The sequence below is a fragment of the Peromyscus leucopus genome, chromosome 4 (genome assembly GCF_004664715.2).
Source record: "Peromyscus leucopus breed LL Stock chromosome 4, UCI_PerLeu_2.1, whole genome shotgun sequence".
Classification (NCBI taxonomy): Eukaryota; Metazoa; Chordata; class Mammalia; order Rodentia; family Cricetidae; genus Peromyscus; species Peromyscus leucopus.
This window is the reverse complement of record NC_051066.1, coordinates 134,902,553-135,046,731: the sequence shown is the minus strand read 5'-3', so window position 1 is coordinate 135,046,731 and position 144,179 is coordinate 134,902,553. Positions and strand designations below refer to the sequence as shown.

The following is a 144,179-nucleotide window of genomic DNA, read 5'->3' as shown; positions in this document are numbered from 1 at the left end:
AAGCAGGTCCTGGTACTGTACCATCATGCACATCACTTCAGCTGCGCCCTCTGCCAGCTGCTTCTCACCCTTGGGGAGCTTGGGAGGCCGCCCTCGGGGCAGGAAGAGGTTGGGGGCCATCACGGTGGAAACATTCCACAAGGTCATCTTGTTGTGCTGCTCCTGGGCTGCTACCTTCCTGAGGAATTCCAGGAGTGCCTAGGGAGGGCCCAGAACCTGCCTCCAATTCCAGCACGGCCCTGGGCTTCCCACCCACAGCAGCCCTTCTCCACAGGAGTCTGGGCAGAAAGGGGTGGGTCACAGCTACCACCTAGGGATGCCTTGTGTCCCTGGCCCAGCAGCTAGCCTCTCACATGGGTTTGCCAGCTCACTGATGCTGTCAGCGGCGAGGCCACACAGAAGTTTTACTGTTGGACCCATTGTGCAGAGAAAGAATCTGGCTTAGAAAATGTGTCAAGAGCCACATAGTAAAGATGAAGAGGAGAGAGGGATGGATGGAAAAATGGGTAGATGGAAAGACAATACACGGATAGAAAGAAGAAAGGGAAGGAAAGGAAGAATGGGGGATGGGAAAGAGAGGAAGGAAGATGGGCAAAGGAAAGACAATAGATGATTAGAAAGGAAGAGGAAAAGTCTGAGGGAAAGGACAGAAGGGGACAAAAGGAAAGGAGGAAGGGGAGGAGAAGAGGGAGGGAGGGAAAGGGAGGGAGGGAGAAGGTACAGTGAGCACCTACAGAGAGCCATAACCTCTACCCCATGATTTCTCCTGTGCTAGCTCCTGTCACACCCAAAGCAATCAAACAAAATACTCATCATCCCGTGACTAGAAGGGAGTAGAAATTCCAAGATGAAGATCCCAGCCCCCCCCCCCCCACTCCCCATGCAGGCTCACCTGGCTGACCCATCAGTCAAACCCAAGGACAGCCAGGAGGTGGGGAGCCGGGAGCCAAGCCAAGGTTGCTCCCAGGCTCAGCCCTCAGCACCCACTCCCAGATCACACAAAAGAACCATTTCTCAAACTGGCTCTCCGGAGAACACCATCACCATACCGTGCCTCCCACAGCTGATAAGGACAGTGAGCTGCTGAGTTTGGGGTAGGCTGACTGCTCCAGTCCCACTCTGAGATGAACACAGCCTTGGTGAGCCTCTGAGGAGTCCTCAGGGAAGAGTGGTCTGGACTAATGTATCTCTTCCCTGCTCACCAGACTTCTCAGCACACAGTGCCCTTGCCCTGGAAGATGCTTGCCCCGTGTGGATCAGGTGCGCTCTGAGAATTCTCCCGCTTTCTTTGGGGAAGACCCTTGGACAAGGAGGGCTTACATGGGTGGTCATCACACCCACACCTGGGATGGCTGTGTGATGAAGGCGTGAACAGGAGGAGCACCTTCAGAGCCAACACTGAGGCTGAGGGCTGAGACAGGGCATAAAAGGCACCCTTACCTTCAAGGTGTTGCGGTTGGGTTCAGGCAGGAGGAGGACTAGCAGGTGGAGAGCCTGCAGGCGCTGCCTCAGGTCGGGGATGTCTACAGAGGAGGGACGAAGGGAGGGAGAAGCGGCTCAGGATGCTCCCTCATGCTCTAGCCTCTTCCTGGGAAGCCCAGCAGGTCCCTTCCCCCAAGGCTTGCCACGGCTTCCTGCCTGGCATGCTCAGATAGAAGCCCAGCCAATGCTGGTCAGGACACTCACACACTTTGTTAGTGAAAAGCAAACACACATGCTCAAGGCATGTACACTCACATATGCACATGTATGTCTGTATACATGCCCAGACAGACACTGGGCTGAACTATGACCCAGGGTCAAGAATGCCAGGGGCCAGAAAGTCATCCCTGGGAGGGAATATGTATAGCCCACCTGTCCAGGACGGAAGGTTTCATGATACCCTTTGCAAGATGAGGGCTGGAAAGGAAAAGCTGGCCCACACCTGAGGTCAGAGTCTCCAGTGGGAGTTACAGAAGTGTGTCATCTCATTGGGCCTCCTGACATTTGAACTTGGGCAGGTGGCAGTGAACTGGTGTGTGGGAAACTCTTTCTAGTCAGAGAGCAGTGGGCTTGGAGGAGGAGGAAGAGGAGGAGAGAAGCTGAGGAGGAGGAGGAGGCACATCCTCCATGGGTGTCTTACTACAGGGAGGCAGGGCCTAGGAGGAGGTGGGTCAGGACCTGGGAAGCAGCCAAGTCCTTTTGCAAGTGTGTTGGGGATGGTTGGCTTCATGCATGTTTTGAAAGGAGGCCATGAGATGCAGAGGCAAGAGAGGAAGAACACTCAGAGCCTGCTGCTGTGGTTGGTGGAGTTCAGAGAGCACAAACATGAGTGAGAGGGGGGGAAAGGGAGGGAGGGAGGGAGAGAGAGAGAGAGAGAGCGCCCAGGTAGGGGTCTTCATCAATTGCTCTCTACACTACTTTTTGAAACACTCGCTGGAGAGATGGCTCAGCAGTTAGGAGCACTGGGCTGCTCTTCCAGAGGTCCTGAGTTCAATTCCCAGCAACCACATGGTGGCTCACAACCATCTGTAATGAGATCTGGTGCCCTCTTCTGGCCTGCTAGTATACATGTAGGCAGAACACTATATACATAATAAATAAATAAATCTTAAAAAGAAAGAAAGAAAGAAAAAGAAAGAAAGAAAGAAAGAAAGAAAGAAAGAAAGAAAGAAAGAAAGAAAGAAAGAAAGAAAGGAAAAAAAAAAGAAACACTCGCTGAGCCTGAAGTTCACTGATTGGCTAGGCAGGCTGGCCAGTGAGCCTCAGAGGTTCTCTTGCCTGTGTGAGGGTTGCAGAGGTTATGTGGCTCCATCTGACTTTTAGCTGGGGACATGAACTAAGTCTCCATGCTTGTGTGGTGACTTATTAACTAATACATCTCCTCAGCCCCATCTTGAAGCTTTTGGAGAGGGGCATTGTCAGCCTTTCCCGGGTTTGTACGTGAAGGATTCTAAAGAAGCCCCAGTGAGGAATCTCTCTCTCTCTCTCTCTCTCTCTCTCTCTCTCTCTCTCTCTCTCTCTCTCTCTCTCTCTCTCTGTGTGTGTGTGTGTGTGTGTGTGTGTGTGTGTGTGTGACAGGAGGGTCTGACCTGTGTGCACACAGACAGAAAGATCAACACACACAGGTGTCCACAGTTGTGTAAGCCCGATACGCTCCAGCCCATGGATGTCAAGACCTCAAGGCACCACATGATAAAAGGAGAGAACGGAGTCCTGGAAGCCGTCCTCTGACCCCCCCTTGTGCACCGTGGCATGTGCCCCTCCCCCACAAAACTTTTAAGATGTAATAAACATTTTAGGAAAAGAACTAGCCGGGTGGTGGTGGCGCACACCTTTAATCCCAGCACGTGGGAAGGCAGAGGCAGGTGGATCTCTATGAGTTCGAGGCCAGCCTGGGCTATAGAGTGAGATCCAGGACAGGCTCCAAAGCTACACAGAGAAACCCTGTCTCGAAAAACAAAAAACAAAAACAAACAAACAAACAAAAAAACCCTAAAGTCAGCTAGCCCCTTGTCCATGTCGGGACTGATAACAGGTCTAGTTGCCAAAGCCCCAGCCTCTTCATCTTCTCCCCTGTCACCCTATGCACACACGTACAATATACACACCTGACAGACACATGTACCATTACCCACCTCACAGGTGCCTGTGCATACATGTACATGCTCACATACATGCAAACACACTTCCTGCTCATCAGCTTCAGACTCCAGGAGATAGACATTTCTGAACAGGTGGAACAGTCTGCTGATACTGCCCTTCTCCACACACACACACACACACACACACACACACACACACACACACACACCACCAAGGCCAGGGACTCCCAACCTCCCACAATCCCCTGCACATGCACGGGACCACCACAGCCCTCCCCTGCACATGCACGGGACCACCACAGCCCTCCCCTGCACATGCACGGGACCGCCACAACCCTCCCCTGCATATCCACGGGACTGCCACACGCACTGGGCACTGCTGTAAAAGCTGGGAGGTACTCGGCTGTGAGCAGAGGAGCCGGCAGCTTCCGGAGGAACCTCTTGAGCAGGTCGGACGCATCGTTGGGATGAACCTTGTCCCAGCTCACAAGGCCGGCATAGAAGTCTCGCTCCAGCTTTTGCTCCAACCCCTAGAGAAAGGAGGGCCACCAAGAAGCTGCCTATAGCTCCCACCATTCACAGGTGTTCAAATGTGACCCCAGAGCCCATGGCTCTATTGGTCACCTACCTGTCTCTTGGAATCCCACAACCACGCCAAAAGCAGGCCACAGGTCAGCCAGGACCCAGATTCTCTCCCAACCAAACAGAGCACCAAGCATGGAGAAGTGAAGCAGCCTTTAGAAGTAGAAGAAGCCAGCCATTACCTTGACCCTGGCCTGGGATCCAGGGACTCTGAGGATGCCTTCTGTGTCCAGCCCTCTTTTTTCCAAACAGGACAGCAACTATTGGAGGAAAGGGTCATCACTCAAGCCAGCCACTGCGGGCAAGCGAGTTGGGCAGGGTGTGTCTGTCTCTCATGAAAACCAGGAAGGGGAGAGTGCTAGAAGGGTTCCTTCAAATAACAAGACGGAACCAGGGTCTTGTACATGTTGTACAAGTGTTCTACCCCTGAGCCAAGTCCTCAGCCCTTCTGAGCTTCCTGAACCACTTGTGTGAGGCAGGCACTGTGCCGAGAGCTTCAGGGCCATGTTCTCATTCAGCCCTCAGCTAAAGGAGACTGCTATCAAACCCCAGCTCACAGACTTTGAAAGGAAGGATCTAGACGTTCACAACTGCACCCCGGTCTCTGAGACAGCAGATACCAGTGACAGAATTTGAATCCAGCTCCCCTTCTCTAAAGCCCAGGCTCTTCCCCTTGTGGTAGGCATCTCCCAAATGTTCCTCAGAGCCAGCCCTTCAAGGGCTGAGCAAGCCTAAGCCGGGGATAACTTACAGCTTGCAGGAGCAGTGGGACCTGGGTGCTGGGGAGGACTCTGTGGTCAGCTTCCAACAGGCTGTCAAGGGGCACGCCAAAAAGGCCCGAGTCTGCGGGAGGCCAGAGGAGCAGAGGGGGCATCTCAAGGTCTGCAGGACTCCCAGCTCCACCCACAAGCCTGGCTGTGCCACCAGAATCAATCACTCCTCGGGAGGACCAAGTCCCGGGGAAGGGAGGACCTGAAGAATCTGGTGACATCAGGCATGCCACAGTGCAGCCATCTCCCCGGGGAAGGAAGCACTAAAGGGGGGCAAGTCCGGCTTCCCTGGTGTGAGCCAGCAGCCAGGGCAGAGCTGCCCCAGACACCCCCTCCACTGTCTTCTCTCCCATTCTCTCTTCCACGGCCCTTCTCCTCTCTGCTGGGGGACCCCTCCTTCCACCTCTCCAACCCCCCCCCCCCGCCCCGTCTTTGAAGAACCCTCACAAAAACAACAGTGCATAGTGCTGACAGTGAGACAGAGAGATAAGAGCACACACTATTAAAGGGTAATAAATTCCCAGAACTTAATATGAGCGGGTCACCATAGCTCATGCCTGTCATCCTAGCTCTCTGGAGGCTGAGGCAGGAGGGCAGAAAGCTAGGAGCCAGCCTGGGCTACATTTTGTGAGATTCTGTCTCAAAAAAATTACTTTAAACTTAGATGCATTCCAACCGTGGCTGCACTTTGTAACAGGAGGAAAAATGGATATAACACATATCCTCTAATAGGGAAATGGTTAAATATGTTACGGCATGACCATGGGAAGAAAAATAGTACAATGGCTAAAAACTATGATTCCCTTTAAACCACTGAAGGGAGAAACTGAGGAAGACGTAAGAGGACAGAAAGGCCTCCCATGTTCACAGATTGGCAGAATTAATGCTGTAAAAAGAGGTGTATTGCAGATTAGCTACACTCCACTGACATTCTCCACAGGACTAGAAAGAACAATCCTAAATTCACATGGAAGCACAAAAGACTCTGAATGGCCAAATCAAAATCCCAAACAGAAGGAGCCACATGGGAAGCCTCACGGTGCCTGGTCTACACTATACTACAGAGCCATAGTGACAGACCATGAGACAGAAAAACAGACACAGAGCTGTGGGGCAGAACACAGGACCCAGGAATAACACCACACAGCTATGGCCACCTGACTTTTGACAAGGCTAAGAAAGGAAGCCTCTTCAACAGATGGTGTCGGGAAAACTGGATCTTCACATCTAGAAGGATGAAGCTAGAGCCATTATTTCCACCCAAATAAACTCAAAATGTACCAAAGACCTCAGTGTAAGACCTGAAACTCTGAAATAGTTAGGGGAAAATACTTCAAGATGATGATACAAGCAAAGACTTTCTGGAAAGGCTCCCAAGAGCAAAAACACAAACCCAAGAATCAACAGATGGGACTAAATTAAATTAAAAAAAAATAAATAAATAAACCTTCTGTACAGCAAACAGAACAACTGCCAAATAGTCTACAAAGCAAGAGAAAACTGTGGCCAAACTATACATAAAGCAAGGGATCAATATCTAGGGTATATAAAGAACAATCAATAACAGGGTAACAAATCAAATAGACAATTCTGAAAATTAGAACACAAATAACTAATGAATATTTGGGGGGATGTTCAACATCCTTAGTTATCAGAGAAATACAAATCGAAACTGTACTGAGATTCCATATCTTCCATTCAGAACAGCTGTCATCAAAACTAATAAATGATAATCAATACTGGCAAGAACATCATGGGACATCGTTGATAGGACATCGTTGATAGGAACATCGTTGATAAGAACATCGTTGGTAGGAACACCAGCTGGTGTAGCCACTGTGGAAATCCTTTGGTAATTCATTAAAACACACACACACACACACACACACACACACACACACACACACACACACACACAAACAAAAAAAAACAACAAAAAAAACCCCCACAGAACTGTAGGCTATCGAGATGGCTCAGCAGTTAAGAGGTTCCCAGCACTCACATGGTTGCTAAAACTCTAGTTCCAGAGAATGTGATAAATGTGATGCCCTCTCCTGGCCTCTGCAGGGCACTACACACACATGGTATATAGACACACACGCAGGCAAATTCTCTATACATATAAAATAAAAATAAACCTAAAAAAAAAGCCAAAAAAACTAGGCCAGGTGGTGGTGGTGGCGGCGGCGGCGGCGGCGGCGGCGCGGCGGCGGCGGGCGGCGGCGGCGGCGGCGGCGCACGCCTTTAATCCCAGCACTCTAGAGGCAGAGCCAGGCAGATCTCAGTAAGTTTGAGGCCAGCCTGGGCTACAGCGTGAGATCCAGATCCAGAACAGGCACCAAAACTATACAGAAACCCTGTCTGGAAAAAACAAAAACAAAAGAAAACAAAAACAAAAGAAAACAAAACAAAAACAAAAAAACAAAAAACTATAGGACTCCTGTAAGACACCCGCAGGAAGCTAAGCCTGTGTAACATGGGCTCCTCCACACCCACGTTACTGCTACACTACTCACAATAGCCAAGATACGGAACCAACCTCGATGCCCATCAATGGTGTATAAATGAAGAAACTGTGGTACCTGGATGTGATGGCATTTTATTCAGACAGAGAGAAGGATGAAATGCTATGTTCAGGAGGCTTGACAGAGAGCAGCCTGTTAAGTAAAATAAGCCAGAATTAAAAGGAAAAGAGCCCTGTGCTTGTTCTCATATACACAATCTAAATTAACACACACACACACACACACACACACAGAGAGAGATAGTGGAAAGAGTCTATGGGGGGTGGAAGGGGGTCTAAAAGTTGTCTAGGGGAACAAGAAAGGGTGACTGGGCAAAGAAAAAAATATGATGTTTTCTCTCATGTGTGGAATCTAGGTGTGTGTGTGTGATGTAAGCAGAAGGGGGAATCTCTGGATGGGAATTTCTGGATGGAAAAGGACCAGCAGAAGTGACGACTAGGGAGGGCATCGGGGTGGATAAGGTACAATGATACCTGTATATGAAAAAGTCATAATAAATCCCATTTTGCACAATAGCTAGAAAATTAACTCTAAAACCCATTAAGAAGTTTTTCAAAAAAGAAAACCACAATTTCTTTCCTTTCTTTCTTTGTGTGTGTATGTGGGGGAAGGTGCATGCATATCACAGCGCGCGTGAGGACCACATTTGGGAGTTGGTTCTCTTCTTCCACCATGGGGGTCCCAGGGACCAAACTCTGATCTTCAGGTCTGGCAGCAAGTGCTTTAACTTGCTGAACTGTCTGGTAGTCCTGAAAATCGTGTTTTCATGGAAATACTGATAGATGTGATAAGTGGAACTGTTGCTCCAAATTCAGGGCTCCTAGGGAACACCCTCTGCTGTGTGAACCCGTGCTTCATCCCCCTGGGAACACAGAGTGCACCCCACCCCTGTGTGGGGCCTGGCTGTGTGAGCAGTTGAGATCGATCGCACAGTAACCTGCACAATGCAGGTGGAGGCTTTGTGTTAGATGGGGGTACTTGCCCCCCATGTTTCTGCTCTTGCTGGGAGAATCTGCTCCAGATGGCCTGGTGGTCCAGTGAGGAGAAAGAGACCTAGAAATAGCCCCAGGCTCAGACACACCTGAACTAGATCAAGAGCGAGAGACAAGAATGATTAAGCCATAGTTTTTTTTTGGGGGGGAACCTGTTCATTATGAAGCATTGTTGCAGAAAAGGTGGGGGACACAGGACTGGAAAACGGAAAATGTCCATCGTCATATCATATGAAGAGGAAAACAAATGAATACAGGATGAGAGAGAGAAAAACACTGAAACTGAGTGCTGCTTATATCTGCATCGTATTTTCCATTTTGTATTTTCCTGTATGTTTACTCAGCTAGGGATGGAGAGGAATGAATATGAATTGGGTTTTGTTTCTTTCTTCCTTCAAACAGAATCTTGCTATGTAGCCTAAGTTGGTCACAAACTCATGATCCTCCTGCCTCAGCCTCCCTAGAACTGAGATTACAGTTGCACCATGTCCCTGGCTAGGAAATTGTTTTCACTTGCAGAAAAAAAATCTGCAGGTATCAGAACCACGCTGAGTGCTTCTTTGGGGTGGGGCGGCAGTCCAAGTTCACGGGGCAGAGGCTGGATGTAGGAGGGTACAGAAGGGCAAGCTTGGAGGGGCAGCCAGGCATCTGGCACACACGCTGACCTGAGCCTTTCCACTTTCCAGCTTTGCTCCTCTTCAGGTCCAGGCCCAGGATGTCATAAAGGGCCGTCAGCTCTATCAGGGCCAAGGGAGGGATCTTCTTCAAGTCCCTCGAAGACAAGTCTCCTATCCTGGTCACACCCAGTCTGCCTTTGGGGATTCTGAACCTCTAGGGAAGGGAGCAAAGACAGCCTGTCAGGAGGTGTGCAAGATGATGTAAGGCAGGTCCAACCAGAAGGCTTTTATGAGTGTGACATGAGTCTGAGGGTGACTCTGTGTCAGGCTCAAAGCGAGCAAGGCCACCATAATGAAGATGGTTTCGGCAGCTACAATCTAACAAGAGGGCCTGGAGGAGAGGGCCCACCATGGACCTCTTATCATGTTTCTATTTTTGTCTTTTGTTCATATCACCCATGCTTCTGCTTCTGTCCCCACCCTTGGCCTAGACTGTCAGGGCTCCTTTTCCTTCCTGTCAACAGTGGTAAAGCAGTAACTGAAAAAAGAAAAAAAAAAAAAAAAAAAAAAAAAAAGAGGATTGCTCAGCTTCACCACCTAGAGGCCACTTTGGGGCGCTGCAGGCAGCTTTCTGCATTGTGTAGCCAGAGGTGGCCAGCAAGAGGAACAGGTCTTCTGGTATTTCCTGACAGGCTTGATCAGATCACCTTCCAGTGTCCCTTTAGAGCACCCAAAGAAGATGGAAGCATTCTGAGTCCTATTTGGTTTTTTTTTCATGTGTGCATGTGTGATATGCATGCATGTGTGTATGAATGTGTGTATACATGTGTGATGCACATGTATGCCCCTGCATATGGAAACCAGAAGATGAGGTGTCTTCCTCAATCATTATCTATCCATCCATCTATCTATCTATCTATCTATCTATCTATCTATCTATCTATCTATCTATCTATCTATCTACCTACCTATCTATCTATCTATCTATCTATCTATCTATCATCTATTTATTGCGACAGGGTCTCACTTTGTAGACCAAGCTGGCTTTTATCTCAACAGAGATCTGCCTGCCTCCATCCCCAGAGTGCTGGAATTCAAGGTGTGCACCACCACACCTGGCAATCACTCTTTATTTTATTTATTGAGGCAAGGTCTATACCATGGCTGCATTTTATAATTATGGCTAAAATATAGCACATAGGCCCTGGAATCCTATTTCATAGATTCAAATGCTGACTTGTCCTTCCATTCACACACTCAGGAGACAGAGGCACTCAGAACTCTGACCCTGAGGTCAGCCTTGTCTACATGGAGAGTCTAGGCCAACTATGGCTATGTAGTTCCTGTCTTTTAAGTGTGTGTGTGTGTGTGTGTGTGTGTGTGTGTGTGTGTGTGTGTGATTTCTATTTGGATGAACTGAAGAAATTTCTTTTGTTCTGGGATCGTGGTCACTGTAGGCACAAGGCACACCCCCTAAACAGTAGAGAGTAGTGGCCAGTGGGAAGACCGGGACCTGGCAGCTGTGGAGTCCACAGACTGGCTCTGCGTCAGTCAGCTCGGCACTTAACATCTCTGAACTCATTTCTCTTTTGACTGCCAGAAACTGACGGCATAATGGCATACTCATCTCCCAGGACCAGCTAAGACCACAGACAGGTGTGCAGGAAACCTGGGGGCTGACACTTTGGAAGGTGGCCCTTGGTGAGATGGTCCCCGCAGTTATCCAAGCACATCATAGTGTGGCCAGTGAAAACCTCCCTTAGTAACTAACCACAGGTCCTGGGAAGACTACGTCCCACGAAAGAATCAGAATACTGCTAACTGCATATGTGGGAGGGACTGCTTGAGAAGGGCGTTGTGGGGGCATGCTTCAGGGAGTGCGGGGTTTTAGACCTTGGTCTGCGTGGAAGCTTCCACAGCTACAAACATCACATTGTGTCACAAATCTCTGGGCACTTTGAGTAAAATTTCAATCCTTTTTATTAGTACAATTTATTTAATATTTATTTGTTTATAGCCTCTGTAAGTGTATGTGTGTATGTGGTGTGTGTGTGTGTGTGTGTGTGTGTGTGTGTGTGTGTGTGTACATGAGCCACACATGTTAGCCAGTGGACAACTTGAAGTAGTCTGTCTGTCCTTCTACCATGTGGGACCCGGAGATTGAACTCAGGTCATCAGGCTTGGCAGCAAGTGCCTCTAACCACAAAACCACGTCACTGGCCCTAACTTTCACTCTTAAATATTTAATTATAAATTATTGATTCTAATATACTGAGATAACTCAGCATTGGGGGAAGTAAAACACTAAAACCAAAAAAAGTTGGGTTTCTCTTGCCCAACAGGCACCAAGATTAATTTTAAAAATAACTAGAAAAGCTGGGTGTTGTGGCACATGCCTTTAATTCCAGCACTCAGGAGATAGAAGCAGTCGATTTCTGTGAGTTCAAGGTCAGCCTGGTCTATAGTGAGTTCCAGGACAGCCAGAACTACATGGTAAGACCCTGTCTCTAAAAACAAACAAAATAACTAGAAAAACTGCTGAGAGGTGATCAGCTGGTTGGATGAAGGACAAAATCGACCAAAAGCCTCAAAGGAAACACCAGAAGAGCTCCGAGGTGCCCTGGTCCTGGTCCCTGACACCCAGAAGCCACCCAGCTCACAGCCGCAGGAGTCAAGTGAGTGAGTAATTCAACAACTCCCCTGCTGGGTGCCTGGCAGCCTGGCAAGCAGGAGGAGTTGATGGAGTTGTGCCCAGGGACCTTGGGGCAGCATCCTCACCGGCAGGGATCCCTTGCCCCAGGCACAGGTGCCTCCTGGGGATGGCCTGGCCCGCTGTAGAAGCACTGCAGCTTGTTCAGAATAGGCAGAGTCCATGTTGAAGACCTCCTCCATCCCAGCCTGCTCCTGTGGTCCCCTGGGATCTGTGGGTCCTTTAAAATGAAAGCAGAGAGGCGGGTTTGACTAGGAAGCAAGTTCTTAGGCTCACTGTCTAGGAAGTGGTGTTCTAGCTGAGGCTCAGTGCCCAGGAAGTGGTGTTCTAGCTGGGGCTCAGTGCCCAGGAAGTGGTGTTCTAGCTGGGGCTCAGTGCTCAGGAAGTGGTGTTCTAGCTGAGGCCCACTGTCCAGGAAGTGGTGTTCTAGCTGAGGCTTAGTGCCCAGGAAGTGGTTTCGTATCTGAGGTCCACAAAAGTGATCACCTAGCCACAGATTTTCTGGACTGATGGCAGTAGTCCTTTTAAGAACCCAACTTGTCCCCTTGGAGTTTCTTCCTACTACCCTTGTGCAGGGACGGAAAGGAACCAGCAGAAGGGGCAGAGGTGAGCATTCTCTTGCTTCACAGGGAGACTTATGCAGTCTGGATTCCCAGGGCCCTGAAGAATGAAGGCCACCTACCTACAGAAGGTGCAGAATCCACAGAATGGGTCCATTTCATTCCGGAGTCCCCATTCTCTGAAGCTGCTTCCTATACACATTGTAGACAGCATCAGTTAGTCCTGTGGGAGGAACGGGGGGGGGGGCACACAGACCCTGGGAGATAAGAACCATTCACAGGTAGAGCGACTGAGCGGAGAAACACGGGGGCCTGACTACCTGGCTTTGATGCCTATCATCTTAACCAGGGGGTTGTGCCCTTCCTGTGGATCCCAGAAAGAAGATGCCCACAGCTTGTCAGGCTTCAGTGCCAGCAGAACATGCAAGTGACAACAGAAAGCACTATGTTTGCTTTGGTGATGACTTAGCCAGAACCTAAGCTTTCAGAGGCATCCAAGGACACGGTGGCAGCAAGAATGCACACACACACACACACACACACACACACACACACACACACACACACACACACACATGCACACACACACACACACACACACACGCACATGCACACACACATGCACATGCACACACACACACATGCACACACACATGCACACACACACACACACACACGCACACACACACACATGCACACACACACACACACACATGCACACACACATGCACACACACACACACACACACGCACACACATGCACACACACACGCACACACACATGCACACACACATGCACATGCACACGCACGCACACACTGCCTGGGGACACAGTGGCATGCAGAGAGGCACATGAGAGTGGAAATGACATCACAGAGGCCCCAAAAGACAGTGCTTAATGACCCTTACTCACCCTTGAAGTGAAGACCCCAAAGATATCCCTGACATCTCTGATGGGTGGCTTGTGTCGTCTTCGGGCTGAGCGGGCATAGGCGTCTAGCCGGCGGCACACGGCAGCCACCTGGGTCTGTGTCAGTGTAGACAGGAGTCTCTGGTGATCGCCATCCGAGCCCAGGCCACCAACAAGGCCGGACAGACCTGCGTCCCGCAGCCACTGAGACTCAGCGTCCCCTTTGGCCGACAGAGGGAGGACATCAGATAAACACACAGAATTCCATATGTTCACATAGACGAGAGGAGCTTCTGTGATGCTCATCCTGAGGCCCATTAGCACCAAGCCGATTCTCCCCAGGTAAGAATTAGAGGTGTTTACAACACTGGCTAGCATCCAGATTTAAACTTCTATGAACAGTTCTTAGAGACAGCAAGCCAGGGAGGATCCCATACACTCTGGATCAGGAATATAGCCACAATATCTGGCAAAGACACCAACCCCAGGATCACGGAGGCCCAGGCATGCACAGCATGGACCCTCTGTTCAAGACCTTGATGTGTTGGAATAGTGGGTTAGGCTCCACGCCAGCATCCTATAGCAAAACCAAGCTGAGACTGAAGCTTCCTATGGGGACTCTGCTCCAGGAACTCAGGCCAGGGCTGGGACACTGCCTAGGCCACCGTCCCCAGTTACCCAGACCACCCTGGGGAGGCACTGGTCTTGTCATCGGGGAAACAGCCAAGTGTTCACCAAGGAAGTTGAACAGACCCGTGAGAGGGCTGGTGGGGCATGAGTAGTTGTACATTGTGGTGGTATTGTGTTCCCCAAAATATTGTGCACCCTAATAAACTTATCTGGGGTCAGAGCCACAATATTAAACATAGAGGTTAGGCAGAGGTAGCACACGCCTTTAATCCTAGCATTCCAGAGGCAGAAATCCATGTGTTCAAGGATACAGCCAGGCATGGTGACTCACGCCTTTAATCCCAGAAAGGGAGCCTTTAATCCCAGGGAGTATGGTAGAAAGCAGAAAGGTATATAAGGCGTGAGGACCAGGAACTAGAAGCATTTGGCTGGTTAAGCATTTGGCTAGTTAAGCTTTCAGGTTTTCGAGCTGCAGTTCAGCTGAGATTCATTCTGGATGAAGACTCAGAGGCCTCCAGTCTGAGGAAACAGGATCAGCTGAGGAACTGGTGAGGTGAGGTAGCTGTGACTTGTTCTGCTTCTCTGATCTTCCAGTGTTCACCCCAATAACTGGCCTCAGGTTTGATTTTATTAATAAGAACTTTGAAGAGTCCTGCTGCAGTACATCATGTGTTGAATGAGGCAGTCAGGAAGGAGCTGGTGGTTTCAAAACTAACTAGACAAGGACTGGGGGATGACTCGGTGGTTAAGAGCACTGGATGCTCTTCCACAGGACCCCAGTTCTGTTCTCAGCACTCTGGTCTGTAACTCCAATTCCAGAGGAGCTGACACCCTCTTCTGGCCTCAGTAGGTACTGCATGCATATGTTGCACAGATATACATGTCGGTAAAGTGCCCGCACACATAAAATAAAAATAAATAAATATTTTAAAACTATAATTTTTCTGTCAAATATTCTAGCATAGCCCTAATAAAGGCAACTAATACATTCTTATAGTCTCTACCTAGATTTAACTATCCTTGCATGATTATTTACTAAATATTTCTTTCTTAGTTACCAACCATAATTTTACCTTTTTTTAATTACTATTTTTAAGCTTGAGCTTAAAAAATAAGCTCTATTATTAGAGATTAAAGGAAAAATTCTAGGGCAGGCAAGCTGTAAACCTCAGCAGCTGCCCAGAGGAGGGCAAGAGAAGAGAGAGAAAAGGCTGTGCTGTTGGCGTTAAGCTGGCAGGTCGGCCGCCGGGACGAGCAGGCACATGGGGGTAGGAGGGAGGATAGGGAGCTTTGGAGAATGCATGGAAAGCCCACTGTACCAGAGGAAGCTAGCCTAGGCTCTGGCCAGCATCCGGAAGAAAGAGACGGGAGAAAGGAAAACTCAAAGGCAGGCAGACCCAACAGAGCCTCGCGGCCGCTTGTAGATGTCAGAACACGGTCCAAGAATGGAATTGTGAGAATTTTGAGTGCTTGTAAGAAAACAAGCAAGAGTCTGTGCTATCAGTTTCTTCAAAAGACAGAATCGTTCTTGAAATACAATTGCATACCCCTCCCAGGTGTAGCGGATAGTAGTGAGTTTACTTCAGACTATTCATTACAACTGGCTGTTGTCATGTATGTGCCTCTATGGAAGAACATGTTTTTTGCCACATGTGGCTTGTCCTTATGATTGTACACTTTACCCAGGTGATCCTGCTTAACCCTCAAGAATATAAATTGTCTTGTGCTCTGAATAAAGTTGGCTATTATATGAGACTTTAGTCTGCCTCATTTTTAGGCTCCATTCTCCCAGGTCCAACTGCTAAGAGAGCAATAAACAGTAGAGTCGACCTTAAAGCTATTGTGAAGGGACAATATCCCCATTAGAAGTGGAGTACACCACCACCTGCCATATGCAGAAGACAAGAGGAAAATGAACCACAGAAAGGACCATCAGGAGCAGGGATGGGAGAGGGCAGTGGGAGGCATGGGTATAAGCAAAGTAGAATGATCTATCTGTATGACAATGTCACAACAAAAGCCATCATTCCTACCCTAAAGAGTAGTGATGATGATGAACTACACATGCTCTTGGCTCCCTCTGTCCTGAGTCTACACAAACCCTGTGTTTATTTTGTTGTCTGAAAAGTCTCCAGTCTCCAGCACTCTGACTCCAGTCCCTGGGTTTGGTTTTTGATGGACCTGCTGGCTGTAGTATAATATAAGAAAGCCTGTCTCCTACATCCACCTCTCTATGGTTTTGCATTTATTGGAGCCCCTGCACCAGCCCATTAGCCCTCTGAAGACCTGAAAGGCCCAAATGGCCTGTTTGACCCACCAAGGCCCTCAAAGCTGAAGGTAGGCAACCTCATCAGGCCCTTGTGACTCCTTTACTTGCTAAACAAGGAAAGATGGGGCATGGGAACGTGCCCAGTTCCAGATACCAGCACACAGGCTGAAGTGGGAAGGGCTGGGGATGCCCTGGCCTCATGGAAAGTGGAGGATGGTGGTACATGAGCAAATGTTACGGTCATGTCAAGGCATGAGGCTTGCTAGAGCAATGAACAAGACTGGGCCAGAGCCTGGGGTTGTTAGAGTGCTGTGGAACAGAGGGGAGTTAGCAAGTGCTTCTGAGCCCAGCAACTGGCCGAGCACAGATCCTACAAGGTAGCTGGACAAAGAGTGTTCTAGAAAGAGGAGGCAGTGAGGACAAAGGCAGAGGTGTGCTTTCATGAGCAGAAGCAACAAGGAGGCCTGGAGAGAGGAGAGAGTGGCAGAGTGGTGGACTAGAGGATGAGGCAGTGACGGGCTCCAGGCCAGTTCTGGAAAGGCTTGTGGGCTAGGGGAAGTGTCACCCCACCAAGAGGAGGTGCATGAGTGCCCTCCCCTGGAATATGGGTGCTTATGGGGCAATAGGAAGCACTAAGTGACCGTGGCTGTCTCCTGAGACTGACCAGGAATAGCCACCCTGGCTCTTTCCCAGGCCCTTACTCATCACGCCCAGATGCCATGTTGTAAGGAGGCCTGGACCATGCGCAGAGGCTACTTGGAGGAGTCTGAACCCAGGCCACAGGTGTGGGAGGTCACACGCACTGCCAGACACAGGGGTAAGAAGCCCTTTGAGATGACGCTGACCCAGGTGACCTTGAGCTTGTCACCGAAGGAGAGACCCTAAGCAAACCTCCCGGGTGAGCCCTGTCACCCCCAGAACTTTGAGACGTGTTAGCAGTGGCTTGGCGCTGCTCTATGCTATGTTTAGGGGCCTATGATGTGATTACAGGGACACATGGCTGCTGGTACCCTGAGAGACGGGGGAGTTGAATACCGTGCAGAGTGTGTAGAATCTGCAGAGTGTGTCAGGTCCTCCTGGACTGTTCGGTGTTCTTCATTGTATCCCAGTGTCTAAACACAGCCTGGCAGCTGAGTGTAATGGCGCACACCTTTAATCCCAGCACTCAGGAAGCAGAGGCAGGCGGATCTCTGAGTTCAAGGCCAGCCTGGTCTAAAGAGCAAGTTCCAGGCTGGGCGGTGGCGCATGCCTTTAATCCCAGCACTCAGGAGGCAGAGGCAGGCAGATCTCTGTGAGTCCGAGGCCCACCTGGTCTACAAAGCAAGTTCCAGGACAGACTCCAAAGGTACACAGAGAAACCCTGTCTCAAAAAACAAACAACAAAAACAAAAACAAAAACAAAAAAAGCAAGTTCCAGGACAGCCAGGGCTACACAGAGAAACCCTGTCTCAAAAGACAAAACAAAAAAATCCACTACCTGGCAGACAAGAGACACTCAATAGATGTCTCCTGAATTATTTCATCAAAGGGGGGACAAATTAATTGACCTTGCTGGAGGATCCCTTGACAAAGGCATGGAAAACACATGGCAGGGAAGCAGTGGACAGACGTCTGCAGCAGTCCCAGCAAGTCCTCCATGCTCTCGCTCGTGTGTGGGCCCTGACAAATCCTCCCCTGGAATAAGGCCCTAGCATCCATCCTGCAGGCCAGCCAGGGTCGCTCACCTTCTAGGAGCTGGCTTCCGCTTCCACGGCTGCCCTCCTCCTTCGCTCCGCCCCTCTGTTGCATCCGTTCCACCTCCATCCAGAAGCCATCCATGGACAAGCTGTCTGCCCAGGACAGCCGTGAGTGGGAGCAGTCAGCAGGGCGTAGCCTCAGAGGCCGCTGTTGCAGATGTGTGGGGCCTGTAGGGGGGCCGGGGCTGTACAAGGGAAAAGGGGGTGTCAGGTCAGGCTCCGCTCTTGCTGTGCCAGGCCTGGGTCTGTCCTGAAGTTAGTGCCTTTCCAGATATCAGACACCGGCTCTCAGCAAACTGACCAGGACTCTTGGCCTTTTCAGAATCCTTGGTCACAAGCAATGCCGCTGATGCCATGGACAGCTAAAGGGCCTCGTGCTTCCTCAGCAGGGCCGACAGTCCTTATTTCGAAGGATGGTCAGTTTCAGCTGCCAGAGTCCCAGTCCCAGACTCTCATGACAGCGACTGTGCAGCTTGTCCTCGGGGACTTTGCATCCCTCCCTTGACCCTCCTTGTCCTTCCACACAACATAGAATGAGTGTCTACTTCGTGCATCTAGATAACTCCAAAACAAGACAGAGTCGGGCTCCTGGTCCCAGCAAATGACAGCTGAGGACGACCAATGAGCTTGGGATGACATGTCTCTGCTTCCATCAGAGCCAGAGGCTTCAGGGACCTTGGTGCTAATAGTGCTCCAAACACACCAACCCTGGCACCCACAAGCTGCTGAGCCTTTATCTGGCCCTATCAGTGACAATACCTCCAGGTTCCTCAAATGGGAAGTGAGTATATCTAGAAAATTCTATAGCTCTTTGAGCTTAGGATTGATACCAGGCAAGATCCGGTCCCTCTAATGAAGACAATAAGCTTCTTCAAGCTTAGAACTGTCCAAACTAGAAAAACAAACCCTAAATGCTCAATTAAAAAAAAAAATGATGAAGATGCTGCTTTGCGAAGACAGAAGAATACTGGCCACACAGCACAAGGACTGGAACTCAAATCCCCAGCACCCACATCAGTGCTGGGCCTGTAACCCCGGCACTCAGAAGACAGAGACAGTGGATTCGCAGGGGCAAGAAAGCTGGCTAAAGAGAATTGCCAAATTAGCAAATTCTGGGTTCAAGTGAAAGATCCCTCTCCTTGTATAAGGTAGAGAACAATCAAGGCAGATACCCAGTGTGTCAACCTCTGGCCTCCTCATGAACACATATGTGAACACACATCCATACATGAATTGAAATAAAAAAATAAGGCACGTGCCGGGCGGTGGTGGCGCACGCCTTTAATCCCAGCACTCGGGAGGCAGAGGCAGGCAGATCTCTGTGAGTTTGAGGCCAGCCTGGTCTCCAAAGCGAGTTCCAGGAAAGGCGCAAAGCTACACAGAGAAACCCTGTCTCGAAGAAAAAAAAAAAAAAGGCATGTAACACAAAATGGCAAAGGTTAAAAGCAGAAGGAATGTTGGCTAGGGATATAGATCAGTTGTAGAGTGCTCACCTGACTCGTACAAGGCTCTAGGTTCAGTCCCCAGCACAGAACACAAACACACACACCACACGAGGGGAGCAGTGAGAAAATAAATGCAGGCTGGGCACTTGTTGGATGAGCATTAACAAAGACAACGATCTCAATATTACTTTTAGATTAAGATGCATTCTGGGAAAGGGCATGCATTCAGAAAGAGCCTATGGTGGGAACTTCCACACCTGTAACTGTATGGGAACATAGCAAAACCCAAACCCAGCCACCACCCAAGTGAACAAGCACCATTAGAAACGTCAACCTGGTAAGATGGGCTGGCCTCTTGCCTAGCTGTTTCCCACTAAGCACTTGGCATTGAAGTCATGGAGTTTACGCTGCTTCAGCTCATCTTCCATTCCCCAATGTCATTGCAAATCCATCTCCTCCTCAAAGCACCAGCCACCCTGCTACAGAGGCAGCACACTCCTATTGTGTGAGCCCTCGTCATCTTGTGGTAGAGACCACCTAAAATGGCAGCCTAGAGAGGGCAAGTCTTAATGTCAGGTGCTCAGAAGCTCTGACATTTTAAAGTGGATGTTATGACACATGGCTATGCCTGTCACACCATTGTGAGTGTCTGCAGAGGAAGGCAGTGTTTCTATTGGGGGTGATAAAATGCTCTATGATGGCTTATGAGGATGGTTGTACTACTCTGAACACATGAGACCCCATTGACCTGCACAGCCTAAATGCATGTGAGTTGCATCTCCAGCAAGCCTCTATCATTGCCAAGCTCAGGACCCAGAGCTGATGATAGTTACCTCTCAAGATCTTTCTGAGCTGGTGATAAACACCTATCATGCCAATCCTCAGAAAGCTGAGGCAGGAGGATCTCAAGTTTTAGATGAAATTACCTGGAGACTTATTTCTCATCGCAAGCATTCCTAACAGAAGCAAGAAGAGCAGAGGATTTCGCCACTGGCCTTACTCCACATCACCCCTGCAGATCCCGACAGGAAAGTTCAGGGAACTTTCTCCTCAGGTTCCTTAAGCCTGGGCCAGAAGCCCTATTCTTCACACAGTGTGGCCCAGTTTCACCCCTCAGCCAAGTCCTAGAGCTCAACTTCCTTACCGGCCACACAGGAGTCTCGGCCACAGAGGCGGTTAGCTCTGCTAAAGAGACTCGGAGGAAGAGCGGCTGCTGAGTGTGGTTTATTTCACAGACCTCCTCTGGGGAGGGGATCAGCTACCCCGTGACGGCTGCGGTTTGCATTTGCCAGTGTGGTAATTGCTGCAGTACATGCACCTTTGTGCAGAGGCAACCATTGGAGGGACTTCTAGAAGCAGGATTGCTCAGAGAGTTGTGAGATGATGGCACTTCTCGCCAAAGTGTCCTTCAAAATGGACCGTCGATTTTCTCTCTGTGTGTTGACTTTGGCCTCCTCTCTTGTGGGATCCCTGGAGCTGCTGCTTCCCCTCCCCTGATCTGAACTCCCCACATTGGAATCTTCCTAAATTACGGAGGTGTGATCCAGGACCCAAGGCCAGCTCCGTGAGTGCAGATGGTGTAACCACCCAGGGAGGAGAGTGCGCACAGAAGTTTCCATTCCTGACTTCGTGTTCTACTGATGCCTTCCTTTTTTCTATGTATTTATTTTTATTTAGAGACAGGATCTCACGTAGCCCAGGTTGGATTCAAACTCACTACATAGCGTAGCAGAGAATGACCCTGAGCTTCTGGAGTGTTGGGGTTACAGGTGTATACTACCACATCCAGTCTTCTGGGGTGCTGAGGGTCAAACCCAGGGCCCTGGGCAGGCTGGATGAGCACTAAGGGAACCATCCCTCCAGTTCTACCATCTTGGAATTTCAATCGTTCGTGCATGAAGATCTCCACACCCTTTTTACACCATTGTCCTTCCTGTACCTCAGCCCAGGACCTGGCCGTGCCTCCCCCTGTCACTGAGCTCCACATGGAGCTGTCAGCGGTTCCAACCAAACACACTCAAGTGTGGCAGAGTGTGAGTGTGGCAGGGCCTAGGGGAAGAGGGGAGGGCTGGCCGTTTTCTCCCAGCAGAAGCGTCCTAATTGGAGATCAGTTCCCGGTTAATGATAAAATTGGCTGCTGTGCTCTGTTTACGCTTTTCCAGAAGGCCAGAGCCAATGCCTCCTAGGAGTCTGTTTGTACCCCATGCTGGCACACACTCTGCTCTTAGCTGCCTCTAGAAGCATTTGGAAATTACCCGCATCTGTGTGTTTTCCTGACACTTTGAAAACTGGGAAAACTGAGCCCAAACAAGGGCCATCCGCCTTGTCACCCTTTGCTAGCTAGGCAGCGAGAGCGGAGCAGTCACCCCTCACGGTAATTTTCTTCGGAGGTCAGAGAGGACAAGCGAGAGTATGGGAAGAAGCCGCACACATGCGGTTCCTGAGATCACATCGCGTCATTAGCAAGAAGAGGCAAGTTTAGCACGATCACGGAATTTTCTCAGGGCCTCACAACAATCCTTGGGTTGTTGCTAGTGTCTTGTGCTGCATGGTGTGCACAGGCGTGCAAAGCATGGCTACCTCCAGCTCCCGTTCCCATTTTGAACATCACTGAGCATGCGCAGATGCCTAACAGCAGATCCAGCCAAATTTCAAGTTGATGTATCAGCCCTGTGTGAGGGACACAATTTCCCCCAATTTACAGACAAGGAAATGGCTCCAGAGAGTTGAGGGGCCCACGCAGACTCATCCAATAATCAAGGGACAGAGCCAGACCCTGATACCAGGTTTCAGGTTCCAAAGCTCTTGGTGTGTGGTCTGTGTGCAGTGTATGTGTATATGTATGTATGTATGTATGTATGTATGTATGTATGTATGTATGTATGTGTGTGTCTGGATGTGTGGTGTGGAGTTCTGCCTCAGTCAGTTTCCACCTCATCATTATTGTTATTATTATTTGGGTTTTTTGGAGACAGGATTTCTCTGTGTATCCAAACTCAGAGATCTGCCTGTCTCAGTCTCTCAAATTCTGGGATTAAAGATCAGCACCATCACACCTGGCGTCCACCTTATTGTTTGAGACAGGGTCATTCACTGAGCCTGAAATTCATTGTTCCAGCTAGCTTGGTTGGTCACTGCGCTCCAGGGCTGCACCTGGCTCTGTCTCTGAAGGGCTCCACATCACAGATGCCGGTCCATGGGCCTGGGTGCTGAGCAATGAACTCAGGATCTCCTTCTGTAGCAAGAACTTTATCTCCTGAGCCATCTCCCTGGCTCTTAATAGCTGCACTAGATGGTTTAGGGGCCCTGGGTATAGATGAGGGGATCTCAATGCATTGACGGTCCCACAGCAAAGCTGTTCCTCTCTGAGTTCCTTGTGGCACTTTCTTTTTCTCCAGTGGCCCTGGAAGACCTTGGTGGAGGTCCACCCTCACCTATTCGGTGTGACAGTGGACCTGTCTTTCCCTCCGAAGCCTGGTTTCTGCAACTTTAAACCTCAGGGTGAAGAGAGGTTTGGGCCCTGCAATCTTACCAGGCGGCAGCGGCAAGAGCCTTGGCTGCAGAGCAGGGGAGAGCTGCAGGAACGCACACAAGGCTAAGAGCCCACACAAGGGAAGGGAGAAACTCCTCAGAGGCCAAGGTCAACATGACGCGGGGACCAAGAATGTGGCACAACCCGGTGAGCAGGTAGAGGAGGCGTGGCCGGGGCCCCTTGCCACGCCTTTGAGGCTGTGGCAGGACAGGTGGTTAAGCCTGGCACCCAGAGAACAAGAGCCCTCATGCTTCACCAGCACTGACTGGAGTCTCAGCAGCAGCAGCAGCAGCAGCAGCAGCGCCATTATCCGCGCCATAAGAGTTAGAGGACGCTGACATGGGAATAGGCTCTTGTCAGAAACAGAGGGGATACAGCTAGAGTGACCGTAGACCCTAACACAGATCCCCAGGGAACTGGCATTTGCCTGTGCATGGCTCTGCTCCGAACTCCACAGTATAGTCCCCCCACCTGACCCTTGTGGGTCACCGGTTTGTAGTGAGGGCCAAACTTTGCCTTAGGTATGTTTAGAAGCACTTCTGGCCTCTGTCCAACTGGACATCAAACATCCCTCTGTTGTGGCAACCAGAATGTGTGAAATGTTGGCTAGGAAACAACATCATATCACTGTGGGTGGGGGATACTCCCCATTCCCATGGGCCAATTCTTTCAGTCCTCACTACTTCCCATTGTTATTACCCCATTCTGCAGATGAGAATACAGAGGTGCAGAACAAGAAGATAGTTTGTCCGAGGTTTCCTGCCAAACAGGGCAGCCCAGGCATTCTGACCCCATAGGCTGTTTTCTCAAGTACTAGGCAAGTCCCCTGTGTGCCTTTCCTGCTGGGTGTGGCTTCTCTGTCATTGGCCCGATACAGCACCTGGATGGAGAGGGAATGCCACCAGCCTACACTTGGCCCTATCAGCTGAAATCCCTGTCTCTGTCACACCAGCCACAGGACTGCTGGTCTGTTTGGGAGCTTCCTCTTGTCTCCTAATTACTGTTATGCAATGATAAATGGATTGAGACAGGTCCTAATGGGGCATGCTGGGAGTGCTGTAGGCCGTCACTGCTAGGTTCGCCAGCGCCGAGGTTTGCTTTGCTGAGCAGGGAATCAGAGGAAGAGAAAAGGCTGAGGACAAAGAGAAAGAAGAGCAAATGGTGATGGCCAGAGATGACCATGGAGGAATGGCTGGATGGTATGTCAGCGCCTTCGGCTTCGGGCCAAGCCCTGTAGAGCCCAGGCTAGACTAGCTAACCTCAGACATATCAGACGCTTGAACAAGAACAAATGGTTTGTTAATTTTATAAATGATTGATGCTGAGTTCAGGACCGTTTGTTATGCAACCAATAGCTGACTAACACAGTGTACTGCTGAGCAACCAAATAACTCTGCCAAGAGGGGCAGGAGCCCACATTTTCCCACTCAGACACATTCCCAGATGCCACACACATGCCATCAGACGTGTACACACTTCACATATTTCCATTTCCAACCCTAACGAGTGACTCAAACTCAAAGTAGGGCAGGAATCAGGCCTCTGAGAGCAGAGGTTGAACGGTGACCTCAGGACACGGCCATGTGCACAACATGACCGTGGCAGGGAACCCTGGGTGCATACCCTTCCACAGACATGTACTCAGCGTGGATTCTCCATGCCTCACACACGGTCATGACACAGCCTAGGACCGCGGTGTGAACGGCATACCTTCGGAGGCACAACCTAAACCTTAGTGCACAGTGCACATGGGAAGATGGCCACACTGCCATCCGTGAGGCAGGGTCTGTGTGGGGAGGGAGACGGCAGGAGAGAATGAGAGGTTACAGAAGCCGTGAACGTTGATGTATCATCTGCCGGGCTCTTCAAAACCATCTAAGGCCGCAGTTTTCCTCTCAAGACAAAACAGTAAGAACCAAGGGTGACTCAGTCTTTGTGCTCCATCTTCCTATTGTAATAGTACTCACTGTGCTGAGGCTGTAGCAGCTCCGGAGTAGAATGCTTGCCTAGCCTGTGCACGCACGCACGCACGCACATGTACACACACACACATACACACCCAACATTCATCTCTGTCTGCCTGTGTCTCTGTTCCCTCAAACCATAGGCCAGATGAAGCCTCCATTTCTTGGGTCGCTCTTGTTGGGGGCCTTGTCACAAGGAGAAAAGGAGTTACCATGGCATCGAGGTGTGTGTAGGGCACCGTGGGAACAGGAAGCCACTGCCCAGCGGTGACTCTGTGTGCTCTCGATGCCCATGGAGACTTCCACAGGAGGCCAGCATCACAAGGGATGTTGCTATGATCGGAAACTAGGCACCAGATTTGGACGATTCCACATTTGAAGTGTAAGATGTCTGCCCATTGAAATTTCATATTGGTTACATGCTAAAATATTTTTGGACACACCAAGTGAAAGAAGATGTATCATTAACCACATTAAGCAGGCCCCACAACCCGAGTTGTGTGTCCACCGTAGTCATCCCTGTGCTGTGCTGGGTCTGTCACCTTGAAGGCCCCACCAACCCAGGGAGGCCCTAGGGGCATGGCTGCAGGGCTGCAGACGTTGGGGAAGGAGGTCAAGGAGAGCTGTTAAAATCTCTGAGAGGGACTGTAGATAGTTCCCAGGGGAAAGTGCTTGCCGAACAAGTATGAGGATCTGAGTTTGGGTCCCCAGAAGCCAGGTAAAAGCCAGGCATGGTGTGCACATCCGAACCCTAGCATTGCGTCAGGGCGCATAGAAAGACAGATTCCAGGCTGGTCAGTTAGCTCCTGGTAGAGCCCAATAGAGAAAGACACCTGACATGAACCTCTGGCCTAGACACATGAGCACACATGTGCAATTACTCCTACACACGTGTGTATAGGAAATACATGCACATACAAACATCACACACACACAAAACTTTAAAAAAAAAAAAAAGCAAGAAAAGAAACTCCATGACTTGTAGGGTTTTCTCTCCAGACAGTGGCATGCACGTAGATGACCAACATTTAGCAGATGCTTTTTGTGGCTCTGAGGTCTCACAGGGCCCATCCTTGCCTCCCCAACACCTGCTCTTCAAAGCAGTCAGAAATCAGTATCACCGTGGGAAAAGGAAAAGCACCTGGCTGCTTACCCCGGACTGGCTTATAACCCTCGCCTTGCCGTCAGGGCCCTCACTGCCCAGTTCTCATCTTTCTCCATTTCTCTTGGATAGTCAAGGGCTTAAGAGCCAGACTGTCAGGGCTAGGAGAGGGCTCAGTGGTAAAATGCAACTTGAAAACCTGAGTTTGGGGCTGGAGAGATGGCTCAGAGGTTAGGAGCACTGACTGTTCTTCCAGAGGTCCTGAATTCATGAGTTCAATTCCCAGCACCCACATGGTGGCTCACAACCATTTGTAATGAGATCTAGTGCCCTCTTCTGGCTTGCAGGAATATATGCAAGCAGAACACTGTAACATAATAAAAACAAATAAATATTTTTAAAAAAAAAAAAAGAAAGAAAGAAAACCTGAGTTTGGATCCCCAGCATCTACCAAAACACAGGTGTAGTAATGTATGCCTATCATCCTGCTGCTGGGAGAAGGTTGGAGATGGGAGGATCCTGGAGGCTCCTTAGCCAGCCAGTCCAGCTAAAACAGCGAGCTTAATCTAGTGAGGGAGCCTGGGTCCAAAAAAAAAAAAAAAAAAAAAAAAAAAAAAAAAAAAAAAGTGGAAGCTGGACAGTGGTGGCGCAGGCCTTTAATCCCAGCACTTGGGAGGCAGAGGCAGGCGGATCTCTGTGAGTTCGAGGCCAGCCTGGGCTACAGAGTTCCAGGACAGCCAGAGCCACACAGTGAAACCCTGTCTCAAAAACAAAGAAAACAAAACAGAAGATCCCTCAAGTGAAACTCTAGCTCCACACCCAGATGCAGAAGCGGCATGCCTACACATGCATACACTGCCCCCACACATTAAGTAAATAAATAAACGTAACGACAAACCAAACGACAGTGTTTTATCTAACTATGTAACAAGCTCTCAGAAATCAATAATAAAATACCAATTCTACTCACTTTGGAGATGAAGTGTCAGTGCTCACTATGGAAGGATCCAGAACCCACAATTGGCAGGAAGATGCAAATCAGAGCTGGCGAAACATTTCACCCTTCAGAACAACAAACAGACACAGGAACCCTCATCCTTGGCACAAGCATGAGCCAAGACAGAGACATTCTCACCCTCCTTAAGCATCTGCTGAGGAATTGGCAGCGTTAGGGATGCCTGGCAGAAGAGGATGTAAGCAGGGTCCACACTAGAGGCAGGATGAGAATCCCGGGGCAGTGGCTGACAGTCGAGTACCAGCACCCCAGCAATCAGGCTACACAGCCTTAGTGCTTCTGCCCAGCTCTGTGGGCCACAGTGGAGATCCCCAAGGATGTTCATGTGGAGAGCAACCTCTCTCAGAATGGCACCAACTTGAGTACCAAAATGACAGGAATGAGGGGCTTTCACAAGAAGGATGTGGATTCAGAACTCTAAGTCAAACTATCTACCACTGCAGGAAACCAGGGAGCCTGGATGTGCCTTTTGGGAACAGCCTCTAAGCATGCTCCCTCTGACCACTGATAGCTGAGGGGAACTGTTCATGTCATATATATCAGGCACTGGGCCAAGCATAGACTCCATTTTGCCCTCACAATGAGCCCATGTAGGCACTGCTGGCCATGGCCATCTAGGCCCAAAGAAAATTAGGCCCAGAGAGGTTGAGTAATGTCCCTTAGAGGCCCACAGCTGGCATGTGAGATGCAGGTTGACCTTGTCATTTGAATAGTGTGCCGGTGATTCATTCAGATCTTGCATCTGCAGACAGAGAATACTTGATATCTGAAGATCAGTTGACCCTGACCTCAGTGGCTGAGACTTGAGCTGCACATGACTGAAGTATGAGTTGAAGATGTTAAGGGTGATTTGGCTCATGATCTACCTAGGTGTCATCGGCCAAGTTACCCAGCTATTACTGATGGAGGAAATCTGATAGCCAACCTGGGATCAAAATGGGTCTTCCTGCCTCTCGGCTCCAGCTTGGAAACCCTGCCAGACCCTGAGCGTGGGAAAAGCTGTTCAACCTGTCAACAGAGATCTTTCAAAGGCAAGTTATGGGGCTGGGCATGCAGCTCAGTTGGGAGAAGGTCCGCAGTGCCCTGTTGGACCGCAAACACAACATAAACGGGTGGTGGTGTGCACACTGCTAACCCCGGCACTCTGAGGCAGGAGGATTAGAGTTCGAGATTGTCCTCACCTACATTATGAGTTTTAGGACAGACAGACAGGTATACACACACACACACACACACACACACACACACACACACACACACACACACTCACACTGATTACAAGAAGTTTATCTTGATCCAATTAGCAAAAACTAGAGAGTACGATAATACACTGTCAGTAATGAGCCAGGCATGGTAGCACATGCCTTTAACCCCAGCATTCTAGAAGTAGAGGCAGGCAAATAAATCTCTATGAGTTTTCAAGGCTAACCTGGTCTACATGGTGAGTTCCAGGATAGGCATAACTACATAGTGAGACCCCGTGGGTTTTTGTGTATGTGTGTTTGTTGTTGTTGTTTGGTTTTTGGTTTTTGAAGTCAGGTTTTCCCTGTATAGTCCTGGCTGTCCTGGAACTCTCTTTGTAGGCCAGACTGACCTCAAACTCAGAGTGCTGTGCCTCCGGAGTGCTGGGATGAAAGGCGTGTGCCACCATGCCTGGCTCAAGACACTACCTTTTTTTTTTTTAAGAATACCAAGAGACGGGGCCAGCGAGAGGTACAGAGGGTAGAGAAGCTTCCTGTGCAAGCCTGGGGCCTTGAACTTGAGACCCAGGACCCACACAGAAGTGGAAAGACAGACCCAGCTCCACAGAGTGTCCTTCTAACCCCACATGTGCTGGGGCACACAGCAGTGCACACACCTGACAACAAAATAAAAGTTAGCCGGGTGGCGGCTGTGCATGCCTTTAATCCCAGCACTCAGGAGGCAGAGCCAGGCGGATCTCAGTGAGTTCGAGGCCAGCCTGGTCTACAGAGCAAGATCCAGGACAGGCATCAAAACTACACAGAGAAACCCTGTCTCGAAAAAAATCAGTCAATCAATCAATTAGTTAAGAACAAGAACATAAGGACTTACGATCATGACCTTCCTGAGACTGTAAGGGGCACAGCTTTCCTGGACCCCCCCTGGGGATGTGTTTCAATGTTCTCAAAGTCTTAGGATCAGTGACTCCTGTTCTGAGAGTTTGTCATCGGGATAAATATCCAGGGATTCATGTCTGAGAACATTGCAGCACACCTTACCACAGCATCCCTCCAAAATAAGAACCAGGAAAAGGGCCCCAAATTCCACTCAGAGGAGGCCAAAAGGAACAAAAGGAAACACTAGGCAGCTGTGGAGAGGCAATGTCAACCTGTCCTCAGTAGTTGTCATAAAGTGGGAAAGGTCATTCACTGAGAGCCTGTACCATACACCAGTGAATAATGCACATGTGTGCACTGACACATGCAGTTAGAACGTGAAAGGATCGTGTATATTGTCTTAGTTCCTCTCCTGTTATTGGATAAGACCTCTGGCAAACGCGCCTTAAGGATGGCACACAGTTGGAGAATGTAGCCCATCGTGGTGGGGAACCCAAAGTGGAGGGGCTTGGGCACACTGTACCTGCAGCCAGGAAGCCAGAGGGAGGGATACTGGTGCTCAGCTTGAGTCTGCTCTTTTACTTATTTGTTTGTTTGTTTGTTTTGAAATGGGATATCACTAAGTCACATTGACTGACCCAGAACTCTCTCTAGAGACCAAGACCAGACTGGCCTTGAACTCAGAGAGAGCTGCCTGCCTCGGCCTCCTGAGTGTTGGGATTAAAGATGTGTGTACCCAAGACAGTTTACTCTTTTAGATGTTGTCTAGGAAATGGTGTCCCCTCCTTCAGGGTAGGTCTTCAATGCTAATCAAGACAGTCCCTTACAGGCATTCACAGGCATGCTTGGAGGATATAATGCAAATAATTCTGCACAGTTGTGTTGGGGTTCTGTCTCCTAGTAATTCCAGATCCTGTCAAGCTGACAACATGAACCATCACATATACATTACACATCTATGTTGATGTGTATTCACAAGCATAGCATCCTACAGGATGTGCACTAAACCATGCTTGGTGACTGTCCATGTGGGTTGCAGGTGGGAGGAGCAGGTGAATTTCACTTGTAATTTTTTTTCATGGTAAATACTGCTTTCTTAGTGGCAGTCTGATCTACAAAGAAGTCAAAATTACTCAGCACATCAGGGGTCCACAGAGAGATGAATGATCTGATAAAATAATGGCTAGGATGGCTAAAGTCCATCCTGCTTTTGGGGAAACCAAGCCACAGTCAACAGATACACAGCATATGTCATCCCCCACTGTGAAACAAAGGTGCGCTCTACTACAGGGCACCAGCTGCCTGTCGTCCTCCAGACCCACAGGCTCACCCTGTCCTCCAGACACACAGGCTCACCCTGTCCTCCAGACACACTGGCTCACACGATCCTCCAGAAATAGCTTGTGTTGCCCTGGTTTCAATGCGCTGATGGTCCCCTCACCAACTGTAGCCAAGAGTCAGCAGATGCTATGGCATGCTGGCTCAGTTACCGCTCACTAACCATGATGAGTGAATGCCGATGCCAGGAACCAAGGTGCCAAGTGGCTGTGGCCAGTGAGATGGTTCAGCCACAAAAGACACTTGCCACCAAACCTGACAACCTGGGTTCCATCTCTAGGTCTCACAGGGTGGGAGAAAAGAACCAGCTCATGCAAACTGTTCTCTGACACCCCCCTCCACACACACACACACATGCATGATGTGGCAGGTATGTATGCACACACACACACACACACACACACACACACACACACAGAGTAAATAATTGTAATATAAATATTTGCTAATCACCACATGGGAAATGGAACTTGATTTGCAATTCTGTGTAGCAAACAAAATATATTTCTATTGGGAAGTGAGAAAGGGACCCTGCCAAAGCCACCTTGCTCACATGGGACTTCAAGGCTCCTCCCAAGGTCAACACCGTGACATGGCTATTTTTAAGGTTCTGTGCTTTGGCTCCATTCACTTTATAGGAAGTCCTACCAGATAAACCGATGAGTTTTGCCACACCCCAACCCCAACCTTTCGTGTCTTCCTCCCAGACTAGCCTACTTGGTCTTCCACCTCCCCGCCCACGTGGAACTTCACAAACAGGCAGTGAGTATTTCATTCACTGAATGAATATTTTCCCCAACATCTCTGAGGGGCCAGCCCTGGACCTCCACAGTAGACACAGGTGAACAGACCCATGTCAAACTGAGCATGACACCCAAAGGTTGTGGCTTCGCTGGAATTTGCTGGATAAATAAATGATTCAGTGAATGATTGTTGAGATGAATAGGCTCAGTGGTGAAAGCCTTAACATAGCGACTTTGTGGATGGTATATAAAGCCTAGCCTGGAGGGGACACAGCCATGCCATCTCAAGGAAGTGGTTTTCTGTTGAGGGACAGTGGATGCCATTCTCAACAAAGAGAGAGAGAATACCCTGTTCTAAGCTCACGGTGAGAGTTCAGTGTAAGGCACCTACTGATCATATGCTTTAAAATCATTTTGATGAACAAAAATAGTCAATATATAGCACATTTGAAGACATGTTTTCAGCAGTCATTTTATTCTGCGTGTGTGTGCGCGCACGTGTGCGCACATGAGTGCATGTGTTTGAGTGTGCGTGTGCGTGTGTGCGTGTGTGTGTGTGTGTGTGTGTGTGTGTGTGTGTGTGTGTGTGTGTGTGTACCTGGGTGTACATGGGCATGTTCACCTGTGCAGGCCAAAGCTGGACAACCAGATATCTGCCTCTACTGTTCTCCACCTTATATTCTGAGACAGAGTCTCTCACTGAATCTGCAGTTCCCACTTTGGATGGACTGGCTGGCTCTAGACAAGTTCTAGAGATTCATCGGGCTTCACACAGCCGCACCCTCACTCTGGGGTCCAGGTGTACATTATTACACCTGGCCTGCACCCTCGCTCTGGGGTCCAGGTGTACATTATTACACCTGGCCTGCACCCTCGCTCTGGGGTCCAGGTATACATCATTACACCTGGTCTTTACTTGCATGCTTGGGACCTGATCTTGGGTCCTCACATCTGCACAGCAAGCGCCTTACCCCAAAGCCATCTCCCTATCCCCTTAACTAGTTTGTTTTTTAATACTTAAAATGTATAATAGTACTGAGCACGGTGACCTCATCACTGGGGAGGCTGAGGCAGAGAACTGAGAATTAGAAGCAAGTTTGGGCTACATAATAAGACCATCTCAAAAATAAATAATGCAAATGAAACTTAAGACAATGCTTACCTAACCCTGGAGTTTGGATCCACCTTCGGGGAGGCTAGCATGTGGCTATTGTTCCTTTTATGTTGTCGTAAGTAAACAAAGGGGATGCTATGAAATTTCACACTCTTAAAAATACCATTCATTTGTTCATTAACCACAATCACTGAGCACATTCAACAGGCCAGAGCTTCTCACAGTTGGATCCAGTATTAATAACAGGAGATTAAGGAGGGGGCGGGTAAGAAGAGTCGCTTTAGTAAATAGGTTATTAAGTAGATTTTGGATAGAGAGATGGAGTGATGAATAATGGATGGATGGATAGTGATGAGAGTATAGAGTGATGGGGTGGATGTGTAGATTCATAGATAGAGTAAATGACGGCTCCTCAAAGATGTTTGCGTCTTCATCTCCAGAATTTGTGACTATGTTCTCTTGGGGCAGCAGGGGAGGGTGGGTGGGGCAGAGAGGGACTTTATAGATATGATTGAGATTGTTCAGGTCCTCAAAGTGAGGGAGAGCCTGGATAACCTGAGTGGGTCCAAGGTCACCCACTGCTGTCACTTCATTAGTGACAGAGGCAAGCGGGAGAGGCAGAGGTTATAGAAGGGAAGGTCACAGTCAGAGTTGAAGGTGCTGGATGCTGGCATTGCAAATGGAAGAAAGCTATGAGCCAAGCGATGTGCGGACCCTTAGCATCCGGGAAAGGAAGCCAGGTCCCCTGAGAGCCTGATGGTGGAGAACAGGACACCTGACGTGCAGAACTCAAAGGCAGTAACTGTTGTGTCACAGGTCCAAACAGAAGCAGCAGGGAGCCAACACATCAGTCGGGCCAGGCTAAGTGGATAGACAAACAAGTTTCAAGTTTCCCCTGTTGAGCCCATTTCCCCCGATGGGTCAGAACCCTCACACGTCCCCACAGGCTCTCAGAGAATGTGCTGTGTGGCGCAAAGGTCTACGAGTGCTGCTACTCCCTGCCAGAGCCCGGAGCAGCCCCATCTGAGAGTACCAGCCCCAATTCCTGAATCGCTCTCTGGGGAAGGACCACAGCCGGTCGGTCTCCAGGTGTTTGGCCTGCAAATGAGTGTGGAGGAACCGTCAACATTCCAAGGCTCCTTGCACACCTGCGATTATCCATCCAGGAATGGGTTTGCCCAAGCTAGTCCCCAGTATCACCTAGAACTGTTAAAAACCAAGACCAACCGAAAAGGACTCTTGCCTCACGGGACTATTGCGAAGACCGAGGTGACACCTGTCCCAGGCACACAGCCTCCCTCCACCACCCTTGACACCAGTACCTGCTGCCCAGGTGGGCCCATCGTCCCGGCGGCCTGGCGATGCGGGCTCGTGGGATCCGGGGACAGGGTGAGGCCAGGGGCAGCAGGGCCAGCCCTTCCATCTGGGCAGCAGGGAGAAGGGACGGCTCTGTCATGGACAGGCACCCGGGGCTCCCGATGCTGTCTCCGGACTGAGTGAATCACCGTGACAGTCGGAGGCAGGTGGGAGGGCCGTCGGCACACCCTTCGAAGACACCCCCATATTGAGGTGGGGCTGACTTAGCTCGGACCGCCTACAGGCAGGTATGTGTGAGCACACACTTGGCCCCTCGCCAAAACAGAAATGACACAAAAAGAAACGGACATAAATTAAGCATGGCACACATGCCTATCATCCCAGAAGGTAGAAGGTGGCGAAAGATCGTGATTTCAAGGCCAGCTTGGGCTGTAGAGTGAGAGGACTCTGCAGTCTCAAGCAAGAAGCAAGAAGCAAGAAGCAATAAACCAGAGCTAGAGAGATGGCCCAGCAACTAAGAGCACTAGCTAATCTTTCAAAGGACCCAGGTTCAATTCCCAGCACCTACAATCACAATTCCAGGTTCAATTCCCAGCTCATAATCATCTGTAAACTTCAATTCCAGGAGATTCAAATGCCCTCTTCTGGCCTGTGTAGGCTTTACATGTATATGGTACATAGACATACATGCAGGCAAAATATCTGTACACATAATTTTTTTAAACTAAAAAAAAAAAAAAAAAAAAAGATTTAAAAAAAATCAAGCAACCAAATACACATACACCAGACGCAATGAAACATGCTATTGATGTGGCCACTCTCATCCCCCACAGCCATTCCAATTTCAAAATAAAACCAAAAGGAATGAATAAAGCTAGTAACTAGTAGTGGCCCAGGGCTTCATCTTGGCTTAGCCTTCCCATGAGCCTCTGGGAGCTGTGACTTCCTCCTCTGTGAAAAGGGGACAGTGAAAAGCAGGCACGGTACCAAGGGTCAGCAATGTCAGGCCGTGCTGTGGAACAGAGGGTGCATGTGGAGCCGGGCGGGTGAGGGCGAGGGGTGGGCGAGGGCGGGAAGGGGGAGCAGAGACCTCCTGGGAATTGGCATTTGGGCTGCAGGAAGGCTTCCGGGTAGAGGCAGTTTCTTAACCACTGTGAGAATTGAAGGCTAAGGGGCCTGTGGGCAGGGGTAGGAAGGAATTTCTGCAGAGGACGCGGCTGTGTAACCTGTGGTCCTAACCCTGCACCTGCTGCGTATGACGAGCCCCTGCTGCCTGACCAGAATGCCGTGGCCTCATCACGAGGAGTCCTGGTTGTCTCTGCCCTTCTAGGAAAGCTGAGTGCCAGTGACCTTGAAATCTTATTTACCTTCAAGAAGAGAAGTCCCAGGTACTCTGTAGCCAGGGAACCAAGTACCCAGGAATCAAGAAATGGAGTCGAAGAAACTCGAAATATGGTTACGTAGAAGCCTCAGTCCTAGAACTACATGTTCATGGTCCTGTAAGATGGAAGACCTCAGGGGGAAAAAGGACCACAGGAGCCCTAATTTGCAGGAAACCATCACTGGCTCAGACAGGCCATGCAGGTGAGCAACTGTCCACTTTCCCAGCCCTCCTTCCTTAGGAGGAGACAAAAGAACTACGTCACAGGAAGGGAGAGGAGCTGGGGTCCGACTGCTGCCCAGGCTCCCCCCAGAGTGTAAAGTGAATCAGCATGGGGGACAGGTGTGAAGCTGGTACATGATGAAGATCCACAGAGCTTTGTATGGGGAACACAGTAGGTGCTTAATAAAGGATAGATGCATAGGTGGGTGGACAGGGAGTGGGTGGGTGGATAGACGGATGGATGGATGGATGGATAGATGGATGGGATGGACAGATAGGTAGATGAATGGATAGATAGATGGATAGATAGGCAGATGAATGGATGGATGGATGGATGGATGGATGGATGGGAGGGAGGGAGGGATGGACGGACGGGTAGATGAATGGATAGATAGATGAATGGTGGGAGAAGGAGGAGGTGAGAGGAGGGATGAGAAAATGGCTGAAAAGATGGCACACTGGTTAAGAGAACTTCTGCTCTTGCAGTGGGCTGGAGTTCAGTTCCCATCCACACTGGGTGGCTCACAACCACCTGTAATTCAAGTTCCAAGGACTCCAGTGCCTCTTCTGGCCTCCTTGGGCACCTGCACATGCATGGTGTACATATGTGCACACACACACACACACACACACACACACACACACACACACACTAAATCTTAAGAAAATGGCTGAGTGAGAGGACTAGTCGGGAAGACCTTTAAGGCAGGGACTAGATGGCTGATGGGCAAACAGGTGTCTGGATGAGGGGAAGAGTGGCCGTGTGGAGAAATGGGAGCCAGCAGGGCTGAGTAAAGTGACGAATCATCGAGTCACTGGGGAACGGCGAATGGATGCAGGAATGGATGCCAAGTGAGGGAGCCAGGGCCTGAGTAAATGACTGACCTAGAAGAACAAACCCAGCCTCCAGGAGAAAGCAAGAAGAGTGAGCAATCAGCCGGGATCCTGCACGGTGAGCTTTGAGCCTCTGGCAGGAAGTGCCGCCTCCCTGCTTCCTGGAGAGTTGTGTGTCTGTAGAATGAAGCCTGGAGGCGGGAGTGTGCCCCACCTCTGCACCCCTGGCAACATTCCTCAGCCCCATGGCCCTGCCACTGGAGTGAGTATCGGCCAGGCCGGCTGGGTCACAGTGGTGACTCAGACCTGTGGGCCCCTGCACCTGGCAGCCTGCCAGCACCTCCCTAGGCAGCTTGAGATCTGGACAAGCCTCTTCCTACCATGGACTCCTGTGTCCCTCACACCAGTCGGCCCCTGGGACCATATTCTAGGCTCGGAATCTGCTCCATACCTCTGTCCCCTCAACACAGCACATTACCCTAGGACAGCACTATACCACCCAGGGCAGTCTAGTGGTGCCTCATCCTGGGGGTGACCTTCAGCTTTGCTACTAAGCTGTGCAACTTTTGGCAGATGCCTTAACCTCTCTGAGTCACAGCTCATTTACAGTCATTTACATTAAAACAATCGCACATCCTGAGAGTTGGTATAAGGACTCAGAGAAACCAAGGACAGGCAAGCACCTCAACTGCCCTGGCACACGAGGCACGGTGCCCCTTGTTTCCAGGGGCCTGACTCTGTGTGTGTGTGTGTGTGTGTGTGTGTGTGTGTGTGTGTGTGTACATGTATGCACGCGTTTAATGGAAACTTATAAGCCACTCAAAAAATGCTCTGCACTCAGCCCTGCATGGCCGTCCCCGTATTGAAGTCCTAACCCCAGGATCTCAGGATGTGACCTTATGTGGACACAGGGTGTTGACAGGAAATCAAACAAAAAAAAAACAAGAGTCATTAGAACAAGCTCCAGTTCAGCATAAGCAGTGTCCTTGCACAGAGGGTAAATGTGGGGGAGACAGCATGCCGCAGACATCCAGGGAGACTGTGTGAAGACAGATTGATGGCATTGCCTCAAGACAAAGAACCCAGTTGCAGCCACCAGATGTTGGGGGGCCCAGGAGGGATTCTCACGTACAGCCTTCAGTGGGCTCAGTCCGGTGTGCCCTCACCTCACACTGGCAGCTTCCGCCGCTCAGAGATACTGCCTGATGAAGCTCAAGGCCCCTAAGCTTGTGCCTCGTGCTATGGCTCCCTAGAGGGGACTGGTTCTGCAGATGAGGACATAAGGCTCAAAACAATGGCAGGGGAACATGGGGCTGGAGGAAGAGGGATGACTGAGGCGGGAGAGTCCTGGCCTGCAACTCAAAGTGCAGATGGAAAATGAGGGCAAGACTGCAGGTGTGACAAGAAGCATGAGGCAGTGTGAGAGACCTAGAGGCTGTGGAAGGACCCGGGCAAGCACCCCACGTGATGCTGGAGGCCGTCCTCTGCATCTGACTGGAGGTGTGACCAGGGACATGGGCTGCATCAGAGATCTCCAGACAACCATATCTTCTCCCACCAGTTCAAAAAGTCTTCTCATCCGCCTTTGCAGGTGCAGAAGCTCCTGGCTGCTCCCGCTTCCCCTCGGGGTCCATCCCACGTACTTCCAGACAGGTTGGGTCAGTGATCTGGGGGCTGGACTGCATGACCGGGACTGCAGGGAAGCTGAACAGAACCCAGCATGCCCAGCGACAATGGGCTTCTGACCTTTGGGCAGTGCTGGGGTTCCTTGTGCCAAGGGTTTGTGTAGAAGACTCCAGGCAAAGCCCGGAGGCAGCTCCAGCCATTGACAGAGGGATTTGTTCACTTGCCGGAAGCCCAGCCCCATCGGATGGATTAAAGCACAATTGGGGCTTTGTGTGTGTGTGTGCGCGCGCATGCGAGTGTACACACATGTGAGAACGTGAGGATGTGTGTTTGTGAGTCTATATATGTGCCCATGTGCTGGAGGATGTGGAGAGGCTTAGAGAAACATGGCCTCCTTGTGCACCCTTGGCGTCACTCCTTGTCGGGAGACTTTAGCAACTTCTGCAGGCTGCACTGTGTGGCTATATCATACACACTACGGTCTCCCCTACGCCTCTGGAACATCTCCATGCAGGGGCAGGCTTGTGGGTGAAGTACAGGCGTGGTCATCGAATCCCACGGGTGGGAGAGAGGCCCCATCCATCAGCATCAGCTGGGCTCACATCCCAAAGGGCAGTGCTACCCTGGATGAAAAGCTGAGACTCCAGCCAGGACCACAGGGAGCCACGGACAGTTTTAGGGAGCTGAGAGGGGGTGTTCTGATGGGCGCTGTGGGTGGATCATTCCGACAGGACTGAAGGAGCAGTAGCCAATGGCCACAGATTAGCAAGTCAGCATCTGTCTTCTCCCCGGGACATCTTCAGTTTTTGTGGTGCCCAGTGGGATGCTGGGGGAAGGACAAAGTGATATCAGATGGTACATGGGAGGCCTGTCCCCTCCCCTAGTCCATCTTTCCTGTTACCTTGGGGTAACCAGAAGGGCTAGAGGTGACTGTGGGAATTTTCCAGGCACAGTGGCACATTTCTTTAATCCCTGTACTCGGGAGGCAGAGGTAGGCAGGTCTCTGTGAGTTTGAGGCCAATCTGGCCTACATAGCGAGTTCCAGGCCAGAGCTACATAGAGACACCCTGTAGTGTCAAAAAAAAAAAAATTAAAAATCTCCCACCACCTGTCCCCAGTTCCCCACCTGAAGAGGATGGACACCGTGGGTCAGCACCTGGCTCAGGAGCCACTGGGCTGGGTTTGAATCCCTGATCCTCTAACATGACTTGGCAAAGTTACTCAACGGCTGTGCCTCAGTTTCCCTCTCTGTAACTGAGGGATAACCAAGCTCTTACGTCACAGAATTCTTTTAGCAATGGCCCCACATGAAGCACTTAGGAGAGTTGGTTCACATGGTGCATACTCAGAAATGCTCCTGTTGTAAGGAGCACACAGCAGAGACTGTAGACATCCACACTGCAGTGTAACCAAAGTGAGCTTGCTGTGTGCTGTCAAAGTTGAGCGCTTGCCTTTGAACAGACGTGAGGGTGAGACAGTCCAGAGGGAGTCGGGGTGAATGAACGGACACCAGAAGCTCTGCCAGGGCACAGGAGAACCCCCATTTCTTTAATAGGTACCCAGCACCTCGTGTGAGTTGAGCTGGCGGCCAGCTGTCCCCCGTAAGCTGCTTGGGCCCGATTCTTCCCTGAGGGGCCCCAGGTCAGCTCTGTTGGAGGAGGACAGATGGTTCGGCCAGAGGCTTGGTGGGTCTGGCTATTGGAGGTCCCAGGAAGGCTCCTTGGTCACCAGTGTTCTCTTCCCTCCATCCACTTGGGCCCAGATGACACCTAGACAAGCGGGGCCAGGAATAAGTCGTGCTTGGGCTAGGAATGAAGTCAGAACGAAGAATAAGAGATGCGGTAGTGAGGTGGGAGTGGCTATCTGCAGATGGACAGGGTCCTTTCACGAAGTCTGAACATTGTGTTCTGGCCCTGTTCATTGGCTACAGGGCCCATTAACAATGGACATGGATGGTCTCTTGTCCCCAGACTGAGAATTTTGGATTGGGATTTGTGTGACTCAGTGGTGCAGTGCTTGCCTGGTATGCCTGAGCCTCTGGGTTCAAATCCTAGCACTACTAAGACACCAAAAAAAGAAGTTTAAAGACAGTCATAGCAGGGGGTGGAGTCAAGCAGGCTTCTGACCGTGGGGCCTTGTGTGATTTCAACAGTTGTGAAGCCTGCCCTGTGTTCCAGCCCCATCACGTGCCTCGGTGAGAGTTTTTCTGAGGAAAGGGCCTCACTTGGCGAGGCTATGGCCTGGACAGGTTAGGCAAGGACTCTGAGGCCCTGGTTCTCAGTCCCACCTCCTCCCACCGTGTAGACTAGAGAACACGGTGCTTGACCACGCTTCACAGTCAGGCAGCTGTGAGGACAGAGAGAAGAAGAGCTGGGTGTCTTCTTCCTCTCCAGGACCTGCTGCCATGGCTGGATGTGAAGGAGTCTGAGGCTGTGCCAGGAGCCGCTGAGTCAGCTGCCCGCTGTGGGGAGGGAGGGAGGCAAGAGGAGGGGACGAGGTCACTGGGCTTTGATTTGCTGGGTGGCAATGGGCGTGGAGAATCCCACCCCAGACATGGAGAGCTTAAACGCAGATGACAGAGTGCAGAGGAAGATTAGAGTGACAGCATGTATTTGGGAGTCACTGGCTGGAAACAGCGTTAGCCCCGTGGGAATGGATGCCAAGACTCTGTTCTTCTGAATAAAAATGTGTTTGTTTGTTTGTTGAGACAGGGTTTCTCTGTGTAGCTCTGGCTATCCTGGAACTCACTCTGTAGACCAGGCTGGCCTCCAACTCAGAGATCCACCTGCCCCTGCCTCCCAAGGGCAGGAACTAAAGGCGTGCGCCACCACTGCCTGGCATTCTGGGTAAATTCTTTAACCGCTCTGGTACCCCCAAGTTCCCACATGTACATGGACATGAGAATATCTTTACCATAGCTCTCACAATGAGAGGCTAGAAGGCGCACACTTGGCACATTCCGGGACCATTAAACCAGGATGAAGACTGTATCATGGGCTTCTGCCAGTGCATGTCAAATGCCCCCACCATGCGTCAGGAAGGGCTTTGGGTGTTTGGATGCCTCCATTATCTATGTTTCTGGAAGTTGGTAAGTGCTGCACCACAGAAATAGTGCAGGGTATTACATTGGAAGGAGCAATGTAATATCAAATATTGGGGGAACCCCCTGACAAAGTGACATTTGAGCAAAATGTGAGAGGTAAGAAAGGGTATCCAATAACTGCGTGGGGGAGGAAGCTGCTAGGCAGAGGGAAGAACCAGCATAAACCTCTGAGGTCAGGTCAGAGGGGAAGGGAGTGGGGGAGTCCTCATGGCAGTGGTATCTGGTCCTCCACACACCAGGCAGGCAGCTGTCCACCAGGGGACAGTGTAGGAGCTAGTGACATTGTGAGTGAATGTGTGTTGATAAAAGCACAACAATGTAAAGGACTCCAGTGCCACAGATCCATGGGAGTGTCCATCCCCCCCCCCACCACCACCAGTAGGCTGAGGCTCAGAGGGATGGTGAAATCTTCCTCTGGTCTGAGTGTAAATGTTCACAGTGTGCAGACAATGCCCACCACAGCTCTTTCCCCAGATGTCTATGGCCCGAAAACTACTCCCTTACAGAGACTGCACCTATGAGTTTATCTAAACCTGCCACCTCGTCCAGCTGTATACCAAGGCAGCATGCTCCAACGAGCCAGCTGCTGAGGCTCTGGGCCTGAGGTCTTCTTGCAGCCTCCTACCCCCCACAAAGGCCTTACCTGGTAGAGCAGGCTCACCAGTGGAGGCTGTCCTCATGGTCACAGAATGTCTCCTCCTCACAGCCGGACTCAGCCGGTCCTTTGCTCCAGGGCTCCCAGTTGAAACATAAATCTGAATCATCTTCCTTTGAATCTGTGGAGACCAGAGACAAGGCTTCTGGGGTAGACTCAGACTATAGTGCTCCCCAGCTCCAGAGGAGTCACCTGCAAGTGTGAACCCACCTGGTCTCAAATAAACATGCAGAGGCTTAATGTTACTTATAAATGCTCGACCAATAGCTCGAGCTTGTTACTAGCTAACTCTTACACTTAAATTAACCCATATTTCTATTTATGATTTGCCACGTGGCTCATGGCTTGTTACCTCATTTTTTACACATCCTGCTTGCTCAGTAGCTGGCTGGCGTCTCTCTCGACTCCCCTGACTCCACCCTTCCTCCTCCCATCATTCTGCATCAGGCTGTCTCACTCAATCTCCCCTTGCCCTGCTATCAGCCAATTAGTTTTTTTATTAACAATGAGCTTCATCCTCAGCATGCCAGGCCTGGGGGCCCTGGAGCCCTCTATGAGGCCAGAAGTAGAGGGGCTGGCACTGAGACTTCATGGCCTTGGATGGAGAACAAGGAGGGATCTAGGAGGAAGATCCAGAAGGACCCAGGTGGTGTGAGATACCACGCTGTTACAGTCTGAAGGGGAAATGGCCTGCACAGGATCACATGACTCTTGGTCCCCAGCTAGTGGTAATGCTCTGGAAGGCTTTAGAAACTGCAGGAGTGGGTGCCTCACTAGAGTGGGAAGCTGGGACCACCTGAGGTGTCACAGTCCTGCTCCTCCTACTTCTTCTCTGCTTCCTGACCAAGAATGGGATGTGAGCGACATCTCAGGCTCTGCCACACATTCCCCCATCACAGCCCCTTCTTAAACCAGGAGCCAAAATGTCAGGGTTTTTTTTCCCCCGTCATAGTCATAAGAATGGTAACTAATGTACCTGCTGTATTGGGCATTGTCCCACTGAAGGGACACCAAGTCACTGACCTGTCCACCATTCATCTTCTAGGCCAGTCATTCCCAAATATCTGTGATTTCTATTGCTTGGTGTTGAGCACACATGTGAATGAAAGAATTCCTAAAAGCACACACACCTATCGTGAGCAGCCTGGGTGACTCAATCACCACACTCACCTCACGGGAGACCTGGTCCAGCCACTCAGTGGCACACCGAAGCTGATGAATGATTCATGTTTACCTGTATCTTTTGGCTTGCATGCTGCTAGAAACCCACAGGCTTGAGGTTCCTGAGGCTGCAGGCCACCAACCACCTGGGGCCAGATCCCAGCCCAAGGGCAGAACACACAGAGAAACTAAGAGCAGACAGAGATGCCAGGGTGCTGTCACCTCTGACTGGCCAATTTCACTGAAGACCAAAGGGCTTATTTCAAAGGTAGAGGTAAGATGTCATCTCCAGAGAAGCCACCCAAAGTCACTGCCATACCCCCTTGACCCCCTTCCACAGTGACAAAACCCAGCATTGACTCAGCCAGCACTGACTGAGCCTACAAACACCTACTATGTGCCATGTACACAGGTCCTTGGCTCCCTGCACCAAGAGCCCAAGACCTCATAGAACCTTTCTTTCGTCTGAAAGATGTGTGCGTGTGGGGTGGGGGTGGTTACCTTCACTTTGTGGTGGGGAACTGAGGCTCGGGCAGCCCTGGTCTAAAGCGACACAGCCAGTCGGTGCAGCACCGGGATTTGAAGTTTGCATTGATAACACTGCACAGGCTGTGACCCTGGGAAAGGCTTCTCCTTTCCAAGCCTCAGTTTCCCCACCTGGGCAATACAGACTCTTTCATAGAGTTCTCAGGATAGGAGGGAGATGGTATGCATCACCCATTTGGTATAACTCCTAAGTGTTCAAAAGAGGTTAACTGTATTATAATCTATCCAGGAACAGGACTGATACTAGACTCCAGAGGGATAGGGTTTGGGTTTTGAGAGAGTCTCATGTACCCCAGACTTCAAACTTGCTATGCAGCTGAGGATGACCTGGTCCCCTTGTCTTTACCTCCTAAGTGCTGAGATTACACCATGTACTAGCATGCTGGAGATCAAACCATGGCTCCCTGCATGCCGTGCAGGCAGGCATTCTATCAGCGCACACCCCCAGCCAGAGATCCAGCCAGCTTCCACAGCCAGCACACAACGAGCCTTTGTCTCCCCTAGCTGCCGGGCCTAATGCCTGGGCTGGGCCCCAAGAGAGAGCTGTAGCTCACCCTGAAAGTGAGGTGAATTAAGCTTGAAACATGTTTTTCAGGAACCCGAACACTCCACCCCACCCCCAAGCCCGCAGCTCTTGCCAGGAAATTGCAGCAGGACTATTAGCAGGCCCAACAAGAGGGATCGTGGGGCAGGTCATGCAGGGTGCTGCTCATGTTGCCTCAGTAGCTTGTGACCAGAGCTGGCAGCAAGCTGGGCACACTGTTGCCCAGTCGGTCTAAGGTCCCAGAGCCGAGAAACAGGGAAAGAAAAGCCTCTGAATTAAGAGGGGTCTTCAAGGAGACAGTGTGCCTCTGGCCATATCCCACCCTGTCTGCCCCCTACCTCTTTCATGGTCAGTCATGTATGGGCCTTGAGCTCAGTGGGTCTCAACCTTCCGAACACTGTGACCCGTTAATACAGTTCCTCATGTCGTGGTGATCCCAACCAGAAAATTATTTTCATTGCTACTTCATGACTGTAATTTTTGAACTGGAATATAAATATCTGATATGCAGGATATCTGACATGTGACCCCTGTGAAAGAACCTTTTGACAACCCCCCCCAAGGGTCAAGACCCACAGGTTGAGAACTGCTGCTTTAGCTTCTCTTGATGGTGTGCTGAGGTCAGGACCAATGTCAATAAGCTTCCATGATCCTGTGTCCAAGAGAAGGCCAGTTCTTCTGTGAGTTTGGTCTGGCCAAAAACCAGGATAGTGTGTGAGCACCCCAAAACAGCAAAGGCTGCTACGTCCCGCTGTTCAAGTTGTTTGCAAAAGCACACAAGAGGGTCTGAGTGAAGCTGAGAGCCAGCCCAAACTCTGCTCGGTGCTTTGCATTTTCTAATTCAGCAGTCAAGCCTATGCATTAGCAGTGGCCCTCAGGGCCGCAGACAAGCATCCGCCTCAGTCAAGCTTGGGGACTCTGTTAAGAAACTCCCAACTGCCGGCATGATGGTGCACACCTTTAATCCCAGTACTCAGGAGGCAGAAGCAGGTGGACCTGAGTCTAAGACCAGCCTGGCCTACAGAGTGAGTTCCAGAATAGCCAGGGATATCTAATAAGACCCTACCTCAAAACAAACTAAACAACCCCAAAAACAATGATAGGGAGGGAGGGAGGGAGGGGAGGAGGGAAGGAGGAAGGAAGGAAGGAAGGAAGGAAGGAAGGAAGGAAGGAAGGAAGGAAGGAAGGAAGGAAAAAAAAACTCTTTTCAACTGGAGCTGCATTTAAAATGCTGTGCAACCCCTTCTGTAGTTCAGGGCACTTTATCCTGTTTAGGCCCCTGCCCAGCTCCAAAAAAGAGTCCAGCCTGGACCAGCTCACCTTGACTAAGTAAGAAGTGTAACCAGACGATCATCAAGAAGAGCAGCAAACTCACGGGCAGGCAGAGCCAGAACACCAGGAAAGAGAGCGTGAGGTCGTTCACCAGCGGCGCCAGAGGGTACCTCATTGTGCACCTGCAGCCATGCGGGGCCACCTGGATTGAGCGGGCAGGCTGGCCCTGAGGACCTGGTAGCTGGGCCAGGCTCTGCTTTCGGCCCAATTGTGACTTAACAGTGAGTGTGATGTAACAAGGAAGTCACAGAAAGAGCCTGCAGCAGAAGGCTGAAGGAGACACACTGTTTTCTGAGAAGGGTGGCCAGGGCTGCGGGCCCAGCAGTCACTGGGCTCATGTGACCCTCTGCTCTTATGAAAGGGAACTGAGGAATTCTAAAGTCGAGAAACAGTCAGGACAAATGTCAGCCAATGTAAGGTACTTGCCTACCCATGGTTAATGTGGCCAGGAACCAGCCAGGTCCCTGGGTCCTGCCTTCCAGTAGCACATCCACACATTCACTGCCACGCTTGTGGGCAGGGGACCCGGGGAATGGAGAGAGCTCAGTGCTGGAAGGTAAGAGGCTGGGTAGTTCCAGCAACAGTTGCTGTGCAGGAAAGGCAGGTCCAGCATGGCCACATTGCCCACCCCCACAACAGCCCAAAGTCTGGCTTTTATGTGGAGTCTCCCAAGTTTAAAATAGGAGATGGGGGAGGGGTAACACACCTGTCCCTCAAGTATGAGGCCCAGAGTTGGGAGCTCCAGAATCCACATCAAGTTAGGTGGGCTTTGTTAGCCTGCCTGTAATCCCAGCAGAGACAGGGAACCCTAGAGCCAAGCTGGCCAGCCAGGATCGCTGAAACGGCAAGCTCCATTCAGCAAGAGACCCTGTCTCAAAATTGATGAGGAAAACACCTTGGGTGCACCTGCCCCCCATACCCCAACAGATGGGATCAAACTTTGTTAGAACATTGTAGGCTAAATCTGTCGGGTCACTCACTGAGCGGCTGCTTAGAACTTGTAACAATAATTCATTTTGAGGCTTCTCTCGCTGACCCTTTTAGGAGTTTTAGCAAGGGATTTCTAAAAGCTTGCCCCCTTATCTCAGTGGGCAAGACAACTTGTATCAATCCTCCTCTCACCTGGCCTGTATTTACTAATACTTGTGGCAGGAAGTAGACACTGGGGGTCGGGGGAAGTCTGTGCACAATCTTCAAAAGATGAATGGGGCCGGGAGGTAAACATGCCAGTTCCTAAGCTCACCCTCATTCACTGAGGCTGCGCCCGAGGGTGGCAGGTCTGAGGGAAGGCAGGCTTGACTTGGGAGAACACAGCATTTCACAGCTGAAGAGCACAGGTTGAAGTCAGGATCATTCTAGACCGGAAAGCTGATGCATCAAAACTGGGTTAGAGGGTGAGTCATGGAGGAAGACACTAGTCGATGGAGAAGGGGAACCAGGCCAGGCTGAGTGGACCCACAGAAGGGGTCTGGGCAAACAGTATTAAACATGCACCAAAGAGCAGGATGCAGGCATGGACAATGCAGGGACAGAGGCCAAAAAAGGGGCAGTCAGGACTGGGATTTCTAGTGCTGGGTCAGAGAGCTGAGCTACACAGGTGGAAAAACTTGAACGCTTATATTTTTGGCTAGCTATGAAACTTTCAGACACCAAAATGGGGCCACTGAAGTCAGCTTCTGCCAACGGGCCAAGCTGGAGGTCCTGTGACTGGCAGGTAGAGCTGGGTAAGAAGTGGGGAGCTGGCTCTGGGTCCCAGGCAGTTCAGATCCAGCAAGAGAGCAGCTTTGTGGGGTTGGTGTGTCTCGTTGCAGGGGTGGCTCTGGGTGGAGGCAGGCGTTCTAACAACTCTCACTTATGTTTCCAAGATTTCACAGGCCATCACCTGAGACCCAGACTCATGGCCCCAACATCCTTCCTGTAAGATTCTCTGCAGCCAACCTCTGCAGAGGGGCAGTGAGGGCATGGGTGACCTCTGTGCCTTCCCCCTCTGGAAATGTCCCTCCTTACCCGAGGATTCACCCACTCCCAACTTCCAGCCTTTGTATCTTAATGCTACACAGATCGATCCTGCCGGCATTAGAAGGGCATGTCCTTTTCTCTTAAAATTAGCCTAATTTTGAGTATTTCAGGAAAACTAAGAAGCCAGAGTGAAAACCTAGATTTAGATTAGTTAAAACTGAGCAGACCCTCCTTGAGAGTCACTTAACAATGACCATGCAGGAGCCAGCCCCGTGGCCTGTAACCAAAAGGACACACCAAGCTATTAGATAAGAAGCTCCTTAAAATTTAATTGACTGCATGTATTACATTCAGTATCCCGTGGGTTTCTTGTGGACGGAGGACAGGCATACATACGAACAGCTCTGCACCCTCTTCCCAGGCTGACGCAGATTCGACACAGGCACACTTTCATATTTACATCTCCTTTACTTTACAGATCAGTGGCAGAAATATTTACAGAAAATACAATAGGAAAAAGATCCCATCTTGGCAATATACCGAAATTCATACAAATTGTAAATATGGTTTCGAGCAAATAATGATACTTAATTTTTAGCCACAGCTGCAAAGCCCTTCAGAGGAAGATGCCTTGGTCACTGTGGGGACAAAGAACTTGATTTGCTTCAACAAATAGGTATTGGGCGCCTACTGTATGCAAGGCACTGTGGAATCCCAAATTACACATTTTCCCTCATCATTAACAAACCTGTCTGAAGAACGAGGGTGGCTATTCTGAGAAAACCCCACACAGTGCATGGCTCTGCCAGCAGCGAGACCAGTGACTCCACTGTCCAGGTGGACCCCTCAGAAGAGGGGATGTCAGGGAGTGCTGGGAACAGACCAGTGGATGCCAATGGTCACTGTTAACACAGAAGGTCCGGCCTGAACAGGCTTTAAATAATAAGGGACAACTGTTGTCAGGAGAGTGTCAAATGACCTCCAAGACAGTTGTCACCGTCTACCCAGCTGTGCCCAAGGCTGATGCTGTCTGTGTGTGTGTGTGTGTGTGTGTGTGTGTGTGTGTGTGTGTGTGTGTTGCTCCACTTTTCAACAGGAATACACCCTGGAAAACTCATCACTGTAGAGGTCAGTCTGCAGAATCTGATTCTTCCCTAGCTCAGACAGGAAGCTGTTCTTCCAGGCTGTCCTACTACCTGTAAGCCAGACACCAACAGGGCCAGCCTTTACAGGTAAGACCAGAGATGGAGTTACCCTAAAATCAGGAAGCTGAAAGAGGGAGGTGCTCATGTATACATGTGCATGGCACACGCATCTGTATAGCTCGGGGAGGGGCTGCCCTACTACTGTAATTATTCTTTTCAAGGGGCCAAAGTCCAGGTCTTAAGAGGAAACTCTAGACAAATGAGGAAGGTGGCTGCCAGGTTCAAAGAGGCTAAGAGTCCCGTTTCTTGTGCTCCCAGTCAAAGGAGCAACCCCCTTCCCATCCCAGCCAGCTTCAGAAGTGAACAGGAGGGGCCACCAGCCTAAACAACCTTAAGAAATGTTTTCTCTTTGAGATTGCCTGGGCATCTGAGTAGAGCAACTGAACAGTTTAAGCCACAGTCCAGACTGGTTCCAGTGTTTCCCCAAGTGTCTGAACCTAGGCGGCAAATGTACCAAGTGAATGACTAAGACTATTGTAGGTACGAACTACGTTCCTCTGACAAGATTCTGTTCAAAGTGATCTGAGCACAGGCAGGAGGGTGAACTCAGTGAGCAGCATTCCAAACCACACTCTGAGGCCCAAGGCTCTTACCACACTCCTTTGGTGGGCAGATGGTGTGTGGAACAGAGAGGGCCAGTGAGGGGGTGCATCCCAAGTTCTGATGGCTGTGCACACTAGGACTTCTCTGCCTTAGGGGTGTGTAGCCCTCCTTCCTTGGGGAAATACCTCGTACCCCAGATTTCAAACTGCATCTGCCATGGTTTTCCTCTTACCAAAGTCATCAGAATTACAAAGAGTTAGAAATTAGAGCCAACAGAAGGGGAAGGACCAGTAAGCTCCCCCAACACACATATCCCATACATTATCGTTCTAGTATCATTTAAACAATATCCAAAGTAAAAATTTTTCAGAAGAATCACAAGAAGGAAGTACAACTTTATATCAGTTATTTGTAGCCTCTGGAATGTTTTAAATTGCATGTGTATGTATAGATTCTTTGTTCACCTCGGATAGAACAAGAACCCACTTTCCCCATGAAGTGTCAATCTGGAAGCATCTTAAAAGTTGTTCAATTTCACCTCTTCTGAGTTACTAAAATATTTTTAGGGCAAAACTCACTACTAATTTTTATCATTCCTCACCCCATGTTATCACCTAGAAACCTTAGATTATTGCCTGACTTAAAAACAAACCAACCTGGGCGGTGGTGGAGTACGCCTTTAATCCCAGCACTTGGGAGGCAGAGGCAGGCAGATCTCTGTGAGTTCAAGGCCAGCCTGGTCTACAGAGCGAGATCCAGGAAAGGCACAAAGCTACACAGAGAAACCCTGTCTCAAAAAACCAAAACAAACAAACAAACAAACAAACCAAAGAGTAGAAACTGGGCTCACAGCAGGAGTTAGAGGGTGACATGAGGGACAAGCATGACAAGGGGTGTCTGTACCTGAGCTGAGAAAAAAGGGGGTGGCGGCAAACCAGACTACAGGCTGCTCCACGCACGGTTCTTGCTCCGAGACGGCAGAACACACACTTCTAGAATGGAGGACCTGCACAGGGCAGGCCCAACACTGCCCCCAATAGCCTAGGAAAAGAACAGAACCTCACTCAGCCCAAACCGTGGAGCCCTGACCTAGACTGTAACGACAACAGAGGGCCACTGGGAGCACCCCTCTTCAACTAGGATTCTTCTTCTTTGGACTATAAATGTCACTTGTTTTCTAAGACAAATAATCTTACTGAAGGAGTAAGAACATAAAAGTAGGTATATACTGAGCACTGTAACAGGAGTCCTTCTAAAACAATTTGGTTCTGGCCACCTCCTATGCTTTGTCCTTGACAGAAGAGACGTAGTCAGGTGACAGAAATATTCCAGAGTCCTGGCAGGGACTTGTACCTTCAGCTGGCTAAGGCCAGGAAGGGTAACAGCAGCCGCCACCCAAGGAAATGACACTGGTTCTGTGGACTATGAACCAGGAGCTCTCTAAAAGAGCCGAGTGACTGGCGGTGGGACACTTGTTCCTGAACCATGAACAGAACCCTCCCTCAATTACTGCAGCTTGCTGCTTGGTCCTGACATAAATGATGGATGAAGCCAACTCCTTTCCAGCCCCTGTTGTGAACTCACATTTCTTGGTATTTAGTGGAGGACCCATGTCTAACCTATCATCACGCCATCAAACTGAACAGTACTGGAGAAAGGAGGCACCACTGCTCGCTCAGTTTTAACCCCAAACACGACTACATGGCCATGAGAGAACACAGCTGTGCCTCCATTTCCATCTGACTGCTCAGAAGCTGAAGCCATGTGACAGACCTCCACGGCAATGAGAGGGACAACTTGCTTAAATATGGAGAGAAAATAGGAGATATTTTAATGTCAGACTTATCTGAGCAAAACTCATTTATGTTTTACCCTGTCAGTGTGACAGGCGACAAATGGATCAAAATGTGAGGACAAAGCTGCAGCCTCTTTCCTTCACGGTGTCAACTGAGCCTTCAAAAGTTCTAGAAGATTCTGAGACTGATTTTAATTTTGAATACACCCTCCTAAAAAGCGAGGTATAAACTATCTTCAGCTCCTAACTTGTAAGCCTGTTGACACTACCAATGCACGTATGTAACTGATGCATAAAAGCCTTTATCCTCAAAAGGCTTGTATTTTACTAAAACTGTCACTTTAAAAGAAAGTTTATGGCTAAAATGCTTGTTGTCATTTTCAGCAGGAGTGTGACGTGTGAGGTCCATTCATCAGAAAGCTGGCGCTCCTCCAGCCAGTGGCTTCACATCGTGTTTCTTCTGGTGATTCAACAGTGAGTTCTTGGGAGTGATTCCTTTATTTTTCACAACTGTCTTGCTTTGATGTCAGAGCCCATACTGCAGTCCACTGCCCTGGACAAACTGTGCTCTAAGAACTGCAGTTTTTCAGTCCGACCTCCTGGAAAAGGGCAGTATAAAACTCTGGCTCCAACTGCTTATTCCGGTACTTGTTGACAATGTCAGTGATTTTCTGTTTCCGACGGACATGTGGTGGACTGTAGGAATCGCTCTCCAGTCTCTTTCTTCTACAAATGTTGATTACAGTCTGCCGCACCAGAAAGCCTTGAAAACAGGTAAGAACACCTGTCAGTGAGCTCACAGGCGAGCGGTGTTCAGGGAACCCGTTTTCGGAATCCCGCAACTCTTTCACTGCAATCCCATGATTCCCACCTCAGAGACAAACAGGGCACTGAGACAAAACTGCTGAGAGACATCAGCACAGGACCAGAGTCAAAGCCTGCTCTTCCACAGCCCCTTGCCCTCTGTGCCAGAACAGCCGTTTTCTCTTCAGTTAGTTCACTCAGTGAAGGCCCACTGGTATAACCAGATTAAAGCTTAAAAAATGACAATACCACCCCTCCCTCCCTTCTTATATGGGCAGCAGCGTTTTCTACATGCAGCGACTATTAAGACCATTTCCTTACTTATTTGTGGTTTATGAAATTGTTAAAGAAGGCAGTCAGTGGTATAACCGCTGTCGTTCTATGCTACAATAACCTCCCACCCCAGCCCCACCCATACAGGGAGCCCTATCTCAATTCAGTGAGTCACACAGACATGAAAGGTTGGCAGAGCCTCGGCAGAACAAAGGGGAATGCGGCAAGGCACTGTGACGTGAAAATACATGTATGAGATTGTCACAGAATAAGAATCAACCAAAATGTAAAGGTGAGGGAAAAAAAGAAAGCCAGGACCACAGCCCTTCGGCACACAAAGCCCTTACCTAGTGCTCGCCGACTGACTATCATCCCATCAACAAGGGGGATGACCATGTTAAATTTTCCAGTGGCTCCTTGGATTTTTATCCGGAACAATCCAGTGTTTAAAGGATGGATGAAGATTACTGGGACTTCTTTTTCAAGAGTTGTAGATCTTAGGAAAGAAAGTCTTTTTAGTTCAGCCACAAGAATCTTTCCTATGAGGTCTAACAACACATACCAGGGCCTGGGGAGCAGAATCTGCCCAGAGTCCTCTTCCTGGAACCTGTGCTGCCTCGGCCTGGAACCACTGGCTGTAAGCACTTATCCCCGGGATTAGGCTTTTTAAGTAAGAAACAGTCTGAAAAAAATTCTTAGAAGACCACTTCTAAGAATGTGGCCTAGAAAGACCAAGCAAGTATACTGTAGAGGGCTAAACATCTGGCTGCCAAATACATGACCTTCGCTCAGTCTATTGTTGCAGAAGTAGAAGCATGACTGTTACAGCGTCAAGGCAGAGCCCAGAGTACAAGCAGGAACATCGAAAGCCCAATGTGGGAATTATATTATATATGTGTACACATATATAATATACACACATATATATATATACATATATATGTATATATATATATATAATTTTTTTAACAAGATAGGGGTTGGGATAAATCTGGAAAACAGTATGCTAAGAGAATTAAGTCAGGCATAAAAAGATAAATTCTACATAATAGCATTCCTCTGAAGAACATAAAGTTAGAGAGTATGGGTGGAAACAGGAAGGTTTTTATTGGAGGAATACAAAATGCCAGTTATGCAGAATAAGTTAAGTCCTAGAAATCAAGTGTCCACTGTACTGAGTAAGTCTGTAATACAGTCTTGTATTAAAAATCTAAGAAAGCAGAGCAAATAACTAACAACAACAACAATAATAATAAATGATAGATACATGGGTGGTAGAAGACTTTGGGAGGTGATATGTATGTTTATAGAATATACTGTGGTGATGGTTTTATGTGTATAATATACCTCCAAATTTAACAGATTAAACTTGCCAAATATGTAGAACTTTTTTATAACAACTGTATTTCAATAAGGTAAATTTCTAATTTTGTTTTTTTCTAAGCATCTCATATGCTGGCTTTTCCCCTTTCCAGAGCTCCTGGGAAGACTGAGGACTGACTGGGAGATAAATGGAATAGCTAACAGCTGTATTCACTAGTCTATCAAATGTTCAAACATGGAAAACAGGGCCACAAGTATGCCATCTTGCCAGCCCTTTGACTCTTTATTTACAAATTTTAATTTGTTTATTTTTATTTGTATGAGTATTTTGCCTGCATGTATGTGCACATGTGTGCCTGGTGCCCTCAGAGGTCAGATGAGGGAGGTGGATCCCCTGGAACTGGAGTCACAGGTAGTTGTAAGGCACCATGTGGGGCCTGAGAACAAAAACTTGTTCTGCAAGAACAAGTGTTCTTAACCACTGAGCCACCTTGCCAGCTCCTAGTTTTCTGCCTTTACCACTGTTTGATTATAAGTCTTTATTCTTTATTAAGCTGTAGCCAACCGATAAAAACACATGCTGATGAACTCAAGCAAATAAGAGGCCATACCTCAGAGAAGTGCTACTATTTGCAGTAGTTTCCACACCAGTGCTGATCTCTGTCATCAGATCTGAGAGGGGAAAGTTTTCTAGAAGAAAAGAACATTATAGTTACCACCACTTGATTTTCCCAAATTCATTTCCTAACCTCTTCACAGACAGCAACAAGTACCATCTGCGCTACACCACAGTGTAGAATCCTAATGACTCCCACATAAAAGCAATTGTCTTTCACAATAGGTTCTGGCTGAGTTCACCTAAAGCTGAGGGCTTTCAGAGAATATGATCTGTGGCTGTGTGGTTAGAAGCAGCTGTGACACTTTCCTATAAACTCTGAGCTGGACAGGGTTCTAGGCCAAGCATGCATTTCTGATGTTCTTAAGTCACATATACAAAAAACCCTAAGAAACTTTCCATGCAGAACTTTTAAGGACAAAGGAAGCAATTACATAAAAATGAGACCACCTGTGCACATGGAAAAGGTGGCCCAGAACCCCTGGGAAGACTGGGAACACTGCTAGGAGACCAAAGAAACAGCTAACAGCTTTGTATCTATTATTCTATCAAAACTAGAAAACAAGGGCCACCATGCCCAGTTAACAGATTTCTTGAAAATGGGTAGAGAGGCTGGAATACAAAGCCAGGTTTATGAACTGCAAGTCTCTGTATCCACCCTTTTCAGACACTTGGCAAGTCACTGTCATCTTAATCATTCTTAGAGAAACACTCTTTCCTCATACAGTACCTATATCATCATAGCGTTCCACCCAGACTACAGACACTCTTGTCTCAGGTCCAAGGGGAGGCACAGGACGACCCTGAGGCAGCTTCTTCATTCTGGAACTGGGACTGAGCTATATGAAGAGGAGAGGAGAAAGAATTTTTTTCTTTTTCTTTTTTCTTTTGGTTTTTCGAGACAAGGTTTCTCTGTGTAGCTTTGCGCCTTTCCTGGATCTCGCTCTGTAGACCAGGCTGGCCTCGAATTCACAGAGACCCACCTACCTCTGCCTCCTGAGTGCTGGGATTAAAGGTGTGCGCCACCACCGCCCAGCCAAGAATTTTTTTAAAACTATCTGGTCAAACACTTATCAAGATAACTAGTGACATGTCTATGTCACCAAAGCCACTTGGGAAGAAAGTATGAAATAAATTTGCCAAAAAAAGCTCTTCATTATCTCCACTTAGGAGCTTGACCTAGAAAGGGAAATGAAGTTTAACAGCATGAGAGGAGCCAGGGAGAGGCACTTGCCACCAAGCCTAATGACCCAAGTTCTAGAAGTCAGTTGTTCTCTGATGTCTACACATGCACAATGGCATATTTGCACACATGTGCAGTTGGGATACACACACATTCCAAGTAAATAATGTGATACAACTTTTAAGTATCTTTTAAGTAACTTTTAAGTCAAAGGAATACTAAACAATTACAATTTACATGAATAGCAATAAAATTTGCATGTTTTTTTAGTTTGGTTTTTTTTGTTTTGTTTTTCAAGACAGGGCTTCTCCATGTAGTTTTGGTGCCTGTCCTAGATCTCTCTCTGTAGACCAGGCTGGCCTCAAACTCACAGAGATCTGCCTGCCTCTGCACATCATCCGTCTGGCGCATGTTATATTTTAACAAAGGTTTAAAAAAAGGATTGAATCTTTCTGTGGCCAGAAAGCTGTATGCTTCCCAGGTAAAGAAATACCAGTACTGCCAGGTGGTGATGGTGCACGCTTTTAATCCCAGCACTCAGGAGGCAGAGACCGATGGATCTCTGTGAGTTTGAGGCCAGCCTGGTCTCCACAGCAAGTTCCAGGACAGCCACCACTGTTATATAGAGAAACCTTGTCTCAGAAAACAAACAACCAAAAACAAATAACACTACTTTGTCTGGGGATCTTAGTCTCTAAAACCAACATCAGGAAGTTATTCCTAGTTCCCAGATGAAATGTTCCAGTAGCAATCTTTACCTGATTTTCCTTATATTGTCTGCAAAAGACAAGAGTTCACTAGACTTTTTGGCAAGCTCACGCTCACATTTGTCTTTTCTGCCACTCAACTGGCTTTTTGTTTGTTTGTTTGTTTTTGCTTTCTCAATGCCTTCAGATGTATCTTTGTTACTTATTTATGATCTCCCAAAATTTCTGATGTAGACATTTATCCTACGAACTTTTTTTTTTTTTACAGTTATAATATCTGGTCTATTTATTTTTTTTAATTTTATTTATTTTATTTTACAATACCATTCAGTTCTACATATCAGCCACGGGTTCCCCTATTCTCCCCTCTCCCACTTCCTCCCTTCCCCCAGCCCACCCCCCATTCCCACCTCCTCCAGGGCAAATCCTCCCCCGAGGACTGTGATCAACCTGGTAGACTCAGTCCAGGCAGGTCCAGTCCCTTCCTCCCAGACTGAGTCAACTGGCTTATTTTTAATGAACTATTTTTGGTATGTCTTAAGTCAATATTTTAAGGTGCATTTATTATTATGCATGATGTTCTATAGTACATAAATTTTACTATTTAATTATCCTGAAGCCAGTGGCCATTGGGATCTTTTACTTTCACTCCCCACTGTTAGTTCCTTTTGTTGCTCCACATAATTTCATGTCTACTTTCTTTTTATATATACATCCATGATTTTATGTGACTATACAAAATCCAGAACCCACAAAAAGAACATGTCTTTCTGAGACTGGCTTAGTTCCTTTAGTTGCAGCCATTTTTTTTTTTTTAAAGATTGATTTATTTATGTATCTGTATGTTTTTGTATGTGGGTGCCCAAGGATGACAGAAGAGTGTAGTAGTATTTGCTCCGCCCATGACCTTGGGCTATACGGGCCTGAAGGAGGCGGTGCTTCCTGCTGTTGCATGTGACCTCTTAAAGGAGAGGGGGAGCAGGGTCAGAGCCCTTCTCCTTGCTGCCTCCTTCCCGGTGTGATCTAGCTGCCAAGTGGATTCGCTCCTGGTCGGATCGGAAGACGACTTCAGCTGTCTACTCGTTCTGTATTGAGTATTGTGAGTGTATTGCCTCGTTTACCCTAACAAATTCCCTAATACTCCGAACTTAAATGTGGATTTATCGCATTAGAAAAGGGCACTGGATTCCCTGGAGTTGGAGTGATAGGCTGTTGTGAGGCACCCAACATGGATGCTGGGAACCAAAGCCAATCCTCGCAAGAGCAATAACTGCCTTCATCTCTGAGCCTTCTCTTCAGTCCCTCTTCAGGGCTTTTCTCATGAAGGGATTCAGATCTTGTCATAAGGGTTTTCTCAATCTACTGAGGTCTGATTTCTACCCTTGAGGAAACGTTTATGTAGTATATTATTACATTTATTCTATGTACCTAGAAAATTGTCTGTGTTTTTTAGATTTTCTGTGTAATACACATTTTTAAGACATGTCCTGATGATTTTCTGAATTTCATTGTTATTTGGTGTAAGAAACAATCTGCTTCGCTTTCGTTTCTAGCTTTATTCATTTGTGATTTCTCTTTCTTTCTCCTTTCTTTTTCCTTTTTGTTTTTCCAGACAGGGTTTCTCTGTGTAGCTCTGGCTGTCCTGAACTCACTCTGTAGACCAGGCTGGCCTCAAACTCAGAGATCCACCTGCCTCTGCCTCCCCAGTGCTGAGATTAAAGGCGTGCGCCACCACACTCGACTTTCTTTCTTTCAGTTAGCTTGGCTGAAGGTTTGTCCATCTTGTGAAAGAACCAACTCTTTGTTGCAGTGATTCCTTGTACTGTTTTTCTGTTTCCATTTCACTAATTTTTGCTCTCATCTTAATTTTTCTAAGGACTGTAGGTTTGGTCTGTTCTTATTTTTCCAGGATCTCAAGGGGAAGTGTTAGTTCATCTGAAATCTGATTTATTATATGTGGGCACTTACAGCTATAATCCTTCTCTTAGGCCTGCTATTGTGTTTCCCATTATATCCCATATTTTTTGGTATTTGTGTTTTCATTTTCATTTGATATTAGGGATTTTTGTATTTCCTTATTTCTTCAGTGACTTATTCATTATTCAATTGCCATTAGTATTTTATACCTGTTAAAACTTGCTTTATATCCTATTGAATGATCTGTTTTCCTGTTTATTTTTTGTTGGGATGACCTGTCAAATGGTGAATATTGGATACTTTTACTATGCTAGGGTTAATGTGTGAATTTACATTTAGTAGTATTTGCTTTATGAAACTGTGCGTATGCATTTTCAATGTATGTTTTAGAATTACAATGTCCCCTTAATGAACTGTTCCCTTGAAAAGTATGGAGGGAATTTTCTGACTAATTTTGATTTGAAGTGTATTTTTATCAGATTTAGAACAACAACAAAGGCTTGTTTCCTCATTCCATTTGAGTGGATTACCTTTCTCCATCCTTTAACTAAGGAAGTTAGTCTTATCTGTCTTTTGTGGTGTGTTTCTTGGAGGCACAAAATTCCCTCTTTAAAATTTAATCTGTTGTCTGTGTTTTGATTGAAGAAATGAGACCACAATACTATTGAAGAGTATTATTAATAGGACAGTATTAACTCTGAAGAGTATTATTAATAGGACAGTATTAACTCTGAAGAGTATTATTAATAGGACAGTATTAACTCTGAAGAGTATTATTAATAGGACAGTATTAACTCTGAAGAGTATTATTAATAGGACAGTATTAACTCTGAAGAGTATTATTAATAGGACAGTATTAACTCCTGTCATTTTGTTGGTCTTAGAATGGTGTTTTCCTATTTCTCTTTTGCTTAACTAAAAGTCTGCTCACTCTTATATCCTTGTAGATGTACTTAACTTTCTATTTAGCACAAAGGATTCCTTTCAGTATCTTCTATGGAGCTAGTTTAGTGGTCATGAGTTCTTTTTTAGTTCTTTTACCACAGAAAGTTTCTCTTTCAAGTATGGCCATTTTGAGGTGTACAGTAGTCTGAGTTGAAGGTTGCCTTACAAAATACATCATTCTCTATGGTTTTAAAAAATTTCTGTTGAGGATGGAGAGAGAAGTGAGCTTTAAAAAAAAAAAGGCCATGAATTTGAAAGAGAGCAAGGAGGGGTACTTGGGAAGATTTGGAGGGAGGAAAGAAGGAAAGAAGGGAAAATGATATAACTATATCATAATCTCAAAAATGAAAGAAAAAGAGCTGGGTATGACAGCATACCCCTTTAATCCTAGCACTCGAGAGGCAGAGGCAGGTGGATCTCTGAGTTTAGGTCAGAGTGGTCTACAAACTGAGTTCCAGGACAGCCAGGGCTACACAGAAAAAAACCTGTCTTGAAAACAAAAACAATCCCCCTCTCAAAAAAAAAAAAAAAAAAAAAAAAAGAGAGAAAGAAAAAGAAAACAAAATCTCTAAAAAGATTCTGTTGAAGAAATAAATCTGCATTTACCTAATGTGTCTTCCTTTATCCATGACTTGGTGATTCTCTTTTGATGCTTTCAGTATTTTCTTTGTATGTGTATACATGAACATTCTGTTAGTGTGCACATGTGTGGAGGCCAAAGTACAACTCTGACCTCAACCCATTGACAAACACAATTTTACTCTTCGCTTTCCTATTTTTATGTTTTGCCTTACTTCTCTGTGTTAGAACTCCACTTCTCCACCAAGAAGCAGGAGAAAGAGCAGACATCTTGGAGCTCCCCTCCACCTGCTCTTTAGTCAGTGTGCTTTATCATGTTAAAGAGGCTTGCTTCTGTTCAGGGTTTGCTGAGACTGTCTCCTCAACAGCAAGTGTTAAACAACAGTTTTATTTTTTCTTTTATAAAAGATATATTTATTTAATGTATGTCTGTATGAGGGTGTCAGGTCCTCTGGAACTGGAATTACAGACAGTTGTGAGCTGCCATGTGGGTGCTGAGAATTGAACCTGGTCCTCGGGAAGAGCAGTCAGTGCTCTTAACCACTGAGCGATCTCTCCAGCCCAGTTTTGTTTTTTTCTAGTCTGAAAAGAATACATAATAAAAAGCAAGAAACTTTAAGAGCTGTCATTCTCTGAGTGTGAAGGCATAACTGTTAGCACTCAGAACATGAGGGTTAGAGCAGGCAGCCACTAAATGTCTGCATTCCTTACTCCTTTCCACTGTGTTCTGTGAGGCCTCTTAACCTCTTCAAGTTTAAAATCAGTCCGTTATTAGGAGTCATATAACTTGATATTTTTACTAAATAATTTTAATAATGGAGACTTTTCTTGACATGCTGTGGGATGTCTTTCTGCTGTGGATATGTGTTGCTCTGATTGGTTGATAAATAAAGCCATTTGGCCTATGGCAGGGCAGGATGGCGCCAGGTGGGAAAATCCAAGGGAGATAGTAAAAGGAGAAAGGAGAAGCAAAGACGCCATTCCACAGTCCAGGGAGTAGCATGTAATGGCACAGAGGTAACACCGTGGAACATGTGGCGAAGCATAGATTAATAGAAAGGAGTTAATTTAAGTTATAAGAGCTAGCTAGCAAAAACCCTGAGCCATTAGGCCATACAGTTTTTAAGTGACATAAGCAAGCATCTGTATGTTTACTTGTCCGAGTGGCTGTGGGACCGGGCGGGACACAGGAAAACTTCTGATTACATTAACATGTATCTATGCTAAAAATAATCTTCACAGTTACACATAGTGAGGCAGAAAAACAAGAAGTTCAAGGCTTGCCTGAGCTACAGAATGTGTTCCAGGTCAGCTGGGGCAATTTAGTAGATCCTGTCTCAAAATAAAAACAAGAGGACTGGGACTATAGCTCAGTAGGAGAACATTTGGCTAGCATGTGTGAGTCTCTAAACTTAATCCCTATTACTGGGGGCAGAGCAAGGGGGGAGTAAAAATTTTTACTGTGTAAGGAACCAAACTAAAATTCCATATAAATTCAGGAATGACTTTGGTCAGGTTTACACTTCATCTTCTTTAGTATTTGTTTTAAATCAATCTTATTCTTACAGCCTGATCATGAGTTCTTATTACCACTTACTTGGTCACTTTTCAATAAAGATTAAGGGGTAAACACAGATAAAGAGATAACATTTGCTGGTAAGTATAAAAGCAAAAGGCTCTTCCTATGTAGTAAGAGTTGTGTGCATACTTAATAGATTTAGCCATACACAGTAGCCCCCACTTATCCATGCGGGTACATCCAAAGACTCTCCATGGGTTCTTGAAATCAGTTACTACTCAATACTATCTATACGTATTCTTTTCCAGTGCACAACTACACACACACACACACACACACACACACAGAGAGAGAGAGAGAGAGAGAGAGAGAGAGAGAGAGAGAGAGAGAGAGAGAGAGAGAGGAGAGAGAGAGGGAGAGAGAGGAGGGAGAGAAACACCCTTGAAATAAATGTAACAATAGTAAAACAGAACAATTACAGTATGTTTCAATAAAAGCCTATGTGAATTTGGTCTCTCTTTCCCTCAAGAAACCTTACCATACTATATTCATCCCTCTTCCTGTGATGACAAAAGGTGATGCAATGCCCACATGAGCCACAGTAAAACACTATGACAAAGAAAATAATTGCAGTACTACATTCCATGACACCAAACCAATACTAAAGTGACAGATGAGGGTGGGGTAGGGTAACATACACAGTATACAGATACTGAACAAAAGGATGATTAACATCCTAGATTGGAAGAAGCAGTATTCTGTGAGATTTCACCAAGCTATCCAGAATGCTACATTATTTTAAACTTACAAATTGCTTATTTCTGCAATTTTCCTTTTAATATTTTTAGAACATAGTTGAGCATGGGTCTTAAAATGGCTGAAAGCAAAGCAACAGACAAAGGAGAACTGCAGCACTTAGAGTCTCCAAATGCTGCCCGCTTTGTAGTCAGTTCCTAGCTGAATAGTGTGAGACTACGAAATCTACAGACAGCTCCTGCTGTAATGCTTAGTGGACACAGAATACCTCAGCTTAAACAGGTGTGAGCAAGAGAAATGACCACAGCATCAGAATGTCAAATACAAGGAAAACATTGTCTTAGAACCAACTATTTATTACAGATTAGAAAAATGAAAAATTCAAGAATTCATTTTCAAATACTTCAGTTAATGAATCAGCCCTCTTGCTATACCTCCTACATTACAAAAAATGAGAAACTTTCAGACTTGGTTCTACAATTATTGCCACTTCACAAATTTGGGGCAAATCAATAAAACAACTTACCCTCTGTGAGGAATTAAGACTGTCTGTGTGATTGGGGACCAGCTCAAGTGTCAGGGGTGGCTGCTTCAGAATTCCAGGCATAAGATCCATATTTGAGTCACTATCTTGGTCTGAGATATTACTTTCCAAAGAATCAGCTACAAAAGAAAGAAAATATATATATATAAAAATTTGCTACTCCTCTGGAGCAGAAGTTTAATTATGTTAACTAGTCTAACTACCCTAAGTAACTGAAAGCAAAGCACTGTTTACATAGCAAGTCTTGGCAGACATCCCATGAAGGAGCAGGTGACCTTATTGTAGGATTTGCTGGTCATAGAGTCTTTGCAGCACACTCTTCTTTGAATTTTATAACACTTGAAAAAATGTAAAACTTGTGACTAAGAAACAGCTCAGCAGTTAAGAGCAATGGCTGCTCTTGCAGAACTGGGTTTGGTTCCCATCACCTACAAGGTGGCTTACAACCATCTTTAACTCCAGTTCCAGGGGATCCCTGCCCTCTTCTAGCCTTCAGGGGCACAAAAGGCATGCATGAGTGCACATAATACAAGCAAAACAATCATACACATAAAAGGAACATCTTAATCTTTTAATAACCATAAAGCTCATTCTTGACTGAATCTGGTTTGTGTGCTAGTTTGTCATCTCCTGCTCTACACGATAAGTGAGGTAAGGCTAGAAAATCATAAATTCAAAGCTATCTGTTATTCTCTGAATTACTTATATAATCAATCAAAAGCACCATCCTAAGTAGACACTGAGACACCTGAAAGCCATAAGGACCTAGTCTGAATTTAAAGAACAATCTGGTGGGAGTAAAAAACAAAAGAAATGAACAACACCCCCAGGAAAATAGAGGTCATTTTATGCAAACAAATGTTTTGCCTGCACACATGTATATGCACTACATGTATGCTTGGTGCTCAAGGAAGTCAGAAGAGGGCATTGGATTCCCTGAAACTGGAGTTAACAGATGGTTGTAGGCTACCACATAGGTACAGGAAATCAAACCCGGATCATCCGAAAGAGCAACAAACATTCTAAATCAGAGCCTTCTTTCTAGTCCCAGAATATGAATATGAATATTAACAGAAGCTGAGTCACAGCACACAAATGGCAAGTGGCATTAGGCATATATCATGATCACAGGCTAAGACCCAATTGTGGGAAGCCAGTGTGAACGAAGGTTCTAGGTCTGGGAAGACTTGCTGGTGCAGGCTGTTCAACCAAAGAAACCAGGCAGGTACTCAACCCACAAAACAGCTGGGCCTCAACTGCTGGAATAAGGAGGCAGATCACAGCTTTGAATGGAAGGCAGATAAACACTAAGATACTGACCATGGAAGGCCCATTCCACTAAGGACAAAAATGACAGAGTATAAAACATGGGAACCTACAGTGAGAAATCAAGGTCAAGTACAAAGGTAGGGAAGCTACTAAGCTAGACACAGCACAAGTCTTTACTCTGGAGATGAGACTATCAAGTGTGATGTATATCTCACACTTCAAATGGTCTCAATAGAAAAGGTGACATTTTCTGCTCACTGTCTAGCCAGACAAGAAGAAATGGGCTTAATCTGCAAAAAGACCAATATTTTTTTCAAATTTATTTTAAATTTATGTGTCTGTGTGTATACCCAGAAAAGCCAGAAAAAGCTGTAGGAACTAGAACTGGAGTTACAGGTGGTTGGGCTACCCAGCATGGGTGCTGGGAACTGAACTCAGGTCTTCTGGAAGAGCAGGTGTTCTTAAAGGCTGAGCCATCTCTTCAGGCCCACACAATATTTTAAGCAAAATAAACCTGTGACTTTAGATTAAGAAAGAGTAATCATACTTAATCCGTAAGAACAGTGTGCCATTTTTTCTAGGGTGCTCAAGTTTTTTCTGCTGAATGTCCAAAAATCATCACGACGTTATCATGAGGTCCTGCTAGCTGTAAGTTTATATGGGGTTCTATATAAAAGTTTTCACATGGGAATCAAGAGCTACGTGGGCTTCACTCATAATTTATGAAAGGAATGATCAAAGCAGAAAGTAAAGCCTGTATATACTGGTTAAGTTAGATGAAAGACAAAACTAGGGCTGAGGTGGAGTTGTACTTAAAGAATATTTGATACCTATCATTAGATGGATGCATAAAGAAAAATGAAATTATGCCACATACAGGAAATAAGATGGAATTGGAGATGATGGTGTCCAATGAAATGACTCCTAAAGACAATCATCTAATTTTCTCATGACATCTAGACATACATAAAATCTCTGACCTGAAGAACAAGGGAGAAGAAAAAGCCTGATGTGAAAAGGGAACAAGAGAGTATAATGGGGTAGGGGGAGATAGACAAGCTAGAGCATGTTTTTTTCTCATGCTGAATTTCAAATTAACTATGTATATATGGGGGGATAAGCAAAAGGCTGGTAGGGAAATATATACACAGCACAACATATATTCATGAAAATGTAATAGCAAAAAAAAATTAAGTTATCCTATTTAAGTGTATCCTGCTATATTTTCAATATGTAATAGCCTTCACAGTCTCATGTTTGGAATACTTCTTTAGCAGTGGCACTATTCTGGTAGGCTGTGGAAACTTTAGGGGGTGAAGCCTTGCAGGGGAGACTAGGTCATTGGGAGAGGTCCTTTGAAGTACCTAGACATTGGTTCTGACCCTGCTGTCTATTTCCTGATCTGCCATGGTGAGAAGCCATGCTACATGCTCCCATGGCCATAGAGTAAGCCACTGGGTCATGCCATTATCATCACGGGGATGAGAATTTCTGAACCATCAACCAAAAGTAAACCCTTCTCCCTCATTCCTGTCAGAGATCTCTGTAATGAACACTGTCTAGGTTAGCTTTCCTCTCAACACGCCTGGAAGAGGGAACCTCAAATGATCAACTGCCTTGATCAGACTGGCCTGTGGGCATGTCTTTAGGGTATTTTTTAACTGCCAATTGATACAAGAGGACTCAGCCCACTGTGGATGTGACAGCTCTCCACAGGAGGGCCTGAGCTGTTTAACAAAAGTAGCTGAATAGAAGCCTTAGGTTAGAGCCAGTAAGCAGCATCCATATGAGTTTTCTGCTTTAGTTTAGCACTGATTCCAGGCTCCTGCTTGAGCTCCGGCCCTGGCTTTCCTTGATGATGGACTCTCACCTTTAAGATGTAATAAACCTTTTCCTCCCTGTCTTGGTTTTTTGGTGTCATGTCACAGCAACAGAAAACAAACTAAGTCAAACAAAAAAACTATTACAGAAAGCTGGTAGCAAAGAAGTAGAGCAGCTTCTGGGCCCAAACCTGACCATGTGGTTCTTAGGTCTTAAGAACTGATGTGCAGGGGGTATTTGGAGAGGCAGGCTAAGTAAGCTCTAGAATGCTGTAGGTAGAGCTTACTGGTCAGTTCTAGTAGGATCAGAAATGCTGACAGAGATTCACACAGTAAGAACTGCTCACTGAGTTTCAGAACAATGATTCTACTAGGGACTGACTAGAGGCCATTCAGTTACATTCTAGAAAAAAAAAAAAAAAGAAAGAAAGAAAAAGGAAAAAAAAATTGCCTACATTCTATCCATGTCTTGAAAAACTCAATGGGGCTGAAATAAAAAAATGGACTAATTTATTTGGCAGACATCAAGACAGCACAGCATCCAGTGGCATCGGGGTTAATGTTGGCTGCTTCTAGCGAGGTTACACGGGAACTGAGAGAGAAAGTGGGGGCAAGACTGGGACATGATACAGTTCAGCCAGGAAAGGAACATGAATGGAATTAAACTCGTGGACAAAGCAAGGAGAATAGCAGCACTAAAAAGAAGCTGTCACGTTGTGTGGGAAAAACAGGAGGAATGTGCTGTGAGGATACTCCAGGAAGGGGTTAGACCCTACCCAGTGCAGGCTCCAGTATATCAAACTGAAAGCTCATCTGAAAAACATTTTGTTTGAGAAGAGTACTGCTGAATGCCTGCTGGAAAAGGCCAGCTAGAGAGAATTATTTCCAGCCACCTGGTCCTTCAGAAACCACTGCACCCACCCTTGCTTAGAAGCTAAAGAATGCCTCTGATGAATTCAAAATCTCCTCCAATGCATAACACACCAAATAGTGAATATACAAACAGATCCTAAAATAGCACTATGCAAAACCATGCTCTTACTTAAGGACTCCACAGGAGAAGGAACCACAAAAGCTATCTCCGTCAGGGCGTCAGCATAGTACAGCACCTTCTTCTGCCCATTGAAAATGCTAGCCCCAGTGTCTTCAGAGGAAGTTACTTCATCTGGGAATAAAGAACAATGCATCAGTACTTAAGAAAGCTGGGCACCTTCACCTCCTGTTCATGAACCCCAGCCAGTTAATAAAGCGATGACAGTTCCAACGAGAACTAATCTGTAGGTGAGAAGAACAAACCATGAGTGTTGATTAAGTGTCCTTACAGTAATTTTATATAATAATTTTCTAGTTTGTGAAATTACAGCAGACCTGGATACTCTCCCTTCTCTGGTAATGAGTGATGTAAAAACATAATGGGAGTTTTAGTAGGCAGAGAAAATGAATTACAACAGTCTGAACTAGTCTAAGTCTCAGTGACAATGAGCATATAATAACCACAGTATGACATAAAAGACCAGGACCTTCACAGGAAGATGGCACATAGATTTTGGGGAAGGGAATAGTAGAATCAGAATCCACCCCTGGTGCATGAGCAGGCTTTTTGGAGCCCGCTACCTATGATGAGACACCTTGTGCAGCCTTGAGGCAGGGGGAAGGGCTCGGACTTGCCTCTACTGGATGTGCTTCCCCCTAGGAGGCTTTGCCTTCTTGTGTGTGTGTGTGTGGGGGGGGAGTCAGCTGAGGGAGAAGGCTGGAGGGGTGGGAGGAGGGAAGAGGGGGATCTCTGATTGGTATGTAAAATGAAAAAACAACAAAAAAAATGCTTATTTTTCTTTTTTTTTTTCTTTTTTTTTTTTTTTGGTTTTTCGAGACAGGGTTTCTCTGTGTAGCTTTGCACCTTTCCTGGAACTCACTCTGTAGACCAGGCTGGCCTTGAACTCACAGAGATCCACCTGGCTCTGCCTCCCGAGTGCTGGGACTAAAGGCGAGCACCACCAATGCCCGGCAAAATGCTTATTTTTCAATCACAAAACTAAGAAAGGTTTCGCCTAACATATTAGAAGATACTTAATGCTAGTGAAGGTGTGGAAGTCAAGAAATTTAGAGCAGAGGTTGACACAATTTTTCCTGCAAAGGACAAGATAGTGAATTTTTTCTGCAAAGGACCAGAATATCTACCCTGCCTGATTCTACTCTGGAGCAGGCCTGGAGCTGAAGTGTACTCTATCAGTCAGCGGCTAGGGAGAAAAAGAGACTGCAGCCCAGCTACTCTCCTCTTCACGCTATGGTGGTGTATGCACGTAAAGTCTGAAACTGCCTTTCTTTACTAAGAAGGTAACCAGGGACTAAGCAAAATTCAGAGAACATATCTAACAGAAAACTGCAAACACAATGGAGTGCTGATAATTACATAAAACACTTAACCAATCTGGAATTTCTTCAAAATTTAAGCCAGGGCCCATGAGATTGGTTTAGGGGGTCAAAGTGCTTGCTGCAAAGCCTACCACCCTGAGCTCAAGCCCAAGAACCATGTGAAGGTGAAAGGAAAACTGACTCTACAGAATCATCCTCTGATCCTTACCTGTGTAGTGTGCCACGCATGTACACATGTATACACGTATGTATATGTATACACACACACACTTTTTTTTAAGATAAGGTCTTACTACATAGCCCTGGCTAGCCTAGAACTCTCTATAAGAGCCAGGCTAGTGGGGTTGGGGATTTAGCTCAGTGGTAGAGCACTTGCCTAGCAAGTGCAAGGCCCTGGGTTTGGTCCTCAACTTTGGGGGGCGGGGGGGGGGGAGAGAAACCAGGCTAGCCTTGAACTCAGAGAGATCCACCTGCTTCTGTCTCCCAAGTGCTGAGATTAAAGATATGAGTCACCATGCTGGGCCAATAATATTTTTTTTTTAATTAATAAAAATCTCAGCTAGTTTCATTCAGGTTTTCTGTCACTTAAAACTATAAGCGCTAGAAGGACTCATTTATAAAATGGTGCAAAAAATTCTACTCAGTGGTAGGCACATGTGAGGCTGTAAGTTCAACTCCCAATACCATATATACAAAAGCCCTACCATGCTCAGTGACCTAATTATAAAAATGAAAATGTGCATATTCTTTATTAATTCTACTTATAGAAATTTAATGTATACATAAAATCAAGCATGGGTACATGGAAATTAAAATTATGATAAATCCCAAAATATCTTACTCAAACGAGTAAAAATTAGAAGAAACTAGAGATCAGTTCACAATGGTGCTGAAGGGAAATTCTGAGCTAGTATATCTTGAGATAAGAATGCTGAAGATTACTCACTTAACCTAAGGAGCCTAAGAACACGTGAGTTCGATTCTGCCTCAAGTTTCAGTCTGTACTGCTCCTTGTTGCCTGGTTACAGATTCTCCAAAGGCTGTGTGGAGATGGGTAGAAACCTGAGATAGATGCAGACTACAGTCTATCAAACATTCTTTTTCCCAAGACAGGGAGACACAGGCTGACCTCTCTGAGCTCCAGGCTAGCCTGGCATACACAAAGAGTCTCTCTCTCTCAAAATAAAAAAAAAAAAATCTAGTAGCGAAAACCATTTATTAAACAGAAACGTTTGTTTATTAGACGTATCTTAGGTTTATTAACATTTTATAGGAAGCTCTATTTGTTCACATATAAAACGGAACACATCAGCACAGTAGTAATAGTTTACCCTACCATTACAACTTTCACACACAGAGGAAGTATCTATAGAACTAGACAAATCAGGGGTGGCAAGAGGGCTCTGAAGGTTAAGGCTCTTGCCTCCAAGCCCACTGACCTGTGTTCATACCTGCAACTCACACAGTGGAGAGAGTGAGCACTCCCTCAGGCTGTCCTGACATCCACAGGCTCACGCACTCCCCTCCTTACCCAACCCTCCTACACAAAATAGGTAACTTTAAAAAAGAAGAATATACAAACTAAACGTGACCCATGAAGACTAGGACTGGGGAAAGAAGACTTTTCCTCGATACCATCTGTTTAAAATGTAAAGGTTCATGGGAAAGAGGAGAGGGACAAAGTAATCAAACAAGAAACTATTAACAGCTATTCACGAGCTTTACCTTGTTCAGACACTTCGCCATCATCACAACTATTGATTGACCAACTAGTAGACACGTGTCCTGTCCATCCAGGGTGTCTGCCCACATCTACTGACCAACCAAGGGAGAGCAAAAATTCTAGGAAATGTGGCTGAACATTTCTGGAAGACTCCACATTCTTTAAAATCTGAAAGGCACAACAAGCATCAGTTATGAGGGGAATACACGGACATATTAAAAAAAAACACACACAAAAACTAATGAGCTTTGATACTTTTGACAAATCAAGGCCCAGTTCAGAGTGAATTTGGGAATACAGGACCACAGTGAAAATGTGTGTTCTGGAGTTGGTTGGCTGGACTGGCTGGCCCTTGTCTGTTTCTCCATAGCAAAGTAAGGATAATGACAGTTGTGAAGATTATACCAGACGATGTAAGTAAAATCCTAAGCTATCCCTCTGGCAAGACAATTACTGAGGCAGGCCTATTTATTAAAAATAAACAAAATGTACAATGTCCTTGACATCACAGTTAACAGCCTATTAATAAGAAATGTTAAACAGGTATGTGCTAACTGTTGTATTTTTAAAATGGTGTGGAGCAGGAAGGAGTCACAGCATACAACAGGGCCCACAAGGGAGATTTATTGAGGGGAGGGGAGAGAAGGGGCAGAGACCAGTCCCTGGAGATGAGAGTGAAGGAAGAGAAAGAGAAAAAGACGGGAGGTGTACAGGCCTTCCTTTTATAAGGAAACTTAGTGAATGCACACAGGGGGCGCTCTTAGTGACTGCAGCCGAGGACATCCTGTCAGGACCCTAAGGGCAGGCCAGTACAGATGCCTAAATGCTAATAGTAACAGCCTTGACAAATAGAATAAAACTACAAGCCTCCTGCAAATTCAGTAAAGATTAAGTATAACTAATAAATGAATATGAAAATGCTGTTTCCTTAGTCCAAAGACAGGCAGTACAGGAAAACAAAGTAATCAGGAAGGTCCCTCTCCTACTGGCCAGAGAGGGGAAACCCTCATTCTCAAGAGGTTTTAAGGCTGGCAAAATGGCTCAATGTGTAACGGAGCTTGTTAATGAGCCTGATGACCTGCCTTTGATCCCAGAAACCCACATAATGGAAGGAGAAAACGGAGTCCCACAAGTTGGCCTCTGACCTCCATCTACATACCATGGCATGTGGATGGGCACAGGCACACAAATAGACAGGAAAATATGAGAAAAAATTAAATAGTCATTCTCACCTGGAGGTCAAAATGACAATGGTAAGCCTAGAGATATGTTTGGCTGTCACAGTATGATGGTGTTAATTATCTACTTGACAAAATCTGGGTAGAGAATCTCTCTCTCCTTTTTTTTTTTTTTTTTTTTTTTTTCCAAGACAGGGTTTCTCTGAAACAGTCTTGGCTGTCCAGGAACTACTCTGTAGACCAGGCCTGCCCTGCCTCTGCCTCCCTAGTGCTGGGATTAACGGCGTGTGCCACCAACCGCCCGCCTAAAATGGCCATATTTAAAGGCTCTTTTCAGATAACTGAAGAGCTCATCCATAAATCTCTAGTCATTTATACAATACTAATTGATGGCAACACCCTGCTCACACACCGGGAAAAGCAACAACAACAACAAAAAAAAAAAAGAAAAAAAACAGGGAAGTTATAGCCACTACTTCTCAGTCTATTGTATGTCACTGTCACAATCTTCTTTTGTACACAGAATCAATCTCTATAAGCATATTTGTTTTATTCACCCATAGCTCTCAGATTCTTTAACACTGATTAACTTATTTATTTATTGTGTGAGAGAGCCAGAGAGCAAAAAAGAGTGAGAGAAAGTGCAAGAGTGTGCAAATTACCACAGCAAGCATGTGAAGATCAGAACACAATTCTAGGAGTCACTTTCTCTTTCCTGTAGGTCTAGGGATCCAACTCAGACCACTAGACTTGGTTAACAGTAAGATCCTTTATCCAAGGATCCTCACACCGGCCCCTCCTTTGGTATTAGGAAACAGGATCTCACTATAGAACCCCAGGTTTCTTTGAAGCTTTGATCTTACACTGTAGCCTGGCTAGATGTGAAGTCTGTAACTAACTAACTTAGAAAATTTAGTCAAGAAGCAATAGGTGATTCAAATGCACCTTGCAGTTTACCACCTGCTAGCATCCATAAATTAATCTCCACTGACTAGGAAGAGAAAGGTTTCAGACATTCTTAAGAAGTCTCCAGAAACCTTTACTGTTTCCTGATCACCCACAGCTCCCAGAAGCTCAAGGAAACAATGGATTAGGCAGTGCCTCAGGGCCTGTGTCTTTTATAGGCAGGAGAAAAACTGCCCCATACTTTCATGTGAGCAACACCCTAGTCATACTAATCATATTTACTGGGGTTCTAATAAAATAACACAAAGTCTCATTGCTGGTTGCCACCATCCTCCCTTCTCAAAAGCTCCAAGCATATTGGCACCATGATGAATTTCATAAAGATGCAAATATTCTTTACCTCTGGAGAATTTATGCTGTAGTCAGTGTATATTCAGAAAATGCTGAAATGGCCTTGTCTCAGAACCTTAAAATCAGATTAGGTCTCTCAGGCTCCTAAGGCAAAATTTAACACCCCTGTTAACATGCTATAAGTGCTTCTTCAGGGTCTGCCTTCCCTTAGATAATTCTATGGCCTACTTCGTAGATCCTGTTTATCAGTAACCCTGGAGCCTACCAGAAAGCAGAAACTTAATGAGTGTGTGCTGAGTCAGTAAGAGAAGGAAAAGAACTTTCTCATGAACTCTTTAGCAGCTCACTAATGCACAATTTGAAACACTCTGTAACGCCGGTCAATTTCTACAGGGGTGGTGTATTAATTTAATGACTTAGGGTAATGATACTGCAATTCGAATCCTTTGGTCACAGCACCCTAACGTCTTCTGACCCTCTTCTAGTCACAGCCACCGTCTAGCCTGTTTCACTACTTACTTCCAACAGAAACTTCAGATCCCCTGCCATTCCTCTGACTCTCCATGCTCACCTACTTATACATTCCTTCTCCACCTTCTTAGTCTTTTCTGTAACCCATATCCAACTGTGCCTTCCTCCATCATGTTTTATGCTTTACCTCGGCTGAAATGGCTTAGTGTAGTTACCTGTAAGGAGAAAGCCTGCTTGCTGCTCACTTCTACCTGGCAGGAGCCCCAGGGAAGATGATCAGGAAATGTTGAAGACTGCTGTCCTACTCTGAAGCTTCAGGCCTCGCTCTGGCTCCCTGTGGCTAACCTTCAGCTGTTTTAGTTTCCTTGGCCTAGGAGTACAAATTCCTTAAGGAAAAGGAATCCACATCCACACTCACTCCTACCTAGCCATGCTTCTTGAGGGTAGAAAGGCTCAGGACACTAGGCTTCAGAATCATGAGCGTTCACTTTCTAGATGAAACAAGTCTTGAGCATAAATACAAAATTCTCATGTCAAGTACAAACTGCTGACATAAAAGTCTTGTATGTTTATAACACAGATGAGGGGGGAAATTCCGAGTTCTTACCTCTTGGTTTGTTTTCTGACCTGGTTTCATGTAGAAAATAAAAACTGTGTCAAAAGGACGACATGGCAAGAGATCCAGATACCCAATGTCATCAAAAAACCCAGGTATGGTAGAATCGAGTGCAATGAGGTGAGGAGGTAGACGACTATTTGCAGGTTCCTGTCACACAAGAGAGGAGCAATTGTTATCACCACATTACTCCAATTATAAATCAGCATTTACAGTTTCCATTCTAGGACAGTGTCTCAGTATAGCTTGGCAGCCAGGGTAGCCTCCAACTCACTATGTAGCCTTGGATGTCCTTGAACTTACACTCTTGCTTCAGCCTTTCAAGTACTAGGATTATAGATGTTTGTCACCACACCCACATTTTCTCATTTTAATAAAAAATAAATAAATAATTATAATGTAGCAGGAGTATAACCATGATCCTAAAGAAACTACTTAGTGTGTTTATGCTTCAAGTTATTATTTGCTTCAGACAACTGATGTTACAGTGTGAATATAATTTGAGAGCCTGTTTGCTCTAGAAAATATGCTTTACAAAATGTAAAAAAAAATTTTTAAGATTTAACTATTTTACATGTGTCATCTTGCCTGCATATATGAATGTGCACCACATGTGTGCCTGGTGCCCATGAGACCAGAAGAGGGCATAGGATACTCTAGAGACTGGAGTTGTTAGCAGCCATGTCGGTGCTGGGCATTCCTAGCTGTGTCCTCTGGAAGAGCAGCCAGTGCTCTTAAAAGCTGAGCCATCTCTCCAGCCCCTCTAGAGCTTTTTAAAATGTATTTTAAAAACTTACCCATTGCTCACACAGATGCAACACTACAGTTACTTTGGAAGATAATAAGTGACAGTTTCTTGCCAACATACTGTCTTAAATACAATGTAGCTACTGCATACCTTGGTATTTTTCCCCAATGAGAGAAAAGCTTAATTAACCACAGAAAATGATGGACATGAATTTTATAGCAGCTTTATTCATAACTGCCAACAGATATAAGCAGCCAAGATGTTTTTCAATAGGTGAATAAACAAACGGCTTATTAATGAAAATAAATGACATAATAAATCCTAAAAGGACATGAAAGAATTTAAATGCATTGTTAATAAGTGAGTGGAAAAATAACAGCCTGAGACTGCATTTACAGGATTCCAACCATGTGCCATTCTAGAACAGGCAAAACAACACAGGAAATAGAAGAGACCAGTGTTTACAGGGATCTGTGGTGGCAATGGGGACTCTGCACATGGTAACATGCACATGCCAATGCACGCATACACACACAACCCATGATATTTCAAGAACCTAAAAGTTCTTAAAAAATACAAAATCCATTAACTTTCCAAATTCATTTTTGTTTCATTTTTCTTCTAATCCCTTACCTTCTTTGATCTTGCAAAATAAAATTTTAACAAAACCAAGTTTTACTCAGTTTATGATTTCGTTGTTATTTTAGAAAAGCCACTCCCAGGGTGTAAGAATTACTCTTTTTCACACAGTAGAGGTTCTGAGCTTGATCTGTTAATATGATCCTTAAAATTCCTATCAAGGTTTGGGAAACACTGACCACAGATATTATCTTCCTGATACAAATGGAAGACAAGTCATAGGAGAAGATTACAAACAGTTCCATGCCAATTCAAGGCAGAGGTTTTCGTTTTGATTTTTAGAGATGAGGTCTTATGATGTTTCCTTGCCTGGTCTGGGTCTCTCTAAGGTGGCCTTGATCTCAGAGATCCACCTACCTCTGCTTCCCAAGTGCTGGGATTAAAGGTGTGCTCAGATTTTTGCCACTCAATGAATTTTCTTGAAATATAATCAGAGGGCTGGAGAAGATGGCTCCGAGATTAAGAGCACCAACTACTCTTCCAAAGGTTTAATTCCTAGCACCCACATGGCAGCTCACAACTATCTATAACTCCAGTTCCAGGGGACCTGACACCCTCACACAGACATACATACAGGCAAAACACTAATGTTCATGAAATAAATAAAATTAAAAAAAATTAATAAAGTCAGACCTCCCAGTTTTCCTCTTTTACTTAGAAATTGTGGAAGAGGAACTGTGGATGTTGGCATGCTGTAGATACCATGTGAGCAGTGTTCACATACCTGTGTTCTTCTGTTAAGTTTCTTCCTATAGCTCTTGCACAAAGTTTTTTTATTTTTTTTTTTAAGGTACATGTATTTCGTGTTAGTATTTCAGCTGCAGATGGAATATTTTCACATTCCTTGGGTTGTGTGCGTATATGTTTTGTTGTTTATTTATTTTTGAAATAGGATCTCACTATGTAGCCTCAACTAGGACTCAACCATGTAGACCAGGCTGGCCACAAACTCACAGAAATCTGCCTGCCTCTGCCTCTGCCTCCAGAGCGCTAGAATTAAAAGTGTGCACTGCCACACCTAACTTCACAATGAAGTTAAAATTTTTATTCTTTTATTTTGTAAAGTGTATGCATGCACCTATGTGATGGTCAGAGGAGAACTTTTGGGGGTCAGCTTTCTACCTCTGTGGGATCCAGGATCAAACTGTTTGCACAGGCCTTTGCACATGCACCTCTCCCAGCTAAGACATTAAGAGTTCATCAATCACATTGTACTTTGAGGTGGATCTTACAAATAGCCATTAACTTAACACATTTATTTTAAATATTTTATTGATGGTTACCCAGTTAAGAAGTCATACTCCCTTCAAACTGTCTCCTTTCCAATGAAATCTCTTATGTAGCTTATTTTCATTTTTATTTCTTCATTTTCCCATTGTAGTGTAAGATGTTTCCACAGGTGGAAATCTTCCTCAACATTTATTTATCAACAATGACTTTAGGGCAAAAGTTAAAAAACTCACTGTCTGAAAATTTCTCATTGTTATATACTGCCATACGGTCAAGGTATAAATTACCTTATTTTTACAAAAGGTGCCTCTAACTTGTTGGAGGGGCTGACACTTCAAAGACCTTTAAGGTATGGACCCATACCATGAATAAATTTGAGGGTATTATTAAGATCAGATCAATATTGTTCTACAAAATCTTGATTTACTTTGTTTGATGGAGTCAAATTATTTTCTTAGTAGTTTTACTAATATTTCCCAATAATCAATTCTCCTTACATTCTTTGACAAATCATACTAAGTTGTAAGAGAATTCATTTAACATGCTATTGACTCAGAATTCAGTTAGTATCCTAATACTTTTGTATATTTATTCATAAAATTGGTTTGCAGTTGTCCTTTAAAGTATGTAATATCTTATTTAAATTATTAGAAATATGCTAAGATTCATAAAAATAAACTTGTAACTTGCTAACATTTTCTTAAACTCTGGTAGAAAAATTTTTAATGAACATTATTTTCTTAAAACCTTAATTATTCTAAAATATTAACATGAATAGAAAAACTACACTCTCAGGAACAAGGCAATTAAAGGATTTAATAATTTTCATGCCAAATATTTTGATTTACTGCTTCTACTATGATAATTTACTCCACTAGGAATATCACAGATGATTTGTAGGCTGGATCTTTGTTTTGTGCCTTCCTTGTTTACTTCTATATCTATTGTTTTGTACTATCTGATCTTTTATTTTGCATTTATTTAATTTATTTGGAGATGGTCTCACTATACACTGGTTTGAAACCCACTCTGTAGACCAGGCTGGCCTCTAAGAAATTAAGCTGCTTGCTTCTGCCTCTCAAACACTAGGAAGATTATTAAAGATGTGCCATCAAGCCTGGTTCTTTCCTTTTCCATTTTAAGAGGTTTTATGTTTGCCATACACATCTCAAACTATTTTCTATATTATAAAATATATTCTCTTTACATACTGAAATCGAAATTGAACACCAATGTCTTTCTACTTTCCTAAAAAAAATTAAATGACCTATGGTCAGGTCAGTTGCACTTTTCAGGTAAGTTATCTACCTACCTACTATCTACAATACTAGGGCATATAGCCCCAGTCTATTTTAATTTTCTTTAAAGACAGGCTCTCACTATGTAGCCCAGGATGGTCTTGAACTTTTGTCTCCACATGATAAGCACAAGCTACCACGATTAGCTAATCTTACCAACTATAAAACATAGACAACATATAAGTATGGCTTGTGTTACAATAGTACAGAATTGGGGCTGAGGATGTAACTCACTGGCAGGGTGTTTGCCTAGCATGTGCACGGCCCTATATTCAATCCTTAGAACTATAAACCAAAGACCAAACATATTAAATTAACAGATGAAAATTTTAGAGTACTACAGAATTAGCTTCATTCTTTTAAAGAGTACCATGAAAGAGCCAATTCAGAGCTGGACTTATATCACTGAAGCAGTCCCTTCACAGGTGCCCTGTCCTGGAGCCCATATTGAACCCACAACAGCAGCTCAGAATTCCACTGACCTTCATGCAGAATAAGTGTAAGCTGGGTTTTTTTGTTGTTGTTGTTCACTTGTTTTAAACCTTTCTTCATTTTGATAAAAGTATTATAGCTCAGTGGTTAATTTGTGAAAACATTTATTCATAGAATTTCCTAAAAATTACCTTTAATGCCTCTAAGGACAAAAATCCAAAGTGAGAAAGGAAAAGGCGGGCTGTCTGGAATTCCTGGGCAGGAGGTGGAGGCTTACAATCCGTAACCGGGTCAGGGAAGCTTCTCTTCTGCAATTCTCCCTCGCTCTGCTGTTCCAGGTGTATTTCATAAGCAATCTGCTGGGCCATACCACTTCTTAATTTTTCATGCCTCTCTTCTAACTGAAATGAGTCAGATATTTTTAGAGGATTCCCTTACAATGAAGTTAAGTTTCTTTTAATTTTAAAACAAAATTAAAGTAAAACACAACAAAGAAAACGCTAAGTTTTATTGGTCAACAATATGTTTCAGTTAAACATAAGAGCATAGAATTAAACAAACATGGTTCAACGTTAGATCTATATCTGAAAATTCTTCCCCAGAGCCTAACCAATTGCTTCTTCATCTCCTGGCTGTAAAAGACACTAAAACTCTGCTCTTGGAGGGGCAGAGTTGTTTTCTCACTGGAGCCCTGGATGGTTATCTTCATCCAACAGAATCTATCCTTGTGTTTTAAACTTACCCATATGATTCCTTACCTTTTGGTCAATCCTATTTTAAAGTTTCACCCCCTCATATGTGAAGATACTTCTAAATAAACTGGCTTAATTATACAACCACCTCAACCTTAACTACTTAGATCACACATGAGCAAATGCTTCTGAGTCTCAGATGTGAACCACTTTCAAGGGTTGTATTTCTCTCCAATCCCAATCACACTTCCTGTACTATCAAAATGTATGCCTTTACTACCAGAGTTTGATCATGTTATCATATACTACTGAAACCTATTGTGAAGAGCCTAGGCAGCCAAAGACCCTGTCTCTAAAAGATGTTTAGTTCTTAACAACTGCCCAAATCTACACATCCCATCCTCGGACATGTCCACGTCCAGATGACAGAGACCCAAGTCATCTTCTGCCTCTCCTCCCTAACACTAAAGGCAATTCCTGACTACATATACCATCTAAAAATGTTTGCATTTATCCTTTTAGAAAGAGCTAATAGTAGCTTGTCTTACTTCTTCGGTGACAATTTCATGTAAATCTGGAATGCTCAAATCTGCTTTTACAAAAGGAATCTTGTCCACCTCTTCAGGAAATGGTCGATGTTTCACAGAATATTTAAATCCAACATCATTTTTAGGAACTGGACGAGGTTCTGGCACAAAAAGCTGTTAAAATAACACAATGACATTATGGATATTACACATAATCCAATAACTACCTGTGATGGTGTGTCTTCAAGTCATGTCCCTGGTCTGCTTTAATGCATCTATTTTATCTATTTTCCAAGGCATGCATATCACCAATGCTCAGCAAGAATCTGCACATGCTATACTAATGGTACAAGTAAGAAACCTATACACTATGTACTGAATTTCATTTTTCTAAAAATGTTTGTCAATTTATAGATTTCATGACTAATAAATAGCTTGCAGACCTCTAGTGCCCAGACCTCAGTCACCCACATTCAATTCTAAGTTAACGACTAAGGCAGTTTAGAGTTTTTTAAGAATCAAACTTCCAGCCTGGTGTGGTGGCGCACGCCTTTAATCTCAGCACTTGGGAGGCAGAGGCAGGCAGATCTCTGTGAGTTTGAGGCCAGCCTGGTCTACAGAGTGAGTTCCAGGATAGCCAGGGCTGTTAGATAGAGAAACCCTGTCTCGAACAAACCCCCCCCCAATTAATAATTTAAAAAGCAGTATACCAAATGCTTATTTCTTTAAGCTGTTAATTATATACAGAAAGAAAAGTGATTTGAAGAAAACTCAGTAAAACATGAACTATCAAACTATGGCTAGCTCTCACTGAAAAGTGACTACAAGTGATTTAACATTTCTTTTCTTATCTGAACTTTCCAACAAGCAGAAAATAGCCACATAATTTCAAATACTATAAAATATTGCAGTAAATTGTATAGCATAGTAGCTATTTTATACAATTATAAAAATGAATCATGCAAAACAATGTGAAACTAAGTCCTACATGTTAGACCTCTCAAATTTTTCCCATATATGACATGCATCTGACTTTTAAAGCTGCAAAGAAATGCCTGGGACCATTGTTTAGAATAGTAGTCCTTATTCCTAATTGAGCATCAGCATCACCAGGAAAACTTTGGAAAACTACCTTTGACTTACAGGTACCTGTAAGGAGTTAAGTAGACCTGGAAGTCTAGGTTCCTAAGATGATTCTTAAGTAAATTCATTGACAGAGGACCTTGCTAGGGATCAGAAACATGTAACCTTTGACTTTCTGTTGGTCTGTTATTTAGCCTTTAAATCACTCCCACACATGGATACACACACACGCACACAATCATATGCACCCATGTATATGTACTCTCGCATACACTGTAACTTCTGATGTACCTTCTGATTTGCTTTTGCTCCTCTGGGTAAAAGGCAAAGCTGCTGAGCCCAAGCAAGTCTTCCCGACATTCCCCGAACCAGCACAGTGACAGAGGGGAAAAAATCATCTAGAATAAAATGGATGTGTAAAAATTTTTACTTCAGATAACAACCACTTAATATACAACCTGCTATCCCGCAGAACATTTCATGATCAAAGCCCCAGCACGGTGCCTCCTCAACTGCAATGCCACAGCTAAGGTCCATGAGTTAGTACTACCCCACTCTGTACCAACCACTCCACTTTACTTTCCTCACATCCTCACAGACCTCTACACATATGTTTTGGTGAAATGGTATCTATCATGGCAAACACTCTTAAACTTCCAATGTTGAAGAGAACTTTATGAAAGAAAACAGGCTGGCTATGTGCAGTGTTGACATACATTTGCTCATAGATTGGGGTCCTGCAACTACAGGCAGACACTGTTTCCTCCCAGCGGAAGTTCAGGGATGGAGACATGTAAAAATTCAGGATCCTTTTTCTTCCCTTTCTTTGTCTCCATTATGGGAATTAAAGTGGGTCAAACGCTCTCATTTCTTCTGTTATTAACTATTTCAATAAACAAAATGTTCTTCACTTATAAAATTATTCTTTATTTTATTTTTGTAGACTACCTATGCAGTAAAATTACTTGGAATAAGAGTAAGGCAATCCTAAAAAAAAAACTTGCAAGAGAACCCAGAAGCTTAAAGGGATTTGAAGGATTCGAAAGGATTTTGCAGGCTGTTCAGCAGATGGCTTAGGAGTAGGAGGGTGGTGGAATACTGAAAAGAAGGCAGCAGGGAGAGAAAGCCAGGCAAGCCTTAGCTCTGGGGTAAAGAAGGTAGAACTGACAGTGATGAATAGTGCCATTCTATTTCATAATATCGTCACTAACCTTAACCATAACATGATGGAAATAGTATCCTTCTATTGCTATCAGAGCTAGGTCTCTCTTTCTGTAGAATTATGACATCCTGCTTATAGTCAACAGAAACTGTACAGGACTCTGCTTACCTTTGTGTGTGGCTTTAGTCAGTGAGGAAGTCCTACTGTGGTGGGACAACAGAAAATAGTATTGTTTGGAAAACCTGAATTTGAATCCTAGTTATATACTTCTCAAGTTACCCTAAGCAAATCACACACCCTCTGTGAGCCTCCTAACTGTGGGAGAGTGCATGTCTTGTCAATAAACAATCACTGAAGTTTTTTCAGCAGATCACATCTACATGCTTAAGGATGAACACTATGGTGCAAGGAGGGCAGTGGTAGGGCAAGCAGATTTTTGAACTGCCAACGGGGTATCACACCAGGTAGAAAGAAAATGCAACAAATCAATGTAAGAAATTAATAAGGCCTTGCATTTAGATATATTGGGAGGAATACAGAGGGAAAATTCAAGAGTCACTGGGGTGGTAGAGACACTGAGACTAATGATATAAGGAAGGAACAGGAGGAAGAAGTGAAGATGACTTCTCAACTTTCTAGCCTGTGTGGGTAGTAGTAACTGAAACAGAACAATGATGGGTGAAGGGAAAGGGATAGAGAGGCAGGATCCAAGGTTCACAAGGAAAGACAGAATGGCAATGATTTTTATAAATAGTAAAAATAAAATATCGCACTAAGGTAAACTTTACATAAAAGTTGAGACACTTTGCTCTTTCAAGCACACATAAAGAATCTTTAAACAGTTCTACTTCATTTGCACAGTCTATTTTTAGACCTGTTTCTCAGTGATGTTATCCTATAGCTTCAAGTCTTTCTGACAAATAGTTATTTGGAATTCACAGTCTTTGCTTCCCTGAGAGAACTGAGAACACACTGTTTGAACAGTAGAGAAAGCTAAGAGTGCTACAACTTACTCTGCTCATTTCCAAGCGGTTGCTCCAGCATTGCCAGGATGACACTGTTATCCAAGACAAAGTACCGGAAACTATGCTTGTTTATGGTTGGCAGCCTGGAGTATTTGATCAGAGTGGTCTCATTCACCAGACTACAAGGAGAGGCAGGACCACTGGGTGAAGGAAATGCGCCAAGCAACTGCATGATACTATGGAGAATGGAATAAAGAACAATTAATTCCCAAAGAAAACTCTAACTTTACCTCTTGGATCTATGTATCCTTCTGCTCCTCTGAATTAAGTGAACACAGCTATGCTTCCTGTTCACAGGTCAGATTTATTCCCTGTGGCAAAAAATACCCTGGCAGGCTGGGTAGAATCTGTACCCCAAGAATGAAAGGCCACTCTCCCAGATGCAGGGTAACAATAGCCACAGCTTTCAACTGTCCTAGGAACTGCCCTCAACAATGAATGCCTCACTAAGGACCACTCTTCTTTCTGGGACAGGCCACATCCAACACCTGTTTAGTGCAAGGTTCCTAGATCCCAGTTCCCTCCCAGCTAGAAAGAAAACTCAGGGTCAAGTCAGCTTGAGCACTTTGCTGCAACTGCCTCTATTGTCCTTTGTTAAGAAGCCAAATCCCAGGGCATGCTGCCTTCTTCCTGCACGTCCAGGACTAGATAGATCCTCATTTCAGGTAAGGAATCTGAGGCACTAACAGTTAAATCTCAAAACTGTCATAAAGAAATCTATGACACAAATACTTTATAAAGCAGAGTTCCACTGATCAAGACTTACCATTCAGAAATGTTTGCATGTGTATACAAGGTGTGTATACACTTATGCACACACAGAAATAGAGAGAATAAAGATTTATGCATATAAGCAATGAATTTAACTCATCTAGTTCTTTGTGTCAAGTACTGTTCTAGGCACTTTGTATACATTTTATCATATAGTTTCAAAATAACCATATGAAATAGATACCATCATTATTTCCATTTTTATTACCCTCATTATAATAAGAAATTGATGCTCAAATTTTTACCATGTAATATCAACATGGCCTTTCATGTGCACCTCATACAGAAAACTATTTCTCAACACATTTGTGTTTATCTGTACACACATGAATGTGTGTTGCATATGTGTTGTATGCATACATAGGGTGTGCATATATGGAGGACAAGAAGTGTCCTGTTCTATCAGTTCCTACCTTAATCCCTGGAGACAATGTCTCTTAATGAATGTGGCACCAGGCTAGCAGCCAATAAACTCCAGTGATCTGCCTTCCCTTTTAGCACTGAGGTTCCAGGTAAGAACACAGCCACGTCTAGTTTTTCACATGGGTACTGGAGCTCTGAAGTCAGGCACTCAGGCTTGTACAGCAAGTGCTCTTACTCACTGAGTCATCTCCACAACCCTTGACACCATTTATCAACCACTCTTCAGCTAAGATCTCTGATGATGGAAGGCACTGTTTCCCAGCAGATGGCTTCCTTGCAGTGCAGGACTGCAACAACTCAAGGAATGAGGGACTCAGTAAGTTCAGTACTCTAATGACTGTGGAAAACACGAGCCAGCCCAGGAGACTAGTACTAAGAACAGAGAGAGATGTCACAAAGCACACAGGCCTGTAAGCTTGTTGTCATGTTCCATGTAAGATCTAGGATGTTATCAAACAGGCTTCTGGAAGAGGTTAGGCTGATTAGATGAAATCATTACCAGCCTCACCACATTCTTTCTCTTCCCGGAAGTGAGTAGACTGGAGTCACTCGAGTAAACATCTCTAAAATTAAGACAAGTACTTGACTGTGTCATGATAAACCTGCAGATAAAGATTAAAAGTCCTTGTGAATCTCCAAGGAGTCTCTGCTAATATACTCTGAGGTTCAACCTCTGCTTTCTATAAGCAGTGTTCTGATAAGAACATAGAAAACAAGCTCATAATGTTTGTTCATGCCTGTAATACCAACATCCAGGAAGCTGAGGCAGGAGGATTGCAATGAATTTGAGGCCAGCCTGGACTAAAAAGTGAGAATCTGCCTCAAAAACAAACAAGAACCAGTAGGATGGCTCAGTGGGCAAAGACTATTGCTATCAATTCCAACATCCAGAGTTGGATTTCCTGGAATTCACATGAGAAGGAGAGAAAGACTCTCAAAAGTTGTCTTCCAACACCCACATGCCCATGCACACATGTTTTGCTTTGTTTTTGAAAAGAGCAGGGTATGGTAGTGCACACCTTTAATCCCAGCATTCAGGAGGCAGAGGCAAGAGGACCTCTGAGAGTTCAAGGCCAGCCTGGTCTACAGAGTGAGTTCCAGGATAGCCAGGGCTACACAGTGAGACCCTATCTTAGGGAAGAAAGAAGGCAAAATAATTAAGAAAAAAAAAAAACCCTATGACAGACTAAAACTTAATCTGCAGAGATCATATATCAGAATAAGAGCTGGGATTTAAAAAGACTACAGATGATGTGGAAGATCCTACAAAAAGAAATTTCAACACTTCCAAACAAACAGGCACAGGATGAGAGCACAGAAGAAAAGGAAACATGCAAAGACTCAAGAGTCCAGTTAACGTAATACGACTCTCCAGTGCTTGAAGTCTTGCTGCTATCTCCCAACAGAGGATGATGAAATACACTGTTCTATGGAGTTTGAAAACATTCAGATCCCATGTAGAACACTGTCCTCAGTGATCTATCTACCTGTGAAAGATACATGCTCAAAGCTATACCAGTTGAGTGACAGTACGATCAAGGCATGCAAATCCATGTAATACGAAAACCACATGAAGGCACTAGCAGAAAGGAACCAGAGCAACATAAACATTATCTCTGTATACTGCTGCCGCCTGGAGAAAGAATTACTACCAAAAGTCTGAACAAGAACCAATGAGAACAAGTTAACATGAGAGTTTGATATAGAACATCAAGCTTTTAACAATTGAAATGAAGTGGGAAATCTTAGGGGCTAAACTTTAAACCCAAATTAAAAGTAAGCTTTTAGTAAATGCATCTTAAGCAGCAGGACCACTGAAATGACTTCTAAGAGCACGAATTCTGAATTTATACTTTAATATGCCATGGTTTAGAAACCCAACAAGTTAATATATACTTTATGAATGTTATCGAAGACAGACTGGCATGTACCAAATAAACTCAGTATGACTCTGATAATATGGAACACAACACTATGTGAGACAGGCAGACAATGAGTGTAAAGGTGAAAAACACTGTCCTTCAAAAATCAGAATAACAAAAGGAGGTTCGTACAAGTAGCTAGATTTACTGTGAGCATGGAACGGTATATGACACTGCCTGAAATACAGGAGAGATGCATAAGCAGGTATGAACATGCCCAGTTCACCACTACAAGTGGCCAAACGATGGCTAGGGAGTACTAGGGAGCAGTGGTGGGAGCACCTCCCTGGCCCTCCACCGGAATTCAGACATGGCAGGAAACAAGAGATCTACTCAAGGTTTTTAATCACTCAAGCAGTAGGATGAAATGGTGTTGAAGAAGAGTTTAACCACAGAGTGCAAGACAAACAGGAAGAGTTAAAAGACTAGAAACAGAAACCATGCAAGAAGTGAGGTGACCTAGTACAGAATACTATCTAAGGCTTCAGGGGACAGTGTGAAGTCCTTACAATGATAAGTGTATTGGACTCAGTTGCTGCTGGTCTCATGAGGAACGACAGAGATACAAATCAGAGAAAAAAAAAAAAAAAAAAAACAACTGAAAACAATGGTAACAGCTGGCTGTGGGGGCGCATGCCTTTAGTCCCAGCACTTGGGAGGCAAAGGCAGATGGATCTCTGTGAGTTCGAGGCCAGCTTGGTCTATATAGTGAGTTCCAGGACAGCCAGAAACAGTGAAACCTTGCCTCGAAAAACATCAAAACAAACCAGAACAACCAACGGTGATGCCGACAAACAAGCAGCAACTATGAGAGAACAGAAAAACTGGTTGGGAACATGCTCCACCATGATGGAACTCTGTACTGTTCAAGAGTGGAAACCAAAGACATCCTGGCAGATGGACTTGGTAACAGAGACAAAACAGCAAAAAAAATAAAGACAGAGCCATTGAGAGAACTATAGTTTGAGGAAGAAAGAGCCCAGGCACATAGCCAGTCCCTAGCAGTAACTATGCTCTCACAGGAACAATCAGGCTAGAATGGAACAAACTTCCTGCAACACAAAGAACTCAAAAACTCCTAGTGACCAAGATTCTCCCTGCTTATCTCCTAATCTTCTTCCTCTTCCTGATACATTATCAAGTCCCAGTGCTGTGGCACTTTATGGCTCCCCCAGCCCACGTGCTGCACAAGCACATGCTGCCATAGCTATCCTCATCAATTTTCTAGCTATTAGCTAAAGCTCAACAAAGGCACTAAGTTTAGCTATTACCAGAGTACACAGTTCTAAAGAAAAGCAAGCATCCTGAAAATTATGAGCTAAGCCCAAGAACAACAGAAACAAATCCAACTAATCTGAATATAACCCAAAGAAGGAAAGGACACTGCACTCACAAAAGATGTCAGGATCTTAGGCAGAGCTGGTTTACACACAAATCTCCAAGCCAGCCCTTACTAACCTGACACTCTTCCTTCCTGTGGCTGTTTTCCTAGGTTTTCATTCATACTCATCCTTGAATGAGCCAAACAATCTATGACTCTATGCAATCTCTACTTATTCAGTCCCTTCAATCTGCAAATGGGCCCAAACTCAGTCCTCTTTCCAGGCCTCCAATCCACCAAGTACAAAGGACTTTCTTAGCTCTTTCTGCCATTCTTTTAAAGAAACAACCCCTTGTTTCCATGTGACATACATTATTAACTGCCTGCGATACTGCTCACAGCTCAAATGTTGCCCATCCTCTCAGTCAGGGTCAATGTGGCTCCATAAGCATGTTACTTTGCTTTCACTTTATCTCAAAGTACTCACTTCCTCCTCCCAGGTCCCTGCCATTTGATTTGTATCTCTTCTTTGGGGATATTTATATCCACCTGATATTGAAGGACTTTGTGTTTCTATTCATCTTCCCTACTCAACCAGATAGTATTCATTCAGTAACTGAATCGGACTTATCTGTATGATTCTATTACCAAGCTTTGACAAGGGAGTTTAAATAAAAAAAAAAATCTTAGCTGAACAGAACATAAAAGGTGTAGTAGAGACCAGCACTGGGTAGCAGATCTGATGCTGTGACATCTCTAGGCTTAGCCATGAAAGAAGGGAAGAAGTAGCTCCAAGATAATTCCTGGCTCTAATATGAGCTGACCTGAGTTAGTTATCAGCCAGCATGGAAACACAAAGATCCCAACTTTCTGGTTTCTTGTTGATCTAAGAATGAATACAAAAAGACTATTTCGTTCCATTTTGTGTTTGGAGATGTAGTACCCTACAGGGGCTGTTACTCTGTGCTGAACAAGGAAGACAGAGCAGCACAGACCACTGGTGCCCTGTCTGTTACAGCTCAGTCTTCAGCAGCTGCTTCCATACCATGTTAAAGTGGCTTCTGCAGCATCCTTTACCCTCATAGATGCAGGGTTTGGCTCTTTATCGCCTTTGTACTTGACCTCTTGCTCACTGTTCTTGGACTTGCTTCCTGAGATACCCAGTTCTACAATCTCCAGTACTTCCTTAAGGCAATCCTAGAAGGAGGAAAAGACAGCATGAGTTTTTAAAATATTTCAAACACATTTATTTACTTTATTTAAGAGAGGGTGTATGTGTGTTTGTGTACAAGCCAGGGTCAGAGAACAACTCTGGAGAGCTGGTTCTCTTCTCATACCATACGGGACTCAGTAATCACACGCAAGTCATCATCAGACTTGGTGGCAAGCACTTTTGCCTGCTGAACCATCTCACCAACCCTGATTAATTTTTATACACATTACTTAAGAGAAGACAAGGGAGCCATAACAATGGTTATGCTTTGGGGCCGAGCTCCAGTTTCTAATGCTCTTTAACAGATACGTTTGTATCATAATATAATAAACTTAACCTCCATCAAAAGAACTAAATTTCTGTGTCCAGAAGGAGACTAAAGACAGGTTTTAATTTGATCAGTTACAGAGCTCACAAAATTGCCATGGATTATCACAAACCCTGAAAGGCTAATAAGTAAAACAGATTCAGAAGTAATTCCACCAAACCCAGGTGGTTTAAGATACATCAGATTACCTAATATATCAAAGAGGTTAATTATTTATTTTTTGAGGCAGAATCTCACTATGGAGCTCAGGCTGGCCTCAAACTCACTATGCAGACAAAGTTGACACTGAACCCAGGACCTCTGCTGCTGCTGCTGCTGCTTCTTCTTTTTTTTTTTTTTTTTTGGTTTTTGAAGACAGGGTTTCTTTGTGCAACAGCCCTAGCTGTCCTAGTACTAGCTCTGTAGAACAGGCTAGCTTCGAACTCAGAGAGATCTGCCTGCCTCTGCCTCCCAAGTGCTGCCTCCCACATTAAAGATGTACATCACCACTGCCAGGTCTATCTCTGCTTCTTAAGTGCTAGGATTATAAGCAGGTGCCACCATCCCCAACAATTGGCATCTTAAAATAATTTATATTTAAAACTATTTTGTGTAACAGATTTTCCTGTGGCCCAGGCTGGTCTCTAATTCATTATGTAGCCCGGGATGACCTTGACTTTCTGCTCTTCCTTCTATCTCCCAAGTACCTGGAATTAAAAATAGGCACCATCACAGCTGCTGGTTGATGTAGTTCTAGGGATCAAAAGGAGCACTTCAGAAATGCTAAGCAAGCATTGTGTTAAACTTGGCTACAAGTCTAATCCTGTAAACAATTTTTGCTATCATAATTTTAAAAACTACAATGAAAATAACTCAGACTTTATCAACAATATTACTTACAAAGATCTCTATCTTTCTAAATATCCAGTGACATTGGGAAGCTCTACTGTCGCTGAGCTCATTATGCCTGCTTCCCTGTAAGGTACAGTGGCAGAGAAAACAGACTACATATCTGTACCCATTTGAAAGTGCAGAAACCTGTGAGAAATACAATGTTTCAATAAAAGTAATGTTTACAGCTAAGCTGTGCCCTCGCTTTGCAGATTCACAATTAAGTGCCCTTCTTTGTTTGATAACAAGAAACCAAGTAGCATTAATAGCTATCTCCAGTTTGCCATCCTATTAAAAAAAAAAAAAAAAATGGACTTTTCCAGATCCAGCAGTTGTCCATATGAGCGCATAGCAACTGTGAACGCATACAAAAGGCTTGAGCTTGCTCAACCAAAGCTCCAGCACTGAGGCGGTGGAAATAGGCAAAAAATACTATCACTAGCTGGGGAGCTATTGGCATGTGTGATCATATCTGATAACCACTGGGAGGGATAGAACCAACTTTCTGCAATGACATGATCAGTGGGAGGTTGACTGTACTCCAGGGCAGGACCCACTCCCCATAGTAGCTAGAAAATACAAACTGGACTCAATATAGGGAAAAAAAGATCTCAAAATTAGGTAGGTAAGGAAGTGAGGGTAGATCTTGGTAAAAGAGGTTGAGTATGTTCAAAATACACTTTGAATTTTTACAAGAATTAATGAGAATATTATTTTTTATAAAAGAAGTCTTGCTGTTTCAGAAAAATTAGGCAAGGTCTTTTCTTTCATTAAAGCATTTCTCTGTGGGATTATGTGGAAACAAATCTACGAATTATGATAGTTTTCAAGTTATGCTCAAAAGAGTAAGTGTCCTACTGAAATCAAACAAGCACATTCAAAGTATATGACACTGTATTTAAATTCAGACGTTCTCTTCTAAAAGGTATTTTCTCAACAAACCGTTCTATTCCTACCTGGTGTTTCAAGACAGACTAAGCTCACCTTTTCATCCAGCATGTCAGGGTGCTCTGTCAGCCAGACACAGAGACACTGAAATGCTGCCACTATCATGGAGTGCAGATCCCGGGAGTGAAGAGGAGCTGGCCGACTGCACTGGTATACAATATAACTGCACACAGAACTGATGGCACGCTTTCGGTCTCCCAAGTCAACCATCACCTTCACCTAAGCATGTCCATTTAAGGAACAAAACCAGTTAGTCAGGAACCATTAAGCCAAGCATTTGCCCTGCAACTGAGCCTATCTGATAATATGATACACAAGAGGCCTTGTTTTTAAATATTATTTATATACAGGAACAGACTGTTACAGATAAACTACAAAAAAGTGGCATTCTCAAATCAAATTACTCTAGCATGGTTGTTCACACCTTAAAACCCAAAGTTCTTGGATGCACTTACTCACACTGTAAAATGTGCAGGAATAGCCAGAAAAGGAACGTGTGTGTTTTAAAGTCCTAAACCCAACCTCTTTTTGCTCTGCACAAAGTCTAGTGAAACAGCTTAGAAGGCTCAATTATCCATCACAGTAAGTTACATATGTTTCAAAGTATGTAACCTCAGAGAACTGTCGCTACAATTGGGTAATAAATATAAGCATCCCCCAAATGTCCTCATGCACCTCTGTAAGCCTCCTCCCATTCCTCTTGTTCCCTTCTGTGAGGAGCTGCTTATCTGCTATCATAATAGATTGGACTATATTTCCTAAAATATAATAAGTTCTATAATATCTACTTTGGGGAAAGTTATTTAGCTAGCTTCTTTCTTCTATTTGGCATAATTAATTACTTCCAGATGTATCTACTTTTTGTAATGTTTTTTACTTTGTATTGAGTGTATTCCAGTATATGAATACTGCACAATTTTTCTACCCAGTAACCTGTTAATGGACATTTGGGCTATTTCCATCCTGTGGATATTACAAATATAGTTGCTATGAATATCCACATCATTGACTAGATGTATGTTCTCTTATATATTGGGACTGGAATGACAGGGTCATTAGATACATGTATTATTAAATTTTTAAGGATCTGCTAAACTGTTTTCCAAAATGGTTATTATAATTAACATTCTCATTAACAATTTCCTTATATCCTAATCAACATTTGAGATGGTCAAGTCTTTTTAAATTTAGCCTATGTTTGTTTGTTTCTTTGTGTGTGTGTGTGTGTGTGTGTGTGTGTGTGTGTGTGTGTGTGTGTTGTATGCATACATGTACATGTTTCTATGGGTACATGCATTTGTGTGTATGCAGAGGCCACAGGAGGACAGCTGGGTGCCTTTCTATCACAGTGTCTCTCAACCTTCCTAATGTTACAACCCTTTAATATAGTTCCTCACCTTGTGGTGACTCAATAAAATTCTTTTTGTTGCTACTTTATAACTGTAATTTTGCTACTGTTATGAATAGCAATGTAAACATCTGTTTTCTGATGGTCTCAGGCAATCCCTGTGAAAGGGTCATCCAGCCCTCAAAGGGGTCTCAACCCACAGTTTATTGCTTTCTACATTATTCCCTAGATGGGGTCTCTCACATGACCTAAAGCATCCTGTTTCAGCTAAGCTGACAGGCTAGGACACTCCTGGCATCTGCCTATTTCCACATGCCACTCTGAGGTCCGTGGTCACTCCTGGCTTTTTAAATGGGTGATGGCAATATGAATTCAGGTCCTCATGCTTGCACAGCAAGCACTCTTACCCTAAGCTATGCTTCTCGCCCTCAATTTTAGCCATTCTATTGAGTATATAATAGTCTTTCAAGGTGAATCTAATTACATTTCCCTAACAACTAGTGAGAGTGAGGTAGGAAAACTCACCTTAAAGGAGAGTGGCACTATTCCCTGGGTTTGGGTCCTGGACTGCACAAAAAGGAGGAAGCCAGCTGAGCACAAGCATTCATCTGCTCTCTTCTTCCTGACTGCAGACTCAACGTGACTAGCTGCTTCAAGCTCCTGCTTCCTTGACATCCCCGCCATAATACCCTTGAACTGTGAGCCAAAATAAACCCTTCTATCCTGAAGCTGCTTTTGTCAGGGTATTTTGTCACAGCATGAGACAAATAACTAATACATTTCTACATTTAAGTCTACAATTCATTTTTAGCTGATTTTTGTACCTACCATATACAAAACAGGTATGAAACCAAGTTTTCTATCAGTACCACTGGTCAAAAAGACTACCCTTTCTCCTTAGTTATCTTTGTACCATGTGTCAAAAACCAGACAGTCACATAAATGTGGTCATTAAGTCTCAATTATAGACCACTGATCTATTCATTCAACCCTGTTCTAACACCAGACTGTTTAATCACTTTATCTTTAAAGAGAGTCATGGAATCAGGTAGTATTAGCCCATTATATATGATGACCCAGGTCCAGAGCAGTGTTACACCCAAGCTAACTGCATCTTAAACTGAAAATACATCACAAGTCACAGGGAGCAGCACCTTGCTCTCTGTATGGTTTACCATGTCTCATGAATGGGTATTCTAATGTTTAAATCAGCAACTGTTCCTCATGTATCTATTACATTTGGGGGCTTTTGAGTTAAGTTCCAAGTAGTGTTCAAAACACACTAAGTTTTCTTGTCTATTTTGTCTCTCACAGTTTGTAAGACAACTTTGAAGTAAAGGCCTATGCTTCATCTCAGACACTACCACTTCTGTGATGAGTACCACTATATGAGCACAATGTATTTTATATTTTCATCTCATCCTCACAATACCAAGTGGTATATGGAAAATAATCTTTTCCATTTTAATAATAAAAAACACTCAGATGATAATGAGGATGTGGGGAAATTGGAAGCCTTGTATGTTAATGAAAAGAATGGAAAAGGACTCAGTAGTTGTGGAAAACAATCTGCAGTTCTTCAAAAGCTAAACAGAATTACCATAAACCCAAGAATTTCACTCCTTAGTACATACCCAAAAAACTGAAAACTGATATTCCAAATAAATACATGTTCCCATACATCCACAGCAGCTCTACTAGTAAGAGTCTAAATACCTCTCAATTAATGAGCAGGCAAACAAACAGTGATAATTACATTCAGGATGGTGCTGTGCAATCCTAAAAAAGGGCTGAAACTCAAAAAATTACTTCTCAAGTGAGAAAGACAGGCACTCTTGTAATGACACACATTACATGATTTTCCTACTGATCCCTTTAGGTGAATGATCCTGATTATGTAGAGCCAAAGAAACAAAATGAAGATCAGTGGCTGTCAGAGGAGGCGGTGGCTGTGAGAGTGGTCAAGAAAGCAACTGCTTTGAGGCTCAGGGATTTCCCTCCAAGGTGACAAAAACACTTGGAAATGGAGATGGTAGGTTGCACTACACTGCAAATGTACTAACAGTCACTGAATCACCTGCTTTAAATGGTTAGTTTTATGTTACATGAATTTCAGAGAGAGACTGAGACTTAAGTGCAAGTGAACCCCATTTCTAAGGTTCCACAAAACTGAAATAACTGTGAGAGAAATATGAATATATAGTCAATTTTTGCTTAATACTGATAACAGAAAATAGTAATCACAGAAATACTTTATGATAAATGCTCTTTATAAAAGCAATAAATATACTATTATTTGCAAAGAGTCATCATTATTGAAATGTTTTCTGTACCTTAACAGAAATATTCACATCCTTTGCATCTATTTTTCAGCTTGCAAAATTTCACTTGGAAGCTCGATTTTTTATACTCTGGATGTAAAATATGCACATATACTGACAATCCTAAAATACCTACACAAAGGGGGTGGGTGTCAAAATACAAAAAAAAAAAAAAAAAAGGCATGACGCAAGCCTGCTGAACTAAACTAAGGGACAGTCCTCACCTTTGCCAGGCCAGAGAGGAGTTCTAGAGCCGCCAGGGATATGCTCATGTCTTGCCGCCACTGAGAGTTGAGTCTTTGGGTGACGAGATGAATGCTGCGAATCAGGAGCCCAGCAGCTGAATCTGTATTAAGAGCTAGGATATAACCCAATGCCACATCCACAGGGAGGGAAAACAACTAAGCATTAGTAACAGAAGCACAGCATTCCACCAGGCACAGACCACAGCAGCCACAGTGAGCACAATGGGCACCCACACAGAGCTATGCTCCCCACCCACCAGCCTGAGCACCAGGCCTGACTGATGGTGTGCAAGGCACACATGAGGCTGGACCAGCTTCTAGCTCCCAGTCCACACTCTGACAAAGAACACTATGGACTTGGCAGTTTCAGTACCATCTTTATAATGAAAAATGGTGTCTTTAATTTTTAAATGAATAACTTATAGAGTTTAATTTTTAAAAAGAACAATGAAAAGGCAACCAAGTATTTCCTTAGAGTTTTACAGAGGCAAGAATTCAATCTGATAGCCTCCTCGGATGCTAGGAATTACCTTAAAGCATCTCTTGAAATGATAGGATTTAAACCAGTAAAAACCACATGCAATGCCTTTTCAAACCCAGGTTTACATTTAACTCTACCACTATTTTAAAACCTTTAAAAAGGTTAAATAACCAAGTCATTGTTTTTCTTGGACTTCAATTTTATATTTAAAGTAATTATTACTCAGTTAGGAGTGAATTCCAAGAAATTAAAGGAGGATAAATTAAATTGTAATTAAAAAGGAAGCTTTAGGGGCATTATACCTGTGGATCCTATCAGAAAGAGGGCAGTGACAACAGAAAAAGGAATGATCATTAAAGAGACAGTCATGCGACACTGACACAAATCTGGATCTTTTAGTAAAAACTATGACATAACAAGCAGAGCTCACTAACACCAGCTAAAAATGCTGGAACAATCAGTTCAAACACTTATATACGACACATGCAGTAACACGAAATATCTTTAGTTTTAAATGGCTTAGAAACAAGAATCAGTTCAACCTAGAGAATGCCTAAATCTACATAAAGAGTGACAATTTAAATGTACTGAATATCCACATAATGACTCTATGTATTTGACATGCTGACAGGTAACGTATCATCAATTCAATTATGAAAGCATGCCTCATGAACATGGCTCATGGATTCTCCAGATGATTACAAAGTTAGGCTCACATCTAGGGAATCAGATATTCTAATCTCAAGGAATAAACCCAGATTCAATCACTATCAGCATTTGTGCATAAAAAACATTATACAGTGCTCACACTAAGCCCATAAATTCTGCTCAGAGTAAAGGACATCACTGAACAGGATGTTTTCCTGGCAAGTGCTTTATTTAGCAGAGCAGAAAAGGTCTCTTTATTCTTGTAACTCAAGAACCTTACAAGACAGAATATCTAAGTTTTAGCATGGCGACACATGCTTCTCTGGGTCAACTTCCATTACTTCCCTCACAGCTGCAGTGACGGGGCTCACTGACCATCTCTGCCATTATTCTGAGAGCTCTGAAGCGAGGCCCACATCTTGTGTGAGCCTGTATCACTAGCGCCTGGTACAGAACTCAAACACCTCATGACCTCTCATCATACACATCTGTAAGATCTAACAACCTCTAAAACCAGCTACAAGAAATCAGAAAAATACCTTTTCCTTAGTTTTTTTTTAAACTAACATCTTCTGTCAATTACACCTAGTAGATAAAACTTTTATTTTTGTTTTCGATTCTTGAGAAGTTTTAATTTTGCTTATTTTGTAAATCAGAGAATTAATTAGTACACATGTAAATGCTAACAGACTGTTTTAAACATAGCTCACCGTAATCCCTTAGGAGAGCCTGAGCAGGCCTCTCACTATCAGGCGTCGTAGGTTCTGTGCTTCCTCCACTTGCTGAACTAATGCCACTATTAGTGCGACTATGACTCTTCAGGTTGTTTTCTCCACCACCCTAGCCAAATGAAATGAACCAAGATGAACAGTTTACAAGTATAAAAATAAGTTATTAAAAATTTGTTAGATAACCAAGTGTTGGTGGTGCATGCCTTTAATCCTAGCACTTGGGAAGCAGAGGCAGGCGGTTCTCTGAGTTCAAGGCCAGCCTGGTCTACAAATCAAGTTTCAGGACAACCAGGGCTACACGGAGAAACCATCTTGAAAAACCAAAACAAACAAAAATTGTTTAGAGTCGGGGCTGTGGCTCAAGAGTACAGCACTTGCCTCACAAGCATGAGGCCCTAGGTTCATCGCAGTATTGCAAACCTAACAGGCTAGCTAGCAAAGGTGGTAGATACATAGAGAAACAGTCAAGGGGTTGGAATCACTGTGGGGTTGTTGCTCTAATGCCATCTGTTAAAAGGGTATACAGGGTTTGATAACTACAGGTATCCATACTGGGTCTCCCATGCTGTTTTTCAAAGGGCCACCTCAGAGCCCTTTACATACACTACAGTTCACTAGTTAATAACTGAGTCATTAAGGAAAATACTTGAAGTGCCTCTGGAACAAAACCTCAGAACAGGAATATAAATTTCAAATAAAGACAATATGGGGCTGGGAGATTATCTCAGTCAATAAAGTGTTGACTACTCAAGCATGAAGACCAGAATTTGATCCACAGAACCTACTTTAAAAAAAAAAAAAAAGCTAGAGGGAAAGAAGGTTAAGAGCACTCGCTTACAAGCATGAAAACCTCAGTTCAAATCCCTAGACCTATGTAAAAAGCTGGTCATGGCCACCCACATGCCTATAATGACAGCACTGTGCAGGGTGGAAACAGGAGCAAAACTAGGCTTGTTGGCTGCCAGTTTAGCTCCAGGATCATCAAAGACGTGGTCGTAAGGCAATAAGGCAAAGCAATAGTGCAGAATACCTGACATCCTCCAAGGTCACCTCCACCTATACCCATTTGGGCGCGCACACACACACACACACACACACCAGCAACTTTTAAATGTAGTTGTACCATAGAGTACAAACAATAAAATAACTACAGTTAGTATAAATTCCCATACACAGAAGAGCAAATAAACCCATTTGTTAAAGATTTCTTGTAACTTTCCCCATATAAACAGAACCTGCTGTATCCAAATCAGTACATTATTAGCCATCTACTAGAACATTAATGAATTTCATTAATAATTTTTTCATTTCTCCAGCTCACCCCATTATACCTTACTACTTCCCCATACCTCAACCTACCCCAAGTGTAATGATCACATATCTAGAAGGAAGAAGCAAGAGACACTGTCCATCTCTAGGGAGATTTTAAGTAATGGTGCTTTGGGCACCTGTACACTTCTGTCTACAGGAACTACAATAAAGATAGCAGATCTTACAGGTAGTCTTATATCTGTTAGGGATAGCAGGAACTAGGAAGTCCTTTCTTAGAATATTCGGACAAAACTATCCCAGCTGGGTTTCTTTCATGCAGGATTCCCCCTAGGACCTGATGAGGTACTGAACAAGCAAAAATCTCAAAATGTGTGATGTTTTAAAAAAGGACCATTCTGAGTCTATAAGCTGAAATTTATGAAAACACCTTTAAAAACCAGGTGTGGCTAGTGGAAGCCCATGAACTGTAGACTAGTGGCTGTGGAGCCCCCATGGGACTGGACTAGACCCTCTGGATACGGAAGATGGTTGTTTGGCTTGAACTGTTTGGGGGGCACCCAGGAAGGGGGATCAGGATCCATCCCTGGTGCACGGGCAGGTTTTTAGGAATCCGGTGCCTGTGGTGTGACGCCCTGCACGGCCTTGGTGCGATGGGAAGGGGCTTGGACCTGCCTAGGCTCAGTGTGCTGGGCTCTGCTGACTCCCCATGGGAGACCTTGATTTGGGGGATGTGGGGATGTGGGGTAGCTTGGGAGAGAGGGCTGGAGGGTGGGAGGAGGGAGGAAGTGGGATCTGTAGGTGGTATGTAGAGTGAATAGAAAATTTCTTAATAAAGAAAAATGGGAAAAACAAACAAACAGGTGTGGGGGCACACATCTGTTAAGACAGAAGGACCAAGAGTTTAAGGTCATCTTCAGCTAAATACACAGTTTGAGACTTGCCTGGGCTACATGTGAGACTGCCTCAAAAAATAAAACAATGGGTTGAGGATACAGCTCAGAGGTAGACAGTTTGGTTAGCATGTGTGAGGCCCTAGGTTCAATTCCAGCACTGTTAAGTATGATTTAGATAAAATCAGAAACAGATATTCTATGACATTATATAAGCTTCTTACCATCTCCATTTGGCAACCAATGGCTTCTAAAAGTGCAGAATCCTGAACAATATTTAACATTGCTCCTGCAATAACAAAACAAACAAAGCAGTTTACATGACATATAATTACAGTCAATAGCTCAATCAGAGCAAATATTTGGAGCCAGGAGTGGTCATACACATAACCCTAGCACTCGGAGGCCTGAGGCAGGAAGGCTGCTATCAGCTAAAAACACTTGGGCTATACAAGACACTGTGTCTCTTCCCCTCCCCCTAAAAAAAGAAAGGAGAAATTTTGGCAAAGCATTCCTGAAATTCTCTGAAGATTATGAATAAATATATTGATGGGTTAAAAAAAAAGATAATGCTTTATAAGTCCCCAAATTCTGATATGCCTGCAAAGACTGTATTTTTATTGGGTGGGAGGTGCATTCACGCCACAGTGTATGTAGATATTAAATGACAACTTTCAGGAATCAGTTCTTTCCTTCCAAAGTAGGATCCGGGAATGAAGCGCAGGTCATCAGTTTTGCAAGGCAAGAACTTTTAACCCAATGAACCATCTTGCTGACCAACTCCAAAGCACCCCCTCTCCCCCAAATGCACTGGATTAAACTTTTTACATTCTTTTCTTTCTGACAATACCATCCATGTGAACATTATTTTTTTTCCTCTCTGGTTTAAAATATTCTTCTAACATGGAAAATCTATATGCACTTCCCAAGTACAGAATTTGCATGGCTCAATTCTCTTGCTTCCAGTTTTCCTCCTTGGCTTTTTTTCTTCTTCTACAACGATATGAACACTAACACAAAAAGGTGTGTGTTACCTCCTGTTCCTTCAGCTCCTTGTCAAACTAAACAATTCACAATCACTACTGAGTCCACCTTCTCACTGCCTACCTACCAGACCAGACTTCCTAAGCACTCACCCCAACTACTGGAAGGAAAAAGGGAAGAGAGGGAAGGAAGCTAGGACAAAGGGGTGGGGAGGGGGACCATAAACAAGACAACTCAACGCTTTCTATCCCTCATCTCATCTCTTAAGTCTTCTTTTTTAATTGCTTACTACATTTATTTATTTATTTATTTATTTATTTATTTATTTATTTATTTAACTTATTTGGGGAGAAAAAGGCTATGTGCATACCATGGCATTGTGTAGAAGTCAAAGGACAGCTAGAAAGAACCAGTTTTCTCCTTTCACCATGTGGGACCTGCGGATCAAACTCAGGTCTGTGAGTCTTGGTGGCAAGCATCTTTAACCACTGAGCTACCTTGCCAGATCCCCTTAAATCTTTCTATAAAAAGCAAAAAAACAAAAACAAAAAAAACTCTACTTCTGACTCAGAATCCTAAGAGTTGTATCAGGCTTAGGATCCTCTCACTTGTGTCCCCAGCAGGCCTGTGGTCATTAGTACCTGGGTTTCACTTAGCAAAAAAAACAAGCAAACAATCAAACAAACTGAACACAAACCTAGTATCATTTGGGTGTTGTTAGGGTCCGTTTCTGTTTGCAAGGCACCTATTAGTATATTCACAAGTCTCAACTTCAAGGACAGAAAAGTTATTGGTTTATCATAAGAAGAGCTGTCATCATTACTAAACTTTCCTTCTAGGACCACCTGGAGAAAAAAACAAATACTTCACATCAGCTCTGGTACATGACGCCCATTTAGAAACAGCAGGAGGGGACAGAAGGTGAACAGGCTAATGATCCAAGTTTCCAGTCTAATTGTCACTCCCATTCAACACCTGTAATCAGATGTCATTAGCTACAGACACATGAATAGTAAGTCAAGGCATGTTGGCACTTTCAAAAGAAGAAATACCCAAACCAGAAAAAATTCATTAATCTATTAGAAATATGTACTTATCCATTGAAATGTGTATTTTAAAATAATCATTTATTTATGTAATGTTGAGGCAGGGTCTCACTGTATAGCCCTGACTGGCCTCAAACCCACAAAGCTCCATCTGCCTCTGCCTCCAAGTGCTGGGATTAAAGGCCTGTGTGGACACGCAGGGCTAAAAGGTCACTTTTCTAAAGCTCCTGCTCCATTTTGTTAAAAGTACAATTTGACTTAAATTAGCATAAAAAAACAGTATATAGAATACAAAAAAACGTTAATAATGGTTGGCAGGATGCCGAGACAGAAGGGTTTCAAGTTTACAACCAAACTGGGCTTCCTAGCAAGACTATGCATCATGAAAAAAAAGGGGGGGGGGTATATTTAAAGAAACATTACCTCAGATCTGACTGTGCCAAAATGGTGAGGAAGGGGCAACAAAGAAAGCAGGATATTAATGGAGGATCTTCTCAATTCTGTTGGATTTACATAGCTTTTGAATTTTGAGAGTTCTCTGCCAAAAAATAAAAAGTTATTAGTATTTTTCAGCTAAAGAGTATTTTTACCTACTGCCAAATATATATATATACTATGCCATTTTTTTCCCACAATCCAAGCATATATGAGGACTTCTATGTTACACTATTACTTGGATATATGAGAACATCTATGTTACACAATTACTAAATTAAGCTAGAATTTGACTGAAAATGTAAGGCCTACATTATAACAGTAGGATCTCAGGCTGGGTTTTTTCTGACCCATCTAGACCAAGCCAGAAAGGATCCAGTAAGCCCATGGTCATATCAGAACTGAAGGCATTCAGGGACTGGGAGGGTTTGGATGCTCTCTACTCAATTTAATGTAGCCTGGGTCCCACTGGACTGTGAAAACAACTAGACAGGATAAATTAGCAAACAAGAGGAAGTAAAACAGACCAAGCCAAACTACACAACTAACATGTAGTAGAAAAATGACAGCTTACCTGTCAGGCAAAATGGTTTCAAGAGCTGAAATAAAGTAAGGAACCACAACATCAATCCCTTTCAAGTCACAGCAGAACAAAGGAGGGGAGTTTAGAATAACGCTGGCCAAGACAGGATGGCACACATAATCATTTATCTGCAAACCTTGAATTAAAAGCATGTAAAATCTAGGAAAGCAAGAAAAAAATTTTCAACAAACTGCTAATCAAATATTTCCAGAATTATCAATATTTTCTATATAGTGATCTGAAGAGCCTTTGTCCACTCTTCACTCTAGTATATAGACTTTAAAGGTACTACTAGGATTCAACAATTCAGAATCATAGATCTGTATCTATTACACTTTTTTAAATTTTTGTAAATCAAATTACAGGTGCCTACAAATGAGGCACCCATAACAAAGCAAATGTCTGGTTACTTATCAATAAATTGATGAATTCTAAAGCAATAAATTTTTGCAGCATTCCAATCCTAGGAAACAGAGGTGAGTTTGTATCTTTTCCTTCCTCCATCCACTGCTTCTGAGAGGTTAGTGAGAGAAAAGAACCACACTAAACTCTGCATTCATCATAATATGAAAACTGTGCAAAGAGTCCTTTGAGGAATCTACCTGCACATATCTTCCTTACCCTACAAGCCCCAACCGAGCCACTAAGCATTAAGAGCAACTGCACTTCTGTACTCTTCTCACCACTAGACACTACTTTCTTCTCTGCGAAACTCTTTGGAAACAATCTTCTCATTCACTGGGGCCTATTCAACTCTTTTAAATCTATCTCCTGTGCATACATAGAATTAAACTAAAAACAGGAAACTTAGTGTGCAGCTCGGGATAAATATCCTACAAGCCCTTGAAATGCAAGACTGAAACTTAAATACATCATTTGTCCTCTCACAAATCTGCTAAGCTTGTCTCATGACCCTTCACCCAGTCTTCTGGACTAGACAGAAAGCTCATGTTCATAGCTTTCTCCTTTTTTTTTTTTTTTTTTTTTTTTTTTAAGATTTATTTATTTATTATGTATATAGTGAGTGTTCTGCCTGCAAGCCAGAAGAGGGCAGCAGATCTTATTGTAGATGGTTGTGAGTCATCATGTGGGTGCTGGGAATTGAACTCAGGACCTCTGGAAGAACAGCCAGTGTGCTTAACCTCTGAGCCATCTCTCCAGCCCATAGCTTTCTCCTTTATTGCTACTGATATAATTCGGGATATCTATCCAGCCCAAGATCTCCCTCAGAGAAACAGGTCCTCCTCATGAGCAGTAAGCTCCAGCACCCTATGTGACCTTCCCTCACAGATATATGCAACTAGAGCAGAGACAGACGCCTAATCAATCAGATCTTCTTTCCCAAGAATCTTACATGATTTCAGAGATGTTAACTGACCCCACTGGTCGTAGACCAAGGCTCTGACCACCAGGAACTTAGACGTACACTGAGTAGAAGGGAAAGGATCTACAGAGGAAAATGAAGCACTCTGAGGAGACAAGCGGCACAGGAAGCACGAGAGCTGCTCTGGTCCCTCAACGCCTTCCAGACCCTGGCTCCTGCTTTTTCTAGTCCTTGCTGTACTGCTTCATCTTAGGCTCCGTTCAGTATCACTAGCGTCTTGTAATTTATTCACTGACTTAAACCAGATTTCAAGATAAGAGCCCATGGTCAAGGTTGTTCTGACCAGTACACACCATGTTTTTCTATGTCTTATGTTTCAGATGTGGTTCCCTCTGCTAGGAGTCAATTGACCTAATCTTCCTGAGCAGCACAGGTATCTCAATGTTCTACTTGAGTGTAACCTTACTTAAGCCACTGGATAGGTAAACAGTGGAGAAGACCAAAGCAGAATCAAAAATTATAAATTTAGGAAGAAGAACAAAATCTGAAGGGCCATGGTGAGAACAGAGTGGAGAGAGAAATAAGAGGGTCAAATGCTACAAGGCAGGAGTTGAATAATCAACTCAACACAGAGTAAGCAAAAGCCAATGATGCCTAGGTTCTGGCCTGAGCAGCTAAATGGACAACAGAGCCACTCACAGATGGTGAAAGCCAGAGACTTGGGAAAGATAATCCTACCCAACTTCCAAAAGTCTAAACACTACCCAACCTTTCTAAATCCAGCACAAACATCTAATAATATGCAGAACTCTTTACTGAGCCCTCTAGGCTAAGTCTGGGCTGCTACTTCCTCCCAACACTCAAAACCATTTATCTGTGTGTGTGTCTCTCTCTCCTGCCAACTTCTGGTTCCTACTGAATCACTGTTATTTTTGCATGAACCTATTCACCACAGTCACTAAACTCCTTAAAGATTCACAGCTGACTTATTTTTGGACTGTATACAGAACCTAATGTTGTGCCAAAAATCTATTAACAAACTATTTTGGTGCTTCCAATCTCTCCAGAATTTATAAATGATAGAGTAAGTAATAGTTCTAGAATAGAACCTTAGAAGTCTTTACCAGATCTGATGGGGCAGATAAAATGGAAGAATTCAAGCAAGTTTCAATTACATAAAGACAATGGCAGGCATTTCAGACCAATAATAGCTTATTGAATTAGCCTACCAAGCCATGCCACAATAGTGTTTCACCATCAAATGATATAAATGCAAAAATAAACAAAAAGTTCTAAAACCTGGATAAATAAGCTGGCAGAATCTCTTCTCCAGTCTTCTTGCTACAAAAAATTCTACATAATGTCCCACAAGCCTCAGCTCTTCCTGCTTCATAGTTATCAGGAAATTCACTTGCATCAAACACAGGATTGGAAACCATGGTGTCTGTGGACATTTGGGACCCTTTTCGTCGAAACTCCATGCTAGCTTGTGTTGCAATGGCTGGGGAGAGAAAAGGAGCATTTTATTACTTTTGTCAAAATGCCAAATAGGCTCATGGGACCCTGGACACAAAGATCAAATACTAGTGTCATTACATAACTACTTCAATAGAATCCAATAATGCTTTTGTTTAGCAACTATGTCTTAATTTTTTAAAAAGGGCTCTCTGGCATCTTCTTTGAAATGGGTAACAATTTACAATAGCATTGTCAACTTAACAGATTCTACAAAAAGGATTTTTTTCATTGAGTTTCTAGTCAGAAGACTACAATAGTATACATCTGAATACAGATATATACAGAATTTGCCTTTTCTATTATTTATTTTCTGTTTTTTTTTCCTCCTTCTGTAGAATGATGCTTAACCATTAAGAAGAGTAACAACTACAATTTATACAATTAACCCAAATGGACAAAGTAATTAAGAGGGCAACTATATGCCAGTTTGAATACGGCAGGTAAGGATGAGAACTGAGTAAGGGAGGAAGAGAGGGCATTCCCACCCCCGCCCCCAACACACACCAAAGAGCTGCCCAACCAAGCAAATGAGAATGAATTTTAACAACCACAGACAGCAGCAAACTTGAGGTTGATAAATCAGAAAACTGGGTTGGTAAGAAGGATCATGGTCATTCGTTGTCACCAAAACGGAAGCCCTTCGAAAGTTGCTTTTAACAAAAGATTTCATAGCACACAGATCATTCTGAAATCTTTTATTACTCTACATAAAATGTTTAAATTGTTTTGTAATGATAGAATGATAGGAGTCTTAATAGATGCAGAGTCAAGCATAAATCTTTATGCAACTTCCCATGAGCCATTTTAGTCCTGAATAAGCTATCCAGCAATAATACATTTGGAAAACACTACATGCAGAATGCATACAAATCAAACACTAAATCTGTATAAAAATAAGCTTAAAGCTTAAAAAAAAGAAAAATAAAGAAAAGAAGAAAAGAAAAAAAGCCAAAACACAGTTAGTGCAAAGTCCTGGAATTCATGACATGACCAGACTAGTATACAGAAATAATGGGATTGATTCAGGCAGATTAATTTGCTTTTGCCAACAATCTTCCCCATTCAAAACACAGAAAAAATATTTTTCTTCCCAAGTGCAAAAACTACAATAGACAATGACAATCAAAAATTTTAATGGAATTATGGAAAAAATAAAAACATGACTGCAATTAAGGAGAAGCTTCTGGTTCCTACTTACAAGATTTATAAGAAAGAAGAATTTGGATAAAAGATGCTGCAAGATAATAGAAATAAATGGAAACAAATCAAAGGACAGCAGTAATTATAAAATACTTTAAAGATGGTGAAATTTTACAATAAATTAAGAAGCTTTTTAGCTTTTTAAAAGTTAGATTTAAAGTTTTATGATACCACAAGCTAGTTCAAAAGCATAGGAAATTGTGCATTCAGGTCCAAAATTATGATTTTTGTATCATGCAAAACAATGAACAAAGAAAAATTACATAGCTACAAAGAATTGAGGTTTTGAACTGCCCATAACGTGCATTAAAATTTTTAGTTCATTAACCCTTCCCAGCTCAATGTTACTTTTATAAAGCATAGTGCATCAGGTAAATTGAAAGCTAACAAGTTCAAAGAAGCAAATACTTGAGGTAAAGGTGAACTGCATGGCAGAATTCCCTGATGGCAGCCAGTACTTAGAAAATATCCCAACCCCTCCACCTCCCATCCAAGACTTCAAGACTGGCACCCAAGAGCACTCTAAATTCACTTTAACTATTTGGACACCTCAAATGTCCTGGGTAATGTAACAGCCTTTAGCAAGTCTGGACATACACAGGAGGAGTGTCTCTCCTTCCACCAGGCAGAAGGCTAAGAATGAAGGGAGAGTGAGATGTTACTCACTCGCCATTTGAATTCTGGTTCTATCTTCTAGTGCAGTGAGCAAACAAAGCTGTTACAAACTCCCCAGAGACAGAAATCTCTCGATTCTCATTATACAAGCCCAGCAGAAAGCAGCAGACTGAGGCATGCTAGACTCAAGAGATTGCAAAGCCAACAGCTCCACACTCAACAGGTTGTGTTGTAAGAATTATACCTTACCAAAAATAAATAAATAAATAAATAAATAAAAGGCTGACTCACTCTGGACAATACCATCTAAATTAGTAAACATGGTTCAGAAAATTCAAAATATATAGCACATAAAACATAATGAAAATATACTGTGAATGGTTTTTTTAGACTTTTCATTTAATCAAGTTCATGAATAAAACCATAATGTGGAAAATATAAAGTGCCTACATTTGAACAAAATAAAGCAAGCAAAAGAATCTCTAACTCATTCATGCAGCCTCACATCCCATAACATCTTCATACTTAAAATTTTTCTAAATTATTTAAAAGATTTGTAAAAACATCCAAAATAATTACACTTATAAAATATTCACAGGCATAAACCTAGCTGTGAATGAGTTTCTGAGAAAAAGCAGAGACTCTATGAACACTGTTAATTTTATCAATGAATTCAACAGTCTCCTTGGAGACTAATACTATCAGAAAGTAATACTATCAGAAATCTTTTTATCTCATCTGTCTCCAACCCTTGTAGAAAAGTATATTTTAGAAAACAACTAATGCACTCATTAATGCATAAACATGGGACCTGGCACATACTAACAGCAACTCAATAAATGCCAGCCACTATTATTATTCAACTGTGTAAGACAGATGATAAACATTCAAAACATTCTGCCCTGCTTCATCCATCCATCTGGCACTTGTTCCAAGCATAATAGTAAGATGACAAAATAAATCCAATTTCATTTAGACAATTTCATTCTACAGTAAAATCTAATGAAGATACTGGGGTTGATTTATTGATTCTCTGCAAATCTTACAAAGTTATAGAGCAGATCATATTTTCTCTATACTAAAACCTAAGAGGTTAGAGTCTACCACAAAGAAAACAGAAAATTCCTGATATTTACATGTAATGATGATTAAATGGCTGTGAAAAACCTAAGATAACATTTCAATGAGTAAATTTTCACTCAAAATCTTTAATTGTCCATGTATCTATTATTATCCTGGCTGACATGAAGGGAATTTCCAGATCACCTACAAAAAGGAATTTGATTCAACAAAAAGTGGCTAACCTGAAGTGTCCCTAATAAAACCAGACAAAGGGTCAAACTTCTAAAGTATACATAAAAAGGACAGATAGGAATGCTTCACAAGTTTCTATTGGTTCAGCTGGAAGGGGTTAAGCACAATATATTGCTTGATGAGAAACAGAGTGCTTTTCAAGAACCATATTAATCTTGCAGGTAGGAAAGACTAAAGAGAAAGAAACAGAAAGGAAATAATAACTACATGTTTCTGGGCATATTTACCAGTCATGCTGCTGTCTCTGTTTATTCCATTATGGAGTTTGCAGTGAACAAATGCTGCATCGAATAACCACGATCCAAAGAGATTCAAGATGCTGTTAACTTTTGGTCTCCGAGGGGCAGGCAGCGGCCTGGGTTCTGAACTAGTCTGATTTGGACTTGACAGAGGAGAAGTGGAGGATGCCTGGTGCTGGACTTTTGAAGTGTGAACAGTAGTAACCTACCAGAAGAACACAAGTAAGTGTCCGCAGTCATGAAAAGTTGGAGAAAGTTGAGGATTTGTAAAAGTTATGCTTCACATCAAAACAATGATGAAGGTTCTTACTGCAGTCGTCTTCATGGTGGCCTTGTTCACAGTAACAGCCCGGTGCCTGCGGTTATGTGGTGGTGTGGTATTCACAGCAGTGCTCTGAGGCATACTTAATCTATTCACAGGTGTTGGGGGAGCGCTGTCTGATCTCGGTCGAGAAATGCCTTTTGAAAAAAAAAAAAGGTTTTGTTTTTAAGAAAGATGGAGCTGCCCCCTAAGATTCATATACCTTTTCTTCTGAGTAATAGAGCCCTATTTCAGTTGGACAGGGAAGCCAGAACAAATGACCACACTTTCAAGCTTCCCTTACAACAGGGTGTGGCCATGTTTATGTTTAGAGAAGTAGGTGACTATTGGATAGTCTCCCAGAAAATCTTACAAAAGACAAGCAGGTTTCCCTGTCCTTCCTGACTCCTGGAGTAAGCTGCTGGGCTCCTCATGAATGAAGGCCACAACAAAATGGACAGCCACCAGACAGAAGGGCCTTGACCCATGACAGTGATGAAACTACTACAGCAACCACACTGCCTGGCCTGCTTCACACATGTGGAAACAAACTTACGTGTCAACCATGGAGAGCTTAGGCTGTTACGTGGCAGCAATCTAATCAGAACAAGTATGTTTTTTCTATTTTTAAAAATTTTAATAAACTTTATTATTCAAAGCAGAGGCAGAGGCAGGCAGATCTCTGTGAGTTCAAGGCCAGCCTGGTCTACAAAGGAAGTTCCAGGACAGCCAGGGCTACACAGAGACACCCTGTCTCAAAAAAATCTACCAAACAAAAAACCAAAATTAACCTGAAACCGAAGTCTACACATCTCAATGACCATTTAGCCATTCTGTACAATCCAGTCTAGAGCTTCTCACTGTATTTTACATTTTCACTATCAAACATTTTTGTGCACTTATTCACCACCAAAAACAAAAAAATTCCATGACAGAGGAAAAACCCTCAACTATATGATACATTTAACACATATTCATATCAATTGTTTTAGAAAATGACAGCTATTAAATATCACTCCTTTTCAACCGATTAAAAATACACAAAAAGATACTGTTTTTGTGTGTCTTTCCTATGAAAAACTAAAAACTGGTTCACAAAAGGTAGCTTACCAATGATATCCATGAAAAAAGTCACTTGAGCATTTTAAACTATTTTTGTGGGTAACTCATGGAATGAGTTAAGTAATTTACAATCTGTTCTGTAAATTACTTGTGTCTTTTCTCCATCTATCTTAGCTTACTGTCCTTTTCATGGTGTTTTGTTAGATTTACAAAAAGACAGTAGCATTCTAACTATCACTATTTGCTGAAAATCATTTTTCCTAGATTGTTATTTGCCACAAAGTTTGTTCCTCCTTCTCCAGACTTTCCTAAGAGCTTCCAGCATTAAACTATAGAATAAAATATCTAAACACGGTTCTTCAAACATCTAAGAAACATACACAAAATTCACCTAAGAATGCATCCACCAGACAGCTGATTCCGCGCATGGCACGAAAGAATATCTGAGGCAGATGTTTAAGGCATGGGTACTGGCTCAGCTCCTGCGGCATCCCACTCACACTCAGGAACTGTTCCTGAAACTTGGGGGTTGAGCTTATAATGGCTGGGTTACTCAGATCCACAGGATTACTAGTGAAAAGGAGAAAGAATTAATTACACACTTAGAAATGTCTATAGAAATAAAAATGCATGCAATCCAATTTAAAAATTAGGACTATCACCCACACATGGTGACGCACACCTCTAACCTCATCACTTTGGAGGCAGAGACAGGCAGATCTGTGAGTTTGAGGCCAGTCTAAGCTATACAGTGAGTTAATTCCAGGACAGCCAGGACTCCAGAGGGCAAATGTCTCAAAAAACAAGAAACAAACAAAACAAGAAAAAAAGAACAGGACTATTTGTGCCTGTTTCTTTGACGTGAAGAGGAAACTGAATTTATTTGATGAGTTAGGGATATGAATGTTTCTCTACAGGCCAGCCTGGTCTATAGAGCGAATTCAGGACAGCTCCAGCATTATACAGATAAACCCTCTCAAGAGAAAAAAAAAGAAAAGAGAGAGAGGAATATTTTTTTTCTTATGTTTGGAACTAAGTAATGGAAAACTAAAGTCAACAAGAAGTTCACAGAGAAAATTTTAATATAAACATCTATCTTAGCTGAGCTGTGGTGGCACTTGCCTTTAATCCCAGCACTCACTTGGAAGGCAGAGACAGGCGGATTTCTGTGAGTTCGAAGCCAGCCTGGTCTACAGAGTGAGTTCCAGGACAGCCAGAGCTACACAGTGAAACCCTGTGTCAAAAAACCAAAAACCAAAAACCAAACACCAACAAAAAAACCAAATGAACAAACCTGTCTGTGTGTTTGGACATACCAACAAGTGCAAGTAAGAATAACATTGGTAAAATCAACAGGAACTGTGGTGTTTTCTAGGAAAAAGATGATGCTACCATACTAAACAAGATTCTGTTTATAGTCCACATCGCTTTCAGCCCTCTTCCCAGGAAATCTGCCAATGGACAGTGGCCCCTCCTGAGTAATCCTCACTTAAACAAAGATATAAAACTTATCCAAAGGGAGTCCATCCAAAGGTCTGTGAGAAAATCACGACCACTTTAGCCTAAATAACAAAAGTAATTTAGTCTAATGCATCTCTTTTGGGGAGTCTGAGCAAAGGGAATGCTCCAGTAACCTAAAAGAGCTAGAAGTGGAGCTGCACAGTGTTCACAGCTGTTCACACTGAATCACATACTCCTGAAAGGCACAGGGATCCAGACACGGGGAAACAGTCAGCCAGAGATAGCATACATGTATAAGAAAAGTAAGAAAGCTGAGAAAGAGAAGTCTAAGTCTTCTTGATTCAAGAATAAGATTAAAGGCTTGACTCTGTGTGTGTGTGAGAGAGAGAGAGAGAGAGAGAGAGAGAGACAGAGAGAGACAGAGACAGAGAGACAGAGACAGAGACAGACAGACCTAGGTTTTTATTATTTATAAGGAAACAACCCCTGACTAAAATATCAATGTCATCCCAAGAACAAAGCTAAAGCCTAACAGATCAATTAGGAATGGAGAAATTAGAAAATATTATGCAACAAATTTTTAATTAAAAGAAATTATTTTTTGGAAACAGGGTCTTAACAATGAAGTTATAGAATAGTGTGAAACTCACTACATAGCCCAAACTGGTTTCAAACTTGTGATGATCCTGCCTCATATAAGGATATAGCAACATAAAAAAGGCTAGCTTCCCACTATCTTAGCAATGCTTAAAAACAATGATGTAAGAAATATGCCAATTTTGTGAATAAAATATTCCTGTTAGCTATGTAAGAGTCTTAAAAAGAGGACTGCAGGGTGACTGAGCATAGCGGCTCAATACCCAGTACTCAGAAAGCTAAGGTAAGGATGGTAAGTTCAAGGCCAGCCTGAGCTACACAGCAAGGCCCAGTCTCAAAAAGATAAATAATAAAGGAAGGAAGTATGTCTCAGTAGTAGACTACATGCTTAGCATGTCAAACCCAAGTTCAATTCCTAGCACCAAATCAACAAGATGTTTGAAAAGAGGCTAGAAAGATGGCTCAATGGTCCAAAGTGCATAACCTGAGTTGGGTCCCCAGCATCCACACTGTGACTCACAACCTCCTATACTTCAGTTCCATAGATGTGATGCTTTCTTTTGCCATTTAAGGATACCCAAATACACAACATACACTCACACACAGAAATACACACACATACACATAAGTAAAAAAAATTTTTTTATTCAAAAGTGGATCCTAGATATACCACAGTTCTTATATTTGGTAGAGGCTAGATATCTTCTACTTTCCTCTTCCTCCTCTGTTCTCTTTCTAAAATTTTTATTTCATTGAGCCAGTGAGATGGCTGTGGGATAAAGCACTTGTTACCTACTGGATGACGCAAACATGATGGTTTAAGTTCAATCTACAGAACCCATGTAAAGGAGGAAAGAAGCAACTTTACAAGGTCGGCTTTGGGGCTTCACACATGTGCCATGGCACAGGTATCTACACACACACACACACACACACACACACACACACACACACACACACACACCTTAATATATACACAATAAATAAATGTCATTTTAAAAAAAAGAAATAGCAGAAGGGGAGGGAGATTTACTCTTCAGTGAAATTTAAGGTTTATTTTTCAGTGAAATTTTAAACAAAGCTGCTACAGAGCACTGAGATCAAGACTGATGAACCAGTACTGACAGAGAGGAGCATGGCATGGTGACATGGTCTCTAAAGAATGTGACAAAAGTCCTGGGAGAGACAGCATCATCTAAGATGCAGCAACAAGCAAGAAAACAAATTTCTAGAGAGGGTTCCAAGAACAGCTGAGGGAACAGAGAGAGCAGGAGACGTACACTGCAGATATGCATCGTAATGGAGACATGTATGTGTCCATTCAGCTCCCTCCAATGGACTGTACTTAGCACTCACATGCCACATTCCAACAGAAGCAGTGTGACTCTTGCCCTAAGACACTTACTGGGTAAAGAACACATGAAATGCCGGGCGGTGGTGGCGCACGCCTTTAATCCCAGCACTCGGGAGGCAGAGCCAGGCGGATCTCTGTGAGTTCGAGGCCAGCCTGGGCTACCAAGTGAGTTCCAGGAAAGGTGCAAAGCTACACAGAGAAACCCTGTCTCAAAAAACCAAAAAAAAAAAAAAAAAAAAAAGAACACATGAAATAACATGACAATACCTTAACATGTGCAAAAATCGAAACCATGTTTGTGCAACACACTCATTGTCCATTTCTGGAGGGATCAGATTGGCATCTTCATCAGGAACTTTAAACGGAGGAAATGAAGGGCCGTATGTAAAGCGGAGCAATCTGGAAAACAGAGCCACACACCACTAAGTCCATTTCTCTCTTTCAGGTTCTTGTTTTGTTTTTCTTTTGATGGTATGGAGAACTGAACCTAGCTCCAACATTCTAGGCAAGCACTCTTCCACTGAGCTATTTTAATTTAATTCAATCCCAGTTCATTTTAATTTCTTATTTCAAGACAGATAAGATCTCACTCAATTGCAGAAGCTAGCCATGAACTTCTGATCCTACTGGCTCTTCCGGATTAACAAAGAGATAGTCCTATACCATCAGATCCAGCTACCATGTCCATTATTAACAAAATTAAACATATATTCAACCGTTATATGAGAAAACAGACTAGACGTACCTTAGCAAAGTGAAAAAGCTGTATGAAAACCCTGATTTGTAAAAATGATAAACTGCAAGGGATTTCCAGCTTTTAAAAGATGATTTAAACTTTTATCTGAAATATTCACACTATTTAACTTACTATTTATATTACTTGCAAGTAATAAATTATGTATGCTTGTTATTGTACCTATAGAATTACATCATTAAACATGGAAGTAGTATATAAATTATTTCTTTCTTGTTGTTTTGTTTGGATGGTAGTGGCTTTTGTGTTTGTCTTTTTGAGACAGGTTCTTACTATGTAGCTCTGGTTAGCATGGAACTCACTATGTAGAGCCAGGCTGGACTCAAACTCAAGAGATCTGCCTGCTCCTTTCTCCTGAATGCTGAGATTAAAGGTATGTGCTATCACACTCAGCTTTCTATTATTTTTAAAAAATTGATATCACTGTAAATCCTTCAATAAACTAAGGTATAATTTATTCACAACAATTTCACATGAAGTTCAGAATTTAGTATTTATATGTTTAGAATATAGTACATTTTTATGATGTACCATAAAAACTAACTGAATTCAGGCTGGAGAGATAGCTCAGTGGTTAAGAGCGCTGGCTGTTCTTCCAGAGAACCCAGGTTCAATTCCCAGCACCCACATGGCAGCTCCGGACTGTCTGTAACTCCAGTTCCCTGGGATCTGACATCTTCACACCAATACACATTAAATAAAGTTAAAAAAAAAAAAAAAAAAAAAAAAAAAAAAAAAAAAAAAAACAACCTAACTAAATTCAACAACTCAGTTATTTACTTAATAGTAATATTCTACATGTACTAGGACTTTTCAAAGCCATTTGACTCAATTACTCTGTATCTAAGATTTTTATCTTAATAAAATACCAAAATATATATAAAACTGTATAAAGTATTCCTTCAACAAAATTTCTAAAGTTAAAAAAAAACTCAGAACAGCATATTTATCAAAATATTTAATAGAAATTATTAAATTATCTAAGAATATAAAGCTAACTAAATGCAACCTCAAAAATTATTTACAAATAAATACAGGTAATTAAAATGACTTGAATCGGGCATCAAATAAAAAATAGGTTACAATACTATCTCAAACTGGTTTTTTGTTTTGTTTTGTTTTTAATAATTTATTTGTTTTTATTTATATGCATTGGTGTTTTATCTACATGTATGTCTATTTGAGAATGTTGGATCCCTTGGAACTGGAGTTAGACAGTTGTAGGCTGCCATGTGGGTGCTGGGAATTGAACACAGTCCTCTGGAAGAGCAGCCAGTGCTCTTAACTGCTGAGCCATCTCTCCAACACCGTTTTGTTTTTAATAAAAGGGAACTAGATAGGGGAATACATTAAAAAACATTTCCATACATTTAAAAAGTTTTATTTTGGGGTTTTTTGTTTGTTTGTTTGTTTGTTTCAAGACAGGATTTCTCTGTGTAGCTTTGGAGCCTGTCCTGGAACTTACTCTGTAGACCAGGCTGGCCTCGAACTCAAAGAGATCCGCCTGCCTCTGCCTCCCGAGTGCTGGAATTAAAGGCATGTGCCACCACCGCCTGGCTTAAAAACATTTTTAAGTGATGGAATGTTTCTTTCATTCTACATTTTCCAATTTTTCTATTATCAGTACATATTGCTTTTGCATCAAAACTAATTAAAAGAAGACACAGTATTAGCTATCACCATGACATACCACAATGTGGGGGTCAGAGAACAACTCTGGAATCTGTTCTCTCCTTTCACCTTTTACATGGGTTTTGGGGATTAAACTCAGGTTGTGAGGCATGGCAAGTGCCTAAACCATGAGCCATCTCCCTGAGTTCTTTATTTCTTTTATTTTTGGTTGTGAGCCTAGTCTTTAATGGCTAAGCCATCTCTCCAGCCCCTTTATTTCTTCTAAATTGGCTTAGTCTATAAAGTACAATAATGATAGGTCCAGGCTTTTCAAAATACATTCCATGAACCCCATAAAGACATAGAACCAGAGAAGAGTTGCCCCAAGGTCAGAAGGATGAGGAAGACAATGACCTACCTGGAAGTAAGTGCACAGATGACCTTGCTCCACTGCTCCACCACTGCAGGGTGGTGCCTCCAGTTAGCCACCATCTCCTTGGCTGTCTTCCAATAAGGAGGTGTTGGGAAGCACCGGGTGCAAGCTAGTAACCAAACTTCAAAGAGAACACCAATCAGCTTCTCTGCTAGATTCTCAGCAATGCCACCTAGCCAATGAAAAGAAACATATCTTTGGCATACTCATTTTTAAAACAGACTCTTTCATTCATTGTATAGGAAACTGATCAAAAATTAAACAGTTGTAATGTTAATATCAATTTTTTTAATAACTAAACTGAGACGCTTAGGAGCAAGCTCCTATGAAGGAATCACAGAGAACATCAATGATTACTTGTTGAGAATTTTCAAACTGTCCTGCTAATTTTTAGTGCAGATCTTAAGGTTCCAGCTAAGGGAAAAGGAAAAGGAGAAAAGAACAGAAAAAGGAGAAAGGAAAAGATGAATGCCAACAATAAGTGACCACTAGAAGTCACCTTCCATGCCAAGTAGTTCACACATGACCTCACATAATCTCATTTATTTCTGCAGGACAGGTATTTGTAAATACCTATTAGCTTTTTGTTTAAAGACACGGTCCTGTAATATAACTCAAGTTAACCTGAAACTTAACTATGTGGCAAAGGGTAACCCCGAACTTCCAATCTTTCTGTTTCTACCTCTCCAGTGCTGGGGTTATAGGTGTGAGCCACCATGCCAGTATGTCCCCATTCCATACAGCTAATGAAAAAGGAATCAGAACAAATACCAAGGTCTTCTGACTCCAAAGTTTGCAACAAAATGCTCCAGGTGCTTAAAGCTGCCCCTGAGTGGAGAAAGACAAAAGGAAAGCTAAGCTATGGCACCAGGCAAGGGCAAACTTTAAACAGAATGCAGAGCTGTCCTTCCAGTCAAAGTCCTGAAACCAGAAGGGGCAGTGGACTTTACTCTGCACAGCTCAAAAAAGTAAAGTTAGGACTAGAAGGAAAAGTAATTAGAATGCACATAACAAACAAGCAAAATCAAAGTTCCAATAATAAACAGCCCAAAGAGGGGCAAAGTAGCCTGACTCACACTTCTGAGATCAGTCACTGGCATGGGGAACCAATAGCAGAGGGCCAATGAATCAGTGCTGTGACTGGCAAGCTACTGTCAACACCAGATCATATTCCTACCAGGTCCTTTCCCACATTACATACAATTCCTTGATTCCTTCTAAACATTTCCTTGGTCACTGCATCTATCTGACAACACAAGCATGCTAACTTACATTAGTAGAGAAAATATAAAGAGAATAAGAACAACAGAACCTGGAATTCAAATATCAATTTATAGTTTATGTATACTCTGCTTTAATGTACAAAGCAGGGCTTCTGAAATACTGCAAAACTACATAAAACTAGAGGCTTTTAATGGCTAGCTAATAAATGTCATACTTTCAAACCAAACACCTTAAGACTTTGGAGGTTTTATTTGCCAAATAAGATGTTTTCTGGGCTGGAGGTAAAGCTCAGTCTCAGTGGTTAAGTACTTGTTCAGCATGGACAAGGCCCCAGGCCATTTCTTTAAGTACCTCAGGGGACAAAAACAAAAACAAAAGGCATCTCACTATCATCACTATCAAGCATTTAGACTCTACTTTGATAAGAACTTTTTCATCCAATACATTATCTGTAGAACCTAATTTAGCATTTTCTGTTCCTATAGAGGCTCCATACCACTGCACAAAACAAGCTGTTGTTCCTATCCTTCTCCAATATGCTTGATTACAAATCTTTCTCTACATTAGCAAAATAATCACTAAAGGTAAAATAACCTAGACACACACATACAAACTCTTTTTTTTTTTTTCAAGACAGGGTTTCTCTGTGTAGCCATGGCTGTCCTAGAACTCAATTTGTAGATCAGGCTGGCCTGAAACTCAAGAGATCTACCTGCCTCTGCCTCCCAAGTGCTGGTATTAAAGGTGTGTGCTACCACACCCAGCCCATATTGTTTCTTTCCAATATAAACTGGTAACTTTGGTTTGTCAACAGTCTTACCAAAATTTAAAATTGCACTGATTCTATCACTCACTGAGTTTAAATGTGAACTATATTTTGAGTACAGAAACATAAGGGGGAAAACGTCATTAACAAACCTTGAACAGTTGGTGGGGCCAGAAGTATGTCATTAATTTGCAGAAGAAACAACAGTAAGACTTCCCAGGTTTCTCGAGCCATGATGGATGACTCACGGGCCAGTTTCTGAATGGCTCTCAGAACCTGTAAGCATAGTCGGATCTGACTGGAGCCCTGTTCCTGTCTGAAGAAGACAGACAGATATCACTGACAGGCCTGGAAGAGAGACAGCAACAGCCAAAGAACAGGAAACTTACTGACGCAGAACAGTGGTCCAGTGACATTACCTAAGCATCAGTGGGCAGGGCTAAGCACAACTCTCCTCAGTGGACAGCTAGTTTCCCCACTGTTCAGTTCAGCACCCTGAGATCTCTACCTGCCTCTCCTGTGAGAAACTAGCTTCTGTGAGAAAGAGAAAACTAGAATGTAGACTGCACCTCTGGATTTTCTGTTTGAAATGTGTCTGGCACGTAACAGCAGATATTCAACTAGTTTCTGCTAGATGAGTACATACCTAGTTTGTACCTTTGCTTTTCACACTGGAGCAGAAAAGCCCTTATATTCTTTTTCAACTTTCTGAAACACACATTTACAAGAATTCTTCAAGTTTTTACAGTTTTCACAGTCACCTTAAAAGCTGACATCTGTTACAAGGCCCAATGGAGTGTCTAAAATTGATAAGTCATGTCAGCATTTCCTCAGAGAAGAAGACCTGCTACTATTGCTCTAATAAAAACACAGGCATTCCAAAGGGATCCAAGGGTTCCTCAAACAACAGCTGCAAAATTCTCTTTAGTTAGAACATTTTTGCTCCTTAAGAGAAGACTTGCTAAGTGGAGTGGTGCACGCCTTCAATATCAACACTTGGGAGGCAGAGGCAAGTGGATCTCGATGAGTTCAAGGCCAGCCTGGTCTACAGAGCGAGTTCCAGGACAGGCAGAACTACATATAGTAAGACTCTGTCTTGAAAGGGGGGAAGAGGAGGAGGAAGAAAACGGCAACTATTCCACAAAATGGGGCAGAAGAGAAAACTAGAAATCCAGGGCCTAGCTCTTGCCTCACTTTCCAAGATGCCCCACCTGAGAATTTCAAGAATGGCTTTAATGACTGGTGAGCTGGCCTCCAGTTTTCTCATGATAAACCCAACACCATATTGATGTAAACACTAAAGTCAAGTTTCTATAAATTGTGGCTTGACACAAAGAGCTGGAGTGTCCTGAAAAAAAAATGTCAGCAAGTCATCTACTCCCCAAACTCCCGACAACTTAAAGTTGCAGACAAATGACACAACTAAATAACTAAATCTTCCCTAGAGAAGTCAAAGCTGGGCCAGAGAGATGGCTCAATAGGCAAGATCATTCACAGTAGAATCACAGAAGGACCTAAGCTCAAACCCCAGGACCTAAGTTTGACTCCCTAGCACACACATAAAAAGCTGGGCATGGCTGCGCCTACCTGAAACACCAACACTGTAGGGTGGAGACAGTGGATTCTGAAAGCTCACTAGCCAGGCAAATTAGCTGAAATGGCAAGCTTCTGATTCTTAAAAGGCCCTGCCTCAACGGAATAAGGCACAGAGCAATAGGAAAAGACATCAATTTCCTCCTCTGACCTCTTTCGGAAGGGGGGTGCACCCACACTCATGCATGCATCACATGGAGAGAGAGCTGCCCATCCCACATTCATCTAGAGGTGAAGCTAGTTACAATCTGCCATAGACAACTTGACTAACACTTGTCTTTGTAGTACTCTATTTTTTATGTATTTATTGTTATATAGGCATTCTGCCTGCAGGTACGTCTGTGTACCAGATATGTACATTGCCCAGAGGCCAGAAAAACACATTAGATCCCCTGGACTGGAGTTCCAGATGGTTGTGAGCCACCATGTGGAGTGCTAAGAATCAAACCCAGGTCCTCTAGAACAGCCAGTGTACTTAACTGCTGAGCCATCTCCCCAGTTGCCTCTGTAAGTAAAGTTCTTGTTTCTTTAAATTTAGGAGTCTATGGCCACTTTTCTGCTCTACCACAGAGCTGAGGAGTTGTAACACCATATGGCCTGTAATATAGGAAACATTTACTAGCTTGTTTAAAAAAAAAATATTGTGACCACTGCTTTAGGAGACATGTTCACATGGATAGGGGGAGGGGACAGGAAGATATTGCATTTCTTAAAGATACTCCATTTCTTTTCTTCTTCTTTTTTTTTTTTTCTTTTTCTTTTTGGTTTTTCGACACAGGGCTGCTCTGTGTAACCCTGGCTGTCCCCTGGAACTCGCTCTGTACACCAGTGTAGACCAGGCAAACTCACTGAGATCTGCCTGCCTCCGCCTCCTGAATGCTGGGATTAATGGCGCATGCTATCACACCCAGCTGATACTCCATTTCTTATAGTGCAGTGTATCTAAGCAATCAAAAGTCCAATCAACTTCAACAGATAGTACATTCTTCATTCAATTATGAAAAAATATCAGGCTAATGGGCAAGAAAAAGCCATATTTACTTAATCTCTAGCAAAAGGTAAAGGCAGTTTCCTCTATTTTCAGAGTCAGTTTGATATAAAAACAACTAATTAAGTAAGCTCTGATGACAATTTGATGAACTATTTAAATTTAAACTGAAACTTCTAGTAACTGAAGACTAGATCAGAAGTCCCAATTACAGCATTGAAATTATTCACCTAATCTTCATATACTATCACTGGCCAAGAGAACTCTAACAATTAAATTCACTGACCTGTATACACACACACACACACACACACACACACACACACACACACACACACACAGGCACACACACACACACTTCTGAGGAACAAGCTAATTATCAAATAGTAAAAAAAAAATCACAGTCATACTTTTCAAGAGAGAAAAGTAAAAACAAAGGCACATTTTGTTCAAATGCCATTACTGTTTTTTCAGTGATGCAAACTGAGCATTAAAAGATGGTAAAGGGAAAGAGATGAAAGAGATATAGTGACCTTTCAAACAAGATCATTTCACACACACAAGGGAAAAAATAATATAAATCAATCTTCTGATGACATGGCAAGAAAAATTAAAACTATACCATTTTAGAGACGTGGTTTCCATTTAAGATCAACAAACATTTAATCTGTACCTAAGGCCAGTACTGCATTATACTTAGTGTAGATGCCCCCAAATACAGAAAGCTAGCTGAGTTCCTGTCTTCAAGTTGGTTAGATGGAAAATGAAACAGAACAAGTTAAAGGACATGGAACAAAACAATGAGAGACAAGAGAGTAAAATGGGAAGTACCAAGCAAATTCCAAGGAGGTGTGATCACAGAGGGTCTGTGTGGTCATATAAGACTTCGAAGACAGACTTGACTGGAAACCAGGAAGAGTGAGTTAGACAGCCAAGCAATAGACAGGGGAGAAAAAAATGACATAAGGACAGGCGAAGACAGGAAAGAGCCTTGAGGGGACTCAGGGGACTCATACAAACTTAGCAGTGGCTAGTGAAGCTAGGCCAAAAGGCCCTAGGTGGCACTTTATATGGGGACATCTGACCCATAAAACAGTTCTACAGACCTCTCTTTTTTCAACTTGGATTTTCTAAAAAAACTTCCTTCTAAATTTACAAAGTTAAAATTTTAGAGCTGGTTTTTGAGTAATTCAAAGTCCTTCACCATCAGACAGACTAAAAGCTCTAGCAAAAACTTTTCCATGAGGAAATGAGCCCCACAGCCTCTTTCACAAATACAAAACACTCTCGTGAACTGGTGGGGAACTACTGCTTTTTTCTTCTACACATGCGTTTCTCTGTTTCTCAAAGATCTGCCATAAGGATACATACATTTCTCGGTGACGCTCAGGATGGAAGCCATAGCTCTTGGGTATACAGGTAAACAGTCTGGCTAAGCTACAGCGTTAGACTCAGAGTGTAACACTCTTTTGTTGTTGTTGTTTGTTTGTTTTTTGAGACAGGCTCTCTCTATGTAGCCCAGGCAATCCTGGAACTCACTATATAGACCAGGCTAGCCTCATGAGTCTTAGGATTAAATGCATGAGCCACCACATAGGGCTGGAATGTAAAATTCTTAAAAATTAGGAAAAAAAATATTAAGTAAGATAAATAACTTGCATTTTGGCATTTAACACCTTTGCCTCAGAAGATGGAGAAGAAATTAATAACAAACTTTCAAGGGTAATCTTTTGGTTTACCATAAACATCTGTAACTTCTAATTTGCTCACCAGGTGTTGGGGCACACAGATTTAATCCCAGCATTTGGGAGGCATAAGCATGTAAATCTCTGAGTTCAAGGCCAGCCTGGCCTACACACTAAATTTCAGGCCAGTGATATACAGTGAGACTTTATCTTTAAAAAAATATATCCAATTTCTTTATTTCTTCTTCTTTTTAGTTAGGTTGCTTTTTTAAAGGAGATTTTAAATTTTATTTCAAACTTTTAATTTTTACACTTGTATATGTGTGTGGGGGAGGTGTGAACATATTCATGCCATGTCACTCATGTGAAAGTCAGGGGCAACTGGCGGCAGTCAGTTCTCTCCTTCTTCCATGTAGACTCCAAGAACTGAACTCAGGTCATCAGGCTTGGTGACAAGTATCTTTACCCCCTGATCTATCTCACCAGTCTTTCTGGGTTTGAGACAGGGTCACATGATATATTCAGGTTTGCCTTCAACTCCTTCTATAGAGAAGGCTGTCTTCAACTCCTGATCTTGACTCCACCTCTAAAGTGATGGGATTATAGGCATGAGCCACCATGCCTGACCTGTTTGCTTAATTCTATGCCTTTATACTCTACAGGATTATTTTAAGGTAAGAACAGTTCCTTTGAGTGTACATGGAGACAAGAATTATGATATACAAAAATATACACAAGTTGAGTGTTTTTTTTCTAATATTTAATTGGTATGCATGTGTGTGCACATGTATCATGCGGCACACGTGGAGGTCAGAAGACATCTACAAGTGTACACCTCTCCTTCCACTATATAAGTCCCATAGGTCAAACTCTGATCAATGAATGGTTTAGTGGCCAGCACCTTTAACCACTGAGCCATCATGCAAGAGGCCCCTTCCCCCCCCCCAAAAAAAAAGTTTAACAAGGGAAGGAAATATGTCACCATCACCATATTTTAATATCCAACATCTACAGAGTTCAGAAACAAGGCCAAAAAGTATTCAAAATACAGATACATCTATTAAAAAATTGTGGCAAATCCAAGAGTGGTAGAACACACCTGCAATCTCAGAACTCAAAAGGCTAAGACAGGAGGATTATAAATTTGGGTCAACATAGGCTACATAGAAAGTTCAAGACCAGTCTGGGCTACACAATGAGATGCTATCTCGAAAGACAAACAAAAACCAACTGGCAAATATTACATAACCCTGTAAGCCTATCTCTTTTAGTCATATTAATAGAATCTATAAGTAAATGACTAGTGTTCAAAGAACTAACAATAAAATCAGCGTCTATATTTAATAAAGTAACTTTTATAAATACTTTATTATGATATTGATAATGACCAGATAGGTATAACTTACCTTGGTACAAAAAGATTTTGTAGGTGTTTTAATATACTTTGAACATATAGATTAGGCTCTTTAGTAACTGGTAATGGAATAGAATCTTTCGGCAATACCAAAGCCATAATCCAATCTGTATATACATCAACACAATATTTTACAGTCTCTCCATCCAATGGAAGGGTCAGTCCATAGCAAATTACTTCCATGGTCCATTTTACCTAAGCAAAAGAAAACATTCACAAAGATTATAGATCTTTATCTGTATTTCACTAGACTAATTTAAAATATAACATCTCCTAATACCCAGATGCTTTAAGTTGAAGATACAGTCATCTCAACATACATATCAAATTTACTCTAGACACATACTTTCTATGTATTTATTAGACAGATTCATGTCCTATTTGCCACGCAAATTTCAGGAGAAATTAAATTCATTATTTTTAAATATTAAGCCTATGCATGCTTTTATCCTTTCAATATCATTACCATTCACTCTGTGAAATGAGTCTTTCAATTTTCTACAGATACCAGAAATATAAAAATAGAAAATGTAGGATTTTTAATCTGCTTAACTTGCATATGTAAATATGTATCATTTAAGAAATCAAATATATAAATTCAATTACATTCCATCTTCAGATTATGCAATAGGAACAAATGACAGGAAGGAAGATGAATCGTTCAACTTATACAACTTGTTTTCTCTGTCAAAAAATCTAACACTAAAATGGACAGAGAACACATACAGGTGAAGAGGGACTGAATGGGTAAGGTCTTTTTTTTTTTTTTGGTTTTTCAAGACAGGGTTTCTGTGTAGCTTTGCACCTTTCCTGGAACTCGCTTTGGAGACCAGGCTGGCCTCAAACTCACAGAGATCCGCCTGCCTCTGCCTCCTGAGTGCTGGGATTAAAGGCGTGTGCCACCACCACCCGGCTGAATGGGTAAGGTCTTAACTAGGCATCTAGCCACACTTAACCTGACCACCTGAAATACTTATCTGTGCTTTGAGAAATTAGATGCTAAGAGAAAGGAAAAATCTCCCAATTTGGAAAAGAAAATGAAACTATATTTTTATATATTAAAATATATAAAGCTATATATTTTAAGCCTAGAAAGTTGAAGTGAATTCTAGACAAAAATATGGGACAAATTCTAAGCAGATGATCAGTAAACACTTAGCAAAAGGGATGTATGATCACTGAAAACAAGGCTGCTCAAAAAGACCACATCAAGCCAGATAAACTTCATTCCTTTACTAACAGTCTTATTTTGAAGAGAGCGACAACTGTATAATCATTGCAGTTAAACAGTACCTTCATAAATGTCACCACAATAACCCTGGCATAACAGGGTAAACTGGCCTGATTTTATACACCATAAAAATAAAATTTAGCATGCTTAAGTAATTCAGCCCACCACTGGTTTATAAATAGTGAAGCTGAAGACGAACCTCGTCTCCCAATGATAAACACGAACCCAGTTTTCCAACCACAGTTTTGAAGTATCTCATCAATCCATTAACAGGTGTTTCTGGCATAGGGGTATACAATGGGCTGCAGGATGGCCAGATTTATAAGTGGCCAAAATACTACCCAAGACAGTAACAGGATGAAGGTTCTGAAATTATTTAGGGAAATGATGCCCCTGGCTTACCAAAGGCCATACCAAATTCTAGTTGTCTGCTGTTTGTGGTGTAGGGATTAAAGCCAGGGCCCTCAGCACAGCAGGGAAGCACTCTACTCCTGAGCTATACCACCAGCCTACCTTGCCAAAATTTTTATTTAGGTGATTGGTGCTGCATGCCTGTAACTCCAGCACTCATGATGCTAAAGCAGGGAGATCTCAAGCTCAAGGCAGCCTGAGCTACACACTGAGTCCAAGATAGCCTGAACTAAACAGAAAGATCCTATCTCAAAAAAAAATAAATAAATAAATAATAAATAATAATGGGCAATCATATGTAAACATCATGAAGACAAAAAGGACAGTCAGCTTGCAAGACAGAATTCAGGATTCAAAAATACTTTAAAGGCTTGATAAATTTGAATCTGATGAGATAAATACATATATGGAGGTACAGGATAGGTGGAACTGGAAAAGGATCTTGCTAGATGGCCCTGGCTATCTGACACTCAGGATCCTCTTGCCTAAGCCTGCCAAAGGCTGAGACTTCAGGTGCATGCCATTATACCAAACTTATATTAAATGTCTTTGGCTCAAAAACAACTACAAAAGGCTAAAGGTAGGCAATTTATGGTTAGCAGTGATAAATACTGAAGAAAACTGTAACCATGGCGAAACTGTGACAAATTCAGAGCAGAGAGTGTTGGATGTTAAGCCACATACAAGAACAAAGTGTGGACGTGTTCAGATATACATGGGCATATGCGTGTGTGCCTATGCCTGCATGTAGAAGCCAAAGGTGTAGCACGAATCTTAAAAGGTCTTATTAATAAAAACAAACCCAGTGCCAGTTATTGGGGTGAATGCTGGAAGATCAGAGAAGCAGAACAAGCCACAGCTAACCTCACCTCGCCAATTCTTCAGCTGATCCTGTTTCCTCAGACTGGAAGCCTGAGTCCTCCTCCAGAATGAACTGCTGCTCAAAACCTAAAAGCTTAACCAGACTAGTTCCTGGTTCTTATGCCTTATATACCTTTCTGCTTCCTGTCATCACTTCCTAGGATTAAAGGCGTGTGTCACCATGCCTGACTGTTTCCAGTGTGGCTTTGAACTCACAGAGATCTGGATGGATCTTTGCCTTCGGAAATGCTAGGATTAAAGGTGTGTGTGCCACCATTTTCTGGCCTCTGTATCTAATGGCTTTCTGTTCTCTGACCCAGATAAGTTTATTAGTGTGCACAATATATTGGGGAACACAATATCACCACACAGAGGTCTGCATCAGGTGTTACTGCTCAGGTGCTGTCCACCGTGTTTGTTGAGACGAGGTGTGTCACTGACCTGGGGCTTGCCTTTAGCTTAGGTTGGCTGGCCAGTGAGCCCCAGGAACCCTCCTGTCTCTTCATCCCCAGTGCTGGAATGAAAGTGATTCAAGTCCATGCCACTATGCTGGGTTTTTTTGGTTGTTTGTATTTACCCCACCCCCAACCCCAGCCTGGCAGGGTCCCACTATGTAGCCCTGACTGGCCTAGAACTTTCTATGTAGACCAGACTGGCCTCAAACTCAAAGATCTGCAAGCCTCTGCCTCTGGCATGCTGGAATTAAAATTAAAAGTGTGTGCCACCATACCCAGCTTGCATGGGTTCTAAGAATTAAACTTAGATCTCTATGCTCCATAGCAAGCACTTTACCAACTAAGATCTCAAGTTCAAGGCAGTCTGAGCTACACAGTCATCTCCCCAGCCTGAGAAAGGAATCTTAAAAGGAGCTACAGGTTCCTAATAATTAGATGAAAGAAAAAAGACAAGTTATCTTTGGCAATAATGTCAAAGTAGTTTAAAGTCAAAGTACCCATGATGGCTCAGTGGGTAAAACCATCTGCTGCTCATCTATAGCCTGAGTTTGATTCTGAGGACCAAAAGTGGGAGAACTGACTTCCAAAAGCTGTCCTCTAATCTCCACATGGTCACCAAGGCACACATGTCCCCTTGCCCCCCATGCCGACCCTCACAATAATAAATAAAATTTGAAAAACAGTACCTTCTTATCATCTCCTGAAGGTAGTAAAGATAACAACCGAGGGCTACACTAGATCACTTTCTATCTATCTACATGACATTTCATCTAAGGCAGCAAGGGATCATAACTAAAGTCAGAGCAGAGTGTCAAAGCTTATGAGGGTCCTCAGAGGAAGCTAGGGTACTCTAATGAGAAAACTACAAAGACTGAAGGATTTCAATCTTTGGCCATCGGAGGATAAACAACCTACCTCTGGAGCTGAAGGCTTCAGTTTCAGCTAAGTCTGATATTCCATGAATGATCAAAAGTAAGAAGAGCTAGGTAGGCATGCTGCCTCATACCTGTAATCCCAACACTTGAGAGGCTGAGACTGGAGAATGACTGTAAGGGGGGACGGGGGTGGGGGGGAAGGTGTAAGCAAGCCTGTGGAGCATCTGGGGTGGTGCCACATCTGGGCTGGTGATTCTGGGTTCTGTAAGGAAGCAGGCAGAGCTAGCCACAATGAGCTAGCCAGTAAGCAGCATTCTTCCATGGACTCTGCATCAGTTCCTGCCTCCAGGTTCCTGTACTATTTGAGTTCCTGCCTTGGTTTTCTTCAGTGGACTGTGGCGCTGGATACACAAGACAAACTCTTTCCTCCCCAGGCTATTTTTGGTCATGGTGTTTCATCACAACAATAATATCCCTAACCAGCAGGGATTTCAAACAGAAACAGACATCTGAAGACTGAGCCTAGTGCTTAAGGGTCTGACACATGAATCTCTGTCTTGACTACTTAGCTCACATGGAGAACTAGGTGTAGCCAAATGAGAAGTGTCAGCAGCAAAAAGGTACAACCCTTCTTTATATCTTCCATAGGCCCCAAGCCCTAACACACAACCCAAATGAGATAAAAGCTAGAATTCTCACTACATCAGGCAGTAATCCATTAAAAAGTCAGTATAGTAATAGTGCATACTGCTCCTGCAGAGAACCCAAGTTTGATTCCCATCAACCATGTCCTATTTAGCTCACAACTGCCCCTAACTCCAGCTGCAGAGGGATCCAACAGCACTGGCTTCCACAGGCACCTGCATTCATGTGCACATACTCACACACAGACTTACGTACATATACAAAATTAAAAATAATAAATAAAATAAAAAAATAAACCTTTGTTAAAATGTAACATGTGCCAGATGGCGGTGGCACATGCCTTTAATCCCAGCACTCGGGAGGCAGAACCAGGCAGATCTCTGTGAGTTCGAGGCCTACAGAGTGAGATCCAGGACAGGCACCAAAACTACAGAGAAACCCTATCTCGAAAAACTAAAAAATAATAATAATAATAATAAAACAATTTTAACTATTACTTTTTAAAAGGTCAACACTAAATACAATTTTTAGTAAACAATTCCTATTTTCTTCATACAACAGAAGGAAATGAAGAAACACTTACTTCTTTGTCAGTTTTTAACAAACTCTCACTACCAGCCGCTGAAGAGGTACCTAATGCCTGCCCCAGAGGACGGACCACTGCATTGGCCACCTCTCTCCCAACACTCTCTGGATAGCTGTGTAGCACACTGGTATGGCCTTGATCATTCTGAATCACCAAATGCAGTGACCGCCACTCAGAGTACATTGTGCCACTAAAGTACTATCCAAACGGCACCTGGAAAGACAAAACAGACATGCATGTCAAATTATGCTTATTGCTAATACAAAAAAAATTTATACTAGGCAACATAATAAAATGGACTACAAGACACTGATTCTAAAAAAACCATTGTTTCAGAAAAATAAAAAAATGTATCTAGAGGGCCTGAAGAGATGGCTCAGAGGTTAGGAGGACTTACTGCTCTTCTAGAGGACCTGAGTTCAATTCTCAGCACCTGTATCAGGTGGCTCACTTCCTGGACTCCAGTTCAAGGAAATCCAATGTCCTCTTCTGGCCTCTACAAGCACCTGCATTCCCATGTACATACCTCACAAAGATACACACAAGCATGTATAATTAAATATAAATAAATTGTAAAACATATCTAAATGTTTTGAGCTATTGTGAGATCAGGTGAGAAGATGGACCCTGAAAGGTAATTATATGAGCACCTAGACTATAGAGCCACTCTGCTTCTGAGTGAATTCAAGGCCAGCCTAGGCAATCTAGTAAGACCCTGTCTTACTGAGAATATACACCAGTGACAGAAGACTTGCCTGTAATGCTCAAGGCCCTAGATTCAAAACATTAGTACTAGAAAGAAAAGCAGCACAAAAGCCCTCAGAAGCCCTGTAGCAAACCTGAGGAAGAGGCCATTATGCAAAGAAATGGAAAGATAAGATCCAGAAGCCCCATAGGTGAAGACTTCTCCCCTTCCACAGTCCTAAGAAAGAAAACAAACGGGAGCGCACTAAGGGGCTAAGGGAGATTATGTGCACACAGTCTCTCAGGTTTCCCTTCAATGTTCTTCACAAACACACATCTACTTCCACAAATACTGTAAGAAAGCCTGTCTTTCAGATGTGCAGTTGGATGGGCATCGTCTATTCAGAAGACACCCATGGTGTCGTCACCCATCCCGCTGCCTCTTACAATCTTCCCACCTCCTCTTCTGCACAGCTCCTAGATCCCTGAGGGGAGGGGTTTGATGAAGACATACCATTTTGAACTGAGTGTCCCAAAACTCACTCTCTACACATTGTGCAGTGGTGGGTCTCTATCCAACTGACAACAGCTTGTAAAGAAAAAATTAGTTTTCTCCAATGCAGTCTCACTGGGTATATAAACTACACTTAAGGGGAGGCCCAACGTCCAACACAAAAACAAAGCCAATGACATCTGTGTGGACTGTTTTGGTCTCATATTGCTTTGTCTGGCATTTCTTATCTTACTGGTCTTTTGCTTGTATATTACAATTTTGGATATTGTGTTTTTATGGGTTTCATTTGTGTATCTGTATGTTTCTTACTTTCTCATTTTGTTTTGGATTTTTTTATTCTGGTTGGTCTCCCCCATCCTTTTTTTTTTCCCCTTTTTTGGTTTTTTGATACAGGGTCTATCTGTGTAGTTCTGACTGTCCTGGAACTATGTAGTCCAGGCTGGCCTCGAACTCACAGAGATCCGCCTGGCTCTGCCTCCCGAGTGCTTGGATTAAAGGTGTGCGCCACCACCGCCGCCGCCACCACCACCACCACCACCACCACCACCACCACCACCACCACCAGGCGCCTGCTCATTTTCTAAAGAGAAAAAAAAGGTGTAGAGTTAGATGGGTGGGGAGGTGAGGAGGATCTGGAAGGAGATGGTGGAGGGGAAACTATGATCAGAATATATTGTATGAATTTTCAATTAAAAAAATACATTCTTATGTCATTAAACTGAACTAATATTTTCTTTGTCATGCACTTTGCCAAAGACATGATTTAATTTCAGTAGCTTTACAGGATATTTTAAAACTGCAAAGAAAATCTCCCCATCATTCATATTAAAATTTTTATTGGCTATTCTATGTACCTGTCCTTTTATGTAAAATTTATGGACTTTTTATAATTAAAAAAAAATTAAAACTTGCTAGAAATCTAATTGAAATTGCCTACACACTATGCTGGGGATCAAACCAGGGGCTTTGCACATGTTAGGCAACTCTTCCACCACTGAGTCACAACTCTAGTCCTTGAACTTGCTCAGACCATTTTGTTTGCCAGTGTCCCACAATCCCTGCCTCCATTCTACAGCTTCAAAGGACTACTGTTCACTGCTTGAGCCCACCAATTCTACCATACTCTGTAGAACTGGTTTTTTGCTACTTCTACTGACTGATAATTTTGACCCACCTTATAAAGTCTCATCCTTCAAAGCTCAGCTCAGATACCATCCTTTTGCTAAAAATTTTACTCCTAAAACCAGCTCCTCCCCATTCTGAGTGCCTATTAGTCTGTTTACAGAACTTCACATTCAAATACTCAATACTTGTGTATAAGTTCTCCACCCACGCAACTTCAGTCTTCAGTAGAAACTTCAACTCCTAACATACAGTGGGATATTTGAGAATGCCAAGGTTTGCTGTACCAGTGGGGAAAGAGGTGAGTGGGTATTCCATCTATCTTAAAGTATGCCCAAAGATTTTTATTTATTTATTTATATTTTATGTATGAGTGCTCTGCATGTGTAACTGCATGACAAAAGAGGGCATCATATCCTATTATAGATGGCTGTGAGCCACCATGTGGTTGCTGGGAATTGAACTCAGGACCTCTGGAAGAGCAGCCAGTGCTTTTAACCATTGAGCCATCTCTCCATCCCCCCAAATTTTTATACTGTCATATACAAATAAGTGAAAATGTTTGTTTCAAGCTAAGTTATTAGTAAAACTACATCAGTCTCCAAATGTCAAAAAATAGTTAAAATTTAAATTGATATTATAAATTATTATTAAAGGGAACAAAAGTTTTAAGAAGACAACTTTTTATTTAAAAAAAGTTACACTGGCTATCAAATCCAATTACACATAAGAATTATCCATGACACTTTGGCTGGAAAATGCAGTTTCCTGGGCCTCAACTTTAGAAATCCTGATTCCATAGGTTTTAGGCTAGAGCATGGGGACATTTATTATTATTATTATTATTATTATTATTATTATTATTATTATAGATTTATTTATCATTATTTTATGCACATGGTTGTTTTGCCTATAGGTCTGTCTGTTCACCTAGTGCATGCAATGCCCATAGAGGCCAGAAGGGGGCGTCAGGTTCTCTGGAACTAGAATTACAAACAGTTATTAGCAGCTCTGTGATGGTAGGAACTGAACCCAGGTCCTCTACAAAAGAAACAAGTGCTCTTAACCTGAGCCATCTCTCCTGTCCCTAAAAAGTTACTTGTCCCCTATGTCTGAGTATCCTTACCTGTAAAAAGGAATAGTCATGGGAGAATAGCCTGCTTCACTGGTGTTGCAAGAATTAAAGAATCATATACATGTTATATTTGGGACTTTTCCTAGTTAATAGTAAAGAACCAGTACATGATAGTTATTAAGTGGAGAAAACCATATATTATGATAACAACTAAGGAAACATGTATAACTCCAGATTAGAAATATGAAAGACAAATGAAGGTAGTACTATTAGTACAATTTCATGCAATAAATTTATACTAATATTCATTTCAAAGAATTGATAAAAATGTCAGCATCCTGATTACTTGTGACCATTCAGTCACTGGTGGAAATCACCAAGTTGACTCATTCAATAGCTATTTACCATCTATTACATACAATGAACCATGATAACACCATTTAAATGACTAAGAGATGTGGTTCCTGTTTTCAATTAGGTTACAGTTTAACATACAATAACTATGATGCAAATTGTAACATTCAGGTGCTAAATGGAAAAAATTATAAGCAACTATAGAAATTCAGGGGAAAGATTACTTTTGATTCAAGAGAGTGAACGAAAACAGGGTAGATTTGAGGTAAAAGAATTATATGGGCATATAAATTGGACATTGATTACAAAAAAACTCGGTGGATAGGATGAGAGTAAAAAAGAGCAATCATAAAGGACAAGACATAACAGGGAGCAGAGTATAATGAATAAGGAGCAGAGTATAATGGCAGACACCTGTAATTCCAACACTTCAAAGGCCAAGGCAAAGACTGCAAGTTCAAAGCTACCATAGGCTACACAGGAAGGTTCTTTTGTTAAAAACTAAAAAAGAAAAACAAAAAGTAAACAGGACCAGAGAGATGGCTCAGCAGTTAAAAATGCTGCTCTTCCAGGGACCTGAGTTCAAACACCAACACCCACATCAGGTGGGTCACAACTGCCTCTGCCCTCCCTGGGTACCTGCACACCTATGGCACACTATATAACACAGACACAGACACACAGACACACACACACACATTTTTTTCTGTTTTAAAACAAATTCACATCAGGAACAAGATGCTCAGAGTGGAAGGGGTTCTGTTGTAGAAGGTAACAGGAATTTTTGGGGTTTTTTTTGTTTTCAAGATAGGGTTTCTCTGTGTGTCCCTGGCTGTCCTGGAACTAACTCTGTAGTGAATATTGGCCTCAAACTCAGATATGACTGCCCCTGCCTCCTGAGTACTGGGATTAAAGGCGTGTGCCACCACCACAGACCAGGATTTTTTTTTTTAAGGGACAGATTGGTGGTGCATGCCTTTAATTTCAGCACTAGGGAGATGGAGGCTGACCCATCTTTGTAAATTCAGGCCAGCCTGGTCTACATGATGAGTTCCAGGCTAGAAGTGAGACCCTGCCTAAAAAAGAAAAAAAAAAAAAAATTAAGTAAGCAATGCCCAATTTTGAAGGACTTTAAGCTAGAATTGGAGATTTATAATTAAATAAAAACTGGAGGTAAGGCCCTCGAGATGACTCAGCAAGGCACTTCCTATGAAGACTGAGCAAGTTCAATCATAGGATCCACACAGGGAAAGGAAAGAACAGACTCCTGCAAATTGTCTTCTAACCAAATTGCACAATGGCGTACACTCACTCAGTTAAAAAATAAAAACAAAAAACTGGGGTCAGACTATGTCCACATGAACTAAAACTTTCCAACAAGAGAGAAGTACAAGTACATCCAACTGCAGACATGGAATTCAGAAAATTAAACCAGAAGCCACCCTCCAAAGATATACCCTGGGGGCCCCTTCTGAAACATCACCAGTCATTCATGTACAGTGTTCTAGAAGAATTCTACACACCTATCTATCAGAACCAGTGGATGTATACAGGGCCTGAACAGCCATCTGGGAAGCAGTCAATGAATCCACTTGCTGAATACCAATACAGAGATATTCCAGGGGTTCAAGCCTGTCATGTCCCTTTATACAGGATTAGACATGATTAGAGTGTGCAGCTGTGGGGAGTTGTGCTGGTAGATAGAAGGGCATCAAGTGGGCCAAAAGTCTATAACTTGCTCCCTTCTCCAACTCCCTCCTATCCAGTTAAGTTTACTTTACCTCAGGAATGATGCGACAGGAACTGAACTTCCATAAAGTAATTTGATGGAAGTGTCCAAGACAGGCAGGAGATCAGCAAACTTCAATGTCACTAATATACTGGGCAGGACAGTCGCCATAGCTCATGAAACAATGAACGTAACTGAAGACAGATGATGACCTCCTCCTATAGGCTATCTCCTATCAACCTCAGCTGCTAGCAGACCTGTCTCTACCTTCAGTGTTCTAGAAGCAAACACTATGGGAAGAAAATAAGGTGCACCCTGTGGATCCCTAGTTTCCTCCCCAACTCCATATGGATCCTTTTCCAAGCATCTTCTCTAAAGCTTGTCATCTTATGACTTTGTGCTCCTTACCAGCTCACAGTTTGTAAACACTGCACAGTAACAATGTAAGTCCAGTCTAAATGACAATAACCAAAACAATCAATACAGTGGTGACCCACAAAGACCACAACCGAGTATTAGTCACCTCAACTGACTCAAGCAATAGCCACATGTATTCTCTACAGCAAACACTGTGAGTTCCACAATAATAAAACTATTCCCAAGGAGCTTCAAATCAAACAATAAAGAACAACTGTTTGCAAACTTTCTGAAGTAAATCTAGACATCAGTTATGTAACTGAGAAAATACTATTAAACACCTGTATGCATCAGTTTGTCCTAGGATTTAGGTATGCAGATGTAAACAGAACACAATGGCTGTCCAAGACAAAGTTTTATAATGATGAAGACAGAAATCAATGAGACATCATCATATAACAGCATTTAATATGACCAATGATGTGATCAGCTGTAAGGCAGCAGATTAGAACTACCAGAGATCTTGACTTGATAATAATGTGCCTTTGTGTAACTGTAATTGACCAATTCCCAAAAGAACTTTCACATGATACTTCATTTTATTCCAACAACTACCCTAGATGCTTAAATCAGAAGACCCACTAGCCATTAAAAAGCAGACAAAGTAAGATTATGACTTGCTCAGGGTCATATTAAGTAACTGCAATGTTAGGACAAGAAAATCTACCTCTTGCCTCAAGGTCCAACGCTTCTAACTCTGTGACTCACCATATGACCTTGGACAAGTCACTTTACATTTATTTTTCGGTCTCCCTGTCTCACTGTGTGCCTATCTAAAGTGTCTATAAGTGCCTATCTAAAGTAACTAGGCAGAAGGATCAAATAAAGCAGCCTAAATCAACACACTTCAGGACATACAAATAAAGGTACATGTTAAGCTATGCCTGTTTCTCTGGAGAAAAACAGGGTACAGGGAGGGTACCAGTGTGCTAAGTAAATAGTTACTAGACAGAACGGTCTCAATGATTTCACAAGGCAAACATCCATCAAGCTGGCACTTTAAAAAAAAAAAAGGAATGGACTCACCTATGCACCAGAATGTAACCGCTAAGGATCCTATCAAGCAGCTGAATTACAAGAGAGAGACAGGTTCTGCCTGCATTTCTTCCCAAAGATGAAAACAGATGGGTTTTGCTAGTCTATGAAAGAAAATGTGAATACATTGCCTGCTAACAGCCAGCATCCTTAACAACCATCATCTGTCTCTAGCCTGATAGTCCCAGTGTCATATGTACTGGCACGGGTAACTATAAATTTAGAGCTCAGTTCCTTTATTGCATTTAAAGTGTTTAGTAAGCACATAGAACTAGTAAACAGTGTATTGGACTGATCAGACATGACAGATACTTCTACTTCACAAGGATGCTTAAGATACTATATTTTTATTTTTATTACAATTCTAACTATAGAACTTCTTAAGGACAGAAGCTATGTCTTATACTCAATACCTCCAGTTTATACAACAAAATGCATATCACATACTAAACATTCCCTACAGTTCTAATTGGTTAACTTAAAATACAGCAGATAACTGTCCACTTTTCCCATCCCCAATTTTCTCTCAACAAAAAGAGCATCTCACATGAGGGACAACAGAGATGATATGGAAGACGACACTGAGTCTAGTGGGAGAAGGCCCATTTTTCAGTTCTGGGTGTGCCAGGAGCTCACCATGGAGCTGTAGGCATGATAATTCATCTATAAAAAGTTAAAATTAAACTATGCAGACATTAATTTTAAAACTTCATCTTGGGAGAGGGAAGTCAGACAGACTCTCACCATATAACCAGGCTGGCCTCAAAGTTGCCCCAATCCTCCTACTTTAGCTGAGATTACAGGTGTATGCAGAAAGTCCAGCTTAAAACTATCTTATACCACAAGAAATCATTCATTCTGTCTAAAAGATCTTTGTCTGTGTCAAGAACATACCAATAGGTACCTCAAATTAGACAGAGTTCCTGCCAAAGTCCTAGGTTATTGTGATTAGAACTACTTCTGATCACTAACTGAGAATGTGAACATTTTCACCCACACACTGGAAGTCAACTAAAGACTTAAAGCTCAAGCTTAAAAAAACTGAGTTTCGGCCAGGCAGTGGTGACACACATCTTTAATCCCAGCACTCTGGAGGCAGAGGCCAGCCTGGTCTATAGAGCAAGTTCCAGGACAGGCTCTAAAGCTACACAGAGAAACCCTGTCTCTGGGGAGAAAAAAAAAAAACTGAGTTTCTTCCATGTGCCAGGACCAGAATTGGATACTCTGTTCATATCTGATCAGAGAAACAAGGGCAAGTTTCTTGAGCAGCTGAATTTAACACCTTTTGTCCCATCACCTTCTACAGTAGCCTCAGCCTAAAAACCAAGTAAACAGTACATAAGTGAGACAGGAAAACCTCCCCCTGACAGTATTATACTGTAAAAAATTATTTTATGAAACATTTATTTTTATTCAATCTTCACATTTAACTGGGGAAAAAAAAATCTCATCTAGGCAGACCTACAATCCCAGCTACTCAGGAAGCTGAGCCAGGAGGATCTTAAATTCAAGGCCTGCTTGGGCTACAGACTAAGTTCAAGGTCAACCCAGGTAGCTTGGTATGACCTTGTTTCAAAGTAAAAAAAAAAAAGCCAGGTATGGTGGTGGCACATGCCTTTAATCCCTTGGGAGGCAGAGGCAGACAAATCTCAGGACAACCTGATCTATACAGCCATTTCTAGGTCAGCCGGGCTACATATATATAAAATGGAAATGGAGACACAGTGGTAGAGCATTGTGTAGAAGGCCCTGGGTTCAACCCCTAGTATCAACATAAAAAGTGGGGAAGGGAGAATCTTCATTGTCAACAACACTCTTCATGACCTTCCTATAATATTTAACGTCCTTACTTTTATAAACTTTATATGGCTTCAAGAATAACCAAGAACAAAGGGCTGGAGACTTGACTCAGTGGTTAAGAGCACTGATTGACTGTTCTTAAAGGGGACCCAGATTCAATTCCCAGCAACCAAATGGAAGCTCACAACTCTGTAACTTTAGTTTCAGAGGATCTGACACCCTCTTCTGGCCTCTGCAAGCACCAGGCATCCAACTGGTGCACATACATGCATGCAGGCAAAACACCCATACATATAAAAATAAATTCTAAAAAGAGGACCCAAAACAGATGCGATGTGAATTATTGCCTTGACTTCCTTGAAAGTTGGTAAACATGTGCAGCAATGGCAGTTCAGACATTATGTAATAAAATTACACCAAGTTTGTCAGTTGCTGATACTAAGGTTTTACTCTGTCTCCCACTGAATGGGATGAACTATAACGGAGAGTTATCCCATCTGCTTGTGTTTATACATACTCACAAGGCAATAGCTTTTAGATGACACTCTTTCAGAGGAGGAAGGAACACATGCAAAACCCTAGTGGCAATAAAAAGTCTCCCACTAGAGAAACAATTGTCTGAGATGAAGTTAACACTAAAACCCAACCAATGTTTTTGTTTTGTTTTTGTGTGTTGGGTAGGTGGGTGGAGTTTGTTTGTTTTGAGGCAGGTCTACACTTGCTATGTAGACCAAGCTGGCCAGCCTCCTGAGTGCTGGGATTAAAGGTGTGTGTTACCTCACTCAGATAAACTAATGTTGTTGGAAGAGTCATACATAGTGCCGTGCCATGGATAAGAATTCAACGTTTTATTCATCTGCTGAATAAATGAATAAAGCCTAGAGTATCCCTAAGGAAAAAAAGAACAAAACTCCAATGCTAAGAACATCAAGTATCTCTTACAAAAATAGATACAGATGTCTCTGCAGCAGGAGGTCTATCTGTCACATAAAGGGACTAAATTAGTATTGTATTCAAAACAGGTTTGTCGCCCCTACTCAAAGTACTCCAAGAAAACATGGTCCCTGCCTGAAAGCCCATCAAAATCTCAAAGAAGAGCTAGAACTAGGACAGACACACACAGAGACACACACACACACACACAGACACACAGACACACACACACACACACACACACACACACACACACACACACACACAAATCCATGGTAAGCTACACTATGATAGTACCAAAGGCTGATAGGAGAAATGAAGGTAGGCAGGGGCAAGGGGAGGGCTAGAAGGCATCTTGAAGGGAATGTTGAGAGCTAGGCAGCAGACAGAAATGATTATGTGTAAGAAAGAAGTGTATGTGCTTGGGTAGAGTGCTGAGAAAGCATGAAGGATTGTCATGGAGAAAAACCAGTATACGCAAAAGCCCAGAGGCAAGAGAAACCATAACCTCGAGTACTGTATATTAAGGAAAATTGCAAACCAAAAGTTTTTGCAGGAGACTTACACATTTTTTTAAAAGCTCAGCTGACTAAGAATTCATAATTACTTCTCACCCTCAAGGAGGCCCAACCTACCAAAGGGGTGGTAGTCAATGGACCTAAGGACCAGCTCTCGCGTGGCATTCAGCTATCATCTTAGCACTCGGGAGGCTGAGGCAGAGAAACAGAGTTCCAGCAACAGAACGAAGGCACACTGGGGGGAGGGGAGTGACAATATGAATCTCTGCCAATGGAACCCGCACTTTTAACAAGCATCCTCCTGCACACCTAAACTGGAGAGACACTCACGGACCTCTGGGATGAAGATTACCTACATTCACAGTTGCCAAACCTTACAACACCTCAGAACCACTAGGGGATCTCCGGAAAGATACTGGCATTTGGCTCCCCCACCTGCCCTCTAGGCATGGTGGTTTAACTAGTTGGGGGTGCTGTGGTACTTGGAATCTTTTCAAAACTCCCCAAAGTGATTCTACCGTGCATCAAAGTTGGAGATCCTATGACCTAATTGGTAAGAACCGGGACTGGACTGTCAAGGCTACTTGAGTTCCAATTACCCAGCTCTATGACCTTGGGCACCGAAGGCGCCCGATCGCTCCGGGCCTCGGTTGCCTGGTCGGTAGAATGGGCTAACAGTCCTGCCGTGCAGGGTAGTGAAGTTCCCCGTCTAGCCTGGGCCTGGCAGACAGCACGCGCTTGCTCAAGGTGGCTGTTTACTCTCCCCCAAGCGTCACCGTGCCCCCGGCAGCAGCATCCTCCCCGGAGGGCAGCGACTCCACCAGCCCCACCGCGGACCGCATCCTCCTCGGAGTTGCCGCCGCCACTCCTGACCCGCCCCCTCCCCGTCCCCAGGCTGCCAGGGGCGCGCGCGGCCGGTCCGACCCTCCAGGGTCCGCACACACCCGGCAGACTGCGCTCCCGCGCCCGGTGCGTCCGCTTCAGCACCTAGAAATGAGCTGGCCACGGCCCGGCTCCGGGAGCACCACCACGGGGCGAGAGGGCCCCCGCCTCAGTGGCCGCCCAGGGGGGGAAAAAAAAAACCACACAGCGAGAGGGGAGGGTCCGGCCGCGCCGGCCGCCGCGTACCTGAGGCGACGGGCGGGGCCCGCATCGCTGGGCGGGCGCACCGCGGGCCGCACTCGGCCTGCCGCCTCACGCGACCCGCGCCATCGGGCCCGCGCTGCCACCGCCCAGGCCGGCCCTCCTCCGGCGGTCAGTCCGTCCACCCGTCGGTGACTCTCACGGGGCGCCCGGGGGACGACGAAGACCGGTCTCTTGGCCGGCCGGCTGGGCTCCGTTCAAGCAACTTCCGACTGCCAGGGGCGGTGGCGTCAAATAATTCCCCCGCCGAAGGGACCACTGCGCCTGCGCGGCGCGGCTGACCCCCGAGACTTCAGAGGGAACCGAACGGGCGGCGTCAAATAAATCCCGAAGCCAGGAGCCGGAAGCTGCGCGTGCGCAGCCGTCCCAGAGGTCCGCGCGAAGCGCGGCTCTCCACCCCCTCCCTTTCGGACTCCGGTGGAGAAGGAGGAGTGAAGTGACGGGGCAGTTACCTCATCGCGGTGCCGGCTTAGGAGGCGACCTGGCTTCTGCTTGTTCACAGTGCGGAAGAGTTAGGGTCTTCTCTGTGAAAGTCGGCTGCCATTCAGGCTCAAGGAATATCTCGCGTGCCGGCATTATAGCTCTTCGTTTGCTCAGCCCCTTATTACATGGGCGCAGCATTATTATGAGCAATGCCCTCGCCAGGCCTGGTGTACGTTGAAAGGATGAATCAGACGTAAGATTCAGAACCTGTCATCACCGAGTTGAATCCGATCTAGGAGATAAGATATTAATAGCGAGTGATACAAGTTTGAGCACCTGCAACGTCCGGTTTCGCGAACAGCACCACTTTCAATAATTTGGTTTCAAATTCCACGAAGAAAGTAACAGCATTAGAGAGGTACTTCCCGTGTCAGGCTGAAAGGAAGGAGGGGTGGTGAAGTCTTCTTGGAGGGCCTGGCCTTGTTGCTGGCCTTGGAATTCAGAGGTGGAAGGATCAGTATGTCAGGTTGTGCAAAGACATATTTGTGTGGAAAGAGCAGAGAAGATGGTGACTCTCCCCCTCAGAAGAGACTGGTGCCCTTGTGGAAGAGATAAAACAAGAATTTCTTCCAGACCACAGCCCCACCTACCCCCATGAAAGTAGCTAAAAGAAGGAAGAGGAGAATGGTGGGTAAGAATGTGCCAGGACAGTGTGTAGATGAAACAATGTAGTTCAATTAAAAATAGTTTTGGCCGGGCGGTGGTGGCGCACGCCTTTAATCCCAGCACTCGGGAGGCAGAGCCAGGCGGATCTCTGTGAGTTCGAGACCAGCCTGGGCTACCAAGTGAGTTCCAGAAAAGGCGCAAAGCTACACAGAGAAACCCTGTCTCGAAAAACAAAAAAAACAAAAAAATTGTTTTGACCAGTGCTTTAAGAAACTCAGTCATAGCCGGGCGGTGGTGGCGCACGCCTTTAATCCCAGCACTCGGGAGGCAGAGCCAGGCGGATCTCTGTGAGTTCGAGGCCAGCCTGGGCTACCAAGTGAGTTCCAGGAAAGGCGCAAAGCTACGCAGAGAAACCCTGTCTCGAAAAACCAAAAAAAAAAAAAAAAAAGAAACTCAGTCATTACTCCAAGCATCTCTCCTTCTCTTTTCTACACTACAGAGGCCAAAAAGCAAATCCCCCTGGCCCCTTGACAGAGCGTAGCAATGAAACGAAGTCCTAGTCTATAAAGCATAAACCAAAGTTCCAAGAGAGAACCTGGATGTAAAGGAAGTCCTGGAGAAAACTGTGTCCTTCAACTTTCCCCTACTTCATGATTGGAACCTTGATTATCACACAGTACCAGGAGATGTGGCCGTCATTTTGAGACCTTGAAAAAAGGTTTTTTTTTTGGAGACAGGGTTTCTCTGTGTAGCTTTGCTCCTTTCCTGGAACTCACAGGATCCACCTGCCTCTGCCTCCCGAGTGCTGGGATTAGGCGTACGCTGCCACCACCGCCCGGCTGTACGAAGAAGTATAAACCAAGGCAAGGAAGCCTGCTTCTTTGAGATATACCTAAGTATATGCACAGCCCCTGGACTACTTTCCTGCTTTAAGGAGAGAGTGGTGGTGGATCTAATTTATACCATTTTCGACCACACTCCTAATGCTGTGATTATTGAATATCTATAGTATATCGGAAAGTTATGAATGATAGATTTGAAGAGCAGCAGGCGATAGGAATTGGAAAAGTGACAGGCACAGAGTACTTGGAGTGCTTGCTTGATGTGTGTGAAGTCCTGGGTTTGATTCCCAGCACTTCACAAACCATACATGGTGGCATATTTGTCTTTGAACTTGTTACACAGAGTGTTTTAGGCCAGCTTGGGCTACATGAAATCATGACTCAGGAAAAAAAAAAAAAAGAATACTTGGGAAAGTGAAAATATGTCTGCCCCTTCACTTTCTTTAATTCATGGCCAACATGGTTCCTTTAAGGGGAGCTGTGGGGAAGGGGTATTTCTAATACTTTAGGAAAAAGAAGTTGTGTTCAATTCTGACTTGAGGCACCTAGACTTTTTTATCATTTTTATTTCCCTCCAAAGAATTGTAAAAGAGAATAGAAATAAAACAGAAGTTTTAAAACTGATAACTATCCAGATATAAATCACCTAGTTGTTTTTTCTGGTCAAGTTCAGTTTGTAACTGCACTTGTCACAATAGATACAAATTTGAATGGGGATTCTTTTCTACTCTCTAACATTTAATTTATATCATATTTTAATATTCTTCTTGATTGATGCCTAGTATTTGTACATGGTACACATATTTATGAGGTCCAGTGTGACATTTCAATGTGTACATGTATTCATGTAAACAATGGATAATGAACAGATAGAATGCCTTAACTTAGTATCTTGCTGTGGTAAAATATTGGCAAGCAGCTTAGAGGAGAAAGCGTTTCTTTTACTTCATAATTCCAAGTTACAGTCCACTGCCTGTGGGGAAGTTGAGGCAGCAGGAACTTGAAGCAGCTAGTCACATCAATAGTCGAAAGCAGAGAGAGAATGAATGCATGCATGTTTACGTTTAGCTCCAGTTCATTCCTACACACTCCAGGACCTACTCCCGAGAAAATGGTGCTGTCTACAGTGCGCTGGGTCCTCCCATATCAATTCATTTCATCAATACAATCCCCCACAGGCCAATCTGATCTAGACAGTCTGTCACTGAGACTCTCCTCAGATGATTCTAGCAAGTTGACAATCAAAACTGACCATCACACAGGGTTTAGCAGATCTGTTATCAGATACACAGCATTTTGTGTGTGTGTTGGGAATGCTCAGTTTCTCTCCCCTAGGTATTCTGAAGTATTTCATTAACTGTTGTCAACTATAGTTATTCCACTATGCAAGGTAAATCATAAAGTCACTCCTACCCAACTGCATCTCAGTACCATTAGTTGCCATCTCTCCATTTGCCCCTCCCATGCCCCCTTCTACTTTGAGATTAACTTTCTAGCTGCCATGTGTATATAAGGATGTGTGGTCTTTGTCTATCTGTGCCTGTCTTATTTTTCTTCCCATAATGACACCCAATTCTACCCACGTTACTGTAAAGGGTAGAATGTCCTACTCTTTATAGCTTTCTACTATTCCATTGCGTTTTGTACTGGCTGGTTTTGTATGTCAGCTTGACACAAGCTAGAGTCATCAGAGAAGTAGCCTCCCGTTGAGGAAATGCCCCCATTGAGATCCAGCTGTGAGGCATTTTCTCAATTAGTGATCAAAGCGAGAGGGCCCAGTCCGTGGTGGGGGTGCCATCCTGAGTGGTCCTGGGTTCTATAAGAAAGCGGGCTGAGCAAGCCCAGGGGAAGCCAGGCAGTTTGCAGCACTCCTCCATGGCCTCTGCCTCAGTTCCTGCCTCTAGGTTCCAGCCCTGCTTGAGTTCCTGTTCTGACTTCCTCCAGTGATGAACTATGATCTGGAAGTGTAAACCAAATAAATCCTTTCCTCCCCAAGTTGCTCTTTGGCCATGGTGTTTTGTTGTAGCAATGGAAACCCTAAGACAGGTATGCATGCCACACTGTCTTCATTGATTTGTACATCAATAGATACCGAGGCTGGCTCCATATCTTGGCTGCTGTGAACAGTGCTACCATAACATGCAAGTGCAAGTGTCCCTTTGACATTCTGATTTCAATTCCTTTAAATGTGTTCTCTCCCAGCAGTGGGGTTGTTAGATCAGATACCTTTTCTGCTTTTTTTTTTTTTAAAGGAACATTCCATAATATCTGTAGTAATTTATATTGGTGTATGAGAGTTGCCTTTCTCTCTGTCTCACCAGGACTTACTTAATTTTTAAAATGTTTTATTTTGTGTGTTTTGCATGCATGTATGTCTGTGCACCATTTTTGTAACTGGTACCCATGGAGGCCAGAATAGGGTAGCTCACAACTGTCAGAGGGCGTTAGAGATAGTTGGGAGATACCATGTGGATGCTGGGAATCAAACCCTGCTCTTCAGGCAGTGCTTTTAACTAATGAGCCATCTCTCCAGCCCTTCCTTTAGTCTGTTTAATGATAGTCATTCTAAATTGGGTAAGATGACATCTTCCCATAGTGCCCATGTAGTTCTTTTTTTGTTTTGGTTTTTGGTTTTTGGTTTTTTGGTTTTGTTTTTTGTTTTTTTGTTGGTTTTTTTTTTTGGGGGGGGGGCTTTTTTTTTTTTTTTTTTTTTTTTGGTTTTTTCGACACAGGGTTTCTCTGTGTAGTTTTGGTGCCAGTCCTGGATCTCGCTCTGTAGCCCAGGCTGGCCTCGAACTCACAGAGATCCCCCTGGCTCTGCCTCCCAAGTGCTGGGATTAAAGGTGTGTGTCACCACCTCCCAGCCCCATGTAGTTCTTGATAGTTCCCCAATTAATCTTTTTTTTTTCATAGACTTGTTTGTTGGCCATTTGGCTAATGTTTTCTAGGGGAAAAAAGTCTACTCATGACATTTGCCCATTTTAAAATCAAACTAATTGCTTTTGTTACTATTGAATTTCGTTTCTTACGTAGTATACGGATTAACCCTCTTTCTTGGATGAATAGCTTGCAAATCTTTCCCCCTCTTCCTCAGGTGGTCACATCTCTCTGTTTCATTTGCTCCACAGGAGATTTGTAATTTAATGCAATTCAATTTACAAATCTTTGTTTTGTTGTCTATTTCTGAAAAACAAAAAACTATTCCTGAACCAAAGCACAGAGCATTTCAACCACATTTTCTTTTAGTAGTCTGATAATATTTAAGCCTTTAATTCATTTTTAAGGTTTGGGGGGTTTTTTGGGGGGGTTGTTTTTATTTGGTTGGTTGGTTGGTTGGTTTTGGGGGTATTTTTTTGTTGTAGCTGCTTTTTAGATTTTTTTCTTTTATGTGTATGAGTGGTTTCAGCTGCATGTATGTATGTGTACCATGTGTGTGCCTGGTGCCTGCAGTGTAGCTGGAGTTTTCCTGGTCCTGCCTGGCCCACAGTCAGGACAAATGTCTCTCACCCACCAGTTCCGCAGCCACTCAGACCCAACCAAGTAAACACAGAGACTTATATTACTTATAAACTGTATGGCCGTGACAGGCTTCTTGCTAACTGTTCTTATATCTTAAATGAACCCATTTCTATTAATCTGTAAATTGCCACATGACTTGTGGCTTACCAGTATCTTAACATCTTCTTCTCATGGCGGTGGCTGGCAGCATCTCTCTGCCTCAGACTTCCACTTCCCAGAATTCTCTCCTCTGCTTGTCCCACCTATACTTCCTGCCTGGCTACTGGCCAGTCAGCATTTTATTTATACAGAACAATATCCACAGCACTGCAGAGAAAAAAAAAAGAATATCAGATTCGATGGAAGTGGAGTTACAAATGGTGTGAACCACCATGTTGGTGCTAGGTACCAAACCTGGGTCCTCTACAAGAGTAATAAGTGCTCTTAACTGCTGAGCCATCTCTCCTGCCCCTTAAGCTATTTTTTATGTAGTGAGAGATGGAGATTTTGGTTTTTTTTCTTCTATATATTAATATCCAAATTTCTTGCAGTTTTAAAAATAGGATGTTGTTATACTCCCAGGCTGGCCTCCAGCTCATGATCATCCCGAAACAATCTCCCAGCTTAAAGGTTATAGGCATGTGTCTCCACATCTATGGATTGGTAGTTAAAAGCATGTGTTGCTCTTCCAGAGGACCAAGGTTCATTTCTCAGCACCCACATATCAGCTCACAAACTTCTGTAACTCCAGTTCCAGAGAATGCAACCCTCCCTTCTCCATGCATACACACATACATGCATGCAAGCTAAACTCATATACATAAAATAAATCTTTTTTAAAATCAGTTGGCTACAATTATGTGCATTTATTTCTGGATTCTCTATTCTGTCCCATTGGTCTGTGTGTCTGTTTTTATGCCAGTACCTGTTCTGGTTACTATTACTTTGTAAGATATGTATATATGTATGTACACACATACA

At 43.6% G+C, this 144,179-nt stretch overlaps 3 protein-coding genes across 15 annotated transcripts in view; all 3 read right to left on the bottom strand.

The window, feature by feature from the left end:
- Arhgap40 (Rho GTPase activating protein 40) overlaps positions 1-33,698 on the bottom strand; it is a 40,204-nt gene extending 6,506 nt beyond the window's left edge. Inside the window, exons 1-11 of the mRNA XM_028889225.2 lie at positions 33,539-33,698; positions 17,874-18,070; positions 13,254-13,471; positions 12,463-12,532; positions 11,849-12,000; positions 9,119-9,284; positions 4,918-5,009; positions 4,349-4,426; positions 3,955-4,114; positions 1,441-1,523; positions 1-198 (exon numbers count right to left, since the gene is read on the bottom strand). The exon at positions 1-198 is cut by the window's left edge and continues 6 nt beyond it. Of these exons, the coding sequence (XP_028745058.1) occupies positions 1-198; positions 1,441-1,523; positions 3,955-4,114; positions 4,349-4,426; positions 4,918-5,009; positions 9,119-9,284; positions 11,849-12,000; positions 12,463-12,532; positions 13,254-13,471; positions 17,874-18,070; positions 33,539-33,672 (1,548 nt within the window). The 5' untranslated portion in view covers positions 33,673-33,698. The remainder of the gene's footprint in view (positions 199-1,440; positions 1,524-3,954; positions 4,115-4,348; positions 4,427-4,917; positions 5,010-9,118; positions 9,285-11,848; positions 12,001-12,462; positions 12,533-13,253; positions 13,472-17,873; positions 18,071-33,538) is intronic.
- A 5,414-nt stretch (positions 33,699-39,112) lies between these two features.
- Adig (adipogenin) lies at positions 39,113-45,487 on the bottom strand. Of its 2 annotated transcripts, none has more exons than XM_028889240.2 (3): positions 44,926-45,487; positions 41,343-41,475; positions 39,113-39,401 (listed from the first exon to the last, which is right to left on the bottom strand). In XM_028889240.2, exons 1-2 carry the CDS (start codon positions 45,050-45,052, stop codon positions 41,357-41,359), a joined length of 246 nt encoding a protein of 81 aa, XP_028745073.1. In that variant the 5' UTR covers positions 45,053-45,487; the 3' UTR covers positions 39,113-39,401; positions 41,343-41,356. The 2 variants fall into 2 exon arrangements, with proteins under 2 accessions (XP_028745073.1, XP_028745072.1); XM_028889239.2 differs by having other exon boundaries at positions 39,113-39,365; positions 44,926-45,478.
- Positions 45,488-50,450: 4,963 nt separating this feature from the next.
- On the bottom strand, positions 50,451-138,026 carry Ralgapb (Ral GTPase activating protein non-catalytic subunit beta). 12 transcript variants are annotated; one of them, XM_037205401.1, is made up of 33 exons: positions 137,755-138,026; positions 126,443-126,658; positions 121,374-121,576; positions 115,854-116,017; positions 114,483-114,539; positions 113,697-113,883; positions 111,181-111,312; positions 107,893-108,071; positions 106,449-106,597; positions 106,127-106,343; positions 103,969-104,004; positions 102,552-102,753; positions 99,920-100,087; positions 99,334-99,448; positions 98,562-98,709; positions 97,105-97,169; positions 94,698-94,827; positions 93,642-93,650; positions 92,838-92,971; positions 88,981-89,163; positions 86,631-86,782; positions 81,137-81,324; positions 79,253-79,359; positions 77,900-78,052; positions 76,851-77,060; positions 72,304-72,462; positions 68,793-68,958; positions 65,737-65,859; positions 61,588-61,724; positions 54,186-54,294; positions 53,451-53,529; positions 51,864-52,012; positions 50,451-51,202 (listed from the first exon to the last, which is right to left on the bottom strand). In XM_037205401.1, exons 2-33 carry the CDS (start codon positions 126,626-126,628, stop codon positions 51,009-51,011), a joined length of 4,590 nt encoding a protein of 1,529 aa, XP_037061296.1. In that variant the 5' UTR covers positions 126,629-126,658; positions 137,755-138,026; the 3' UTR covers positions 50,451-51,008. The 12 variants fall into 12 exon arrangements, with proteins under 12 accessions (XP_037061296.1, XP_037061298.1, XP_037061297.1 ...); XM_037205403.1 differs by having other exon boundaries at positions 92,838-92,959; XM_037205402.1 differs by lacking the exon at positions 93,642-93,650.
- Between the last annotated feature and the right edge of the window lie 6,153 nt (positions 138,027-144,179).

Excerpts from the sequence above, each read along its gene's own strand:
- Adig (XM_028889240.2), bottom strand. The coding sequence starts at position 45,052 with ATGAGGTACCCTCTGGCGCCGCTGGTGAACGACCTCACGCTCTCTTTC. Across the intron at positions 41,476-44,925 it reads ACACTTCTTACTTAGTCAAG|ATTCAAAGGAAGATGATTCA; the intron begins GTGAGCTGGTCC and ends TGGTCTCCACAG.
- Ralgapb (XM_037205401.1), bottom strand. The coding sequence starts at position 126,628 with ATGTACTCTGAGTGGCGGTCACTGCATTTGGTGATTCAGAATGATCAA. Across the intron at positions 98,710-99,333 it reads TTGGCACAGTCAGATCTGAG|GTGGTCCTAGAAGGAAAGTT; the intron begins GTAATGTTTCTT and ends TTTTTTCTCCAG. Across the intron at positions 52,013-53,450 it reads AATAGTAGCACTTCTCTGAG|ATCTACAACTCTTGAAAAAG; the intron begins GTATGGCCTCTT and ends TTCTTTCCTAAG.